The sequence below is a fragment of the Schistocerca nitens genome, chromosome 9 (assembly GCF_023898315.1).
Source record: "Schistocerca nitens isolate TAMUIC-IGC-003100 chromosome 9, iqSchNite1.1, whole genome shotgun sequence".
In the NCBI taxonomy this organism is placed as follows: domain Eukaryota; kingdom Metazoa; phylum Arthropoda; class Insecta; order Orthoptera; family Acrididae; genus Schistocerca; species Schistocerca nitens.
Genome location: NC_064622.1, coordinates 210,710,769 through 210,852,109, shown reverse-complemented (window position 1 = coordinate 210,852,109; position 141,341 = coordinate 210,710,769). Strand labels below are relative to the sequence as shown.

The 141,341-nt window shown below is 40.8% G+C and overlaps 1 protein-coding gene across 1 annotated transcript; it reads right to left on the bottom strand.

The window, feature by feature from the left end:
* Positions 1-37,868: 37,868 nt before the first annotated feature.
* LOC126204122 (odorant receptor Or2-like) lies at positions 37,869-107,941 on the bottom strand. Its single transcript, XM_049938536.1, has 5 exons — positions 107,133-107,941; positions 97,121-97,220; positions 73,128-73,229; positions 50,442-50,597; positions 37,869-37,925 (listed from the first exon to the last, which is right to left on the bottom strand). Exons 1-5 carry the CDS (start codon positions 107,939-107,941, stop codon positions 37,869-37,871), a joined length of 1,224 nt encoding a protein of 407 aa, XP_049794493.1.
* Between the last annotated feature and the right edge of the window lie 33,400 nt (positions 107,942-141,341).

The following is a 141,341-nucleotide window of genomic DNA, read 5'->3' as shown; positions in this document are numbered from 1 at the left end:
AATTTCTTCAAATAAATTTTGTTTTAATTAAAGTTTTTCTAAACATTTGTGTTGAATCTCGATTGAGCTACTCAGATTGCTGAGTTTGTCTGTAAAATCGTAAGTTGCTTAACTGCTCTATGCATGCTATGAAGTATTGTGTACCTGCAAGTAAAAGGGAAGAAAATATCTTTACTGTATCCTCGAATTGGATTTGATCCTTCCCGTGTCCTGCTATCCTAATGTGTCATTCTTATTGTAAGAATTAACTTGATGGATACCCAAGGGTCAGTGTCTCCCGACTTACGAAATACACTGCAAAACACCACCGCTGCTACAGGCGACACAGCTTCCTACGTGGGTTGCATGATGACTCCTCTGTATCGTGAGCTCCAAAATTGCTCCACAAACGTATTCAACAATTTGGTTATCTAGTCAATCAGGAACATCAAACGCAGATATTTCTTTCTGGCCGTTTCGTGCTCCAGCTATTAGAGCTCCGGTAAAATGCTGCTTCGTGGATGTCTTTAACAACTTTTTCTGCAACAGGTGTCAGAAAGACTCGCCTGTCGTTAGGAACCGACTTGCCCTTAACATTAGCCTAGTGGTCTCCGACTACAATCCACTTAGGAGGATTAGGGCAACAGCGACCAATCATTTTAAGGCCGACCACAACTCCCGTCCTCCTATTGTCGGAAACTTGCCGATGTGATTACATTACCTATCAGGGCTAACACACTTGTTGCCAAGGAAATGATGCATCACACAGATTCCTATTTTGCGCTGAGAGATAAATTTATTCTCGAAGAACAATCGTAATACTGAAGCCGAAAAATTTACGCTACATGACGGTGCAAACAGTATCGATAGCAATGTTTGTTTTAAAATGATAATTAAATCAAGACTCTACACTGTCGACAGGCGTTGATATTCAGCAACGGTGACAGCTGAATATGTGTGCCCCGACCGTGACTCGAACCCGGAAACTCCGGCTTAAATGGCAGACGCTCTATCCATTTTCTTTTTAAATCTCATTTTGTTCGTTTTCGATCGTTGCATCTGCTCGGGGCGCACGTCGTAAGACACCCGTTTAAGTTCGTCGTTGATCCATTAATTCAGTTTTTCTTATTACAGGCAGCAGATAACCCTCAGACCGAACACGCTGAGCTACCGTGCCGGGAGCCATCTGAGCCGACAGAGAGCGCAGAAGATAGTGCGATAGCAGGGACTTATCCCTTGCACGCTCCCCGTCAGACCCACATCCCCAACTCAATGTCCACACACTACATTCGTACTGCCTCTGCCCACTACACTCATTACTCGCGGCAGACAACCTTACCGAGTCCCGTAAGAGTTCGGTTCGGGTAACGTGTGTGCATCAGCACAGACGAAGATGGTCAATGGCCGGTTAGCCATAACTATATGAAGATGGTATCTGTTCTTGCGGATATGTCCGACATCTCCATATTATGTTTATTTTGTTTGGTAGCCGGGTTCGGTCTATAATCTAGACCACCTTCAGGCCGAAAGCACTACAGTAGAATAGTAATACGATTCAGAGGGGTTTCTATGCATAGAGATGCAAGTAGTGCGACACGTTGCGTGGTCCTGCCGGTAGATGCTACCAAATTCAAACCCCGTGTGGGGGTGGACGTGGTCCTCATTGTTAATCCATTATGCCTACCACAATGACGAGATTACCCAGACCATAACGCTCCCTTCACCGACCTGGAGTCTTCCATCAGTTTGCTTTCACGTCATCCACGTCAAAGGCTATTCGTCCGGTGGAGCATAAAACGTAATTCATCTTAAAAAGCCGCCTGGCGCCACCCTGTATATTTCCAAAATGCAGCCACCGTTTGCGATAAAAGCAGTCAGCATGGGTGCATGAAGTAGACGCCTGCTACAGAATCTCATGTTCAGTAAGATTTACCGAACGTAGGTGGCAGTCGCGTTAACTGACTGGAACGTGTGTAACAAGGGAGCTACCATTAACAATGTCATCTCCGCACCGTAGTAACTCACATTGAAAACGTTTCCACCTCGACTTTTACAGAGGACTACCCTCTCACCTTCCCCTCCACACCATCTCCTCCACCCTAGGTCAAATATATCACGAACTACTGGTAACTCGTATCACTTCTTTTTTCCTTGATTCTCTTGGTCGGCTGCCACTACAAACAGAACACGAACTAGTTGCACAAGAGGGTCAACAACGTGGGCAGATTGAACATTATTAGACCATGGGGCCGGCCGCTGTGACCGAGCTGTTCTAGGTGCTTCAGTCTGGAACCGCGCGACCGCTACTGTCGCAGGTTCGAACCCTACCTCGGGCATGGATGTGTGTGAAGTCCTTAGGTTTAAGTACTTCTAAGTTATAGGGGACTGATAACCTCAGATGTTAAGTCCCATAGTGGCCAGAGCCATTTGAACCATTAGACCATGAGTATGCTGGAGTGCTCTCAGAGCTAATAATTCTGCCTGTAATGGACAAGTAACGATTTCCATGATCTTCTGCTTGGCTTGCCTTCATTCTCAGCTGCCTCAACCGTCCGTCCCTTGCGCCTCTAAGAATCTTCTAACAACTCTGCATCTCATCTTCGTATTCTTATGTTGCTTCTTTTCGCTAATATGCCTTTCCTCGGGTATCCTGTTCCTCTCATCCCCTCCCCCTTGAAAAACTTTCATTTATTGACTGCTTGTGGTCCCCATACGCCTCCGTTAGCAGCTGCTCCTAATAGGGATGGAATCAACAATCCGTATGTGACCAGAGTATGTATGTGCCAAAAACAAATCACGGGAAACTTGCTGCGATAACTTTCCTTTTTCCCAAGTGCATTCAGAATGCGTATTTTTGTAACAAAGAAACCGTCCGCTTCAGATTTACTTTTCGGATTCAGTCACACTCTTGAATGTTCCGACACATTGCTCCCACTGTCCGCTAATGCAGTCGTGCTTCTAACCACCAATCTTTCAGCAAACGCGCTGCCATTAGTTGACCCTTCCGTACCAGTCTGTTCCTCCAAATTATCCTGTGAATAACCGATCTTTTATCTTCCTGTCTCTCGATGCGTTACTGCTAAGTTCGCTACTTCAGCCGTTCACATAGATTCATGGCCAGTCGTGCCTATTCCACCTCTCGAATGTTACGCTCTAGGCTCCCCAGTCAGCATCATTGTGGTAGCACAAAATTTCTGTTTCACCTCAGAACTCTGTTGCAGTGTCAATAGCGGTTGTCCGTTACCGATGCTAGCTGCTGTGTTATGACTAGATGTTTTTCTACATGTATTCTCTACTTTAAAAATTTCTCTACTAATTGTAGTGGATAGAATTTCTGTGTCTCCCATTTATTGCGGCGAATACTTCAACGGCAACGCTCAGAACTACGCGAGCACCAAAAGCGCTCCGACAACTCTTTCGAAATTCGCTGAACCACCTACAAGAATCCCACAAATTTCCATCCATTAAATTTCCTTCACCGTCTACATTCTGAACCGCCCATCTCATTAAATCCTAATCACTATTCAGTCAGTGTTGTCCAAATCAGTGCCGCGCGGAGTAGCCGCGCAATTTGAGGCTCCATATCACGGATTGCACCGCACCTCCTCCCTGAGGTTCGAGTCGTCCCTCCGGCGCGCGCTTGTAGGTGTGTGTGTGTGTGTGTGTGTGTGTGTGTGTGTGTGTGTATGTTTGTGCGTGTGTTGTTCTTAGCATAAGTTAGTTTAAGTTAATTTAAGTATTGTATAAGTGTAGTAGGCGATGACCTCAGCAGTTTGGTCCGTTAGAAATCATACACATTTGAACATTTTGTACAAATCAGTGAACTGGTTCAGAAATTCTACTGGGTGTGACAGCTCATCTGAAAATTTGACATTTTAGGAAACCCGACTGCCTGCCACCGAATATACCATCTTAATTAACTGCGTTTGTCCTACTGTATCTATTTTCAGCTCCACTTCATCAAGATTTATTCCCTTGCATTCACCTGCCCCTTGATTTTTTCTGCTGCCCTGACCCGTTTTCCACCCTCTCTTCTATGCTCTCTAAACTTGCTTTCGTTTTTCGACCACTCTTAGTGTAAGGAGCGTAAACAATGGACGATTAAACACGGTATGCAATGTGGTGATTCGATGGCAGGGTGTGGGTATGGCGAATGCCCGGTGAACGTCATCTGTCAGAGTGTGTAGTGCCAACAGTAAAATTCGGAGTCAGTGGTGTTATGGTGTGGTCGTGTTTGTCATGGAGAGGGTTTATAACCATTATTGTTTTGCGTGGCACTCTCACAGTGCAGGCCTACATTGATGTTTTAAGCACCTTCTTGCTTTCCACTGTTGAAGAGCAATTCGGGGATGGCGATTGCATCTTTCAACACGATGGAGCACCTGTTCATAATGAACGGCCTATGGCGGAGTGGTTACACCACAATAACATCCCTGTAAAGGACTGGTCTGCACAGAGTCCTGACCTGAATCCTGTAGAACACCTCTGAGACGTTTTGGAACCCCGTCTTCGTGCCAGGCCTCACTGACCGTCATCGATACCTCTCCTCATTGCAGCACTCCGTGAAGAATGGGCTGTCATTCCCTAAGAAACCTTCCAGCACCGGATTAATGTATGTCTGCGAGAGTGGAAGCTGTCATCAAGGTTAAGGGTGGGCCAATAAAATATTGAATTCCAGCATTACCGTTGTAAGTCATTTCCGGCCAGGAGTCCGGACACTTTTGACCACACTGTGTAACTAAACCCTAGAATAAAAGGCATTTCTTGAAACCCATTTATTTTTAAAATGATGAAAGATATTAGTTTATCTCTCTCCTCCCCCCCCCACCCGCTCTCTTCATCTCTCTCTCTCTCTCTCTCTCTGTCTCTCTCTCTCTCTCTCTCTCTCTCTCTTTGTGTGTGTGTGTGTTAGAAGAATGACGAAGGAATTCGTGAAGTAGCGCAACTGCTATTCACAACTCGTTCTCAGATAAGAAAGATAATCATCGCCAGTGAGGGTAGACACTAGTTGCAAGCCATGCTTCCCCTGCATTACTCCTCCTCATTGCGCCACTTGTTTGACCTGCTCACTGCAACCCCATTTAAAATGTGTTCCCTATACCGACCGTTCGTAAATCACTTGATTGCTGCACTCCTTACTTCTGAAATGGCAGAAATTGTAAGTCTTCAGACTGTTAATGCTTTGTGTTTGACCAAAACCACTAATGGTAACAGTAGAGATAACATTGATAACAGTAATAAACAGCGGGTCGTTTGTCAACCCACAGCTGGCGCGTCCCCAGGTGGCGGTTAGGGGAATGTTCCGTACATATGCCGGGTAGGTGGAAAACAGAATTTCACCTGCGCACCAAAATGACAACCAGTAACCATGCTGCGTCTGACTTGGAGCAAGAGGGATCTGTTTGCAAGGAACTCACAATCCCAGGTTCCACACAATTAGCAAAGCTAGAGAGTTGATGACATGCATCCATGACTCGTAAAAGTAATGACAAAATTACCTCAGACGGACAATCCACACACTTCAAACTGGCATTCGGATTCTTGGGAGCTTGTACTTATACGAGAGAGAAAGTCGGAGTGATATGGTAAAATTCCACGAAATAACACCTATATGGGCACTTTCAATATTCAGATACTTATTCAAGCAGGAGAATTACACAATCCCAAAACAGAACTCACTAAGCAGAAAATTCAAATTCTCCCCTTGCAAGAAACACGCTATACAGATTCAGAGACGATAAACTACAATAATTACGGAATCTTCAAAAGTGAAACAAGATAATTCGCAAAGGAACAGCACTATTTGGACTGACATTTATTGTAGTGCTGGAGTCAGGAACAAATGCAAAACCCGTCAACAGTCGACAAATGATACTAAGCATCAAACACACAAACATAACTACACCTTTCTGTAATGTAAATGCACCAACAAATGGTGCTAATAAAAAAGAGCCTTAAAAAACCGAAAGAATTCTGGGAAGAACTTGAAACAAAGATGGCCAAAGCTCCAAAAGATGATGTGACAATTCTACACTGTGACGTCAATGCACAAATTGGCAGGGAACACAGATACAAGAAAACCGTAGGAAACTATTCAGCACACAAATTTACCAATAGAAATGGCACACGACTCTTTGAATTATGCCGACAAAGCAACATAAAAATTATGTCAACCTCACTTCGGAAACAGCCCAAAAAACAAAAAACAAAACAAAAAAAAAAACGTGGCCATCACCCATCCATCATTTGGGAGAATTTTAGATTGATCGAGTTGCAATATCATATGACTACCAAAAAGAAATTCGTGATGTGTAGGTACACAGATGTGCAAATATCGATTCGGATCATTATTTAACCCGAATAAAAATGAAATCCACAGTCAAGAGGAAATTCAAAAGAAAAACATCGCTGTTCTCAAAACTTGATCTGCATAAAATCAAAGATTCCAAAATCATTGAAAAAATGGGAAGAACAACACGCAGAATATTGGGAGAAATTTCAAACTAAAATCATCAAAGCAGCAAAAGATTTGATCCCTCTTCACAAAAAACCGAAACACCCTTGGTGGAATCAGAATGCGAGAACGCACTAGAAGAAAGAAGAAAGTATTTCAAAATTACAATTGCAACAAATCGGAAGGAACACAAAATAAATTTTTCGAAATGCGCAAACAGACCTCCAAGATTTTAAGACCAATTAAAGGAAAATATGTCAGTTAGCAACTGCAGTCAATCCGAGAAAACTTCAAAAACTACAATACATACGATTTCTGTTAGAGCTTCGCAAACCAGATGAAAGAGTACTCACAACAAAACCTTTGTTTTCGAAACCAAGATGGTAAATTGGCCCTGACAAATAAAGTAAATTGCCAATTGCTGACCACATATTTTTCACAGCTTTTAAATTGTCCAGAAACCAAAGAGAGATTTCCGAATGTGCAGCCACAGATCTCACCACAGAACTCTTCGCTACCCAAACAAAACGAAATTTATGTGCACATCAAGAAACTTGAAAGAAATAAAGCATCAGGGGAGGGCGGATTTGTAGGAGAACTCTTGTAGAATTTAGGCCCAAATTAACTCAAAGAAGTTACCCAGATAACACAAAACATCTGGCAAACCGAAAAAATCGCGAATGATTTGGAGATTGCTTTGTTTAATTCACTACATAAAAAATCAAATGTTAACAACTATAGGGGGATCTCTTTATTACTAGTCACCTACAAAATTCTATCAGCTTGTCTCTTGAATAGAACACAACAGGAATTAGCACCCAAAGCAGCAGAATATCAAGCAGGATTCAGAGCGAACAGTTCATGTCCGGAGCAAGTTTTCAACCTCAAAACCCTAATCAGATTGCGAGCTCTCAGACAAAAACCGATAGTACGCACATTTGTAGATTTCAAAAAAGCATATGATCAACAGACAGGTCCTCAGTATTCCAGCTTTTAGAGGAGAGGAGATTAGATCCCAAAACACGAGAAATCATAAAATAAACACTTATTGGCACAAAATCTAAAGTAAAATTTATGGGGGAGACCTCAGAAACCTTCAACATTCAAATTCATGTGAGACAAGGTGGTGGACTCTTTCCTATTTTGTTGAACATAGTTCTAGACAAAGTTATGGAAGAATGGGAGAAATAACTCAAGAAATGTGGGGTTCGGAAGCCAATCCGACTGAGCGTTGCCAAAGACAGCCTCTACGTACAATATCTTGTTTTTGCGAACGACCTGGCGATACTAACAGTGGACGAGCAGACGGCAGTTAGACAGCTGGAAATACTCAAAGAATGTGCAGAAAATGTATGTTTACAAATTGCGTTGGAGAAAACGGAATTCTTTTGTTCCAAAAAGAAACTGCAAGTTTGTAAACAAATTATGGTAATATTAACAGGGTTACATACTTTAAATACCTTGGAGAATTCACCGAACCGACAGGTATTGAAAAAAATCGCACTGCTACATCACCTTCAAAATATTAAGAAAGGATTAGCGTTAACGAGAAACCTCTACAGCAAAAAATTAATGTCAAGACGGGCAAAAACTTGACACTACAATACTGTTATAAAACCAGCAATCCTCTACGCGAGTGAAACACTAACCCTTAACAGAAAACAACAACTTGAAAACATCAAAAAAGAAGAGAGAAAGATCATCAGGAAAACTGTAGTAGGAAGACTTACCCAAGACGGTTATAGGTTACAATCAATTAAAACAACAGCAAAGTTTTCAAACACCGAAAGTGATATTAGGAAAAGGCAAATGAAATTCTTTGTCCATCTCAGCCGACTACCAGAAAATCGATTGACGAAGAGAATAATATATTATGGAACCTCACATAAGAATCCCACACCTTGGCTAGATGAAATTCGAAAGGACCTAAATAATGCAAAAATATGACCAGCAGACATTCTAGAAAGAGACACCTTCGGATACAAGGTAGACAAATGGGAAGTTATAACAGAGCAACCAAAAGAAAAACAGTACAGACCAAAGTGGTCGGATGAGCATAAACAAGCTTTTTCGGAAAGAACTCACAGAAAAATTTATCGAATTATTTGCTTAACGTCTTCCATTTCTGGGGATAATTTGCCAACAATAATAGTAATAGTAATAATAATAATAATAATAATATGTGTAGCACTATACTAGGTTTTATGTACTTACTGCTGTATCGTGCTATCAATTCATTTATCTGATTCGAAGCGCGTAATGAAGCAATTTATGGATTACTGCAGTTACTATCTACAACTTGAGATGTTTCGAATTTCTTACGTATGTGTCTCAATTTTGTTGTCAGCGATGTTCGGGACAAAGCAAAACATTTGTGTGTAGCGGTTTGGTTATGTGAATAACGTCCATTGCGTTAATGCTACATTTATATATAATCAATATTAAACTCTCACGAAATTGCGATAATAGTAATGATATTTTGAAAATAATATACTTTCGTGACTGAAACACAATCGAATCGTTTAGTTTTTATCCCTCATGCCATTTCACCCCTCAGGAAGTAATTGCCCCCAGGTTGGGAAACACTGCTCTAGGCACTTCACACAATTTTTTTGTCTATGTACCATGTTTGGTTTGAATACTCTTCGTCGATAATATACCAACGCTGAAATAATGATTCCAAATGCAAGAGAAATAGCTGCTTTAACCTTTTAGTCAGTGTCAATTGGTTAAATGCAGGTCAGTCTCTATTATACAGTTCTAAGACCTAGTCACTGCCACAATCCTAGCCTAGAAAGTGGTTCGTAGTTTACTTTGGTAGATTTTTACCTTCACTACTGACGTTACTAACTGATAGCTTTTGGTGATCCAACATCGTATTTAAATCCACATTAAACTTAGTTACTAACTAGGTCGTTGTACAATTCGCCAAATGATTTTTTCTCGTCTCTTGGTACTCACTTTTGTCTACTTTCCCGAAACATCTCATCACTTTTGATGTCTGAAAGAAACAACTGCACATTACATCTGTTTCAGGATTGTAAGGAAATCGCTTCTCAGTAGTCACGACACATAACAAAATTTCCCACTATTCACTGCACATTTCTCCTGACAGGAAGAACATCTGCTAAAAGTAAGATTTGTTATAGACAATAAAGAGCTGCATTTGCAAATGTGTTCACAAACAAGATGATGATAACATCCAGTAGCGTAAATTACATGTTCTTGGAGATTAGTACGAAGCCCCATATTGACAACGATGTAAACATAATTCACATTTAATCGTATTAGTGGAGCAGCGGCTATTGGTCCCGTGCACTGGGCAGCGAGAGAGTGATCCTCAGCCAACTGCCGACCCTCGTCACGACAAATGCAAGATTTGTTGCACATCGTCACCTCAAGAAAGCGCCCAACTGCGCCACTCCCTTGTCTCATGTTTCTGTGTCAAACACCGCGTTTCTGAAAGGCAGATTACTCTAGTCAGCTCGTGCAGAATCTCTAGGCATCCTTTGCTGTACCTTGCAGAGCTCATAGTCTTCACCTTTCGAAAAGCAATCAGGGTTCTGTCACCAAAACTGGGTTAAAAACAACGTTATTGAATAGGTAGGCATCCTTTGGGTGGCTTTTGTGTTGCGTGTTCGTTCGGATCGTAATTTGTGGAAGACTGAAGCAGATTTGCAGTATCAACATACTTTTTCATGTACTAGTGTGATATTGATGCGTTATTTTGGAATAATCTGTGCATTTCATGCGTATCACTTTCATTTCTTGCAGAACACGTCGCTTTTGAATAATATTTTTGCATAAAAAATTCCTGTGTCATATGCTTGTCAAATAGTAAAAAGAACCAATTCTCGTTCGTAATGAGTTTTGAAGCATATAGTCAACTATCTAACGATGTCCATTTGGTGTTATCACATCCGTGAATACCGATGATAAACTTTCTCTCACCTAAAGACATGACGAACGCTATTATTGTATTATTTTCTGGTCATGCTGCATACAGACACTATTGACAATTTCTGTGTGGTATGTAGAGGCTTGTCTCACTTGGGGTAAGATAGATACTGCCTACAGGAAAATTAAAGAGACCTTTGGAGAGAAGAGAACCACTTGTATGAATATCAAGAGCTCAGATGGCAACCCAGTTCTAAGCAAAGAAGGGAAGGCAGAAAGGTGGAAGGAGTATATAGAGGGTTTATAAAAGGGCGACGTACTTGAAGACAATATTATGGAAATGGAAGAGGATGTAGATGAAGATGAAATGGGAGATAAGATACAGCGTGAAGAGTTTGACAGAGTACTGAAAGACCTGAATCGAAACAAGGCCCCGGGAGTAGACAACATTCCATTAGAACTACTGATGGCCTTGGGAGAGCCAGTCATGAATCCCAAAGAAAGCAGGTGTTGACAGATGTGAAAATTACCGAACTATCAGTTTAGTAAGTCACAGTTGCAAAATACTAACGCGAATTCTTTGCGGACGAATGGAATAACTGGTAGAAGCGGACCTCGGGGAAGATCAGTTTGGATTCCGTAGAAATGTTGGAACACGTGAGGCATTTGTAGACTTAGAGAAAGCTTTTGACAACGTTAACTGGAGAACTCTCTTTCAAATTCTGAAGGTGGCAGGGGTAAAATACAAGGAGCGAAAGGCTATTTACAATTTGTACAGAAACCAGATGGCAGTAAAAAGAGTCGAGGGGCATGAAAGGGAAGCAGTGGTTGGGAAAGGAGTGAGACAGGGTTGTAGCCTCTCCCCGATGTTATTCAATCTGTATATTGAGCAAGCAGTAAAGGAAACAAAAGAAAAATTCGGAGTAGGTATTAAAATTCATGGAGAAGAAATAAAAACTTTGAGGTTCGCCGATGACATTGTAATTCTGTCAGAGACAGCAAAGGACTTAATAGAGCAGTTGAACGGAATGGACAGTGTCTTGATAGGAGGATATAAGATGAGCATCAACAAAAGCAAAACGAGGATAATGGAATGTAGTCAAATTAAATCGGGTGATGCTGAGGGGATTAGATTAGGAATTGAGACACTTAAAGTAGTAAAGGAGTTTTGCTATTTAGGGAGTAAAATAACTGATGATGGTCGAAGTAGAGAGGATATAAAATGTAGACTGGCAACGGCAAGGAAATCGTTTCTGAAGAAGAGATATTTGTTAACATCGAGTATAGATTTAAGTGTCAGGAAGTCTGTTCTGAAAGTATAGATGATGGTCGAAGTAGAGAGGATATAAAATGTAGACTGGCAACGGCAAGGAAATCGTTTCTGAAGAAGAGATATTTGTTAACATCGAGTATAGATTTAAGTGTCAGGAAGTCTGTTCTGAAAGTATATGTATGGAGTGTAGCCATGTATGGAAGTGAAACATGGACGATAACCAGTTTGGACAAGAAGAGAATAGAATCTTTCGAAATGTGGTGCTACAGAAGAATGCTGAAGATAAGATGGGTTGATCACGTAACTAATGAGGAGGTATTGAATAGGATTGGGGAGAAGAGAAGTTTGTGGCACAACTTGACTAGAAGAAGGGATCGGTTGGTAGGACATGTTTTGAGGCATCAAGGGATCACAAATTTAGCATTGGAGGGCAGCGTGGAGGGTAAAAATCGTAGAGGGAGACGTAGAGATCAATACACTAAGCAGATTCAGAAGGATGTAGGTTGCAGTAGGTACTGGGAGATGAAGAAGCTTGCACAGGATAGAGTAGCATGGAGAGCTGCATCAAACCAGTCTCAGGAATGAGGACCACAACAACAACAACAACATTGGAAACCACTTGTAATTACACACAAAAGGTTATCTGTCTTGTACCAAATTCTTGAATATTATAATAATGTTCTTATATTTGGCATAGTCTTTCATTGTATTAAAAGGCTCCCTTTGTGATACCTTGTAACCACCTGGTTTTATATAGCTGCGTAAGAGATACATTTCGCTATGGAGTCTAGTCCCTTGTTTAATGATTTGTTACAGCAGGAACTAAATTTGCTGTACTTCACAATGCGCTATCCTGCTCTCTTTCTTAGCACTTACAGCTGTCAGGTAAATTACAGAGTTTGCGTTTGCTAGTACATGCAGGTTGTAGCAACGATGTAGCCATATCAGTCTTTTGATTATAAAGGTCACCGTTATTAAGAGTTGAAAGTTTATTCTGAGTGTTTACTTACATAGTATATAAAAGGCAAATGCAGCGTCTTGTGCATATGGCGTTACTCGATACACTGTTATGCATTAAAATTACAGCAATCCTATTAATATGTTTTTTTCCGGAAACTTACAGAATCTCTTTGTTACACTTACGAAAGGCCTACTACTACTGTTAGAATTTACAAATCTAAAGGCCTTATCAGGAAAAAATGGTTAAAATCCGATTACAAATTTCTTCAGTATTTTAATTGAACATCTCAGTTGGCTGTCCTTGCCAGTATTTATTGTGGCAGTCTTCTGACCATTCGTGTGTACATACCATGCTCTTTGGAAATTTGGACTATTTACATGTGCAATCACGTCAGTATAGTTTCAATTGGCTTATGGATGAATTTTTTACCTTTCAGGCGTCTTCTGATTATTTACATGGCTATTCATCAGCTTCAATGAAAATTGGAAAATTAAATATTTAGGAATTTTGTTTTTAACAGTAGGCACATTTGTTACCAATTTAGTGAATATGGTTTATCATATTTAACTTTAGACAGCCTCAGAATTAAGTATTTGCCTGAAGTTCAGCATCACTGAAGTGTCTGATATTAGAGGAATAGACTGCACCTTGATGAGACTGATTTAAAACTCTTCGCATACTATGTTAATCAGATGAATTGTCACAGCCCACATCTTTACTCATTGTGCAGCTTCATTCTTAAGTTCCGGTGAGAACATTTTGTGTGTACATTTTCTTCAAAACTTTAGGTTCTGCTCAGAGTATTGAAACCTTGTGTGCTTTCAGCATCTTTGTGGGTCCAGCAAAGTGAATCTACTTTCTTTCCTGCGTTATAAGCAATTTTAATGAGTTGTTAGTCTGTCACTACAGAGACGCAGGTAATGATATTAATTTTGAATTATGGGACAGTTATCACAGAATACTTATACATTTCATACAGTTGGTGTTGAGCGGATGAGAAGTTTAGAGTATAATATGTACGTGGCACTTTTAATTTCTTGAGGTTAACTTTCAAGTGTGACAGTAATTCTGTGTTAGTAGCTTTGAATTTGCTTTTAGTGGTATGGTCTATATGCAGGCAGGATGTCATGTGCATTTTCTAGAGAGATTGTATTTCAGTTTGGTACAATTTCTGTCAGGGCTTCTGGAAATGGAAAATGAATATAATGTCACTGAACGTGAACAACGCAACGTGATGATTAAGGTTTAGATGGAGATGACTGTTGTAATTTTGTGCTGCATTTGCTATTTATTTTGAGACTTTTCAAATATTACTGTATGTCATATCCCTACATTATTGAGGGACTTCCCGCAGTGGATTTTGCTACTGACTACATGGAAACCATGTATGATCACTTGATTATCGTTCTGGGGTTGCTGTGAACTTAGTACCAAGTGGTCTGGATATATTTGGCTGTCGTTCTTATATCTGTGTGGCATGTTTCCACATATTGCATTGCATCCTTATCCTTAATAGATTCTAATTTGTCAGTTGTAGCCTCATGATTAATAGGTGGGATCATCGAGTACCTGGTAAAAGTGAGAGAAAATTCCTTCACCTTTTACCCATCTTAGTTAGGTGGGACTACTGTATACGCTATAGCGCAGAGACGATTTCAACTGTTCTGCGGATGAAAAAATCAGTGGACCTAAATGTATTTGATCATTATGACTGATTTTATGAATTGTAAACTTAGGAAATATCCTGTAGTTTGATCATATCGATTTTGTTTTTGCGTCACGAACATGGAGTCTCTTCATTGTTCTCTCTTGCGCTTGCTATTGATGGTTAATGATGATAATGTATCGAAATTTTCTACGAGGGCAGTTCAATAAGTAATGCAACACATTTTTTTTCTCGGCCAATTATGGTTGAAAAAACCGGAAATTTCTTGTGGAATATTTTAAAACATTCCCGCTTCGTCTCGTATAGTTTCATTGACTTCCGACAGGTGGCAGCGCTGTACGGAGCTGTTAAAATGGCGTCTGTAACGGATGTGCGTTGCAAACAATGGGCAGTGATCGAGTTTCTTTTGGCGGAAAACCAGGGCGTCTCAGATATTCATAGGCGCTTGCAGAATGTCTACGGTGATCTGGCAGTGGACACAAGCACGGTGAGTCGTTGGGCAAAGCGTGTGTCATCATCGCCGCAAGGTCAAGCAAGACTGTCTGATCTCCCGCGTGCGGGCCGGCCGAGCACAGCTGTGACTCCTGCAATGGCGGAGCGTGCGAACACACTCATTCGAGATGATCGACGGATCACCATCAAACAACTCAGTGCTCAACTTGATATCTCTGTTGGTAGTGCTGTCACAATTGTTCACCAGTTGGGATATTCAAAGGTTTGTTCCCGCTGGGTCCCTCGTTGTCTAACCGAACACCATAAAGAGCAAAGGAGAACCATCTGTGCGGAATTGCTTGCTCGTCATGTGGCTGAGGGTGACAATTTCTTGTCAAAGATTGTTACAGGCGATGAAACATGGGTTCATCACTTCGAACCTGAAACAAAACGGCAATCAATGGAGTGGCGCCACACCGACTCCCCTACCAAGAAAAAGTTTAAAGCCATACCCTCAGCCGGTAAAGTCATGGTTACAGTCGTCTAGGACGCTGAAGGGGTTATTCTGTTCGATATCCTTCCCCATGGTCAAACGATCAACTCTGAAGTGTATTGTGCTACTCTTCAGAAATTGAAGAAACGACTTCAGCGTGTTCGTAGGCACAAAAATCAGAACGAACTTCTCCTATTCATGACAACGCAAGACCTCACACAAGTCTTAGCACCCGAGAGGAGCTCACAAAACTTCAGTGGACTGTTCTTCCTCATGCACCATACAGCCCCAATCTCACACCGTCGGATTTCCATATGTTTGGCCCAATGAAAGACGCAATCCGTGGGAGGCACTACGCGGATGATGAAGAAGTTATTGATGCAGTACGACGTTGGCTCCGACATCGACCAGTGGAATGGTACAGTGCAGGCATACAGGCCCTCATTTCAAGGTGGCGTAAGGCCGTAGCATTGAATGGAGATTCCGTTGAAAAATAGTGTTGTGTAGCTAAAAGATTTGGGAATAACCTGGTGTATTTCAATGCTGAATAAAACAACCCCTGTTTCCGAAAAAAAATGTGTTGCATTACTTATTGAACTGCCCTCGTATGTTATGTTAATCTTGGGTTAGCATTCGACTTCTGACATTAGCTAGTCCTCTCTTGTGATTAGCACATATATTATTTGGTTCTGAGTGTACCACAAAGAGGTTCAATTCTTGTGAATTTGTTCTTGATAATGTCATTTAATTTTGTGAATAAATGGTGAACGTGTTTTCTTAGCTTTGTGTTATAACTGGTTTGTGGTTCTCATCATTTATCTTGGTGAATTTTTTTTGATGATGTTACCAGACAGAAAACAGGAATAGGAAATGGAGTGAAAGCAGTAAGAGAACCAAGAATTTTGTAGATTAGCAGTCGTTAAAACTAGTGGAAGTATGACTTCCTATTAGTCTCATGAGAGTTGTCCCGCCATGTTTAGTGCTGCGCTCAGGGGGGGGGGGGTGACTGGTCAAGCAGAAAGTACAGATGTGGGTGGTAATAGTGCTATATTTGAGAAGATAGGTTGTGTCACTGACATTTTTAGGGCAGACAATTTGAATAAACTTCTCTGCTTCATCGAGTTAGTTATCATGAAAACTTGGCAACAGTTAATTTCTTCCATTTTTCCTACCATAATGTTACTTTAGCTTCTTTGGTCGCGTTGTGGTGCGCCAATTACTGAAAGCCACGAATCAGTTGGAAGATAGGTTAGTAGCTACTTCAGAAAACGCTCAGCAACAACTAGGGGCCAGTTCAAGAGAACACAGGGGTAGCACTAGTAATTTAAAAGAATGTCAAGAGCAGGCGTATGTTACTTGTAGAAAGATTGAAGAACAACAGGAAGCTTGCGGTAAGATTTTACAAACTAACCCACAGTAATTCGGAGAGCAACAAAAAGCTAGATTTTGTGCGTTAAAGGAATAAATTAGTAAAATCTAATGTGTAAAAGTAAATGGTTGTTTGTTCGTTTGTTTGTATTTTATGCATAACCATATCATTCGTGCGACAGAGATAAAATTTTGTGAACTTATTGATTGCACTTGCGCAAACGTTATAGGCATAGTACCGTTCATTATAGAAGATGACTTGCGTGTCGTACCGGCAAATGTATCTGAAAGAGCATTAAAGTAGATGTTTGAATGTGACAGAAACATATAGATCATCGTTATACTGTGTCTTACTAATTTAGATGGCACTAATTGCGAGTTATGTCTAATCGAAATTTTTGGGTACAACAGTTCCCTATTATTTTTAGTGAATCGACGAACGATATCTCCGTTATACAAGCGTATATCTTGCTATTGCTCGCACTTGGGCGAAAGTTACTGGTGTATTACAATTAATTTAGAGTATTTGACGCGGTTGTCATATCGGCAAATGTATTTGAAAGATAACTGAAGTAACTAGATGTTCGAATACGATAGAAACAAACAGATCAGTGTTTTGTTGTGTCTTACTCATTTCGAAGCCGATAAATTTGAGTTACATCTAATCGAAATTTGCCAGTGCAGACTGTAATTTTGCTACTTTTTCAGTGAATCGACGAACGAAGTTTTGGCCATACAAGCGCATACATTGTTCATTGCTTCGTCAAAAAATGTTACTCCCAAACGTTCAACACTTAGTAGTTCCACCAGAGCAGCGTACAGAAATAGGCGAATTCGACTTTCTGAAACAAACTAGGAACGATAAACGAATAATGAACCAGATCGTTTTCGAATTGCGCATTAATGTGCTTCAGAATCTCAAGACAAGCGTGAAGGGAGAATCCAAAGAGACCTTGCACCTATCACGATGAAAAGTGCATATTGATTTGAATCTTGGAGCAGTTCTATTTGATGTTAACTAGGATTGGAGTTTCTATCCCATTGTAAATATCGGTAATATGGATAAGATGTGTCGCCATTGCTGTTCAGTTAAGTTCAACAATGAGCCACCAGGAATGCTCTGCTCGAATGGCAAACTTAAACTGCCGACATTGCATCCACCACCAGATCCACTATTGTCATTGACGTCGGGCGACCCAGCTGATTCCAAACAATTTTTGGAGAACATTCCCAAATATAATTCCAGGGTGTATACGACCTGGGGCAACCGGGAGATCCGGGAAAAACCCAGGAATTTTTTCATCTGGGAGAAAACTGGGAAAAACCCGGGAATTGTTTAGAATTCCGGGAATTTGTCATTTTTATAGTTTTCAGTCAAATTTTTGTGATTTTTACTGGTAAGAACCAATGCTGTAACGAAGGACATTACTGTTTCCAGCTATTGCAGAATAATACTGCAGCAACAAAACATGAACGAGAAAAAAAAGAAAAGAAAACTTAAGTTGGAAAGGAAATGCACTGTATACAAAAACAAAACACAGTGCTCATACAAGCATCTGCCAACAGCAAAGTGTGTCAAAGGCTTTAGGAAGACTATGCAATGCTTCATTACAACAAATTGCCTCCGATGAACGTGACGTGACAACTGGTTAAATTAGATTCGTTTGAGTAGTGCATTTTAAGCCGAATTATGCATTTTAGTATGGTTCACGAAATTCCGATGCACTTGAAGTATCCTCTGATGTCTTGTTTCTTTTATGACATAATATAAGATCTTTTAATGTTGTACACTTACGAACATGTTGGCTTCATGCATCATCATAGCTGCGTAAGCGCGGTGACACCTATTATCTGGTGCTCTCTTCCAACTGCTGAAACGAACCTTTTTCTAACTGGGCATAGGAAAATATTTTAATTGTGGTTTGAAAAGCGTTACATTCAAACCAAATTTCCTTTTACACAAGATGAACTATGTGCGAGAACATACAATGAATTTCTTAAATCGCAAAGCGATTGACTCTCAAACTCTTTGAGAACGACCATTTAGAAGAATTTCGGGCCCAGAAGATCAGACATTTACATCGTTATTAAAAATTTTGGTAGCACATTTGTGTGATGTATCTTGAAGTGTAACATGCGCAAAAAAGGTCAACACTATCTGTGGAAGCTTAGCTTCTCCCCAGCTTATTAATCTTCGAGACCAATATTACATGTGAATGCTATTTATTTTAATTAAACCATTAACTTTTCTTATTTGTGTGTTCGCGCTACCTAATAGTGAACTCGCTGTTGGCTGACTACAACACGTGTGGTATGCTGTCTTCAGCTGGCGGGATCACATGACATGAGCTATGACTGGCTTACAAAAGCGCATCGCAATCTCGATTTCAATGCTTCGGAAAGTGACATGCGGTGTATGGTGGAATTCAAATTTATAACTTTGCAATACAGAAATATGCAGCGTACATGTTGCTGCACATCAAATGTCTTTCAAAACGTGTTTTTCCCCCCTGAGTTTCGTTTCCTAAAGTGGCGGGAAATTCTACGTTGGCATATAAAACCATAATCATTCAAAGAATTGATGAGTTTTACAGTGCCAAGGAAGAGTATACTGTCACTTAACACGGAAAAAGTGTATTTTCAACTAGGATAAAGTATATTTTTATCCGGGAAAACCGGGAAAAATCTGGGAATTTTTTTTCCTTGTCCACGTATACACCCTGAATTCAGAGTATCAAATTACATCTTTTGGAGCTGACATAGTTTGCGAAGATGACTCCACGCCTACTTTCAATGTTTAAGGACAAATATATTGCTGCGTTGGTTCATTGCTTCTGTTTTCTGACACTAAACATAAATTTCTAAAAAACTGCATTATGTGTGACGATGATGCACAGTTGATCAACACTGCGATGCAGTTTCAGCTGCCAAACACCACGTTGTATCCAATTTGCCAATATTTTTCCATTAACGAAATGCATTGATAAAATTATTCTAAATTTCAGTTGCCAACTTACCGAAGTATAATTATGCAAATCCATTATGAGCTGACAAAACTTCACTCAGACAGCATGCTGGTCTCTGCAGCACACCTACCCTCAGTGATCTTGGGATTGTCATAATTGGTGAAGAACATGATAAACATCTTCAGCGACGAAATAACACAATTCAAAGGGTCACTGAAATACATCGATCATAACATGCACTACAATATCCCGCAATTTTTTGGGAGGGATTGGGCAGATATCATTCAATAATAAGCAAACTAATATAATTACAAGTTAATACAGGCATCTTTATTTCCTTTTGTCAAATGAAAATATTATTTCCATTTTAACTTTAGGACATTCATAAATGAAATATATTTTTCCTTCTCTCCCTTTTTCTTTATGGTTACAGTAACAAATGTATCAGTGATGAATTATTACTCATACTAGACAATGATAACTCAGAATGGCGCAAATCAAATTCTGCCATGTGTAGTCTTCCCCCTTCTTCCTTCTTCCATAATTTGTCCACATTAAACAATGCCCACTCCAAGTAATTAACAAGCAAAGTTTTTAATGAAGATTTCAGAGGAGTGAAGAGTAGAATAAACTTTCAAGTTTACTTAGCTTGTTATGTTGAGGCAGCTGCAGTTCTACTCGTCTAGGGGTCTGATTCCTGAAGCTGAAAATCTAACATCATGTCCTCAAGGTTGGTTTGAACCAAATAAATTGGAAGATTTTATGTAAATAATTTTCCTCAGATTTTTCTCACATTTTAGTGTATCATGCAGCGTTTTGATTTTTCACATTAACAAAGCCGAAATTACATTGTTCGCACGTAGTATACAAAAATACGTTTGATCACATCAGACGCAAGCTTTTGACTCTCTCACTGTACGGAAATAACTATATTCCAAGGATTTACAATTTTCCTTAGCAAATGAATTCCTACTTTTTTTCGTTACATTATTAATTTCGATTACTGTTTCATAAATCAGTCCAGAAACGAATTAAGCAGTACAGGATTGTGTAATTAACGACAGAAATATTAAGTGTGCAAATAATTCCTAATTTCAAATGCTTCTAAAAATATAATTTTAATGGCATATTTAGAATTAGTATTTACCATGTATAACATCGAGAATAAAACATTTTATAAAGTAATACATTCTCATAAATTTTAGCTTCAAATATGACATACTATGTGTAAAATTGTTATATTTGAAGCTAAACTTTATGAGAATATAACATACTGTGTATAAAACTGCCTGCCCGCATCAACCATGGACCTTGCCGTTGGTGGGGAGGCTTGCGTGCCTCAGGCATACAGATGGCCGTACCGTAGGTGCAACCACAATGGAGGGGTATCTGTCGAGAGGCCAGACAAACATGTGGTTCCTGAAGAGGGGCAGCAGCCTTTTCAGTAGTGGCAGGGGCAACAGTCTAGATGATTGACTTATTTGGCCTTGCAACACTAACCAAATCGGTTTTGCTGTGCTGGTACTACGAACGGCTGAAAGCAAGGGGAAACTACAGCCGTAATTTTTCCCCAGGGGCATGCAACTTTACTGTGTGGTTAAATGATCTGGCATCCTCTTGGGTAAAATATTCCGGAGGTAAAATAGTCCCCCCTTCAAATCTCCGGGCGGGGACTACTCAAGAGGACATCGTTATCAGAAGAAAGAAAACTGGCGTTCTATGGATCGGAGTGTGGAATGTCAGATCCCTTAATCGGACAGGTAGGTTAGAAAATTTAAAAAGGGAAATGGATAGGTTGAAGTTAGATATAGTGGTAATCAATGAGGTTTGGTGGCAGGAGGAACAAGACTTTCGGTCAGGTGAATACAGGGTTATAAATACAAAATCCAATAGGGGTAATGCAGGAGTAGGTTTAACAATGAATTATAAAAATAGGAATGCAGGTAAGCTACTACCAACAGCATAGTGAACGCATTATTGTGGCCAAGATAGACACGAAGCCCATACCTACTACAGTAGTACAAATTTGTATGGCAACTAGCTCTGCAGATGATGAAGAAATTGTTGAAATGTATGATGAGATAAAAGAATTTATTCAGGTACTGAAGGGAGACGAAAATTTAATAGTCATGGGTGACTGAAATTCGAGAGTAGGAAAATGGAGAGAAGGAAACATAATGGGTTAATATGGATTGGGGGAGAGAAATTTTGCACAGAACATAACTTAATCATAGCTAACACTTGGTTCAAGAATCATAAAAGAACGTTGTATACATGGAAGAATCCTGGAGTTACTAAAAGGTATCAGATGGATTATATAATGGTAAGACAGAGGTTTGGGAACCAGATTTTAAATTGTAAGACATTTCCAGTGGCAGATATGGACTCTGACCACAATCTATTGGTTATCAACTGTAGATTAAAACTGAAGATACTGCAAAAAGTTGCTAATTTAAGGAGATGGGAGCTGGATAAACTGAAAAAACCAGAGGTTGTACAGAGTTTCAGGGAGAGCATAAGCCAACGATTGACAGGAATGGGGGAAAGAAATACAGTAGAAGAGGAATGGGTAGCTCTGAGGGATGAAGTAGTGAAGGCAGCAGAGGATCAAGTAGGTAAAAAGACGAGGGGTAGTAGAAATCCTTGGGTAACAGAAGAAATATTGAATTTAATTGATGAAAGGAGAAAATATAAAAATGCAGTAAATGAATCAGGCAAAAAGGAAACAAACATCTCAAAAATGAGATCGACAGGAAGTGCAAAATGTCTAAGCAGGGATGGCTAGAGGACAAATGTGAGGATGTAGAGGCTTATCTCACTAGGGGTTGGATAGATACTGCCTACAGGAAAATTACAGAGACCTTTGGAGAAAAGAGAGCCACTTGTATGAATATTAAGAGAGTTGTTGGAAACCCAGTTCTAAGCAAAGAAGGGAAAGCCGAGAGGTGGAAGGAGTATATAGAGAGCCTATACAAGGGCGATGTACTTGAGGACAATATTATGGAAATGGAAGAGGATGTAAATGAAGGTAGAATGGGAGGTACGATACTACGTAAAGAGTTTGACAGAGCACTGAAAGAGCTGAGTCGAAACAAGGCCCTGGGAGTAGACAACATTCCATTAGAACTACTGACGGCCTTGGGAGAGCCAGTCCTGACAAAACTCTACCATATGGTGAGCAAGATGTATGAGACAGGCGAAATACCCTCAGACTTCAAGAAGAATAACATAATTCCAATTCCAAAGGAAGCAGGTGCTGACAGATGTGAAAATTACCGAACTATCAGTTTAATAAGTCACAGCATCAAAATACTATCGTAAATTCTTTACAGGCGAATGAAAAAACTGGTAGAAGCAGACCTCCGCGAAGATCAGTTTGGATTCCGCAGAAATATTGGATCACGTGAGGCAATACTGACCCTACGACTTATCTTACAAAATATATTAAGGAAAGGCAAACCCACATTTCCAGCATTTGTAGACTTAGAGAAAGCTTTTGGAAATGTTGATTGGAATACTCTCATTCAAATTCTAAAGGTGGCAGTGGTAAAATACAGGGAGCGAAAGGCTATTTACAGTTTGTACAGAAACCAGATGGCAGTTATAAGAGTCGAGGGCATGAAAGGGTAGCAGCGGTTGGGAAGGGAGTGAGACAGGGTTGTAGCCTGTCCCCAATGTTATTCAATCTGTATATTGAGCAAGCAGTAAAGGAAACAAAAGAAAATTTCGGTGTAGATATTAAAGTCCATGGAGAAGAAATAAAAACGTTGAGGTTCGCCGATGACATTGTAATTCGGTCAGAGACAGCAAAGGACTTGGAAAAGCAGTTGAACGGAATGGACAGTGTCTTGATAGGAGGATATAAGATGAACATCAACAAAAGCAAAACGAGGATAATGGAATGTAGTCGAATTACGTCGGGTGATGTTGAAGGTATTAGATTACGAAATGAGACACTTAAAGTTGTAAAGGAGTTTTGCTATTTGGGGAGCAAAATAACTGATGATGGTCGAAGTAGAGAGGATATAAAATGCAGACTGGCAATGGCAAGGAAAGCGTTTCTGATGAAGAGAAGTTTGTTAACATCGAGTATAGGTGTAAGTGTCAGGAAGTCGTTTCTGTAAGTATATGTATGGAGTGTAGCCATGTATGAAAGTGAAACATGGACGATAAATAATTTGGACAGAAAGAGAATATAAGCTTTCGAAATGTGGTGCTACAGAAGAATGCTGAAGATTAGATGGGTAGATCACATAACTAATGACGAGGTATTGAATAGAATTGGGGAGAAGAGGAGTTTGTGGCACAACTTGACAAAAAGAAGGGACCGGTTGGTAGGACATGTTCTGAGGCATCAAGGGATCACAAATTTAGCATTGGAGGGCAGCGTGGAGGGTAAAAATCGTAGAGGGAGAACAAGAGATGAATACACTAAGCAGATTCAGAAGGATGTAGGTTGCAGTAAGTACTGGGAGATGAAGTTTGCACAGGATAGAGTAGCATGGAGAGCTGCATCAAACCAGTCTCAGGACTGAAGGCAACAACAACAACAGTGTAAAATTGTATGAAGGTTTTAGGAGAAGCAACTGAGATCATACTGACGTGTCCAAAATTCGAAAAATAGTATTGGTATCGACAACTTCTGTTGAGGGAATCAATGCTAGAGGAGGATGTCCCTTTACAAGGGCCATCAACTGTTTCATCAATATGTGGTAGAGATGTATGCCAAAATTTTATTCGAAAGTATGTTAATCATACGCTCAAATCAAACATCGTTGGGTTCGAAAGAACACATTCATTTGTGAGATGCAGTAACAAATGTCAGAGAAGTTTACAACATTGGCAAAATGGTGATACAGCCAGCAATGTTAAACAACAGCCCACTGCATATGCAAGAATATCCACAAGACGTCATTCCATATGTTCATTCATAGGATCACTTTAACTTTTTCATCACATATACATGCAATCCAGCATGGGATGAGATAGAAGAGCTTCTGTTATCCGGTTAATGACTATCCAATCAACATGTTTTGACTCCACGAATATTCCAGCAAAAAATCTCTAAATTGATGAACTTGATTGTGAAGAATCTCATTTAAGGTGAAGCTCGCTGCAGGATGTATACTACTGAATGCGGAAGAGACATGTTCATATTCTCACATGGCTCAAAATGAAAATACACGCTGCTCATTTGTGCAGAAATTCCTAACCCTGAAGATCCACTGCCCTTCGATACTGGGATAAAAACAGTGGTGCATGGTTTTTGGGAAACAATGAATCCAACAGTTTCCTTGCATGGTAGATAATAAATGGAAAAAAGAAGTATCCGAAAGACTTAGTTCATGAAATGCACACTGGTTGTGGTGAATCTTTATAATACAGACGCCGAAAACATGAATAATGAGGTCATACCAAAACAACCATAATGAGAAATGGTGACATTGAAATCGACAACAGACGGATTGTTGCATATTCTCCTTTGTCAAAGAAAACATTTTCAGCTCATATCAACGTCGAATATTGACATTGCACTAAATTCATCAAATGTATATGCAAATACGTCAACAAAGGCAGCGATACGGCAGGAGTCAGCATTGATAGACCTCACGTGCGCATTGACAAGTGAGTCAGTTCCAAACAGGTCGATGTATCAGTAGCAACGAGGCTGTTTAGCGTATTTGGAGATTCCAGATTCACAGTCGCCCTCTCAGTGTTGTCCATCTCAGTATTCATATTGAAAATGCATAAAGGGTCCAGTTCGTGACAGACACTGCACGAAATATTGTTGCTAAACCAGTGCAAGCAACACTAACAGCGGCATGAGTGTTGAAAGCTATCAAAATCTACTCCCTTTCTCAGAAAAGTTCCACGACAGGTTTTTTTTGAAAACAAATAGAAAATTGCACTTTCAAGAAGTGGTTCTAGCACCTATCGAATTAGTCCCCCTGGGCTATCTGTACACAGTTGCCAATGTTTCTGGAGATCTTTGAAGCAAGCAGGGAAATTTTCAGCTATGATGTTTGTAAGCTCATTTCTCACAGCCCGTTGGACGTCTGCGATACCTTGATGAAGCTTCCTTTTCAGTCACCTATTCACTCGCGGAAACAAGAAAAAATCGCGAGAGGTCAGGCAAATATGGCGGATGTGGGATGGCAATAATAACACAATGTCTGGCCAGAAATTTGATAACAGATAAAGCATTATTTTCATGCAGTAGGAACCACTCCTGAGAATGCCACTAATCAGGGTGGCGACGTCGAATTCCTCGTGGTAAACTTTCAAGTCTTCCATGTAAAGAGTTTGGTTCACTGTTTGACCTGAAGGAACAGACTCATGGTGAACTAATCCTTACAAAGAATGCGATGAACATTGTCTTTGTCTTCGAGGCTGGTGATCCACAACTATGTGATTCTGCACTCTCATGCTTCGTGTGAGGGTGATACTGTCATACTGTCATCCCCAGCAATGATCTTTGACAGAATTGTGGGATCACGTCTGGCTCTCTCCAGTAGTTCAGCAGACATTCTTAGAATATCCTCTTCTGTTCGTCTATTAGTTGTGAAGGGTGACTGTTCCATTAACTTACCTTTTCCATAAATTTTGGCGTAAAATCTTATGACACACATCACGATTCGAGTTAAGTTCTTCTGATATCGCATGCACAGTTGTATGACGACCTTCTCGCAGCAACTGCCTTACACGCTCTATGGATCCATCGGCATGTGCTGTAGACTGGTGATCAGCTCTGGGATCGTCTTGCGCTGAATCTTTGCGTTCATGAAACCATTTATGTCAGCCGAAAACACGACTTCTTGAACATGCCTTGCCTGTAGGTACTTAATCATTGACCACGTTTCACTAGGGGTTGTTTCCGATCTTAACGCTCACATTTTGTTGACATGCAGTGTCCATTTTGTCACTGTAACTTTCCGGCAAGAACCAAACAGAGAGTTGCTAAGCACAGCCTTGCCACCTAGTGAGTTTGCACATGAACATAGGTAATGTCATTTAAAAGATGCAAACATACCAGCTAATATAAACACAACATTGTGACATTTAAATGTTGAAAACTCAGAAATTAAGAAGATCTATCCTGGAAATTTTCAAACAAAAAAAGCCTATTGGTCCGACGTATTGCGTCATATTTACACAGTACATCGAAATAATGCAGAGTGTAACCATTTGAGAATGTAGTTGGTTAATGTCAAATGCCCTGCGTCACTTGCAGGAGATGCTTGCGAAATACTTTATTTGCTTCGAAAGCGACCAAGTGAAACAACATTGGCTAACGCATGTGCCAGCTGTCATCTGTGACAAATCCGAACATATTTGCCCATCATTTTAACCACTTGATCGCCATCCAACCCGAAAGATGTGTAGGCAAAATTCACAGAGGATTTAAGCGGAAACATTTTTCACACTCCTCGTACCGTTAGCAATGACAGTACCGTTGATTATTCGGAAAATACTTTCAATCAATCGTTGACATATGGATAACCGTCACCAACAAAGAACTCATTTATCTCAGCACTGACTGCGCATGAACATCTTTCACTTGATTTTTATGACCGCTATTTAGTGAGAGAACAACAGTACAATGCTAATGATTTGTATATATTTGTTGAAAGGAACGAACAACTTTTGCTTTCGGAACAAAAGTTCACCTACGATTAGGTTACAAATGGATTGTTAAATGGCGCTGGTGGTCTGTTCTTCCTTGAAATGCTGGCAGTATTTGGAAAATATTCCTGATGAGTTTGATGTTGGCTCACATTAGATCTCAAAATTGAATTGTTTTGTCTCTTACTTCATCAGGTACTGCGGCTACAATATTAGATTGTGGATGAACAATGCTTTCGGTGTTTATATTGCCAATCCATATGCATTTCTGGGAAGCTCCAACATGTAACATTTCAAAAGGATCTGGCATGGCTACAGTTATGAAACTTTGTTAGTGCATCGTCTGGGAGGAATACACTGTGACTCATGACAAATCGCTTGAAGCACTTGGTAGAACTCTAAATGATTTACGATCAAACGCACAACCGTTCGATGGCGCTCTCATTGTATTACTTGGCGACTTTATACAAACTCTTCCAGTGATATTTACATCAACAGTAGCTGATGAGTTCAACGCTTACTCGTATCTTCGCATTTTTGGAGAGATATGGAAAAACTCACATTCCAGGCGATTTCGTTCCCTACAAATGCATTGGCAGTGTCATGAATGCAGGAAAAGTTGTTAATTATCCAATCGAGTTTATAAATTGGTTTGATCTTACCGATGTGCAATCGCCCAAAAGTTCACACAAAGTCGACTTGCTATTATTCTCTTGCGCAACATTAATCCAACCTGGCTGTGAAATGGAGCAAAACTATCTGTGAAGAAACTGATACCGAATATCATCGAGGCAACCATTCTTGATAGAAAGTCGAAAGGAGAAGATGTGATCATTCCACACCTTCCCGTCATTTGCACCAACAAAACATTTGATTTTAAATGACTGCAGTTCCCCATCTGACTTACGTTTTCAATAACCATCAACAACACCAAGATTGGTCACTTCAAGTGTACAGATTGGCTCTAGAAAATCCATGGTTTTAACATGACCAGTTGTACATTGTATGCTCTTGAGTCAGACAGCCAAGAAATTTGTTTGTTATTGTTGAAGAATGAAAAAACAAAAAGTATCATTTACTCTAAATGACTCGAATAACAAATTCAGTGAAATAAAATGGATATCATATATAAAATAGATATCAGTTATACCTCTCTTTTATATAACATTCAGATTCGACAAATTATTCACTATAGACAATGAAATAATATCATTCTTTTTATCATCCCTAATTAAACAAGATAAATTTGTCTCTAATTTCAAACTATATTTGCACAGTTATTTCATCTGCTTATGCAACGTGCCAGGCGTCAACTAATAGAATGTAAATTCATTGCAAGGTATTTCACGTCAAGATATTTCTAACAGCTTTGTTGACCTTCCTAGTAAAATGATAGGAGACGTTCAAAGTCAAGTGGAGGAACAGTGGGCTACTATTGATGATCGAATTAGCATAACTGAAGCCGACCAGAACGTACTGAGGGAAAATGGTGAGTCATAAGCAAGCATTACAGGGAGGGTTAACATTTCTGAGAGACGAACAAGACAAGACCAAAACAATGAAGAAGTTTTACTGGGAAAGAATTAAATAAGATCTGTAAACAAGTACTCAAGCAATAAAACTGCTCTGCTATTGAGCTGTATGAAAATACGCAGGCACTCGAATAACACTCAGTACTATTGATTAAGGGAATCCGATCCTGAATGTCCTGAACGTGGGGAATTTCTAATGTTCTTTTCTCCCTCACAGTGCTACTGATATATAACCCTTAGTTAGCTCAAAATCTGTGTATACAAGGTTAAAGCACTTCTGAAAATATCGGTTATACATTTATTACATTGTGATATTGGCAACAATATCAAAGGTTAAAAAGCTGAACACAGTTTAACTGAGGTACAATTTTCTATGGTAACACTGACTCCACAGCCCAGAAAAACAGTGAGGCTACATACAGCGTTCAGAGAAGCATGTTATTCCTCCAAATTTCTTTTCTTATGCAGATTTGTGGAAAACGTACAAAATGTATTTTACTGTGAGAACTTTGAGAAATATATGTATAGATTTATATCAACAATTACATACATTATCACCTAATTTTAGAATAATTCGAAAATATCAGGCAAGGGAGGTAGAGAAGGTCATCGCATTGGTAACTGCCAATTCTGATGAATTGAACTTCATTAATTTAGGTGACACTATATCTGAGGGGTAAAAATTTAGATTATCAGTAAATAGAGAAAGATGATTTATGAACTACGAGGTTTTTTAGAGCATTGAAGTTGCATCTTCCTGTTGGTCACCTCTTACTTTATACTCCATCCTCCCTCTCTCTCTTCATTCTTTTATTCGTCCTAGCCTCCTTGGTGGTAGTTTCTGGAGATATATGTGCTTCGGCTACTCCAACCCGATCACCAACAGTTAGAGCTGAAACCGTATTCCCTCCAGACTGGGTATTAAATTTTCTTCAGAATATGAGTCATACAAATCACACTATCATTGAAAGCTATAATTGCATCCATTACACTTGTCTTCAATACTGTCAACCCAAAAAATTAAGTCTTAGGTGTTCGTTCCCCTGTGCAGATGTTGAAGCTTTCGTTGGGGTTCTGTGCAGGGCCATGGTGATGTCTCCTAAGAAGAGTTGTATTTTTCATATCCATTTATGAAGCCTTAACTGCCTCCAAACAGTAAGGAATGCTTGTGAGCATTGTATGACTGTACACACCAACCCTGTAGGTGACAGTGGAGTCAAATGGTGTGTATTGTTCGATCTTGCTTTGAACTGGTTACATCGCAACATCTGTTTGTTGTTAAATTTCTGTATTCTTTGCATCTGTAACACCGAAACCTATACACTGAAACAGAACAACACAGTAAATACGAAGCACTAAAGAAAAATGCTATTGTAAGATTTTTGTTGCAGCTAAGCCACAGCCTTCTAGACACGCTTGTATTTAGGTTCCGGCACTGACAACCTTCAGCAGCACTCTTGTGTCTATGATACATATGTAAAATAGTAAAAAGGTAAGGAAAAGAAGAATATGTCAAGTATTCTGACGCACTTTAGAAAGAAAGAGGACAATGTACCTGTGCAAAATTACATTCACACTAAACCTACATCTATTGGAAGGTGAAAATGTCCATTCATTATACATTTTTGTAATCGGTATGTTATAGTCTTATCAGTATAGCAGAAATACTTATTTTTCGAAATCTTATGTGATTTTTCATGAGAAGAACCTCTTAACTATAATTCAGTGTTAGTCACTGCTACACCTTTTATGTTACTGACTTAATGGTGGTCGTGTAACTACAGGGTTATAGCACTCAGACTGTGAATTTTATTTCCTGACATACTGTTATATGAAAATGAGAGAATGAAATATGAAATGAAATTGGAGCATTGGTTCCTCTAACAATAGTAACATTAGGTGACTAAAAGTAACCGTCGCAAGTTCATAAACAACTGTTAACAACCTTTCTAAAAATCAGAAACGAAACATGAAGTCTCAACATTCTTTATGTTATGAACGCAATACAGATATGGAATCAGGCCAGAACATGAAATAATGTAACATATTTTGTCTCACTGTAAAGTTTATCAGCTGAACAGCTTACTAAACTCAATACTGTTTAAAGTGAATTAACTGGTTGCTGACCAATGATATGTCTACCACATGAGGAGACTGAAACTGTTATGAAATTCATCAATATTTTTAGAATCTATTTGCTACACAAAAAACTATACACAAATGTAAACAATGTAATCATAACAATCTTTAATTGGACAACACAATGACTTTAATTAAGGGACCTGAAATTGTTTTGTCATTTAAAATACCTTTAGGGGCACTTTACATGCATAGAATGTCACCATATATAAAATTCACTTTATATGGGTACTATAAGCTAAATTATGCAAATTTATTTTAACTGGTTTCTGCAGTTATACACCATTTTGATCAGAAGAGGCAATTTAAAAACTGTGGTATCTTTCATACTAACTGAAATAATTAAGTGAAGTTATCGAACAGTATAGTAATTAATGTGCTCAAAATTTCAGATAATTACTTATAACTTTTCATACACACAGAGACTGTTAGTACCACGAACAGGAGTCTAAATCAGGTTATGTGGCTTAGGTCAATGATGTTGTAACACACATACTATAAAATTCAGACCTCACATATATCATCCACTATTGTGAAGTAACTGTTTCATGTGCTATACAGTTCTAAATTATATATATATATATATATATATATATATATATATATATATATATATATAAAGGAAGACCCATGACCAACGAGGCACACTGAAAAGAGTCTTACCTATGAGGAAATAGACTAATTTTAAATGAGAACCTGTTTCTAATCATCACAGTCTGGCTGACACACTTGCAAGAAACAGAATTAAAAGAGCAACATGAGACTGCTAATATGTAATCCACATGGCAAGGTATTTACTGATCATGGACCTTTCCCTTATGCATGATCAACCAGCCTTTTCCATTTATATATATATATATATATATATATATATATATATATATATATATATATATATATATATGTGTGTGTGTGTGTGTGTGTGTGTGTATGTGTGTGTGTGTGTGTGTGTGTGGGCATTCCATTCAGTCCATTGTAGCAAAGTGTTCTTTTAAAGATTAATTATACCCTACAATCAAGAGCATGCGTTTTGCAGTGTGAGGAGGTTCTTAACATTTTGGTTGAAAGTTTTGTAATTCTGTTTCTTTTATAACTGGTGTTTTTAATTAAAATTCTTAAAGGATTTGTCTGGAAGTTATAGAAATATTGCACCAAATTAGTCTGCTCCTGTTACATGATGTCTAGCCCCTGGAAACATTGAATGGGTTCCAGTCATACTCCTGTTTGCATTGCCATTCAAATAAACTGGTCGCTTGACGATTTTAGAATTCTTGTAACAAAGCAAACCTTTATCCAGTATCTATATCATACTGTAAAATTTATGTTTGTTAATTTTTTTATAATGAGTGTGCTTTTTGTAGGCTTTGTCCTTCCACTACCTCAAAACTGAGTGTATGTGTCACATTTCAGATGTTACTAAATATTCATGGAACTTGTTTATTGTATGCAAAATATATTATCCTGTGGAATTCCCGACTTCTAGACCCATTCTCTCTTTGAAGTAAAATACATCCAAGAAATCTATATATCTTAAGATTTAGATGTTTAATTTCTACGAAATTGTACAGAATACGCCTGTAAATAGAAACAGTCTTTATGTAACAAGATTTTTGAATCTTCTCTAAAATGTCGGTACAACAGTTTATGATGTCATCAATTTACTCTGCACGCAGACACAAGAGGGAATTATTGCCTGAGACCGTAGACACTTGTAAATGACCGACTTGCTACCACACACTATCAACTGACAACCTAGAACATCAGATTTATGGTTATGTATTGTATTTATGTTATTCAAAACATAAGTGAAAATAATAGCTTACAAATGATTGTGAAAATGTTTACAAATGGATAAGAACATTAAGTGGTTACAACCTGAATTGATAAAGTAGGTTTTCATTAATGAACTACTGCAGATAATAAAAATAAGAATAGTGATAATATTGTATAACTCAATTCACTGTTTCGGAACAAAAATCAAATCATAAGTGCACAGAAATTTTCTACAATTGATCAGATGATTACAGTAATGTTATTTAATCAAGCCATGAAATAAATACTGGTTCTATCCTTCTACACTGAACTGGTTCAAAATGGCTCTACTTAAAGCTAACTAACCTAAGGACATCATACATATCCATGCCCGAGGCAGGATTGTAACCTGCAACCATAGCAGTCGCTCAGTTCCAGACCTAGAACCGGTCAGCCACACTGGCCGGCTGCATTGAACTCAAAATGTAATATGAAAGATTAAATGAATAGGTAAACATGTTTTCAACATTTCCATACATTGCTATTTATTTTTATCCTTATATAATAGACAATCAAAAATGTTTCAAGCTTTATCACATACCAGAAATTTGCTTATTACGTTGTCAGCATTGAGCAAGTTATAATTTAAATAGAGTGATGGGTGAAAAATTTGAATCCATAGGAAATCCAGAGTGTGATGACGATTACACAGGCATGTCGACCAAATGACACTCTGCATGATTATAACACAACTCAAAGTTTAAATACAGTGGTTAACATTGAAAAGACTGAAGTGAATGACATAAGTCTGTAACAGTAATATTCTAATCAAAGTTCACAGTTTAAACATAATATAAAATGGACTGTTGTTCAAGAAATTGTAGATAAGGCGACACTACTGATACTGACAGAAGATATTATGTTGCTCTCAGAATGTATTATGGTAGAACATGGCTGACGAGTTATGAAACAGAACGAAAAATCTGACCTAAGTCGTAAATTTATGTCAACCAAAATCCTGATAATCAGATTCCATGTGAATAAACCTTATAGAATATCATTTTACTGTCTGTAGTAAAGCTTTGTAGCTTTGTTCACATGTTATTATTCAAGTACAAAAAGTGTCTTAAAATTCGAAACAGGTAAATTCTCTGGCAGCATCAATGGTGAACACAATATAACTAATATATGTTTCCAAGACAGGAAGAAGGTGAGAATTGGTTACAATGTCATACATATTATTTTATAGAGCCAGATGTCCGCAGATGTTTGTACATACCAGAGTTACATCATAATTCATATTTTATATCTACACCGTATCTACGTTACTACCTAATTGATGATTCTTGCATTGTTATCTGAAATCTAGGTCTGCAATTAAATATGCATGATATTACAACCAATTTTGACCTTCTCTCTATCCAGAATTACATCTCTTCCATGGGGCACAGTTATCCCCATAGAATCAGACAAGGTTTTTAAGTTTGTCTGAGAAATGCAGTATTATTTTTCTGGTTGTAGTACATGGCACATAAAGTGCTCGTTAAAAATGGCAAAAAATATTGAAGATCGTACTACAAAAAGTGAGGAGGCCAAGTTGCCTAGGACAGATCAAATAATCTCATGTAACACGAACCATGGACCTTGAACCATGAACCATGAACCATGGACCTTGCCGTTGGTAGGGAGGCTTGCGTGCCTCAGTGATACAGATGGCCATACCGTAGGTGCAACCACAACGGAGGGGTATCTGTTGAGAGGCCAAACGTGTGGTTCCTGAAGAGGGACAGCAGCCTTTTCAGTAGTTGCAGGGGCAACAGTCTAGATGATTGACTGATCTGGCCTTGTAACATTAACCAAAACGGCCTTGCTGTGCTGGTACTGTGAATGGCTGAAAGCAAGGGGAAACTACGACCGTAATTTTTCCCCTGCGGGCATGCAGCTTTACTGTATGATTAAATGATGATGGCGTCCTCTTGGGTAAAATATTCCGGAGGTAAAATAGTCCCCATTCGGATCTATGGGCGGGGACTACTCAAGAGGACATCGTTATCAGAAGAAAGAAAACTGGCGTTCTATGGATCGGAGTGTGGAATGTCAGAGCTCTTAATTGGGCAGGTAGGTTAGAAAATTTAAAAAGGGAAATGGATAGGTTAAATTTAGATATAGTGGGAATTAGTGAGGTTCGGTGGCAGGAAGAACAACACTTTTGGTCAGGTGAATACAGGGTTATAAATACAAAATCAAATAGGGGTAATGCAGGAGTAGGTTTAATAATGAATAGGAAAATAGGAATGCGGGTAAGCTACTACAAACAGCATAGTGAACGCATTATTGTGGCCAAGATAGACACGAAGCCCACGCCTACTACAGTAATACAAGTTTATATGCCAACTAGCTCTGCAAATGATGAAGAAATTGATGAAATGCATGATGAGATAAAATAAATTATTCAGGTAGTGAAGGGAGACGAAAATTTAACAGTCATGGGTGACTGGAATTCGTCAGTAGGAAAAGGGAGAGAAGGAAGCATAGTAGGTGAATATGGATTGGGGGGAAGAAATGAAAGAGGAAGCCGCCTGGTAGAATTTTGCCCAGAGCATAACTTAATCACAGCTGTAACTTGGTTCAAGAATCATAAAAGAAGGTTGTATACATGGAAGAATCCTGGAGATACTAAAAGGCATCAGATAGATTATATAATGGTAAGACAGAGATTTAAGAATCAGGTTTTAAATTGTAAGACGTTTCCAGGGGCAGATGTGGACTCTGACCACAATCTATTGGTTATGATCTGTAGATTAAAACTGAAGAAACTACAAAAAGGTGCTAATGTAAGAAGATGGGACCTGGATAAACTGAAAGAGGTAGAGGTTGTAGAGAGTTTCACGGAGAGGATAAGGGAACAATTGACAGGAATGGGGGAAAGAAATACAGTAGAAGAAGATTGGGTAGCTCTGAGGGATGAAGTAGTGAAGGCAGCAGACGATCAAGTAGGTAAAAAGACGAGGGCTAATAGAAATCCTTGGGTAACAGAAGAAATATTGAATTTAATTGATGAAAGGAGAAAATATAAAAATGCAGTAAATGAAGCAGGCAAAAAGAAATACAAACGTCTCAAAAATGAGATTGACAGGAAGTGCAAAATGGCTAAGCAGGGATAGCTAGAGGACAAATGTAAGGATGTAGAGGCTTATCTCACTAGGGGTAAGATAGATACTGCCTACAGGAAAATTAAAGAGACCTTTGGAAAGAAGAGAACCACTTGCATGAATATCAAGAGCTCAGGCGGAAACCCCAGTTCTAAGCAGAGAAGGGAAGGCGGAAAGGTGGAAGGAGTATATAGAGGGTTTATACAAGGGCGATGTACTTGAGGACAATATTATGGAAATGGAAGAGGATGTAGATAAAGACGAAATGGGAGATAAGATACTGCGTGAAGAGTTTGACAGAGCACTGAAAGACCTGAGTCGAAACAAGGCCCCGGGAGTAGACAACATTCCATTAGAACTACTGACGGCCTTGGGAGAGCCAGTCATGACAAAACTCTACCATCTGGTGAGCAAGATGTATGAGACACGCGAAATACCCTCAGACTTCAAGAAGAATATAATAATTCCAATCCCAAAGAAAGCAGGTGTTGACAGATGTGGAAATTCCCGAACTATCAGTTTAATAAGTCACACCTGCAAAATACTAAAGCGAATTCTTTACAAACGAATGGAAAAACTGGTAGAAGCGGACCTCGGCGAAGATCAGTTTGGATTTCGTAGAAATGTTGGAACACGTGAGGCAATACTAACCTTACGACTTATTTTAGAAGAAATATTAAGGAAAGGCAAACCTACGTTTCTAGCATTTGTAGACTTAGAGAAAGCTTTTGGCAATGTTGATTGGAATACTCTCTTTGAAATTCTGAAGGTTGCAGGGGTAAAATACAGGGAGCGTAAGGCTATTTACAATTTGTACAGAAACCAGATGGCAGTTATAAGGGTCGAGGGGCATGAAAGGGAAGCAGTGGTTGGGAGGGGAGTGAGACAAGTCTGTAGCCTCTCCCCGATGTTATTCAATCTGTATATTGAGCAAGCAGTAAAGGAAACAAAAGAAAAATTCGGAGTAGGTATTAAAGTTCATGGAGAAGAATTAAAAACTTTGGGGTTCGCCGATGACATTGTAATTCTGTCAGAGACAGCAAAGGAGTTGGAAGAGCAGTTGAACGGATTGGACAGTGTCCTGAAAGGAGGATATAAGATGAGCATCAACAAAAGCAAAACGAGTATAACTGAATGTAGTCAAATTAAATCAGGTGATGCTGAGGGAATTCTGTTAGGATATGATACACTTAAATTAGTAAAGGAGTTTTTGCTATTTTGGGAGTAAAATAACTGATGATGGTCGAAGTAGAGAGGATATAAAATGTAGACTGGCAATGGCAAGGAAATCGTTTCTGAAGAAGAGAAATTTGTTAACATCGAGTATAGATTTAAGTGTCAGGAAGTCGTTTCTGAAAGTATTTGTATGGAGTGTAGCCATGTATGGAAGTGAAATATGGACGATAAATAGTTTGGACAAGAAGAGAATAGAAGCTTTCGAAATGTGGTGCTACAGAAGAATGCTGAAGATTAGATGGGTAGATCACATAACTAATGACGAGGTATTGAATAGAATTGGGGAGAAGCTGAGTTTGTGGCACAACTGGACAAAAAGAAGGGACCAGTTGGTAGGACATGTTTTGAGGCATCAAGGGATCACAAATTTAGCATTGTAGGGCAGCGTGGAGGGTAAAAATCGTAGAGGGAGACCAAGAGATGAATACACCAAGCAGATTCAGAAGGATGTAGGTTGCAGTAGGTACTGGGAGATGAAGAAGCTTGCACAGGATAGAGTAGCATGGAGAGCTGCATCAAACCAGTCTCAGGACTGAAGACCATAACAACAACAACAACAACACGAAAAATCCGAAAGTCCTAACAGAAGTAATCTCAACTGCAAATGTGGCACTTCATTTGCAATTGGTGCCTGACTTCGCAGTAAGCATGTCCATTTTAAACATATAAACATAAAGGCCAGAAAAGCGCAAATTCTGATTTCTAACGAGTTTGTGCTTAAAGAAAGGCTAGTTTCAATTGTAGCTGTGAATACAGAACACTATTTGCTCTGAAATCAAGAACCAACTTAAAAAGAGCAATACTTTTTAGATAATGGTGTAACTTACATTTTTTTTTGCTGGAGTATAGTTATGTATTACAAGTAAATCTCCTTAAATGGTCTCACCAAGCCATCAACTATTTATTGTGTCCACTGAGACTGGCATTCTGAAGTCAACTTTCACTCTAGCGTTTTTTCATTTGACTCAAAAGTGCGTAGTAGGAGTAAGACGCATTTACAAGCTGAAAGAGAAATGAAAGTTCATAAATAACAATACAAAGAAGTGAAGTTATTGTGTGATCAGAAAAGACAAAGGAAACAACATTGCTACAGTCATTCCTTGTGGGCAGAATTTACTTACTGGAAAATAAAATTTATTACAATAGCAGACACTTTATAATATAAATCTCTTTAACACTGGGAAATGTATTTAATTTAATGCAACTATGTTAACAGACTAATATATTACCTCGTGGATTATTTGTATTCTGAGTTTCATTTAAATCTAACCTCCATCTCTATGATAAGATAATTTACTATATCATAGTATATCTTGAGATATTATGAAGAAAACTAGAAAAGTTCAGAATTCTCAACTATAAAGTGACTCAGTGAGCATAATGGTGAAGCAACAGTAGTTTCCCTTTCTTTCATTAATTTCAAGGTCTTACACTCATGCAGTGCTATAAAGTTAACTTATAACAGTCACAGGTGAACAGTATCTTCTTATTTCTTTCCCACTTCGTTTTTGTGTATCATGATTACAATAATGTGAGTTAAGTGTACCTTAAGTTATTGGTACAAGAATAGGTAGTCATAATTTTATGCTCACTTCTGTATATTCCTATTTACGTAACTTGTTTTTGTAGATAATAAAGTTTACTTGAACATAAAAACCTAACTCATAGATACTGTTTCTTGACTGTGTATATATGAGCAAATTAACAATGTCTCAGGAAGAATATATGAGTACCTCGTTTACTAGGACAGACACAGAATAAATAATATTAAAAATATCTGTGCATTTTATAACGTCATAAGCATGCTTTCACAGACTGCCTATTCTCACTTAAAAGGGCAACCTGTGGGTACTGCTCAAAAACATCTTCCGTTGAAAAGTGGTTAATGTGAAATTTAAAATATTTTCACTTAGATGGGAAAGCATTTGTGCCTTTTATTCGAGCTTAGTTTTATTCATTCTCGAATTAAAGATATTTCTTCTTTATAGGTGACGTGAGAGGTGACGGCCTTAATACAAGGTAAATACATTAATATCACCCTCACGTCTCGAGCGACGAGTACTTTTGTTATCACAGAGGTTTTCAACCAGCGCCTTCCGACAGGCCATCCGTTACTCTCTGTACAATGTTCAACTTATCTCGGAAATCCGTGAAAGTAGGGCTGGTAGGGCTGAAGTAGGCAAAAAGCAAGGACGACGATGGAAAACGGCAGCGAATGGTGCAACATTAACGGCAGTTATGGCATCAGGTAGCCCAGCTGTTTAGCGTTACCATCTTTCATTAATACTAAAAACGTTCTCCATCCCGCATTCGAAACCTGACACCGCGTAAACTTTGATTCATAATTAGCATTGGCAGCCGCAGACTTCCGCTATAAGAAGTCGTCCTCGTTCAGCCAACAGTCTTCTCAAACATGGCTGAGGAGTGGGCAGAGTTTCAGGACACTCGCTTGTCCTGGGGGGAGGGGGGGGGGACGCCCTGCCTCTAAGGATTGAAGAAACAGCAATGATCAAAGCCTTGAGGATGCAGAAGACAATGCAAAATACTACGTTAGGGACGTAATATATATCCATTTGTCATATGACCTGTAATTGAATAGTTCCTCATTCGGACCTCCGAGAGGAGGCTGCCAAAGAGGAGAAGACCATGAGACATAGATTGAATAACAAACGAAACGATAACGTTCTACGAGTCGGCGTATGGAATGGCAGAAGCCTGAACGTAGCAGGAAAGCTAGAAAATCTGAAAAGGGAAATACAAAGGCTCAATCTAGATATAGAAGGGGCCAAAGAAGTCAAATGGAAACAAGACAAGGATTTCTGGTTAGATAAGTATAGGGTAATATCAACAGCAGCAGAAAATAGTAGAAAGGGAGCAGGGTTTTTTAGGAAGAGGAAGGTAGGACACAGGGTGAGTAACTGTGAACATTTTAGCGAGAGGGTTCTTCTCATCAGAATCGACAGCAAACCAACACCGGCGGCAACTGCTCAGGTATACGTTCCAACGTCGCAAGCTGAAGATACAGAGATAGAGAAAGTATATGAGGGTACTGAAAGAATTATCAGTATGCAAAGGGAGACGAAAACCTGTTACTCATGGGGCATTGGTAGAAAAGACAGGATGATACGGGAAGATTTCAATTAGATTACATCATGGTCAGATAGAGATTCCGAAATCAGATTACGGATTGTAAAGCGTACCCAGGAGCAGATGTAGACTCAGATAACAAGGTAGTAGTGATGAAGAGTAGGCAGAAGTTTAAGATATTAGTCAGGAAGAATCAATACGCATAGAAGTGGGATATGGAAGTACTAATGGGTGACGAGATGCGGTTGAAGTTCTTTAAGATTGTAAATACAGCAATAAAGAATAGTTAGAGAAGCAGTACAGTTGAAGAGGAATAAACATCTCTAAAAAGAGCAAACACAGAAGTTGGAATGGAAATCATAGGTAAAAAGCAGGTAACTGTGAAGAAACCATGGGTAACCGAAGAAATACTTCAGTCGACGAAAGAAGGAAGTACAAAAATGTTTGGGGGGAATTCAGGAATAAAGAAATACAAATTAAAACCAAGGGTGGCAATATTAGGTGTGGAACTAGAATTCCATTGTTAAATGCAGAGGATAGAGTGGGTAGGTGGAAAAAGTGTACTGAAGGCCTCCAAGTAGGGGAAGATTTCTCTGAAATGATGTAAGAAGAACAAGAGTCGATTCAGAAGAGATAGGGGATCCAGAATTATAATTTAAGAGATCTTTGAAAGACTTACGATAAAATAAGGTAGAAGGAATAGATAACATTCCATCAGAATTTCTAAAATAGTGGGAGAAGTGACAACAACACTATTCACGTTGGTACGAAGAGTGTATGAGTCTGTCGCCATACCATCTAACTTTCGGAAAAATATCATCCACAAAATTACAGAGACTGCAAGAAACGACAAGCGAGAGAATTATCGCCCAATCAGATTAACAGCTCACTCATGAAAGTTACTTACGAGAATAATGTACAGAAGAATGGAAAAGAATTTTGAGATTGTGTTAGACACGATCAGAAGGCACAAGAGAGGCAATTCTGACATTGCGATTGATAATGGAAGTAATACTAAAGAAAAATCAAGACACGTTCATAGGATTTGTCGACCTGCAAAAGGCATTCAACAATTTAAAATGGTGTAAGATGTTCGAAATTCTGAGAAAAATAGAGGAAGCTATGGAGAGACAGGCAATATACAATATGTACGAGAGGCAACAAAGATTAATAAGAGTGGACGACCAAGAACGAGGTGCTCGGATTAATAATGGTGTACTTAGTGTTCAATCTCTACATCGAAGAGGCAATTACCGAAATAAAAGAAAGTATCGGGAGTGGAATTAAAATTCAAGGTGAAAGGATATCAATGAAACGATTCACTGATTACATAGCTATGCTGGGTGAAAGTGAAGAAGAATTACATGATCTTCTGCATGGAATGAACTGTATAATGAGTGACCACAATGTTTCCAGGATTTAAATTAATTAGACTTTTGTCTGTGGTGGTATGTGAAGGCAACTGTATGCAGTGAAAAGGAATGCTCGCTAAAGGACCTCCAGTCAAAAGCAGTCACCTTGCTGTTGATTATCACTCATTTGATTGAACTACTCAGGTGCTCCAAGACCCTCCTGCTTTTAGTTCCCAAACAACACTATCACCCTCTCTTAATAACACAGCTGAAAAAGAGAAAAAGAGGGAAAGGTTTTGTGTCAAGAGATCAAATTTATCTTTTAAGAGGAAACCGCTTACTTCGAAGCAAGAAACTCTTTAAAACATTACAAAGCACAGAACACTTTGCCCACTTCAAACTGAGCATGGCACCATATCACAGAGAAAGGAATATTTAACACTGCTATGAGGATTTGTAAGTTATTTCACCGCTGGAAAAATTTACGTTATTTGTAACGATCCCGTGCCTCTCAGCGCTTCCAGTTACTATCAGGAAGATACAGTCAAGAGGAGCGATGTTGGCGACTTATGTAAGGCATGAGTCGAGCTGCGAAGCAGCGTTGCCATCTCTAACGCCAAGGGATGGCGTTACACTTGCTGCTGGAATGACTTGCTGACGATGATGCTACAATCGGTGTAATACAACATGGACAGTGTGGTAGATGTTCTGTAGTTCTTGTAATTAACTTCAAAATATCTTTCCAGCAATTGCATTGTTTACATAGAGTGTTCACACAGGTTTCTGTCGAGTTCCTGTCCCAATGGCATCTCCCTGGAAACCAGGTGCTCCTAATTGCAGCTTTGTTTCAATGGGGAGTAACTATTAATCTTACTACGTCTTCTTCTGTGAGTACCTATAGTGCTGTATAATATTAGTTCCTGCATGTCTCATCACATTCTGTCTGAGCGCCTCGTCCCTTTAAAGAAGCTGCACATCACCTTTGTGTCTCTCCTTCGCCCAGAAAAATGCCGGGCCCATTCTTGCAGCGGAGGTTTGACCGCACAGGATATCTGGGTCTTCACTTCAGAAACTGGATGCTGTATTTCCCTGCCCATGCGTCTGCAAGTTCCGTGATGGCTATGTATTCCTTTCCGTTCGTAATACGCCGCAGGATCAGCGATGTAGGCGTTCAGTGCATCCGTGCCTACTCTCTCCTCTGGTCCATAATTCGACGCCCATATTAGCCTAGGATATTAAGTGTATGGAAAAAAATAAAGGTATCACATCAAATCGTATTACAGAAGGTTGTGAAATCGCTCATTCAGTAATCAATGTAAAATGAGCTGGAACTGAGCGTGGACCCCACCTCCTTGAGACTCCAGAAACGTTTTAACTTGCTGGACAACACGTCAAGCGTATTCTGTAGCCTTTATGTGTTAAACTACGTGATCAGAACAATCCGGACACCTGGTCACCTGGCTGAAAATGACTCACAGGATCGTGGCACCCTCCATCGGTTATGCTGGGATTCAATATAGTATTGGCCTACCCTCAGCCTTGATGACAGCTTCCACTCTCGCAGGCACACGTTCAGTTAGTAATGGAAAGTTTCTTGTGGAATGGCAGCCCATTCTTCACGGAGTGCTGCAATGAGGAGATTAGATTAGATTAAATTAATACTAGTTCCATGGATCATGAATACGATATTTCGTAATGATTGATGATGTCGACCAGTGAGGCCTGGCATGAAGTCGGCGTTCCAAAACATCCCAACGGTGTGCTATACCATTCAGATCCGGACTCTGTGCAAGCCAGTCCCTTACAGGGATGTTACTGTCGTGTAACAACTCCGCCACAAGCCGTGCATTATGAACAGGTGCTCCATAGCGTTGAGAGGTGCAATAGCCATCCCCGAATTGCTTTTCAACAGTGGAAAACAAGAAGGTGCTTAAAACATCAATGTAGGCCTGTGCTGTGATAGCGCCACACAAAACAACAAGGGGTGCCAGCCCACTCCATAAAAAACACGACCACACCATAACATCACCACCTCCGAATTTTAATGTTGGCACTACACACGCTAGCAGAAAACGTTCACGGGGCATTCGCCATACCCACACCTTGCCATCGGATCGCCACATTGTGTAAGGTGATTCGTCAGTGCACTAACCTTTTCAACACTGTTCAGTCGTCCAATGTTTACGCTCCTTACACCAAGCGAGGCGTCGTTTGGCATTTACTGGTATGATGTGTGACTTATTAGCAGCCGTTAGACCATGGAATCTAAGTTTTCTGACCTCCTGCCTAATTGTCATAGTACTTGCTGTAAATCCTGATGCTGTTTGGAATTCCTGTGTGATGTCTGGATAGATGTCTGCCTCTTACACATGACGACCCTCTTCCACTGTCGGCGGTCTCTGTCAGTCAACATACTAGGTCCGCCTGTACGCTTTTGTGCTGTAGATGTCCCTTGACGTTTACATTTCATTATAACATCGGAAAGAGTGGACCGAGGAATATTTAGGAATGTGGAAATCTCGCTTACAGACTTAATGACACGAGTGACTCTTAATCACCTGACCACGTTCGAAGTCCGTGAGATCCGCGAAGCGCCCCTTTCTGCTCTCTCACGATGTCTAATGACGACTGAGGTAGTTGATATGGAGTACCTGGCAGTAGGTGGCTGCGCAATGCCCCTAATATGAAAAACGTATGTTTTGGCAGGTGTCCGCATACTTTTGATCACATAGTGTAGCACAAGATTGGCCTCAGTACAAAATGCGATGTAACTGGCGAATAATTAAAGCTACCCTTAATTGAGAAACAACTTTTTTCTCATGTGATACAGCAAATAATATATGATGTTTTCTGTTCATAATTTTCCGAAATATAGAGTTGTTGGCGATGGTGCGCAAGCGAACTTTTGCGCTCTATGCAATTGTTTATGTGACTACCATGGCTTGTTTTTATTGCATTACCATGAATAAAAGGAAGAATTGGAGCTCTGTAAAAACTGACATAGCGTACAGACGTGCAACTGACTAGGGATTGAGGACCCATTCTGGTCAATTGTAATCGTGGAAGTATGACTGAAGAAAAATAAATGTCTCACTTGTCATACATGGCAAGACTTAAACCAAAGTAGACGTTTACCTATGCTAATTTATAGATAGGAGTAAACTGCTCTTCCACACTTGTTATCAAGACTTGGCATCGAATATCTTTAGTCTATGTGAGCTTCCAGAATGTGACTTTGGTGACATTTCATTATAATACTAGTTTTGATAAATTACGTCAGTCATGACGAGCCTAACTGGGGTATACTGCACATGATGCAACTACTTACCCGTTTTCGAAACTGGCTTTAGTACACGTTTCTCGAAGAATAAGTAGAAGGGTATAGCTAAAATTATCATAAACTCAACAAACATATTGTTAGTATGTAGCGTTATACTGATGGTTGGTGAGGGTGTGTAGTGCTAAACTAACAATTTTAGTAACAATAATTGCTGTAAGCTTTGCGACTTCTTATTGATTCCATAAACTAGACAAACATATTTTTACATATATCAATTTCCAGATTTCTCACCTAACTAGCACAGAATAAAGTAATAGCCTCGAAAATTACGTTTAGTTATAGATGTTCGAACTATACTTGACTCAAAATACTTTTTACTTTCTTTCGTGAGGACACATCCACATGAATAGTGTTGTAGCCTGAAAGCCTTCAGGGAACATGCAAGCCAGGAAAATGTTCATATTGGCACGATGGCAGGACATGCTGCCAAAAACAAATTCCACAAGACTCTTGAGCAAAAGGTACCAGATGGTTATAACCAGTGACCATGCTACAAGTTCTGCAGTGTTGACTGTATACATCCAAGGATACAAAAACTTCGCAGTTATGTTTATTAATTGGTACGCTCATGGCATATCATGGAAAAATAATACATCTACTTTCTGCTGGCAGGTGTGAATATGCAGCTGTAAGCAGTTTCCTTTTTTGATTTAAGTATACTGTACGTAGTTTCATGATGTATGTTGATTTATTTCATCATATGATTGTTGGTTACAGCCGCAATGGCTTTTGAGAAGAAAGGCTATGCATTGATGATAAAGATGTTTTATCACAATGACAGCAATTGCAGCGCTGCATTGTGGGAACATCGCAGACAGAAACAATTACTAATAGTATACATTCTAATAAATGGACTACAGAATATCCTTCATGAAATTTGAAGAAACAGGTGAATTAGTTTAGTAGGAGTATGAAGTTCGTTCTGCCACATTTTGTTTGTGTAGGTTGTGTATATTCAGGGGCAAGCATATATTCAGGGACCCCTGAGAGTAATTCACCCTTCTGAGAAACCCCCAATGCCTCACCCTGTCCCTCCCCCTCCAGATCCCTGTGAGAAATCCCTAAACCTCCCCCACCCCACCAATACAAGCATACATTTGATATGAAATTAATTGACTACTTAATTAGTAAGACCAATTAATTAACCCTTTCATCTATGGGAAACCCCAGTCCTCCAACCCCCATCCTCACTTCACTCCTCCTCGCCAACTAGTGGAAGAAAGTTTCTGCACTGAAGAGGAAGGATCTCAGGACACGAAATTCCAAAAAAGTGTCAATGTAATATTGCTTCTTTTTCTTTATTTAATCAGTATGTGGGTGACAATGAACCTCACTATTGGGAAATGACTCACATACAATATTTCAAATCTTATGACACCACCTCACAACCTACTGGTGAGCAGTGGTGCAGTTAGTGAAAAAACCGAATGTTTGTGAGTGATTCTCAAACGTTAAATCTGTTTTACTATGAAGATGGATTATCACAAGGCGATAATGAGTATGTGAAGTGATCTGTTTGACTCCTGTAAATTGTTAAACAGCTAATTTCATAGGATAGCAACTGGAGTATTTCCCATCATTTCTTATATAGCAATTGTGTGAGCTCATCTTCTGTCCCCAGCATTAGCCAATAGAAACACAGTATTTTGAGGATTTATGACTACCTCCATCTGCATCTTTGGACATGTCACAACACACAAACATGAAGTAACCACTTGAGAGAGAATGGAGATGGTTTCCATGGTATCAAAGACACCAACTTTTGCTAGACAGTCACTGGGCTGACAATGTGGCGGTGCGAAACGTGCCCTCTATATGAAGGGCTTATTTCAGTAGTGATAGAAGTCCATTACCTCCACTTTTCTGTCTATAATTTTTCAGAAATTAATGGTCTAAACAAACAGGAAGAAAGGTTCATGTCTAGCAAGAAGCCATATGCTCGAATATTTCTGCTATCTCAAATGTAGATTTTTCAGTGCTCATTTAACTTCAGGACTTTGTATCTCAGAATGAACAAAAATGGACTTGTACCACTATTGAAGTAAGCCCTTCATATGGGTGAATTGCAAACTGCCCAGTTTGCATTTGGCAGTCTTTTTGATCGTATGGGTTATGGGCAACGTTTGGAGGAGGATGCTTCTGTTCTCAAACATGTCTAATTAAAAAACTCCCAACACATGGCGTGTGTTTTTGAAATGTATTTGTTTTTTGTGTGCTTTCGTCTGTCTATACACATGGTGATGGGACGTGTCACTCTTTATGATGTGATCATGAGTCAGTAGTTCCCACCAACATTGCTTGTGGCACTGGGATTGCTCACTTGTTGTCCACAGGCCTGGACATGAGGCTTCTGTACTCACTGGGAGACAGAATGCATTGTCGCAACAGTCCCAGCTAAGCGCCGTAAGGGAATTATTTTTCTAGTGCCATGCATGTGCTCATAGCTGTTAGCTGATCTATGTTTTAGTGAGTTTATTTGTGGTTGTTAGTCTCGGATTTTCACAATCTTAGTGGAATGTATAGGTCTTCATTAGCGATGGATTTTTTGTGCTATATTATACTCACTATCAATCTGCAGCACTGAAATCATAGCAGGCCATCACATCTAATGTTTATGGTAACAGATAGCTGGTGCTTCCTGCCACGTAACACTTGTTCAGCCAGTAGTGCTGTGAGTTGCCAAGAGCTTTTTTTAGGGACTGGAGTGATTCCAGGCTGTGCACCATACAGGACAGACCGGTGTGCAAGCCTCTCTGCTGACCTGCATGTACAGGAGAATAGGGGACGGCCAGCATAGCCGCAGTTCCCAGGACATCTGCCCTGTGGTCGTTATGAAGATGTGATTTGAAATTTTTTTATGGATATGGGTTATGGTGGTAGAGGAAGCTGCTTATGTAATCCATCATCTGTGCATACAAGACCACAGATATATAACGAGTTTTTCTCCCACTAATTGCGGTATTCTACAAAGTCGTTCGGCATGTTTGGATATTTCCCACAAAATAAGCAACTGATCAATCAAAAATGGCTCAATATATCCATGGAACAAATGGGTTGTGGGATCGATGCAGTAAGGATTATGACCATCAGCACCAGTATCCACCAGTAGGATCTGACTTGACGTCATAAGAGTGGAGGTCTTGCAAAGAGTTATTTGCAATGAGGGAGGAGCTTTGTCCCTTGCATGGTGATCAAATAAAGGATATGCAGCAATATATTACTGGCACATTTTCCCTGTTAGGAGGCCATTCCTCTCCAGATAAGACTGAATATTTTTCCCACCAACTTCCATATGGTGGAGGGGAGGGGTGAAATGGGTAATAGGAGAGCTGGGAAATTTCCCAGGGATGAATGGGTTAATTAATTGATCAGTTTCATTATTTAGTCATATAATTTGATATCAATAGTGTGCTTGCATCAGCAAATGGGTGGTTAGTGTTAGGGATTTCCCTGAGGAGAAATGGAAGGAGGAGGGGAAGGAGGTGAGGTTAGCATTTCTCAGAAGGACCAGTAACTGCCCAGGTTCGTAAATCAATATCCAGGCAATCATAAATCAAGTAACAGAACAATAGTGTTAGGGATTTCCCTGAGGCGAATGAGGAGAAATGGAAGGAGGAGGGGAAGGAGGTGAGGTTAGCATTTCTCAGAAGGACCAGTAACTGCCCAGGTTCGTAAATCAATATCCAGGCAATCATAAATCAAGTAACAGAACAATAGTGTTAGGGATTTCCCTGAGGCGAATGAGGAGAAATGGAAGGAGGAGGGGAAGGAGGTGAGGTTAGCATTTCTCAGAAGGACCAGTAACTGCCCAGGTTCGTAAATCAATATCCAGGCAATCATAAATCAAGTAACAGAACAATAGTTTCGCCTCAGAATGTATACTTCGTTAGCCCCTTTCAGAAAAAAATGCGCCAGAATGAACTTTACCCTAATACTTACATTATGCAGCAGGGAAAGGGAGGTGATCCATTCCCATGACAGTTGATGATAAGTGTGGAGTAGCTATAGCTGGCCATGCAACACATGCCTCAAATTCTGTAGCCAGTGGTCGAACTGTTACAGGAATTGTCATTTCCTGATTAAGACACAAAAAAAATTGTGGCACGTTTTCCACTTCGTCCATACTAGATTCAGCATGTGAACCAATGAAACCCAGAGATAGGGTTCAACACATCGACTTTTCGTTTCGTCGTTTTTGTGAGACGTGTAAATGGATGAAATGTGGCTGGGGAATGTTCTTTGGCTGTAAAAGTCACATTTTGCTCTGCACGGTGCTGTAAATGCATGGAATTGTCGCATATGAGGCTCTGCGCCTCTGTATATTGTGCAGGAACATCCACTACAGTCAATTTATTTGAGTTTCTGGAGTGGTTTTACAAGCTCCTTTACTCTTACTCAGTTTTTCATCTAGAAGATGATACCTTGTGGACCTCTTGGGTGTACAGTGACATATGCACGTTACATGAATCTCTTTGTGCGACATGCGCTTTCAGCAACTGTGACCACACACTGTTTTCATGCACGACAGGGCGACACTACATGTCGCTTTGGAGGTGAAAAATTTTCTCCGTAAAACCTTGGTAATGATTCCATCATCTGCAGGCAACTGCAAGTTGTGTCTACTTTTAGTTCCTTGTGAATTCTGATTAAGGGACATCCTAAAGATTGTTTCTATCAGGATGTATCCGGGCTCTTCCTGATCTGAAAGGGTGCATAGAATGACATATTGCTCCTATTACATCGCATATGCTGAGAGCAACTGATGACCATGCCGAGTTATGGATATAGCATGTTTCTGAGTCAGGAGACCGTACTGAACACATGTTGGAACTTTTACCACAACCTAATAAACTTGATAGAACCAACGTTATCATGTGTCTGATCGTTCCTTCCCGTTTCCTGCATCCGCATCATACTCTGACTCCTTACAGCGTCGTATTTTTATAGGGAAGCGTTAAATTTGACCATTTTTCCAGAACATTCTGTAAGCGAGCCGATTAATGACCGTACCTAGGATGTTTCAGCGTCCTGTGATGTGTACAGCACTCGAACAGCGAAAGTTTAATTATGACCATCTGGTACCATCACCAAACGAAAGGAAATTGAATAATACAAAAACTAAAATGTTAAACTCTCTACTAAGAAAACACCAATGTATGACTGACTTCTCTAACACTGTTGTTCGAAACAGCTGAAAGAAACCGCATTTCCACCACTTACGCTCTCGTAGATCTTAATCTGTAAATCTGTGTTAACGGTCGTAGTGCTAAGTGAAGCACCGATAATGATGTGTGCTCTCTTCAGTTCTATAACGTGTAAATTGTGTCCTGGTGAAAGTTGTGAGAACTTTTTGTTGTTATAACAGTCTCATAGTTTTACGAGATACGTGGGTAGTTCACAGATTATCAGATGAATGCTTTTCAAATACTACATTTCTTTGGATTGTAATTTATTGTTAGTTTTTCTAAAGCAATGTAAACAACTCATCGTTATTATTATTATTATTATTATTACTATTACTAATTACTATACTAAAATATACTGGAAATTATTGTTATTACCTATTATTATAATCTTAGGCAGCTCTGGTGCTTAATGAGTGTTGATGATGGATAATTTTGTTCGTTTGGACAGGTAAGTAGTAACTGACAGTGACACCCCAACCCCTCCAGTGTCAAACACCCGATCATTTTCTGCAATCTACATAGGAACTGCAGACCATCAAGCCTAGACACTTACTGTGAGAAATGCCTCCCTGTTGATGGGGTACAGGTATCCAGCCATCAGAACCAGTGGCTTCTGTGCGCGGCTGACGAGGATTCTCATGGCACGCTTGAAACGCTCACTTGCGTCCATCCATGAGCAGCTGTATGCTGCAGCTGACACAGCCTCCGCCTGTGGAGATAAGACCATTTAGTTTTATGTATTATTTGACGATGGGGTGGTTTTTAACTGTGCTACGGCTGACTTCTCTTCAGTGGCTGTAACTGTCTTTTTACACAGCCTAGTGTCTGGATTCTGATCGGTAAAGGAACTTTGGCGCGGTTAACTAAATGGCTGAGCACGGTGGTGCTAGGGGAGATAGTGAGAACAGCTTGCTGGAGGGATACAATGGGTGCAGGGCCATGGGGTGCACGTGGCTTGATTGGAATGTGCTCCTGATGAGAGATGAGTTGGAGCCACGTAACAGCTAACAGTATGCAGCAGGGCTGTGTGTTGTGTCCTGCGTGAACTCGCGGTTGTATGTGCCGGTGTTGAGATCCGCCAGGCGGAACGAAGTACATTCCAAGAGTGGAACACAGTTCTCGGCCAATGTAATTGCTGTTTGTGCCACTGAGGACACTGCTCGAGATGCATCTTGTGGAACAAGTTATTACTGACAGCGAGTGGAACGTGACCAGCTTTTTGTGGGCAGTTAAGTGTGCTAAAGTGCAAGGGAATAGAATTACTGCACTAGTGACAGAAGACACAGTGAGAAATTGCTATAGGAAATCTGGGTGAGGACGCCATCCTAGATCCTTGACATAGATTGCTTTCTGTTAAGTGACACTTTTGGCGTTCGCTTAGTAACGCTAAGGAAAGATGATTCATTAATATTTTGAAGAGGACATGGCACCAAGTGATTTAGCTGACATTTAACAATATTTAAATTAGTTGGTTGGTATCTGTTGTTCAGTTTTGTTAATTAATCCGTTTCAGTGTGGTTTGTAAACGGTAGTCTCAGGCGTTGGTTACTGCTGATTTTTCATTTGTCATTGCTATAGAAATTTCGTGCAACTGTTTAATAAACCTGGTCTGGTAACACGCAAAGTTCATCTAGCTATAAAATTGATCATAATACTTAATTCTGGCCTCCTTTTCTGACTGATAAATAAACATTTTGATATCTTGAATTCTTACCTTGAAAATACGTGATGTCATAATAAGTTAGCTATTGCAAGCTCTGGTGGATCTAAGTATTAAAAGATTATGTGCTCAATCAGATTTACTAATCACTTAAGTGTCTGTATGTTGCAGGATCTACTGCTGTGTGCTGAAATTTGTTCGTTTAAATTGATATAAGGCCCAACTGGCAGTCATTGAGATAGTTCATATCAGTGATGTGAGCAGGGTGCTGGGCCAAGTGTTAATGCTAATTTTTGATACAAGTCGCCTTACTTCTACATACTGTCAACAAGATTGGCTTAATTTTGAAATTTCAAGTGATTCTTATTATTTTGAATTTTTAGATGTGCTGTAATTTTTTTTAAAATTCACAGTGAAGCTTTACTTCAAGAATTTTAAGGTTACGAAAACTTTTGATGCTTGGATTCATTGCAAACTTTTACTTAAATTTATAGAGGTTGACTAACCTTTCATATTTTGTAGTAAAAGTGAATGAATGCATTACCTAAATTACAAGAGACTTCAGGGAATTGTATGATTAATATTTAAATTCATGGTCTTTGGTACTAAGTACAGTGAATTTCTTTTAAAATAGTACTTGAAATCTGCTCGTAGCACCTCTCCTACGCCACAAGCTTAGAACTTCCCTTTTGGTCCAAACTGATTAAAGGTTTATTGAAATACATTCTGAAGAAAGAGGCCAGTTTTGTTAGCAGCAAAATCGTTGGTCACACTGTTATTGAGCCAAGCCATAAGAGGATAAGAGTGTTTCTTATCTCCATTGAAACTTATGTGAGTCACTTTTCTGCTTGTTACTGTAGAAGGGACCTGAGGCCATCTCTGAATGAGATCTATACAGCCATAATGGTCAATCACAATAGCTGGTTAGTTGCTGCAGCATTACATTTCTTGTGAATCTTATGAAAGTTTAGACTGATTTTCAGTTGTCGTTGTGTCGTATCTGTTATATCTAAAGTAATTCCTACCTCTGGATACATTTCTATTAGCCAGCTGTGGGTAATACAAGATTTGAAACGTGTCAGTTTTTACGAAATGCAGATTTTCACAGTGGAGTAACACTTATCACACAGCGACAAATGGCATGGTTCTCATGTGAGACTCAACTAAAGAGACGTAAATGGTTTCAGCTCGATAAATATTGTTCAGTATATCCTCTCAATGTGTCTTCCTAAGAGACTGTGTGAGTGTCTGGCTTATTTTCATAGTTACCTGTGCGCTGTGAGACAGTGGATTCTCAGCATGTTTGAATTCCTACCGACTCACGCCGTTCACGCGTGAACAGCTCACATACTCTGGTGGTCCGAAGCGCATGTCCATCTGTTTGTCAGCGAATGTATCGCCTCAGCGAGGCACCAGGCGGCTAGCAGACAGAGGTCACCGTGAAATGCCGAACGCAGGCGGCCTCATCGGCTTGGTGCCAGCGCCAGTCGGCTGCAGTGCACAAGACCTATGTCGGTGCTGGAGTTACACTTGATAATGTTTCAGTGTGTGTGTCCTATGTGATGTATGCACTCATCTACGGCAGTAGCAGCAAGTCTAAAGACCATAGCGAAATTGATCGCATGAGGAGCAAATTGGAAGCGGAACTTTGGGACCAAGGTGTGTGACAGTGATAAATTGATATGGCCTACTAGTCCTGGTATGGCATTTAAGCCATCCCTGTTATGCATCGGTGCAGATTCATTTTGTAAGTCACAGCGAGATGTGATAGTGATACGTTCTAGTGAGACTGTTGCCATCTATGTACTCTTATAGTGGATAGTAGATTACTTTGTGTGCCCATGAAGACTGTACTTGTTTCTACACTTTTGTGTCTAGCATGTGATTAAGTTGCTGGTTGTAGTTCGGTGTTGCTGTACTATTTGAGGGACTAGTGTTGTTGCCAATGAATTATTTCTGTGCGCCATTTGTAAAGATAGTTCACATGTTCAGCACAGTATTTGTTATGTATGAGACATAGTCGGGAGTATTTCATTAAGTTCTCTATTGTGTGTTGTTTGGAGTACGATCCAAGTTCTAATTGCTTAACTACTGTGAGATAGGAGTAATTTTTATCAAATTTATATTGTTATATCGTCAGTTAACTAGATAGAGTGCAAGTCATGTCTTTTACGCTTTCGAGTGTACTCTGATTCTGCGAGGTTTATATTAATACTACCAACTTCTTGATTAAGATACCAGGATTGCATAACATCCAGCCATACGTCACTGTCACCTAAATTCTGGGCCACAAATTCGTAGCAGAGTGTGGTTATAAATAATGTTGGCATGGTGCTTGTCGTAATATTAGGATAATGTTATTTGGGCTCTGTGCCAGCGGTGCTTGTTGTCATATTACTAGTATGGCTGTTAGGGATACCCTTGGTGCCCAGTGGATACTTAAATATTACATGGCTCACAAGGTGGCCATTTGAAGGAAGGCCCTTGCGAACACCATGGCGCAGTTGTTGCAGCAGCTTTAGCAGGCAGTGAGTGAGCATTGGGTGGGCAGCTGGACGTTACTATGGATATGCACTACTGGCCATTAAAATTGCTACAGCAAGAAGAAATGCAGATGATAAACGGGTATTCATTGGACAAATATACTAGAACTGACATGTGATTACATTTTCACGCAACTTGGGTGCATAGATCCTGAGAAATCAATACCCAGAACAACCACCTCTGGCCGTAATAACGGCATTGATACGCCTGGGCATTGAGTCACACAGAGCTTGGATGGCTTCCATGCAGCTTCAACACGATACCACCGTTCATCAAGAGTAGTGACTGGCGTATTGTGACGATCCAGTTGCTCGGCCACCATCGACCAGACGTTTACAATTGGTGAGAGATCTGGAGAATGTGCTGGCCAGGGCAGCAGTCGAACACATTTTCTGTATGCAGAAAGGCACGTAGAGGACCTGCAACATGCGATCGTGCATTATGCTACTAAAATGTAGGGTTTCGCTGGGATCGAATGTAGGGTAGAGCCACGGGTCGTAACATATCTGAAACGTAACGTTCACTGTTCAAAGTGCGTCAATGCGAACAAAAGGTGACCGATACGAGTAACCAATGGCACCCCATATCATCACGCCGGGTGATACGCCAGTATGGCGATGACGAATACACGCTTCCGATGTGCGTTCGCTGCGTTGTCGCCAAACACAGATGCGACCATCATGATACTGTAAACAGAACCTGGATTCATCCGAAAAAATGACGTTTTGCCATTCGTGCACCCAGGTTCGTCGTTGAGTACACCATTGCTGGCGCTCCTGTCTGATGATAACCGCAGCCATGGCCTCCGAGCTGATAGTCCACGCTGCAGCAAACGTCGTCGAACTGTTCGTGCATGGTTGTTGTCTTGCAAACGTCCTCATCTGTTGACACAGGGATCGAGACGTGGCTGCACGATCCGTTACAGCCATGCGGATAAGATGCCTGTCATCTCGACTGCTAGTGATACGAGGCCGTTGGGATGCATCACGGCGTTCCGTATTACCCTCCTGAACCCACCGATTCCATATTCTGCTAACAGTCATTGTATCTCGAACAACGCGAGCGGCAATGTCGCGATACGATTAAACGCAATCGCGATAGGCTACAATCCGACCTCTATCAAAGTCGGAAACGTGATGGTACTCATTTCTCCTCCTTACACGAGGCATCACAGCAACGTTTCAACAGGCAACGCCGGTCAACTGCTGTTTGTGTGTGAGAAATCGGTTGGAAACTCTCCTCATGTCAGCACGTTGTAGGTGTCGCCAGCGGCGCCAACCTTGTGTGAAAGCTCTGAAATGATAATCATTTGCATATCACAGCTTCTTCTTCCTGTCGGTTAAATTTCGCGTCTGTAGCACGTCACCTTCGTGGTGTAGTAATTCTAATGGCCAGTAGTGTAGTTGCAATACAGTCCGCTCTGACTGAAGTAGAGCTAGTGTAGACGTTTTTCGAAAGTGAAGCGCCCTCTCATGCACAGATACTGTCATACAACGTGAATGCGTCTCATTATGTGACTAGGGTGGGTAGTTTCATAATTTTAACTGAAGGGAGAGTCAGTGAAGATGGATCAGAAGAATTGCAGCTTACAACTATGTGGCTATGTATAATAACAAATTATATGTTGTCGGTTGCATCATTAAAAGCTAGCAAAATAAATTTAGATAAGGTGCAAGAGCAGGATACTCGTCATGTGAGGAAATTAGAGCCCCCAGTAGGGTAACAGTGTGCCAGACTGTCACATTTCCTATTACACAGGATGATCGTTCACAACTTCTCTGTAGACTCAGTAGCAGAAGCGACGCAGTGTCTGTAGTATTTGTAATCTTGAAGGTAGTAGTGGGTGTATTTAGAATTAATGTTGTAGAAATATTACAGATGTTACACCTGAAACTGAAATTGTTTGACACTCATCATGTGTGTATGGCTATGTGTGTTAACAAACCTAGGCAACAACAGGGAGTCAGGTGTCAGGTCTCTATTTAAAATGAGTTGAGTGAATTGCTTATATTTTCTGTTGTATTAGCTGACATTACTATTAATTCTCCTTGTGTTTCTAGTATATTACGTGTATTTCAACTACAACGTGATATATAGGTGGTGTTCGCTCAGTCTTGGGTAAAACAGGTGGTGGGTGTTGTAACTGCGACCAGGATGGTCGAGGGGTAGCACTGACGGTAGGCGCGGCGGGACCCGACGAGAGGCCCGCGAACAACAACAGAACGGGAGAGGACGGACACGACCAATGTAGGACAGAATGAATACGACAAGACCGAACAACAGAGTCACAAGGAAACAAACTCGTACACGAACCAGGAAGAAAGCAGTCTAGCGCAAGCGAGGTGTAAAGCGACGTAAGCGAGATCAGACTGACTGGCTGAGCGAGTGGCCGGCGCTTATGTACGCTCTCGGGGGCGCCGCTATTGGCCGCTGGGACCACGTGTTCCACTGTGGCGCCCACACACTAAAAGCGGGCCAGGAGGCGAGCGCCGCCACCTCCCCGGTTCTATAAAGCCCTCCAAATCCTCGAACGCCATGCGTTCCACCTCGCCTACCGAATCCGCCTTCCGTCCCCCACGTGCATCCTCTACGACCTTGTCCCCTTCCCCCACCTTCTCCTTTTCCTTGAACACATCCGCACACTATATATTGTCCGCCGCCTTGATCCCCTCACCCCCTGGTGTGTCCCTTCGTCTCCACCCCCAACCAGTAGCCGTGCCTTTACCGTTGTGTCCCACCCTCCATCTCCTTTCCCAACACAACTTCCACCATCTATCCCTCCCGGATGATGAGCTTCGCCCTGACATCTAAGCTTCCTATCAAGTCTAAGCCCATCTTCCTGCCTCCTGCTCAGGGCTCCCTCTCCTACCCCTCCCTCCTCCTGAGCGGCTTCCCCCTCCTACTCCACCTCTTGTGCCTCCTTTCAGTGTCTCTGCGCTCCCTCCTGCCCTCACTTCTCCCTTCCTCTCCCGCCCCACGTGTCTCCTGCCTCTTCGTGAACCCACTGATGCCCCTCCTCTCTTCATCCCGCCGCTTCCCCTGCTGCTCCATGCTCTACCCTCCATCCTCTCTGCCCTTTCCCTCGGTAGGTCCTGCCTGGCAGTTTTATTCTTCGTCGTGTGTGCTCCAAGTGGGTTTTAAGTGTGTTGTTCCGGAGTGTTTTTACTACTGTGGCCGACTTTTACAGTGTGCATGTCCATTCAGTGTCTTCTCTGAGTTTTGAAGACTTGCCCACTGTGTTTTTTAACTTTCTGGTGACTTTTAACTGTCCTCCACGAACGTCTCCATGTTAGTCTATTTTTTATCTCCATTTTCTCCCATTTTTCTGTTTTAAGTTCCCCTTTCTCGACTTATGTATGTAACATTTTATTCTTATTTTAAGTAGTTATGTCACTCGGCTGAAGAGCGGCGGATTGTGCCGCTAACAGCCCTCCCCTCCCCATATGGGGCAGGGGAATGAAATCACAATAAAGAAAAAAAAAAAGACCGCCGCCACAGCTTGCAGCCCGATGGCGTACAGACCTCTATGGGTCTTCGACATCCATGATGCCTGGCGCGGATTGAAATTCTGCAGCGCGCAGTACCAGAGTGAGGAGTCCTGCAACGATGAAATAGCAGTTTTATGGAACGTCTCATATCTAGCACACCGAGATGCTTATAGCAGTGAGGTTCATGTACTCAGTGGACAAGAGCATGCGCATGTCTGCTTGATTGTGAGTGCAGTGTCTTAGCGAGGCGTCAGGTGGCAACCAGATAGAACAGACAACAGTCTAGCGTAGTGCACAGAAGTGGCGAAAGCAACGTTGCGTCAGCGTCAGTCCGTCAAAGGCTCGTTCTGCACTAGGACCATGCATCGCACCAGCAGGTATTGCTTAGAAAACGGATGGCGCAAGTGTTGCCCAGTGCCGTCTACTCAAGGAGCAGCAGTGTAGGTGGAATCCGAAGACCAGAATTGAATCATCCTTATCAGCAGCATCTAGGTGTTAGCCCATGGTGAGGCTCAAACGGTTGTGTGACGATGTTCGATCCAGGTTTCTAAATCTCCTCTCTGAGGTGGGTAAATACAGGACACTTCCCTCTTCCATCCTCTTAATAGATCAGGCGTGTGCTAGACAGAGAAAGTGGCTACCCGATGAGTGGACTAACTACGAAGGTCACATGGGGGTTTATTAAGATAAAGATATCCCGCCAAAGATACAATGAAATGCTTACTGGGCCCTGGGCCGTCATAGTAGATCAGAAAAAGAATATGTTAATACCGCACTAGTTAACTGCCAGAGCCTGTATGGAATGGCCCCGGAACTAGTCTCGCTTATAATCGCCATCAATGCTCACGTAGGGACAGAAAGCTGGGTAAAACCAGACGTGAGTACCAATGAAATTCCTTAGTCGGTCTAGAATATGAAGATAGACTGAACTCTGGCGGTGGAGTGGTACTTGTACAAATAAAACGAGTGGCGTCCAGTAAGTAACACATTCTTCTGAAAGCTGGTTGGTTTTATCATCATCGTTTTATTGCAGACTCCATTGGCTACAAAACTCTAATACTCAGTATAATCTCCGTTTAATGCGGCGGCCAGATGTCACTGGGAGGGCTTGTATGCCCACATGGCACCACTGTACTGATCCACGTCGAAGACAACCTGCCGGCCGCGGTGGCCGTGCGGTTCTAGGCGCTGCAGTCCGGAACCGTGGGACTGCTACGGTCGCAGGTTCGAATCCTGCCTCGGGCATGGATGTGTGTGATGTCCTTAGGTTAGTTAGGTTTAAGTAGTTCTAAGTTCTAGGGGACTGATGACCTAAGATGTTAAGTCCCATAGTGCTCAGAGCCATTTGAACCAAGACAACCTCTTGCTGAACCAATGACCACCCCGCCATTCCCTTACTGCTTTGCGCAAAGTGCATCCTCCATGTCGGAAGGTGCGAAATTCGGGCTGTAGTGTGGGTGAGGAAAAACATTCCAATGCAGCTTTGTAAGCTCATCTCAGGGGCGGAGACTTTTAGGAGGCCTGGCGTTGTCTTGGAGAGGGCTAAGTTCCTCTACATTTTTGCGCCGACGAGCAAGCTGAAGTCGATATCAGAATACAACTTAGAGTTTCTCGTTGCGGCTTGAGGGGTGACATCAACCAGGATAACCCCTCCAAAGTCACAGAAGGCTGTCGCTATGACTTTACCGGATGATGCTACGGCTTTGAATTTTTTCTTCAGGGGAGAGTTGGTGTGGTGTCGCTCAATGGATTGTCATTTTTTTACCGCCCAAACAATGTCTCACTAAAAATTGTCACAATCAGTCTCGTAATGCACAAGAAATTCCGCAAAGATGGTCCTCCATTGCTCTTTATGATCTTCTGTTGGCCGGCGAGGAACACGGCGGGCACGTACCAAATGGTTCAAATGGCTCTGAGCACTACGGGACGTAACATCTGAGGTCATCAGTCCCCTAGACTTAGAACTACTTAAACCTAACTAACCTAAGGACATCACACACATCCATGCGCGAGGCAGGATTCGAACCTGCGACCGTAGCGGTCGCGCGGTTCCAGACTGAAGCGCCTAGAACCGCGCGGCCACTGCTGCCGCCGGGCACGTACCTTTGAGTATCCCAACTGGTGGACGAGTGTGTCAGCACTACCTACACAGACGTCTAGTTGTGCAGCGAGGTCTCTGTAGTTCGTCGGTCACCTCAAATAAAAGTGTCTGCTCGCTCCAACACTGATAGAGTGACTGCTGTGTGCGGGCAGCCGGCACGCGGGGGATCGGACAGGTTTGAGCGACCTTGTTGCGATGATGCTAGACATCTCTCCTAACAAATCTCCGTGCTTCTGTTCAGTGCCAGGTTTCTGTAGACGTTCTACAAGCCCATATGAATATCTGCGCTGCTCCGGTTTTCCACCAAAGAAACTCAATGACAGCCCGCTGCAGGGAATGAATCTCCGTTTCCGACTCCATTTTAATGGCGATGTATTGCGTCGCCACCGATTGGAACTTCATTAAACTATAGGGACTAAAGCGGGAAAGTTCCATAATATCCCACAATAAAATCCTCATTATTTTCAACCGAAACTGGCGCAGAAGAAATGAATGTTACTAACTTTTTTAAACCCTTCTTCTTCTCGACGCTAGATCTTGCAAGCAGAGACTACCAAATATTTACGAACGACAAGGACTGAGTGAAGAATGCGTTCAGCTTAATCTGTTGACATTATGAATACAAACGAGTTCCAATGAGACTGGAGGGAGCTCTATGATGTTTCAAGCGACTAACGTTTCCGCAGGTGTAAAAAGGTTCAATGTTTCGCTTACCTAGACGACAGAGTGTGTTGTGGAAGAAACCTGTAGAACATAATGAGAAGCTCGGTTTAAGTTTTGATAGCTGCGAGAGCACAAGTTTAATCTACAACCAGGTAAGTGTGAGTTCTTAAGGACAGGAGTGATTTTCTTAGGTCACCATGTCACACATAGAGGGATCGCGCCGGACATGGCATAGGTGGGAGAAGTGAAGCTCTTTTCACAGCCGATGACAACGAAACAATTGAAAGGGTTATTAGGACTGATCTAGTACTACCACCAGTTTGTTGCAAATTTTAGGAAAATGGCGAGGCCTCTACACAAACTGCTAAAGAAGGGCATAAAATATGAATGGGCTGAATGAAAAATTAAAGGAGATGCTGGTTAACCCACCACTACTTCAGTACCAGATTTTGCAGAATCCGTCATAGTGAAAACAGAGATGATCAGTTTAGCACTTCGGGCGGTCTTGTTTCAAGGAAAAAAAGTTGGCGAAGATTTGCTCATTGTGTATGCATCTACATCGCTAAACAATGCGGAAATAAATTATAATACAACAGAGAAAAAATTATTGGCTATAGTATCTGCATTACAGCGGTTGTGACCGTACATATTTGGACGAGAGTTTACACAGATAACAAACTAAGCGGTTAACATGAATATTCAGTGTAAAGGATCCTAGATCCAGACTCCTGAAGCGGAGACGTAATGCTGAGGATTATGACTTTGAAGTAACTTACAAGTCAAGTAAACTGAATTGCAGTGCAGACACTCTTCGTAGGATACGACCCGCTGAGAGTATCCACACTGACAAAGGTCAGCTGGAAGGCAAGAAGAAGAAGAATCAGGCGAACATACAACAAATCCAAGCGAGCACTTAAATATGACGTGATGAGGAGATATCAGTAGTCGTGAGGAAAAGCAATGGATACTATAAAAAATACTTGATAATTCATTGGGAGGACACCGGGGCATGAATAACGTTCGAAAGGATAAAGGTGTACAAGAAATGGAAGCGAATAAAACGAAATTTGTAAGAATATAAAAGTAATATGTATGATGCAAAAAGATTAGGTTTACACAGGCAAAGAAAAAGTACTGCCAGAAATAAAAACATACAGTGAGAAGTGTTCAATGGACACTGCAAGCCCTTTAGACATGTCAAGCACAGGTGATAGAAACATGTTAACTTTTCAAGACAACTTAAGTAAGTTTACGTTAGCTATGCCAACAGAACGTGAAGATGCTAAGGCAGCAGAAGCGTTTGTAGGACACATAGTTGTTGACATGTGGATTTCAAACAGTAGTTCAAATGTTTTAAGCGATATTTTCAAGATAGTTTCTAAATTGTTGCATACTTGTAAGAAGCACATAAGAGCGTACCACCCAGAGGCAAACGGTGCATTACGTCATAAAGTGACAGAGTATCAGAGATGCTTCGTGACAAGTGACCAAATTGCATGGGACAAGTGAGTACCATATGCAACTTTCATTTTAATACAACACCACACAGTAGTATGGACTACAAGCAGTTTGAATTGATTTATGTGAGAAGGGTAAACATTCCAGAAACATCACAATAAGAATCAGAAAAGTAAATTACTGATGAGTAATATGTGAAAGAAATGTAAGTTTGAAATCAAGAAGCACATAATGCAGTACGATAATCAATAACACAAAACAAAACGGCTAAAGAGGAACAGTATGATAAACCTCAAAATCCAAAAGATTTCAGCTTAGATGATAAAGTTTTACTGTATAATGAAACAGTAAGACCTGGAAGATTTGTCAAATCAGATGAACAGTGGCGAGGACCATATGAAGCAGTTGGAATAGGAACACAAAATGTAGTCATAAAAATAGGAGAAAACAAAGAAGTAAAGGTGCATGTTATCTTATTAAAGTGGTACTTCTAATTTCAGTTATGGCACACGCAGGAAGACTAGTACTACTACTAATGTTAATAATACTACTACTAGGAACCACACTAAGATCTAAACCATTGTCGACTTATTAGGAAGTTTCTAAGATAGATAAGTCTTCAAGATTGTACCGTGATGGTTTAGAAGCAGTAGAAATATACAGTACCACAAGGAGGACTGTAACGTACGTAAATTTAGATGCTATAACTCAAACTTTTCCGTAAGCTGAAAGATATAGGAGTTAGCAATAAAAAATATATAGAAACACATCAGATAAATTCAGTGTAAGATTAATAAACTCTCGTTTGCTAGACCACCAGATGACACATCAGATAGAAAGGATAAGACTTACAGAGGTTGGTAGATCAGTTAACAAGATACGAAACAGAAAAGGAAAGAAGCATGTTCAACTTCGTCGGTCAAGTATGAAAAATATTGTTTGGACCACTACACCAGGCTAATACTACGTATTGCAAGGAATACATAGCGAATATGGAGAAGAATTCCAAGGATATTTTGACGTTAACTAAGCACCAAGTGGCACTACCAGGATCCACATTATCTGGGGTAAGAGTAGTACGATGAAAGAAAACGAAGACAACCTGAAAGGTTTATGAAGGCGTGTGATACGGAGCTGCAACATTTGTAAGCGTGTGTGAACAAGTACTAAAACTAGCAGATGTGTCTGGGGTTATGTCATCAGTGTATGAACAAATGGTAAATGCTGTAGCTAATGCATAGAAAGGTATATTGCAGCTTAACATCATAAACCTGATACAAACTGTAAAACTCCTTAGTCTAAAAAACGGATGAACTGAATGAAACGAGGTTCGCTGCCCCACTAGATGAATCATCAGGATGCCTCTTGTTGAACTTAATCGATGTAGGTATGGTTATAGCAGGAAGCATTTTATGACCCGTGATAAATGATCCCTTAGTAGATAATACCATGTTTAGCTTATACATAAAGTTCATTTTACCACAAGAAATCCCTCACTCAAAGGGGAAGTATTTTTTCCTTCACCCAGAAGTGGAGTACCTGCTCAAAGATGAATCTGTAAGACAATATGCCAAATTATCGATAGAGCTTGTAGACTGTAAGATTGTACGTAAGGACAGGAGAATCTATAGACAAATATTTGCCCTCTTGTCTACTTTCGACAAAGAAGAATGTGAGGCAAAGTTGCTGCAGCCAATAATATAATTCCAGGTGGCTGTGAAAAAGTAGTATTACAGCAGAGCGTATGGACACATAATTCCTATGGAGGAAGGTCTGACAGTATATTCTGTGGGAAGCAAACTCTAAGGGATTTAGTGCTAAGACTAGTTGGAGGAATACGTTTGTATAGCACTTCTAAGTAATATGGTACACGAGCCTTCATACGGGCCAACTGAGTAATATGCACCAACACTACCATAAAGGTTGTAATACCACAAATAGAGCTGTAACTTTGTTGTTGCTTAGTCAATAAGGAAAAAAAAAATCATTTCTGTGCTAAAGTTATAGTTACCATTAGATCTAGCGGTCACACAACTAGATGAATTAAAGGTTGCTGTAAATCGTCGGAGTGATTTAGATGGTACGACTAATGAACTGGAGGAAAGGATGAAAAGATGTATTTGACACATTATTCTATCACTACATGTGACCATAACTTCAATTACACTAGTTATATTAACCTGTTCCTGCAGACACTGCAAATGTTGTAAATAATATTTTTGAGATACAAAATTACTTCGATGAAATTAATTGATACGGTAACATATTTGTAAGAATTAACATCATAAATCAAAGTGCCAAAAATCCAATGGTACGAATGTCTCTTACTGGTATTCCTAAGGAAATAATAAGCTATGAAGAAGGCCAAATTATCAAGAAGACTCAGTACACATTAGAAAAGAACGATAAACTGAATTGTAAAAATTAAAATGTTGTTATCCCAGTTATGAAGTATTTGTTTCAGAGGAAAATATAATGTCAGTATACTTGTGAACATAATGTAAATTGGTTTTAAGTGGCACTACTCTGAAGAGTATCGTCAATAGCATTGTCAGGGGAGATGTCTTGTATCCACGAAAATTACAGCCAAGTCTTAGGAATTAACCGGAAGGGAAGCTTAACGAGCATAACAATGGATAAATTACGAAGAAGGCAGGCAGTATCGAATAATGGACCACAACAACAAGCGAACATAAAATATCGGATGGTTCAAATCACGTAGAAGGAACGCTTTTCAGCCGGGGATTGGCGACAGAGAGACGCCCGCTGCACTTATGAAGTAACACTGTAAGCCGTAAATATCATTTCAGAAAGAGAGTAAAAAAGGAATGAGAAAGAGAGTCACTGGAAAGGGCACATATACGTCATGAAGAGTCTGTAGTAGGCCCTGGACATGAATTTACAACAGACGCCTCCCACCCTCCGCTCAGCTTATGAAAAAAAGTGCTTCATCAGAGCCAGTGAGATGGCGAGGGCCATTCAACATTAGACCAAGTTAGCGACTGGTGGAGCGAAGAGGGAATTGGTTAAGACTCGGATGCAGAAGCTTAGGAAGGGGAATTACGGGAGTTAGAGCAGAGCATAGACAGGACAGGCAGGTTGGGTTGGGTTGGGTTGTTTGGGGGAGGAGACCAAACTGCGAGGTCATCGGTCTCATCGGATTAAGGAAGGACGGGGAAGGAAGCCGGCCGTGCCCTTTCAAAGGAACCATCCCGTCATTTGCCTGGAGCGATTTAGGGAAATCACGGAAAACCTAAATCAGTATGAACGGACGCGGGATTGAACCGTCGTCCTCCCGAATGCGATTCCAGACAGGCAGGTTATAGTGGAAGTGGAGAGTATGAAGTATTGGAAAAAAACAACTGAAGTTATTACCTGGGGCAGGGCTGAGCAAAGTTATCTTCACTAGTTCCACCAGCAGATGGAGAATTAGGTGGGTAAATGCGGACTCCTGTGCGTCCTGTTATGAGTGCAGACGCAGCTGGTACTAACAGGTTCTTTTAATAGACGGAGAAATGGTAATCTGTGCACAGACTTGAACTTTCGTGGATACAGCTCATTTGGGGCAAATGTAAACTGGGTTGATAATAATCTCTTAATAAAGTCACAAGTTGTAAAACGTTCGTTGTGTTCATCATTCAGCACTAATTTCAATCCTTAATTTTTCTGATAAGGAAACTATAACAGGCTCACAGTCACTTTGGCCACCCATTTCCCTTTAAATCTCTCTTGATTCATTGTGGACGCGGACAGCAGCTGGTCAGGTATTCGCCAAAGGAAATCGCCAGACAGCCTTACGTTTTGAAAAGTTATTTTATTTTGACAATCAGTTTCGGCTTTTCAGTATGCCATCTTCAGGCCCCATATTCACGTCATTTATAGACATTCAGATGTATCGATATTGGCATATTGGAGCCATCTATCTGGATATCGTGAATTCGTTATTCCAGTGCTTCCTTCCTTTGAAGACTTGACAACAACGATAACATAGTAAGCGATAAATATTTTTCTCATCATTCCGTGGGGGTCGTCAGCGAGAAAAAGTGTTTCGTAAAGGTTTAAAGTTACGTGTGGAGTTTGTGGGAACTCTCTAATTGTTCTCACTCTTAAATATTGGATGACCAAAGTGTGAGTATACATGTGTCGTGTGCTACCCTGCTTTTCCATTTCCACTCCCACCCCTTCGATAGGCAGGTTGTTCCTACCTCCACAGCGATGATTTCCAGACAGTACGTGATGTGTGCACCAAATCTGGTTGAAAGCGGTAGAGGAACATATGCGGAACATAAATACATAGTGACAAAAGTGATGGGACACCGATATGCAAATACACAAAGGGCAGTAAATTGGCAGAGTTCTTCGTACCACTGTGATTCATGTGACCAGATTTCCGAGTCCGAGTCTCGGACCGGCACACAGTTTTCATCTGCCAGGAAGTTTCATATCAGCGCACACTCCGCTGCAGAGTGAAAATCTCATTCTGGAAGATTTCCGATGTCATTACGGCCGCACGACGGGATTTAACCGGCTTCGAAATCGGAATGGTAGTTGGAGATAGACATACGGGATATTCCATTACGGAAAGTGTTAGGGAATCGTGTATTCTGAGGTCCACAGTGTGAAGAGTGTGCCGAGGATACCAAATATCAGGCGTTAGCTCTCACCAGAGACAACGCAGTGGCCGGTGGCCTTCTCTTAGCGACTGGGCAGTTCGAGCGAATGATTCAGCCACGCAGTTCATCTGACGTGAATCTCATCGAATATTGATGGGACATAATCGAGAGGTCAGCACGTACACAAAACCCTGTCTCGGCAACACTTCCGCAATTAAGGACTACTACAGTGGCAGCATGGCTCAATATTTCTGCAGGACATTTGCAACAACTTGTTGAGGTAATGCGACGCAGAGTTGCTTCACTACACTGGGCGAAAGGGAGTTCGACACGATATTAGGAGGTACCTCAGACATCTGTCATCTCACTGTACACACGTACAACCACTTTTATAAAATGTGTGGGTTAAGAACTTAACGAGGAATGAAATAAATGTACGAGTACATAGCTGTACCGCTATGAGCTTAGGGTAGCTTTTCATTAGTCCTCTTATTAACGCAGTTCTACAATTCATTTTAATTTATAACTTAGTCAATAACGCAGAGCCTCTACTTTCAGGGAGAAGTAGTGTTCATAATATTTCTCCTCAAGCAAAATCTGCTGTGCGGTAAAACTCAAATCATTTGTTGTTACACGGAAACGTATATGGATAAAAAGACAAAATGAGAATCAGACTGCGCAAAACATTGTAAAATGTTGTCAACAAATATTTCGGATGAAAATATTATTTTTTGGAAAAGGTGGAACACTTAACGTGTATAGTTCCATTACTACGGGGTCATGCCTTTTTATCACGTCGTTGCTCTTCACTAACTAGTCGTGATTTTGTAAATTATGAGTATTCAGTTCCGTACCTGGACGTTAGCAGATGAATCCACAACGCAAAACTTATACAAGTGAGAAGTAATTCTGAGTTACGTATTCCCACAGTTAGAGACGCTACAGTAATTCATTTCTAATGGTTTCTTAGTTCTTTTCACTAGCACTCATACATAGAGACAGAGGTCATCTAGAACCATCATCCTCAGTACGTGCTTGAAGATCTGTAAATAGTTTCTTGGAATAAAATATAATGGACCAGCAAGTCTGTGTAAAATAAGACCGTATTTCTGGATTACAGTCTATCTTCCATTATATACTCTATTTTAAACATATAGCCATTGGCATATATGACCCATTTCTTGCAGAAAGACAACGTGGAACCAGTCATGAACAGAAACTTTCTGGCGTCAGGTCTCCTTTCCCCCTCTGAAAAACGTTAACGTTCATTAGTACAATATTTATGATGTACTGTAAAGGCACTACTCTACTACACTGATGTGGAGAAAATAGCACCACTAAAAATTATTAATCCAGAGTAATGAAATTTCGGGAATACATTTATCTAGGTAACATATGTAAGTGACTAACAATCCAAGATCACATTTTAATGTTAGCGTGAGATAAGCCATTGCAAATATGGTAGGCTGGTTCATTAGTAACCGGTGTAACGGACAGAATCCCGAATGCAAGCATGTAAACGCGAATGCGTTATGTCGTACAGATCTCGAATATCATTTTGTGGGATGAAGTTGTCGACCGATGATATCCCACATGTGCTCGATAGGAGACAGATATGGTGAATGAGCAGGCCAAAACATGTCAACATTCTGTAGAGCACGTTGGGCTGCAACAGCAGTTTGTGGTCTAGCATTACCCTCTTGGAAAACAGCCCCTAGACTGCTGTTAATGAATCGCAGCACAACATGTGAAATCACCAGACTAACTTACATATTAGCAATCAGGGTGCGTAGAATAACCACCAGAAAACTCCTCCGGCCATACGAAAACGCACTCCGGACCATAAGTCAAGTGTGTCTCGTACACAGGCCCTCAAATGATCTCCTTATAACCAACACATGGCCATCACCGGCCCCGACTTAGAACCAGATCAGAATACACAACAAACCTCTACCCTCGCCCCTCCTAGAACTCTCGCTTGACGCCACAGAAGTCATAAATGGCGGTGGTTTGGGGCCAAAGGAACGCACGCTACAGCGCGTATTGCTCGGAGCTGTCCTTAAAGTAACAGATTTGTAACAGTTCGTTGTGTCACTGTGATGCTAATTGCTACTGCAAATACAGTACGATGCGACAGAGTCATACGCCGATCACGACGGTCTTCCATCTCGGTAGTGTCAGTCGGCCGTCTGGAACCCGCTCTTCTTGCGAGCGTACATTCTCGTGACCACCGCTGCAGCAAACATGTTCTGCGAGTACAGTTCCGCAGTATCGCAGAAGGCTTATCAAGCTTCTTGTAGCCCTATCGCACCATCTCATCCAAACTCAGTGAGATGTTGCTATTGGCGTTCTTGTCACCTTAAAGGCATTCTCGACTATCATCAACTCACCACGTCCAATCACAAAGGTAAAGACCATTACAGCGTGTATTTATAACAAACCTAATTTTCATCCTTATAGTGGCGTCACTAACCTCACTCTTATGCGTTTTGCGCTAAATTTGAATAGTCATCATCTTTAGATGTAATATCACGCCCAACAACTTTCGTTTATGTTGCACAAGTCCTTCTAGGCACTGCAATGTTTCCACCGTCAGTGTGTAAAGGAAAAAAACGTAACAGGAGAGCAAGGCTTTAGGGGATCCACTAACTTCAGACGGATACATCCCCTCTACGTACTTCGACACTGGAAATCAGATTAAGGGAAAACGATATATGGGAAGCGTCGCACCTGGAGTAAAAACTTGGCACTACGTTCTCAGGCGTAACGAAGTCAGGAAGGTTTTTGATAACTTGCAGGCCAAGCCTAATACGCAGTTACAAGGTTTCGTCATTCCTCCACTCGTCTTGCAAAATCTACTTCAAATTTCGTCTCTCCAGTGGTTTACTGCTGTACTGCGCATTTTTCTACCATGAATAAGTATATAAATATTACATGTACCAAAAGCGTCACAGAGATGCTGAAGCCATTCAACTAGAAATGTTTTGAAGATGGTTCAAATGATTCAATGGCTCTAAGCACTATGGGACTTTTCTGAGGTCATCAGTCCCCTAGAACTTAGAACTACTTAAACCTAACTAACCTAAGGACATCACACACATCCATGCCCGAGACAGGATTCGAACCTGCGACCGTAGCGGTCTCTCGGTTCCAGACTGTAGCGCCTAGAACCGCTCGGCCACTGCGGCCGTAAAACTCACTTTTTTTTTTTTTTTTTTTTTTTTTTTTTGTCGTCAGTCTACTGACTGGTTTGATGCGGCCCGCCACGAATTCCTCTTTCCTGTGCTAACCTCTGCATCTGAGTAGCACTTGCCACCTACGTCCTCGATTATTTGCTTGACGTATTCCAATCTCTGTCTTCCTCTACAGTTTTTTCCCTCTACAGCTCCCTCTAGTACCATGGAACTCCTTCCCTCATGTCTTAGCAGATGTCCTATCATCCTGTCCCATCTCCTTATCAGTGTTTTTCACATATTCCTTTCCTCTCCGATTCTTCGTAGAACCTCCTCATTCCTTACCTTATCAGTCCACCTAATTTTCAACATTCGTCTATATCACCACATCTCAAATGCTTCGATTCTCTTCTGTTCCGGTTTTCCACAGTCCATGTTTCACTACCACACAATGCTGTACTCCAGACGTATATCCTCAGAAATTTCATCCTCAAATAGAGGCCGGTATTTGATATTAGTAGACTTCTCTTGGCCAGAAATGCCTTTTTTGCCATAGCGAGTCGGCTTTTGATGTCCTCCTTCTCTGTCATTGGTGATTTTACTGCCTAGGTAGCAGAATTTCTTAACTTCAATGACTTCGTGACCATTAATCCTGATGTTAAGTTTCTCGCTGTTCTCATTTTTACTACTTCTCATTACCTTCGTCTTTCTCCGGTTTACTCTCAAACCATACTGTGTACTCATTAGACTGTTCATTCCGTTCAGCAGATCATTTAATTCTTCTTCACTTTCATTCAGGATAGCAATGTCATTAGCGAATCGTATCATTGATATCCTTTCACCTTGTATTTTAATTCCACTCCTGAACCTTTCTTTTATTTCCATCATTGCTTCCTCGATGTACAGATTGAAGAGTAGGGGCAAAAGGCTACAGCCTTGTCTTACACCCTTCTTAATACGAGCACTTCGTTCTTGATGGTCCACTCTTATTATTCCCTCTTGGTTGTTGTACATATTGTATATGACCCGTCTCTCCCTATAGCTTACCCCTACTTTTTTCAGACTCTCGAACAGCTTGCACGATTTTATATTGTCGAACGCTTTTTCCAGGTCGACAAATCCTATGAAAGTGTCTTGATTTTTCTTTAGCCTTGCTTCCATTATTAGCCGTAATGTCAGAATTGCCTCTCTCGTCCCTTTACTTTTCCTAAAGCCAAACTGATCGTCACCTAGCGCATTCTCAATTTTCTTTTCCATTCTTCTGTATATTATTCTTGTAAGCAGCTTCGATGCATGAGCTGTTAAGCTGATTGTGCGATAATTCTCGCACTTGGCAGCTCTTGCCGTCTTCGTAATTGTGTGGATGATGCTTTTCCGAAAGTCAGATGGTAAGTCGCCAGACTCATATATTCTACACACCAACGTTGCACTCTTAATGTTACCACCGTTGCTGTTAATGTCACCAAAAGTTGTTTTGACTTTCCTGTATGCTGAGTCTGTCCTTCCGACAATCATACCTTTTTCGATGTCTTCACATTTTTCCTGCAGCCATTTCGTCTTAGCTTCCCTGCACTTCCTATTTATTTCATTCCTCAGCGACTTGTATTTCTGTATTCCTGATTTTCCCGGAATATGTTTGTACTTCCTCCTTTCATCAATCAACTGAACTATTTCTTCTGTTATCCATGGTTTCTTCGCAGCTACCTTCTTTTTACCTATGTTTTCCTTCCCAACTTCTGTGATGGCCCTTTTTAGAGATGTCCATTCCTCTTCAACTGTACTGCCTACTGTGCTATTCCTTATTGCTGTATCTATAGCGTTAGAGAACTTCAAACGTATCTCGTCATTCCTCAGTACTTCCGTATCCCACTTCTTTGCGTATTGCTTCGTCCTGGCTAATGTCTTGAACTTCAGTCTACTCTTCATCACTACTATATTGTGATCTTATCTGCTCCTGGGTACGCCTTACAATCCAGTATCTGATTTCGGAATCTCTGTCTGACCATGATGTAATCTAATTGAAATCTTCCCGTATCTCCCGGCCTTTTCCAAGTATACCTCCTCCTCTTGTGATACTTGAACAGGGTATTCGCTATTACTATCTGAAACTTATTACAGAACTCAATTAGTCTTTCTCCTCTTTCATTCCTTGTCTCAAGCCCATATTCTCCTGTAATCTTTTCTTCTACTCCTTCCCCTACAACTCCATTCCAGTCGCCCATGACTATTAGAGTTTCGTCCCCCTTTACATACTGCATTACCCTTTCAATATCCTCATACACTTTATCTGTTCATCTTCAGCTTGCGACGTCGGCATGTATACCTGAACTATCGTTGTCAGTGTTGGTCTGCTGTCGATTCGGATTAGAACAACCCGGTCACTGAACTGTTCACAGTAACACACTCTCTGCCCTACCTTCCTATTCATAACGAATCCTACACCTGTTATACCATTTTCTGCTGCTGTTGATATTACCCGATACTCATCTGACCAGAAATCCTTGTCTTCCTTCCACTTCACTTCACTGATCCTACTCTATGTAGATCGAGCCTTTGCATTTCCCTTTTCAGATTTTATAGTTTCCCTACCACGTTCAAGCCTCTGCCATTCCACGCCCCGGCTCGTAGAACGTTATCCTTTCGTTGATTATTCAATCTTTTTCTCATGGTAACCTCCCCCTTGGCAGTCCCCTCCCGGAGATCCGAATGGGGGACTATTCCGGAATCTTTTGCCAATGGAGAGATCATCATGACACTTCTTCAATTACAGGCCACATGTCCTGTGGATACACGTTACGTGTCTTTAATGCAGTGGTTTCCATTGCCTTCTGCATCCTCATGTCGTTGATCATAGCTGATTCTTCCGCCTTTAGGGGCAATTTCCCACCCCTAGGACAAGAGAGTGCCCTGAACCTCTATCTGCTCCTCCGCCCTCTTTGACAAGGTCGTTGGCAGAATGAGGCTCACTTCTTATGCCGGAAGTCTTCGGCCACCAATGCTGATTATTTATCGAAATTTAGGCTGTGGCGGTGATCGAACCCGGGACCGAAGATGTTATTTGATTATGAATCAAGGACGCTACCCCTAGACCACGGGTAATGCAATCCCCCACATAGGAATGGCAAAGATTAGAATAACTACTGCACGCACTGAGGCATTCAAACATTTTTCCCGCGCTCCATACTTCAATGGAACAGGAAGAAACCCTAGTTTCGTGGTACAATGGGACGTACCTTCAGTTGCGTATCTCACAGTGGTTTGCAGAGTATAGACGTAGATGAAGAAAGCATATAGTCATTCGAAGCGCATATTCTCCTTTTCATCGTTCCTGGATCTTTTTCCCTCATGTTCTCCCTGGATTGACGGATTAACTAGCTCTATATATACTTGTACAAGCTCCAGCATTCCCTCGATTGAACTCTCAAATTTTGAAAATCACCTTCTTTGTCCTATTAGTATTATGCTTCATGACTACGAACTTGCGCTGTTACCTTTAGACAAAAGCAGATATGTCTGCTTCCTCTTGGTCCGGTGCTTACCTGCTCCGTGACATTGTTGGCTGCCCAGCAGTAAAGAAACAGACGAGAGCACGGAATCGGAAGGAAAGATGCACATTTAAACACCACACTGAAGTCCTCGCTCTGCAAAAGGAAGACCAGAGATCAGAGCTTACAGTCTTTTTAGATTATACAATTTCAGATGAAGAGTTTTCAACTTACCGTAGAAAACAAAAATGTCACTGATGTTGAAAAGCAAAGAAATCAGATGCTGAACAAAGCTTACACTTTAACGAACATTTGACGTTGAGGAAATTATTATCTCAAGGAAAAACAAGACCGGGTACTTTGAGTGAAATAAACAGCGACTTTGTTTAAAGTAACATACACATAACGGTGACTGGATCTCAGGCACTGCTTGTACCTGAATAAAACTAATCATTAATGGAGTCTATAGTCTTTCTGTGTAATAGTGAGTCACTCAAGTTTTTCCAACGGACTTGTAAAAGATGACGATGGAACAGGCACAGTTTCAGGGCAACAACTTGTCCCTGAGGTGGGAAAACTCTCCTTAAAAGCGGATGACTTATCAATGTTCAGTGGCACGAGGAAGCAGAAGCCAAGGACCCATGCAATGAAGGCCAATAATGTGTATCCAAAAGACATGTGGTATGTAACTGAGAATGTATCAAGATAATCTGTCTACAGAAGGAATATATCAAATTAGTTCAAATTTGAGTTTCCAGGAGGGGGTAGCCGCGGAGGAGGTAACCGTAAGACATAGAAAAAATAACCAATGAAAACTTAAATCTACAGGTAGGAGCGTGAGGTGTCATAAGTTTGAAGGTGATAGAAAAGAAATGTGACCATTCGGTAAGATATTTATAGTATCAGTGAAGTGAAAAGGAACACCTGCTCATGCAGAGTAATGTGACACGCTGTAGTTTGAGAAACTGAGTGGTCGCCACGCGAGGTGGATAAAAAATGCTGAGCTGGTATACCTGCCACACTGTTGCTTTTTTATCGTTTCCCATTCTCGTTTAGCCAAATGCCGGGCTGTTCCTCGAAATTAGCCTAAGGGAATACGATACACAAACTGTTAAAACACGAGAACATACGGACGAATATACACTATTCACAGAAAGATGCTCCACAGAACTTCCTTAAGGACTTCCTTGACTGAAAAAGCAGACCCGATAGTACACGGGATAACGCCAGCAGAAAGAAGTGAAGTGCCAGGAAGAGAAACACTTTTGGTCAGAATAATATAGGATAATACCAAATCAGTGAAAAATGGAGTAACGGGAGTAGGGCTCTTTATGAATTGGAATACAGTGCAGAGAGTAAGTTACTTTGAACAGTTCAGTAATAGGCAACAACAGTTTAGTTAAAAATGCCAACGTCAAAAGCGGACTGGAAAGTTCTAGGTTGTGGTAAGAGATGGAAATCTAATAATCATGGGGCACTGGAACACCGTAGTAAGGGGAGAAATAAAAAAAAGAGTTATGGGAGAATGAGGTCCTGGTAGGAAGGGCGAGAAAAGAGGGAGGCTAATTAAGTTACGATATTAATTTCGGCTACTAATAACGAGCACTTTGTTCAAAAACAAGAAGAGACCATATACATGGGAAAAGCTCGCATGGACGGAATGACTCCGGCACGATTATATCATAGACAGAGATTCACAAATAAGATAAAGGATTCTACGGCTTACGCAGGAGCAGATACTGACTCAGCACACAATTTAGTAATGTTGCAGACTAGACCGAAGTTTACAAGAATCGTTCGGAAGGATCAATATGGTAAGAGGGATATTTAAGTTCTAAGGAATCATTAGATGCCTTTGAAGTTCCGTAAGGGTATATCAAATGGCTCTGAGCACTATGGGACTCAACATCTTAGGTCATAAGTCCCCTAGAACTTAGAACGACTTAAACCTAACTAACCTAAGGACATCACACACACCCATGCCCGAGGCAGGATTCGAACCTGCGACCGTAGCAGTCCCGCGGCTCCGGACTGCAGCGCCAGAACCGCTAGACCACCGCGGCCGGCCCGTAAGGGTATAGATACTGTGATAATTAATACCCCAGTTGACAGTGAAGCTAAAGAGTAAAGGACCTCGACAGGCAAAGTTGGGTACAAGGAAGGCAATGGGGAGGAAATCTTTGGAAAAAGAAGAAATATTTTTTTGATTGACGAAATAGTAGAGATTAGGAAACAAGGCAGAATAGACTGATTAAATAATTGGGGAAAGTGGCATCCAAATAACCTAATGTTATGTAGAATCTAAGAGATTGCAGGTATAACATGAGATTCTCAAAAATATCACCTACACAATCCCATTAACAGCAGAATCAGATAACTGCGAGTACTATCCCACTATCAGCTTAACAGAGCATGCACCAAACTTCTAACAACGTACAGGAGAGAAAACAAATCTGAGGAGCTGTTAGATCATTCCGTCTTTCGGAAATATGAAGGCACCAGAAGGCCGTTCTAACGTTGCGATTAATAACCGCACCATTGCTTAAGAAAGATTAAGACTCATTCATGTGATTCGACTTAGAAGAAGCATTCGACTGTGTAAAATAATGCTATGTGGTCTAAATTCTTGGAAAAATAGTAATAAGCTCAAGGTTCAAATGGCTCTGAGCACTATGGGACTTAACATCCATGGTCATCAGTCCCCTAGAACTTAGAACTACTTAAACCTAACTAACCTAAGGACATCACACAAGACCCAGTCATCACGAGGCAGAGAAAATCCCTGACAATAAGCTGAAGGGAAAGTCGGGTAATATACAACATGTGCTAGTACCAAGAAGAAATCTTAAGGCAGAAAAACTAAGAGCGAAGTACTCGCATAAAAAGGGTGCAACACTGGGCTAAATTTATCCGAAGAAATTAAGACATAAATATACGGAAGTATCAAAAGTAGCATAAAAATTGTAGGTGAAGCGCTATCATTGGTAAGATTCATTGGTATCGTTAATATTGTCAGTGGAAGTGAAGAATAACTAAAGGGTATGGTGAATAGAAGGTAAAGAATGTGGACTGAGAATAAACATAAGAAAGACGAAAGTACTGAAGAGTGAGAATAGCGAGAGTCTTAACTTCAAAGTTGGCGACCACAGAGAAGTTAGTGGCCACTGTTACCTTTGAAGCAAAATAACACGTGATGGACGAAGAAAGGAGGTCATAAAAAATACAGACCTTAATTTTAGGAAGATATTTCCAGGAATGTAAGCTTACAGCACAGTGGTAAATGGAAGTAAATCATGGACTATGTTGAAAACCTCAAGAGAAGGAATCCATGTATTTGACATTTGATAATACAGGGGTCGTCGCAGACTCGGCGGAGGAAGAGACATGTGAAGAACACCGACAAGATGAAGAAATGTGGTGATAGGACGTGTGCTGAGACATCACGGAATAACTTCCGTTATAATTTAGTAGGCTATAGATGGTAAATACTGTAGGGGAAGACTGAGATTGCTACACATACAAAAAAAAAATAGATGCTGTATAGCGCTTGGGCTCTCTGGGTTGTAGGAGCTATCACTGGGGAGGAATTAGTAGTGGGCCGTTTCTAAATGATGAGAACATGAAACATTAAAATTCAGTTTCTTCCTGAATACTTACAAAAGTCACGGAAAACCCAAATCAAGGAATCAGGACTAGGTACTGAACTAAGTAAAAGCACAAATTTTAATTTTTTATAAATGCAAGAACATATACAGGTAATTCGGGATATTTTGATGAAACTGCGGAGAGAGTAAGTAGAACGAATTAAAGGACTCTAATACAATGTTAAGGAGAGACAGGAATCGGTTAGTGGTCGGACAGAAGTCTTAGAACAAGAATTACAAAAGTTGAGTTCCATTCCAACAGGGTTGATTGATTTGCGTGAGGCGCAAGATACGTCGATAACCTTAGTTGTAAAAGACGTGACACGACAAACAGTAAGTGCAGAAGAGGGGCAGGAATTTTAAGTGTTAAAAGCAGTTATAAAAACGGACAAAGGCAAGTACATCAACAGGTAACGTATTAGGGACTGCGATCAAGGCCAAGTTGGAGAAATCTCAAGAATGGATAGTTCAGAAAGCCAGAGGCGTTACTATACCTTTAAAAGAAGTAAGTTTTCTTTGAGAAGGATGAAACCCATGTCATTCAACTAAAGTCGATTAGTCGATTCACTGGCGCTTCAGTAGCGAAGAAATGAAGGGTTCCACTGATGAACGAAGTAAATGTTTCTCCCCATTTTCCTAGTGGAAATGATGAAGAGTTTTCTAGACTGATTAGAGACTCCGAGAAAAACCAGTCGCTTGTTGCTGTTGTTTTTATTGTGGTCTTCAGTCCAGATACTGATTTTATGCAGCTCTCCATGTTATTCTATCTTGTGCAAGCGTCTTCATCTCCGAGTAACTACTACAACCTTCATCCATGTTAAATTTCTTACTGTATTCATTTTTTGTTCTCTCTCTACGATTTTTACCTCCCACACTTCCCTCCAATTTTAAACTAGCGGTCTCTCGACCTCTTAATTCATTCAGGGTATGCCACAAAGTTCTTAAATCCCCAATTCACTTCATTACTTTTGTGACCTGCCCATCTAATTTTCAGCGTTCTTCTGTAGCAACATTTACAAAATCTTCTATTCTCTTCTTGTCTAACCAATTTTTCGCGCACGTTTCACTTCATTACATGGCTGTACTCCAGTCAAATATCTTCAGATAAGAGTTCCTAAGACTTAAATCCATAATCCATGTTAAAAAAGTTTTCTTCGTAAGAGTTTATCTTGCCGCGTGCAGTCTGTGTACATCCTCTCTACCGACAATTGATGTAGCGTATTAACAGGGCTCAGTTAACATGGTAGATTTCTCCAATTTTTTGGGTGTTCACATTGATAAAAACTTGAACTGGAAGATTCGTATTACTGAGCTTCTCAAACAACTAAGTTCAGCTTCTTTCACTCTTCGCATAATCGCTAGTCTTGGTAATAAACAGATCAGCCTTCTAACGTACTTTGCATATTTACACCCAATAATGTCTTATGGAATAATATTCTGGGGTAACTCACCACTTACACATAAAGTATTGATTGCACAAAAGAGGGCAGTGAGAATAATAAGTGGTGTTCACCCTAGGACGGCATGTAGGCACCTATGCAAGGAGTTAGGTATTTTAACTGCGCAATCAGAGTACACATATTCGCTGGTGAAATTTTTTATGAGTAATCCATCTCAATTCACGTTGAACAGTGATGTTCATATGTACAACACTAGAGGGAAAAATGATCTTTCCTATCCGTTATTGAAGCTGTCAGTTGCTCAAAAAGGATTATATTAGTCAGCAACAAAAATGTTTGATCATTTGCCCAACAACATAAAGTGTCTGGCTGGTAGCAGATCAAGTTTTAAATCTAGCTTAAGATCATTTCTTTTGGACAACTCCTTCTATTCTATGGATGACTTTCTGTTTGAGAACTGGAAAAAAAATGTGCCCCTAAATGTAGTTACATGTTAGAACTAAAAATTTAAGCACTATTCATGTGTGTATCTTGTAATCTGACTTGTTCCACATCATATCGAAAAAATAATTGTGAAAATTATCTACGAAACATCACATACCTAAACCAAACTAAACTAAACTGTCATTATTAGTTATTTTACCGCCAAAATAACCACTTCATCTACATCTTCATATGTCCCCTTTACTAATCTAATTCCCTCAGCATCACCTGATTTACCCTTGATTTGCTTTTTAAGTCAACGGCTTTGCACCGTGGTAACACCGGTTCCCGTCATATCTCCGAAGTTATGTGCTGGCTGCCTTGGCTAGCTCTTGGATGGGGCGCCGCCCGAGTCTGCCGAGTGCTGTTGGTAAGGGGGCTCAACTCACCTCTCGTGATGCAAACTGAGGAGTTACTTGACTGAGAAGTAGTGACACCGGTCATGAAGTCTTACAACGGCCGGTGACGCCTAAGGTCTGGGGATGACACTATAGCCGGTTGGGAGTGTTGGGCCTTGAAGGCCTCTTCGATGTTGCTTGTTGTTGCTGTTTTTGTTAATGTTCATCTTTTAGCCTTCTTTCAAAACCTTTCCAGTACGTCCAACTTGACTTCCAAGTCCTTCGTTGTATGGCAGAATTACAGTGTCATCAGGATATCTGAAAGTTATTTTATTTCTTCTGCCTGAATGTAAACGCCACCTCCAATTTCTTTTTTTCTGTCATTTACGGTACTGCTTGCTCAGTGCACTTATTGAATAACAACGGGGATAGGACTGATTCCCTCGCTTCGAAGCACTGCTTCCCTTCACAAGCCCTCGCCTCTTATAACAGCTGTGAGGTTACTGTATAGTCCGCAGCTCGTGGTCGTGCGGTAGCGTTCTCGCTTCCCGCGCCCGGGTTCCCGGGTTCGATTCCCGGCGGGGTCGGGGATTTTCTCTGCCTCGTGATGACTGGGTGTTGTGTGATGTCCTTAGGTTAGTTAGGTTTAAGTAGTTCTAAGTTCTAGGGGACTGATGACCATAGATGTTAAGTCCCATAGTGCTCAGAGCCATTATAATTTGTAAATAGCCTTGCACTCGCTCTATTTTACCACTTCTACCTTAATAATTTCTATGTGAGTATTCTAGTCAACATTTTCAAATGTCTTAACTATGTCAACAAATACAATAGATGTAGGTTCGCCTTTGCTTAATCTGGCTTGTAAGAGACGACCCAGGGTCAGTTTTCCTTCTCGTGAGTGTACTTTTCTTCGGAATCCAAACTGATCTTTCCATACTTCAGTTTCTACCAGTTTTTTCTATTCTTCTGTAAATAATTCTTGTTAGAATTTCGCATCCGTGACTTATTAAACTGGTAGTTCGAACACATCGACACATGTCAGCCACTGATTTCATTGGGATTGGAATTACCACATTTTTCTGAGGCATTTGACCTGTCTCATATATCTTGCACACAAGGTAAAATAGTTTCGTCAAGGAAGTTGTCTAGCCCAGCCGCTTTGTTTAGGCGTACGTCTCTCTGTACTTTGTCAAATTCTCCTCGCAGTATGATACCTCCTACTGCATCTTCATCTACGTCCTCTTCCTTTCGATCAAATAGCCTTTATTTAATTTCCCTTGTATAGCCCTTTTGTGTACGCCCCACACCACCAGCTTTCCCTTGTTTCCTTAACACCAATAATTACGAGACCAAGATCTACTTTCAGTGTTTGCTGGTTGCTGTAACTGATATCGAATACAGATAACAGTAAGCGTCTTTGTGATGACGCTTTATTCACGGTGTTATTAAATGTCTTTCTGCGAATTAAAAGATTTTGTTAGCTGCTATGCTCTGACAATATTTCGGGATAACATATTTACGTTTTTAAATTTTGTAACCTACCTGCTCGAATAACGGATCTAATATCCCACACACCGACCAGCAGAATAAAAGTTATGTCCCTCTCTACCACAGACCCGAATAGGGGGTTATTTTAATTCGACAACATTTTAACCAAGAGGATGCCGTGGTATTCAGCTATACAGGAGAGCTGCATGCCATCAGACAAAATAACGGCATTAGTCTCCGTTACCACTTGGTTTCAGCTGTTCGCAAGACCAGGAAGCACAGCGAGGCCATATTGGTTGACGCTGCAAAGCTATAATAGTGAATCATTCAGACTGTTGCCCTGCTACTACTGGACAGGCTGATACACCTCTTCAGGAACGACATGTTCGTCATCCGTCTCAACGGATACCCGTCTAATATTGTTGCACCTACTGTATTGTACAACTATCAGTGTCGCTGCAACCAACATCCTTTTGAATCTGCATAATGTACTCATCTCTTGTTCTCGCTCTACAATTTTTACCCCATACTTCTATCCAGTGTCAATTTGATGATCTCTTGATATATCAGAATATATACTACCAACGGATCCATTCTCTTAGTCAAATTGTATCCTCTGTCCCTAATTCGATTCAGTATCTCCTCATTCGTTACTCGATATACGTATCTTATCTTCAGCATTCTTCTGTAGTACCACGTTTCGAACGCTTTTATTCTGTCCTTGCCTAAACTGTTGATCGTCCATATTTCACATCCATACATGGCTACACTCCAGACAAATACCTTCAGAAAAGACTGCCTAACACTTGCATCAACATTCGATATTAAAAAATTGTTGTTCAGAAACACATTTCTTGCCGTTGTCAATCTACATTTTACATTTTCTCTACTTCGGACATCGTCAAGTATTTCTGTGCCCAAAGAACAAAACTCATCTACTTCTTCAAGTGTGTCGTTTCCTTATAGAATTCCCTCAGCTCCACTTGATTTAATTCGACTGCATTCCAATATCCTTGTTTAGATTTTGTTGACGGTTATCGTCCTTTCGAGACGCTGTGGGTACCGTTCAGCTGCCTTTCCAAATCCAATCTGTATCTGACAGAGTTACAATGTCATCGGCAAGCCTTAGAGTTTCTACTTGTTGTCCATAAATTACAATTCCTGCTCCTAACTTTTCTTTGAGTTTCTTTATTGCTTGCACAATGTACGGGCTAAATAACATCTAGCACAGCCTAAAACCCTGTCTCACTCACATCTCAACAACTGCTTCCCTTTCACCCTCCTCGACTCTTAAAACTGCAGTCAGGTTCTGTACAAGTTTTAAAAAGCATTTCGCTTCATGCAAACTTCAGAATTTCAACGAAAGTAATTCAGTCAGCATTGTCAAAGGCTTTCTATTAGTTGACAAATGGTGCAAACATAAGTTTAATTTTCTTTAACCAATGTTCTAAGAGAAGTCTGCGGCTCAATACTGCCTCGCGTCTTCCCACATTTTTCCGGAATCCAAACTGAGCTTCTCCGAGGTCGGTTTCTATCAGTCTTTCATTCATCAGTACATAATTCATGTTTGTATTTTGCAACCATGACTGATTAACCTGATAGTTCGGTAATTTTCACACCCGTCAGCAACTGCTTTCTTTGGAACAGGCTTTTCTATATCTTGAAGTCTGAGGGTGTTTCGTATGCGTCATACGTCTTGCACATCAGATGGGATAGTTTTGCCATGGCTGGCTCTCCCAAGCTTACCAGTAATTCTGACGAAATTTCGTCTACTCCAGGTGCCTTGTTCTGCTTTAGGTCTTTTAACGCTCTAAAAAATCCTTTATGATATCATATCTCCAATCATTTCTTTACCTACCTCCTCTACCCTTTGTAAAATATAGACTTCAAGTTCATATTCTTTCTACCTCTAAGTATACTCCTTCTACATTCCAGTTTACCATACTTTGCTTATTACTGGTTTTCGATGTGAGCTCTTGATATTCATACAGCTTCTTCTCTCTTCTACAACCGCCTCTTTAACTTTCACTTATTTGGAACAGAGAATGGTGAAAAAAAGGGAAAGTGTAGGTAGGTATTCATGACTTATAGTTAGAGAGCATGCAGCTTTACTGTATGATTAAATGATGATGGCGTCCTCTTGGGTAAAATATTCCGGAGGTAAAATAGTCCCCCATTCGGATCTCCGGGCGGGGACTACTCAAGAGGACGTCGTTATCAGGAGAAAGAAAACTGGCATTCTACGGATCGGAGCGTGGAATGTCAGATACCTTAATCGGGCAGGTAGGTTAGAAAATTTAAAAAGGGAAATGGATAGGTTAAAGTTAGATATAGTGGGAATTAGTGAAGTTCGGTGGCAGGAGGAACAAGACTTTTGGTCAGGTGATTACAGGGTTATAAATACAAAATCAAATAGGGGTAATGCAGGAGTAGGTTTAATAATGAATAAAAAATAGGAGTGCGGGTTAGCTACTACAAACAGCATAGTGAACGCATTATTGTGGCCAAGATAGACACAAAGCCCATGCCTGCTACAGTAGTACAAGTTTATATGCCAACTAGCTCTGCAGATGATGAAGAAATTGATGAAATGTATGACGAGATAAAAGAAATTATTCAGGTAGTGAAGGGAGACGAAAATTTAATAGTCATGGGTGACTGGAATTCGTCAGTAGGAAAATGGAGAGAAGGAAACATAGTAGGTGAATATGAAGTGGGGGGAAGAAATGAAAGAGGAAGCCGCCTTGTAGAATTTTGCACAGAGCATAACTTAATCATAGCTAACACTTGGTTCAAGAATCATAAAAGAAGGTTGTATACCTGGAAGAATCCTGGAGATACTAATAGGTATCAGATAGATTATATAATGGTAAGACAGAGATTTAGGAACCAGGTTTTAAATTGTAAGACATTTCCAGGGGCAGATGTGGATTCTGACCACAATCTATTGGTTATGAACTGCAGATTGAAACTGAAGAAACTGCAAAAAGGTGGGAATTTAAGGAGATGGGACCTGGATAAACTGAAAGAACCAGAGGTTGTAGAGAGTTTCAGGGAGAGCATAAGGGAACAATTGACAGGAATGGGAGAAAGAAAAACAGTAGAAGAAGAATGGGTAGCTCTGAGGGATGAAGTAGTGAAGGCAGCAGAGGATCAAGTAGGTAAAAAGACGAGGGCTAATAGAAATCCTTGGGTAACAGAAGAAATATTGAATTTAATTGATGAAAGGAGAAAATATAAAAATGCAGTAAATGAAGCAGGCAAAAAGGAATACAAACGACTCAAAAATGAGATCGACAGGAAGTGCAAAATGGCTAAGCAGGGATGGCTAGAGGACAAATGTAAGGATGTAGAGGCTTGTCTCACTAGGGGTAAGATAGATACTGCCTACAGGAAAATTAAAGAGACCTTTGGAGAGAAGAGAACCACTTGTATGAATATCAAGAGCTCAGATGGCAACCCAGTTCTAAGCAAAGAAGGGAAGGCAGAAAGGTGGAAGGAGTATATAGAGGGTTTATACAAGGGCGATGTACTTGAGGACAGTATTATGGAAATGGAAGAGGATGTAGATGAAGATGAAATGGGAGATAAGATACTGCGTGAAGAGTTTGACAGAGCACTGAAATACCTGAGTCGAAACAAGGCCCCGGGAGTAGACAACATTCCATTAGAACTACTGATGGCCTTGGGAGAGCCAGTCATGACAAAACTCTACCATCTGGTGAGCAAGATGTATGAAACAGGCGAAATACCCTCAGACTTCAAGAAGAATATAATAATTCCAATCCCAAAGAAAGTAGGTGTTGACAGATGTGAAAATTACCGAACAATCAGTTTAATAAGCCACAGCTGCAAAATACTAACACGAATTCTTTACAGACGAATGGAAAAACTAGTAGAAGCCAACCTAGGGGAAGATCAGTTTGGATTCCGTAGAAATACTGGAACACGTGAGGCAATACTAACCTTACGACTTACCTTAGAAGAAAGATTAAGAAAAGGCAAACCTACGTTTCTAGCATTTGTAGACTTAGAGAAAGCTTTTGACAACGTTAACTGGAATACTCTCTTTCAAATTCTGAAGGTGGCAGGGGTAAAATACAGGGAGCGAAAGGCTATTTACAATTTGTACAGAAACCAGATGGCAGTTATAAGAGTCGAGGGGCATGAAAGAGAAGCAGTGGTTGGGAAAGGAGTGAGACAGGGTTGTAGCCTCTCCCCGATGTTATTCAATCTGTATATTGAGCAAGCAGTAAAGGAAACAAAAGAAAAATTCGGAGTAGGTATTAAAATTCATGGAAAAGAAGTAAAAACTTTGAGGTTCGCCGATGACATTGTAATTCTGTCAGAGACAGCAAAGGACTTGGAAGAGCAGTTGAACGGAATGGACAGTGTCTTGAAAGGAGGATATAAGATGAACATCAACAAAAGCAAAACGAGGATAATGGAATGTAGTCAGATTAAATCGGGTGATGCTAAGGGGATTAGATTAGGAAATGAGACACTTAAAGTAGTAAAGGAGTTTTGCTATTTAGGGAGTAAAATAACTGATGATGGTCGAAGTAGAGAGGATATAAAATGTAGACTGGCAATGGCAAGGAAATCGTTTCTGAAGAAGATAAATTTGTTAACATCGAGTATAGATTTAAGTGTCAGGAAATCGTTTCTGAAAGTATTTGTATGGAGTGTAGCCATGTATGGAAGTGAAACATGGACGATAACCAGTTTGGACAAGAAGAGAATAGAAGCTTTCGAAATGTGGTGCTACAGAAGAATGCTGAAGATAAGGTGGGTAGATCACGTAACTAATGAGGAGGTATTGAATAGGATTGGGGAGAAGAGAAGTTTGTGGCACAACTTGACTAGAAGAAGGGATCGGTTGGTAGGACATGTTTTGAGGCATCAAGGGATCACAAATTTAGCATTGGAGGGCAGCGTGGAGGGTAAAAATCGTAGAGGGAGACCAAGAGATCAATACACTAAGCAGATTCAGAAGGATGTAGGTTGCAGTAGGTACTGGGAGATGAAGAAGCTTGCACAGGATAGAGTAGCATGGAGAGCTGCATCAAACCAGTCTCAGGACTGAAGACCACAACAACAGTTAGAGAGGACAGCTTGAAATTGCAATGATGAAAGTTGGAAACTTGTGCAGGACACGAATCCAAATATACCGTTTCTGAAGAGCGTTTGCCTTAACCGCTTCGGCCATCTGGACACGATCCTTCACTGACTCAAGTTTCCAACTTATCGCACGCTGCAATACAGCGTCCCTCGTCCCTCGGAGACATGTCCAACGGAACAGACCCCATCCCGATATATACATGTCTTTATTGTTCCTTTAAGTGGTATCTATCTTTCGTCTGGTCAAATGTACCTCTAAATCCTTTCATTCGTCCTCTAGCCAATCTTTTTACACATTTTTGAGTTACTATTAATGCGTTCTTGCACGCGTTTAAAATCCCTTCCCCATTTTCATTTGCTTCGTCAATTAAAATATCTATGTCCTGTGACATCCAAGAACTGCTACTGGGCCTTCTCTTTTTACCTATTCGATCTTTTGCTGCCTTGCCTATTTCATTTCTCAAAGCTACCCATTCGTCTTGTACTATATTCCCTTCCGCTGCACTAGCAAGTCGTTGCCTAATGCTCCCTCAGAAACACCGAAGAGTCTCATCTCCTTTCAACTTAAACAGGCACCAACTCTTAATTTGTGACTTTGTTGCAATTTCTTCAGTTTTAATCTACAGCTCGTAAATAACAAATTGTGGTCAAGAGTCTACATTTGCCCCTAGAAATGTTTTGCAGTTTAAAATCTCGTTCCAAAATCTCTGTCTTACCGTTGTGTAGTCAGTTTGGAACATTTTGGTGTCTACATACATTAAAGTAAGAAATTGTTATCAAAGTGGCGTAATGAAAATGAATATTAGTTATTTTTATGTACGTTGGTTGGTAATGGAATTGCGGGAGGTGGAGGCTCTGTGAATGACCCTATTGCCAGAGACGATAGCCACAAGTATGGTGTTATCGTACGATATCCAGCACCGACTACGAGAAAGGATTAATTTCAGTTTCCTGGCGTAAATGTTTCAAATATGTTTGTTTTGTGTTGTAGATGTGCAAGCGAAAGGGGAATTTCAGCCAATGCAAATGCGAGAAAGACGCAGCAAGGCGAAAAATTTGTGGCCGCTTGTTTTCAACAAAACCAAGTAGCTGACCACAAGGAAGAGCTGCTAGTGGTACCGAGGGGCTACTTTACTTGAGAGAAAGTGAACTTCTTGACCTTCATTATCGACTACAGGTTTCGGTAAGCATGGTTACCATCTTAAAAAAAAAAAAATGGTTCAAATGGCTCTGAGCACTATGGGACTCAACATCTTAGGTCACAAGTCCCCTAGAACTTAGAACTACTTAAACCTAACTAACCTAAGGACATCACACACACCCATGCCCGAGGCAGGATTCGAACCTGCGACCGTAGCAGTCCCGCGGTTCCGGACTGCAGCGCCAGAACCGCTAGACCACCGCGGCCGGCTACCATCTTCAGATTTAGAAATATATAATAATCTTTTATAGTGATTTCAAGGTGGTAACCATACTCAGTGAAACAGTTAATCTACAGTAAACGTTATTTACAAGCGATCTTTGGTAAGAATTGCTCGTTCTCTCATGTCATTAATACAGATCGCCTCTTACCAGTGAAGGTGAGTAAACCAATGAGCCCATTTTAGCTTTTTATGAGGTTTTCGTTTTCGTACTTACACGCACTGTAGATTGCAGAGGTGCTAACACATACGAATCATTGATGCAGAACAGGAACATCGTGCAATTTTGGTAGTGGGTCTGATCTGAAGGAAGTTTCTGACACCTAAACGATGAGCCCTGTTTTGAGATTTTCTTCGTCAGATAGTGGCACTGCCAAAATTCTGTCGGTGGTAATGAAATTTTTGCCGACGACATAGTCCCGATTTCTGTGTGCGTGTTCTTTGTGTGTGTGTGTGTGTGTGTGTACAAATTTAGTTTGACAGGAAATTTACTTCGACAGGAGCCGACTTCTGAAGAGGAAGAGTCTTGACAAAATAAATTTGATGGATAGGGGCAAAGTGGCAATGACGAGGTTAAATACCCGCCTGTATTTACTTTCTGATTAACCTAGATTCAAAGAGAATACAATGAAAATCGGACTCAGTCGAGCACTGCTAAGAAGATGATAAATGTCTGGATGAGTCGTTATGAAATAAATGGTTAAAGCTGAAACAGAAATAACTATTCTACTGACAATCTGTGGCATACGTATCTACTGAAAGAAATAGACTAGATGCATAGTAAATATATGCAGAGAAATACGTCATACGAATCAAAAGCTATTAGGGATAAAGTGGTCAACAAAAAGAGTGGACAGAAGAATTTATATCGCTGACTGTTGAACTATGAATATATCAGCCTTTCGGATGTGAGCAGGTAATAAATGAACAAAGTTTTCAAGATTTTGTCAACGCTTTTGCCTAAATAAACTGAACGAAACTGCAAGAAGCACGCCGATAGACGCTGTTGGAAGCTAAATACTGAAAAAAATTTCATCTCTAAGTATAAGCCTGGAAGCTTTAAATGGTTCTATACGTGAATTTTCTCAAGTAAGAGATATTACAGGGAAATCATGTAGTGTGACATTACGTCACTGGGAGTTTTCTTAAAGTAAAGCTCGCAGATAGACCGTCAAGACCGTTGATCAGATTGATAATCATACAACCAAATAAGAGAAGTATTGACCAGCTAGGCATTAACTCTAGAAGAGTGCGTGGCAAGAGTAAAGTTATAAGTAACCTCTGTAGCAAAAGAATTTAGCGGTCAGTGATGAGACTGGGATGTTACAGGATACAACGCCTAACTCACTGGGACACGTTGTCCAATGGCGCAGGTCGCACATTTAGGTAGTTTAACAAGCCATTAGTATTCAGTGAAGATCCAAGTGCTTGCAATACCAAATACTGCTTACGTCCATTGCATAGCTGTAAGAGAGCCTTAGTTACCCTTTACTTTCTTACGATTTTTAAGCGTCCCATAATATTTTCCGTACGTTGTGTGACGAAGCGAGGTGGCGCTGTGGTTAGCACACTGGACTATAATTCTGCAGGACGACGGTTCAATCCCGCGTCCAGCCATCCAGATTTAGGTTTTCCGTGAGTTCCCTAAATCGTTTCAGGTAAATGCCGGGATGGTATCTTTGAAAGGGCACGGCCGACTTCGCTGACCAAAAGGTCGGACAACCTGGAGTGATGATCTGGAGTGCCACCTCGTTTCATAGTAGGACTCTTTGGTTATCATCCGGGATACCCACACTGGGTAGCGGTAGGTCACCGACACTCCACACTCCGACTTGTTGCCCTACATGGTAATCCGTCCGGAACTTACATTTCAGCAAGATAATGCTCTTCTGCGCACGGTGAGAGTTTCTACTGCGTATCTTCGTACTTGCCAAACCATATCTTGACAGCAAGGTCACTGGTTCTCTCCCCAAATGAAAAAGGTTTGAAATATTATGAGCAATGCTGTCCAACAATCTCCGGATTTTCTCGATCCAACGAGTCCATTAGACGGTATCTGCCACAATTTCCATCAGAAATACCCTCGATCTAGGGGTAGCATCTCGTAATCGAAACTTCCCCTATAACTGGAAAAAAATGCTTAAATTTTGAATGAAAATCGTCAGTAATGAGACCCGAAGACATCTGCCTTGTCATCATTGTTCTGCCAGCGGTCTTGTCTAAGAGGGCAGAGAAGCGGACAGAGGTCTAAGGCAGTTGCCCTTGGGATGGGAAATTGGCCCTAAAAGAAGAATCAGCAATGACCAACTGCATGGGGATGGAGAAGGCAATGGAAGACACGGCGTTAAAGGCACATCATGTAAATCAAAGGGTAGGTGACATGGAGTAAAATACAGAAAAACCAACGGAAAAATAACTTTCTACGGGTCGGGGCATGGAATGTCAGAACTTTGAACGTAATAGGGAAGCTAGGAAATCTGGGTATGGAAGTGCTAGCACTCAACCTTCACACAGTGTTGTCAGTGAAGTGAAATGAAAAGAAGAAGCGGACTTCTTGTCAGGTGAGTATAGGATAATATCAATATCAACAGAAAATTGTGTAGTAGGAGTAGGATTCCTTATGAATAGGAAAGGAGGGTACAGACTGAGGTAATGTGGATAGTTCAGTGCTACGACTGTTCACATCAGAATCGACAGCATACCAACACTGGAAAAATGTAATTCAAATCTACTTGCCAACACCGTAATCTGAAAATGAAAAGGTAGAGAAAGTATCTGAGGACATTGAACGGAAGATATGGTACGTAAGGGGAGATGGAAATCTAACAGTCATGCAGGATTCGAATGAGTTTCTAGGACTGCATGGAAGTAGGAATGAGAGAGGGGAAAGACTACTTTAGTTCTGCAATAATTATCAGCTAATAACAGCGAGCCACCAGTTCAGGAATCACAAGAGGAAGAGCAATACTAGGAAACCGCCGGGAGTTACGGAAGATTTCAGTTAGATAATGTGGTGTCACAGCCAGACACCACACGTGCTAGGTGGTAGCTTAAATCGGCCGCGGTCCTGTAGTACATGTCGGACCCGCGTGTCGCCACTGTGTGATCGCAAACCTAGCGCCACCACAAGGCAGGTCTCGAGAGACTGACTCGAACTCAGCCCAGTTGTACGGACGACAGAGCTAGCGACTAGACGTACGAAGCCTTTCTCTCTCATTAGCCGAGAGACAGAATAGCCTTCAGCTAAGTTAATGGCTACGAACTAGCAAGGCGCCATTAGCCTTACAGTGATCGTAATTAAAGTCTCCTTTGTGCGATGTACCACAATGATTGATTAAAGATATTATACCAGCTACGTACTTTTCTTCATAGCATTAATTACGTATCCTGTTCCAGTACTTCACGCCCGTCTGCGTTAGTCTAGCGTGCCTTTTAAGCCACCTCTATCTACAAGGTGTTGGCCCAGCTGCCGACACATCAGATAACACCAAGGTCCGGCAGAGATTTCGAAATCAGGAGCTTATACAGATTCAGATCACAGTTCAGTCGTGATGAAGGGTAAGCTGAAGAGAGCAGTTGGGAAGAATCATTGGACAAAAAGGTGGGATACGGAAGTACTAAAGAATGAAGAGACGCGTTTGTAGCTCTCTGAGGCTATAGATACGGCTATAATGAATAGCTCAATAGCCAGTTCAATTGAAGAAGAACCAACATCTCTCAAAAAGGCAGTCAAGGAAGTGGGAAAGAAAATCATACAATGAGGATAACGGCAAAGGAACCATACATAAATGAAGAGATACTTCAGTTGCTTGACGAAAGAAGGAAGTGCCAAAGTGTTCAGGGAAATTAAGAAATGCAGAAATACAAGTCCCTTAGGAATGAAGTAAATAAGAAGTGCAGGATGATAAGATGAAATGGAATCATGAAAATTTTGAACAAATTGGAAAAGAAATGACTGTCGGAAGGACTGATTAAGCATATAGAAAAGTAAAAACAAACTTCTGTGCAACTCAAAGCACGGGCGGTAACATTAAGAGTGTAGAGTGGAAGTCGCATTGTGAAATGCAGAGGAGAGAGCTGATAGACAACACACACGCCATTGCGAGTGGGGACGACCTGTCTGATGAGATGTGGGTCTGAGTAAAAAAAAAAAAAAAAAAAAAAGTCGAAGTACAGCATAATTTATTAAATTTCGCGCCTGTTCGTATCTAGAAGGTGGCAGCACACATCGCATGGGAGGTACCCAATATACTGTATTTCGCAGTCGATGGTGTGTATGTTCTGCATCATACCAAGTTGGTACGTGATCTATGAGTATGTACCAGACTAAAGCAATGTGATTTTTGTGAGCCGTGGCACGATACGCAGAGCACGTCAGCTGCTTAATTCATCCCTTATATGGTCAGAAGTTTATTTCGTGGATATTTTTGTTCAATTGATTACAGGAGTTCGGCACAGGAGAAGAAAAAATCACTGCCAAAAAGCGTCCCAGCCACCCTTAATCAGTAACAACACATTGTTTCCACTTCTAGGTGAATATTTATACTCAAGGACACATCAGTCTTACAGGCTACAGCAGTTTAAGGAACCAAATAAACATTTTGTATCACTAGAAGTCACTCGTTAGATGCGAACTCAGCCACAAGAATTCTACGCTGCAGGCTTTTAACGCCTTGCCAAATAATGGGAGAAGTGTTTAAGTATATTGAAAGGAAAAGAAAATTTCAGGAATTACACGACGCTCAGTTGTCTGTGTACCAGTTTTCGACTTATTTATTGACTCATCATTGTAGAAGAAGATAGACGAGTCGATAGGAAGAGATAGGGTATCTAGTATTAGACTCGGAAATTAGAAAAGCTTCTGACGGGTTATGATCAAATAAGGCAGAAGGAATGGATAACATTTCATCAGAATTTCTAGAATCAGTGGGGGAAAGTAACAACAAAACATCTGTTCACGTTGTTGTGTAGAATATAGAAGACTTGTGATATAGCATCACACTTTCGGTAAAACATCATCCACACAATTTCGAAGATAGCAAGAGCCGAAAAGTGTGAGAATTATCACACAGTCAACTTAACAGATTACGCATTCAAATTCCTGACAAGAACAATATACGGAGGAAAGGGGAATAAAACTGAAAACATTTTACATCACGATCAGTTGGCTTTAGGAAAGGCGAAAGTACCACAGAGGCATTTTTGACATTGCAGTTGATAATGGAAACAAGACTGAATAAAAATCAAGACACGTTAATAGGATTGTTGACCTGGAAGAAGTGTTGAACAATGACAAATAGAGGAAGTCCTTCGAAATTCTGAGAAAAATCTGGGTAAACTGTAAGGAAAAACAGGTAATGCGTAATATGTACATGAACGGAGAGGGAACAATGAGACTGGAAGATCAGGAACGAAGTGCATGATTAAAAAAGGGGTAACACACGATTGCAGTCTCTCCCCCCTCTGTTCAACCTATGCATCGTAGAAGCAATGATTGAAATAATAATAATAATAATAAAGATTCAACAGTGGGATAAGAATTCAGGGTGTAAGGTTGTCAGTGATAAGATTCGCTGATGACATCGCTATCCTCAGTGAAATCTTCTTCACAGGGTATTCTGAATGGAATGAACAGTCCAATGAGTACAGAATATGGACTCGCAGGAAGACTAAAGAAATGACAAGTAGTACGAATGAGAACAGCGAGAAACTTGAGATCAGAACTGGGAAGCACGAAGTAGATGAAGTTAAGAAATTCTGCTACCTAGACAGCAAAATAACCTATGATAAACAGAGCAAGGAGGACAAAAAACGAAGACTAGCACTGGCAAAATGAGCAATCCTCGCCGAGAGACGTCTACTACTGTCAAATATATGCTTTAAGTTGGGGAAAAAACTTCTGAGAATATACTGTACCTTTGGGGGGCACAGAAATGTATGGAAGTGAAATTAGGCTGTGAGAAAACTGGAACTGAAGAGAAAAAAGCAAATCAGATATGGTGACACAGAAAAATTTAGAAAATTTGGTGTAGTGATAAAGTATTGAATGAGGAGATTAAAAAAATCGGGAAGAAAACGAATATATGGAGAACGCTGATAAGAAGGGATATGATGACAAGACAAGTGTTAAGACATTAGGGGAAGGACTTCCATGTAAGGAGAGAGAGCTCTATAGGGTAAAACAGTTGAAGAAGACAGATTGGAATACATCCAGCAAATAATTGAGGGCGTACGTCGCAGCTGTTACTATGAGACGGAAAAGTTGACACAGGACAGGAATTCGTGGCGGAACACACAAAAATAAATAAACAAAATACAATAAAAAAAGAAGAAAGAGAGAGAGAGGGGGGAGGGAGAGAGGGAGGGTGAGAGAGAGAGGGGGGGAGAGACAGAAAGAGAGATAGAGAGCCCTCAGAAAGACATCCAACAACTCTGTCATTCAACGTTAAGCCGAATAACTGTTTGCATAAGGGCGAGAGGTGTACCAATATGTCGTTGACTTGCTCAGTTTGTGAAAATCTTTCTCTTGAATAAGTTACCTATATTTTTGCGAAATCATTATCATTTGTATGTCTATATATGTTCATTCCATCTACCGATTTCCGTCCCATTCTGTCTATTCCTTCGTGTTGAGTCACTTTTTTGTCTTAGCTGTATGAATCAGTTACGGAGGATCAGTTTCTATTACTCCAACAGATATTTTATGTCAGGCAATTTTGGGAATTATTTTCCAACACTCTGAATATCATTGCTACTTGATTTATAGTGTCCATACGATAACGGCACTCGCCTTTCCTAGAAATCTCCAACCTTCTTGTCCAGTATGACCTAGAGACGTTGCCATTTTTTTCTCCTCCCACGATGCCACTATGCCATCAGCTTGAATTTGCTGGCTGGTTCCACGCGTGTACTGCCATATGCAACAAATTTTGGGATGAGAGTAGCATGATCTGTACTGACTCTTCAAAAGAACTGCCTTTGTTGCAAACTTACTCAAATTCTAGAACATATAACGGTATAATGGTTAATATAATGTAACATTAAAAGGATTCGGTACAGTTTTTGTTAATGTGTGGTCGCTCCACATATAGTTTCAGATAGTGATGAAAGTATTTTGCAATTTGTGGAACAGTGGGTAACATCTGGAAGAATGTTTGGCTAATAGTACAATTACGTTCCTATTTTAGTATTACTTGAATAAAATACGACTCGAAAGTAGTGGTCGAACAGATAGTTTCCATGCAGGTGGTTCAACCTGTTTCTAGTATCAAGCGTAAGGCAGAAGGCAAATGTATAGGAGCGATGAAATGTTTTCTGTTAGATGACGTTGCTGTAGCATTTATGGAGTGCAGAGCTCCTTCCATGTGGGTACATTAGCATCGAAATGTAGGCACGGGATTAGTGTAGCATCTGAGACTTTCCGCATAGCGTTCCGTAAATGCGCCAACGTGAACTATGGCGACGTTATCAGGAAATGCGTCTTAACAGGCTTTTACTGGCTACAAAAGAATAAACGTCGGTAGAGATCCATTGGAGAATGAGAAATGTGTGTGGGGCGGCTTGTCTGTCTAAAACAACCGATGTGGAATGGTGCGCCTAGTTCTGTGCTGCTTCATGATAACAAATGTTCCCAAGTCGCAAACCTAAATCCGTAGTTACTCGAAATCAAGTGGGAGGCACTCGAGCACCAACCCTATAGTACCGAACTCCCGCATGTGATTATCTCGTCTTCGGTTCCTTAAAATGGGCTTTGAAATCTCAACATGTCCGTCAGACGAGAACGTGCAGCAGGCAGTTACGTACTTCTCCACGGAGCAGGACATGGTGTTGTTCATAGCGGATATCTTAAATCTGATGCTTCGGTAGGATGATTGCCTCAATGCTCGTGTAGAATTTGCCTGATTGGGATACCGATTCTGAACCGTACGGCTTTAGAACAGAAACTTATGATCGCTCCTTATACAACTACAAACATCTTAAGGTATACGTCTGTCATAAAATGTATGGTGCACGCAAAATAGAATATTGATTTCTAATGAAAATGTCCTAAAAATAGGCGTGTCCTTAGTGATGTATTCAGACCTCCATGGTCGTGAAACAATAATTCGCACTAAGTACTGACGAGATCTAGTAACGAATCACAAGGAGAAAGATTTCAGTTCATTGTTTGATGGTAGTAAAATGTTATGAGTGATCATATACTTTACCATTACAGTTACTGCAAGAAGAAAACTTAAATCTGTCACAGATTCGTAAATTTTCTTTTCGGATACTAAACAGAATGTACGAACGTCAGTTCCAGTCAGTTGCACGATTTCTAATGCAGAGGATATCTGTACCAGATTCTCTTACAACCTGCTACCCAGCACGACGCATCTAGAAATAATCACTTTCATTATTACAAAATAAACAGATTTCGAGGCAAGATAGAGAAAAGGGAGAGGGGACTGCTTCTGACACTGAAATTTTCGGGATTTATTTATACCAACGTTACCAAGGTAACGGGTAATGTTAGGCTCCGCCAGTAACTGGAAGGGTTTTCATTCGGAGTCGCTAGTATAATAGAAGAATTGTATAATGTTATCGTTCCATTTCATACTACTATATAGGGTGTTTGTAAGATGAAAAGGTTTACAGTCACGATTATTTAAATGCGGAGTTTAAAACTAACATCTTAACTTTTGTGATGCACATGACTTTATCAAATAACTGATCCCCGTACAGTCCTAGTAGTATTTTATCATTTATGTGTGCGTTCCTATACAAAAAGATTGAGACTTTGAGTTTCGTGTATGGTGACTAACAGGACATTGAAAAAATTTTATTGACAGATTTACCGCAGACATAGTCGTAGCAAATATCATCTACTGGCATCAACGAGTTTGGCAGAGAACAAACTGCACAGTCTACGGCGCCTCCTGAGAAACTTACCAACTGCAACAACAAGAGAACTTTCTGGTCTCAGAAAGTCGACAAAGATACAGGACAGTAGTAACTATCATAGATTGACACCGTCGATATAATCATTACGATCAAAACCTAAACAGTGACTACAATCTAAGCAATCCAAAGAGGCCAAAAAGCGTGCGCAGTGCAGCAAACGTCATGATCTGTATCATCAGCGGAAAGTACGGAAAACAGGCTGGCGCCAGTAACACAAAGTTTGGTGCAAGGTTGTTGTTATGTGGTGAAACTGATGACGATTTACACAATCAATAGGGAGGACAACAAAGAATATTGTCAAATTAAACACCTTTCAGAAGTTAGATTTCCAACCTTACTTTATTTGGCAACCAGTTTCAGCGTTATACTACGCCATCTTCAGGCCCCAGACTGACGTGTACGAGGAATCTACATCGGTTGTAATCGAAACAGGGGCCAGCAATGCTGGTATTAGTAGATATTTACTACAGTAATCACTTCAGCTGTCAACTGCCAACTTTTCGATCACAACCGAGTTAGATTCCTCCTACACGTCCGTCAAGGGTCTGAAGAAGGCTAGTACAACGCTGAAACTGGTTGCCAAATAAAATAAGGATGAAAATTTGACCTGATAGGTGTTTAATTTGACATCCTCCAACGAACAGCCGAGTCCCGCCACCATCTCTGAAAAGAATGACATACAGAACAAACAACATCGACTGTCATGAGTCAGCCACACACCAACTGCACCGTAAAACTCACGGTAAATGAGTTAGCTATTCTCACTGAAGAAATTATTTTCTGAACACGTCTGTAACGTTACCCGAAATATCCTACCTTACCACATGACTCCTCCTTTCCGAACTAATCTGAAAGCGTGTTGCAATACTCTGCTCGTGCAACTGCGTGATACAATGTACTCATAGAAACCTTGGATCTTGGTCTGTGTCTATAAAGAACAATAATTCCCAGATTTATCTGAAATATCTGAATTTGCTCCCCCGTAACATTCTAATACTGGCGGTGCAGTAATAAAGAAAGAAAAAAAATGACAGGATTGTCTGGTGATTCTTTACTAAATAGTGTAACAGAAAAAAATACATGTCAAAAATTAGCATCATTCGTAAGATTATGTTGTAAGACAAGTAAATAAACTACTGAATAATTGTGGAGCCATCGATTTTTAATGTGCATCACTAATGCAATGGTGACATATTGTAATAAACTTACGAATGTTGATTGAAACAGTCCTAGACATATAATAAGAACGCTGCAACCGAACGACGTCATAGCGACGGGATTCATTGTGATCTGCAGATGAGGTACGAAACTGTAACAGAAGAAAATAAAACTGTTGTTAAGCGAAGCAGAATCCTGCTCTCCCTCTTATGTGATCATCAGGTATCTATCAAAGGCTCTTTTGTTCGAAGGTAACTTCTTTAAGAAACAGATCGCCATAAAGTATAACACAGTACAAGTAATAATATGGGATCCGTTGTGTTATTGTTACGAAGCAGCTTGTTTCCTGGTCATATAAAAAGCTGAAAAATATGCAGCACGCTCAAGAAATGTGTGCAATGTCACGAGGGAAAAATATGAGCATACCGAAGAGTTATAGTGTTAGTTATTTATAGTGTTTATAATGTTAGTAATTGACGGGAAGTCATCAAGTAAAACAGATGTGATTTCTGGTGCTATAGGCCCTTTGTTGTTCCTTATCTAATGGCTCGCTCTGAGCACTATGGGACTTAACATCTGAGGTCAACAGTCCCCTATAACTGAGAACTACTTAAACCTAACTAACCTAAGGACATCACATACATCTATGACCGAGGCAGGATTCGAACCTGCGACCGTAGCGGTCGCGCGGTTCGAGACTGAAGAGCCTAGAACCGGCTTCCTTATCTATATAACCGATTTGGCAGACAACCTGAGCAGTCCTCTTAGGTTGTTAGCAGATGACGCTGTCGTTCATCGACTAATAAAGTCATCAGAAGGTCAAAACATATTGCAAAACGATATCTGTATAGGGCGAAATTGGCAAATTACACTAAATAGCGAGAAGTCTTAAGTCATTCACATGAGTGCTAAATGGAATCCGTTAAACTTCGGTTCTACAATAAATCAGTCATATCTAAAGGCCGTAAACTCAACCAAATACCGAGAAATTACAACTACGAACAACTTAAATTGGAAGGAACACGTAGAAAATGTTGTGGGGAATGTTAACTAAAGACTGCGAATTATTGGATGGACTTAGAAAATGTAACAGATATACTAAGGAGTCTGCCTACACTACGCTTGTCCGTCCTCTTTCAGAATACTGCTGCGCAGTGTGGGATCCTTACCAGACAGGATTGACGGAGTACATCGAAAAAGTTTAAAGAAGGCAGCACGTTTTGCACTATCGCGAAATAGGGAAGAGAGTGTCACTGAAATGGTAAAGGATTTAAGGAAAGCGTCATTAAAACAAAGGCTTTCTTCTTTGATGCGGAATCTTCTCATGAAATTCCAGTCACCAATTTTGTCGTCCGAATGCGAAAAATATTTAGCTGATATCGACCTACATAGGGAGAAACGATCACAATGATAAAATGAGGGGAATCAGGGCTTGTACTGACAGATATGCGCTATACGAGATTGGAACAATAGAAAATTGTGAAGGTGGTTCAATGAACCCTATGCCAGGCACTTAAATGTGATTTGCAGAGGATCCATGTAGATGTAGATGTATTTGTCACGTTAATCGATGGTTAGACAGTGCTCAGGCAGCCTGTTTATGCATCCTCTGTTTTGAGTCTGCATGCAGTCATCGTTCTGAGGTTAGAGGTGAACAGTGTCTGCAACATATAATCTGGGCTTCAACCATCATTCACTGACGAGTAAGTACTGCTTATGAACACCTTCACACATTTGAACGAGATCGCCTTGTGGTCGTGCAGGAAATTGGTTTGACGTATCAACGGGTTGTTGCACTCGTTGGGGCAACGCATAAATGGTGTCGCTGTCCTCAGCAGTGGCCGGTGAAACATCCTCACACCTGTAGATCAGGCGCTGGATGTCCACCTAGTAGAGATGCATGAAAATATACAGGGTGGTCCATTGATAGTGACCGGGCCAAATATCTCACGAAATAAGCATCAAACGAAAAAACTACAAAGAACGAAACTCGTCTACCATGAAGGGGGAAATCAGATGGCGCTATGGTTGACCCGCTAGATGGCGCTGCCATAGGTCAAACGGATATCAACTGCGTTTTTATAAATAGGAACCCCCATTTTTATTACATATTCGTGTAGTACTTAAAGAAATATGAATGTTTTAGTTTGACCACTTTTTTCGCTTTGTGATAGATGGCGCTGTAATAGTCACAAACGTATTAGTACGTGGTATCACGTAACATTCCGCCAGTGCGGACGGTATTTGATTCGTGATACATTACCCGTGTTATAATGGACCATTTACCTATTGCGGAAAAGATCGACATCGTGTTGATGTATGGATATTGTGATCAAAATGCCCAACGGGCGTGTGCTATGTGTGCTGCTCGGTATCCTGGACGACATCATCCAAGTGTCGGGACCGCTCGCCGGATGATTACGTCATTTAAGGAAACAGGAAGTGTTCAGCCACATGTGAAACGTCAACCACGACGTGCAACAAATGATGATGTCCAAGTAGGTGTTTTAGCTGCTGTCGTGGCTAATCCGCACATCAGTAGCAGACAAATTGCGCCAGAATCCGGAATCTCAAAATCGTCGGTGTTGAGACTGCTACATCAACATCGATTACACCCGTACCACGTTTCTATGCACCAGGAATTGCATGGCGACGACTTTGAACGTCGTGTATAGTTCCGCCACTGGGCACAAGAGATATTACGGGACGATGACAGATTTTGTGCACGCGTTCTATTTAGCGACGAAGCGTCATACACCAACAGCGGTAACGTAAACCGGCATAATATGCACGATGGCGGCGAAAAGTGGAACATCTGCGACCTAGGCGGGTTAATGTATGGTGCAGCATTATGGGAGAAAGGATAATAGGCCCCCATTTTATCGATGTCCGCCCCGGTAGCTGAGTGGTCAGCGTGACAGACTGTCAAATCTAAGGGCCCGGGTTCGATTCCCGGCTGGGTCGGAAATTTTCTCCGCTCAGGGTCTGGGTGTTGTGTTGTCCTAATCATCATCATTTCATCCCCATCGACACGCAGGTCGCCGAAGTGGCGTCAAATCGAAAGACCTGCACCAGGCGAACGGTCTACCCGACGGGAGGCCGTAGCCACACGACTACATTTTATCGATGACAATCTAAATGGCGCAATGTATGCTGATTTCCTACGCAATGTTCTACTGATGTTACTAGAAGATGTTTCACTGCGTGACAGAATGGCGATGTACTTACAACATGATGGATGTCCAGCACATAGCTCGCTTGCGGTTGAAGCGGTATTGAATAGAATATTTCATGACAGGTGGACTGGTCATCGAAGCACCATACCATGGCCCGCACGTTCACCGGATCTGACGTCCCCGGATTTCTTTCTGTGGGGAAAGTGGAAGGATATTTGCTATCGTGAGCCACCGACAACGCCTGACAACATGCGTCAGTGGATTGTCAATTCATGTGCGAACATTACGGAAGGCGAACTACTCGCTGTTGAGAGGAATGTCGTTACAAGTATTGCCAAATGCATTGATGTTGGCGGACATCATTTTGCGCATTTATTGCATTAATGTAGTATTCACAGGTAATCACGCTGTAACAGCATGCGTTCTCAGAAATGATAAGTTCACAAAGGTACGTGTATCACTTTGGAACAACCGAATTAAAATGTTCAAATGTACCTACGTTCTGTATTTTAATTTAAAAAACCTACCTGTTACCAACTGTTCGTCTAAAATTGTGAACCATATGTTTGTGACTATTACAGCGCCATCTATCACAAAGCGTAAAAAATGCTCCAGCTAAAACATTCATATTTCTTTACGTACTACACGGATATATAATAAAAAATGGGGTTTCCTATTTTTAAAAAAACGCAGTTGATGTCAGTTTGACCTATGGCAGCGCCATCTAGCGGGCCAAGCATAGCACCATCTGGTTTCCCCCTTCAAGCTAGACAAATTTCGTTCTTCATAGTTTTTTTCGTTTGACGCTTATTTCGTGAGATATTGGACCCGGTCACCATCAATGGACCACCCTGTATAACATACAAAAGGGCAGTTCAATCAGCTGTCAATTGTATTCGGGTGATTCATATGAAAACGTTTCCGACGTGCTTATAGCCACACAACAGCAGTGGCGTTTGCGTAGAATTGCGATTGATAACAGACAAGAAATCCTGCGTGAAATAAAATCAATGTGGAGTGTACCACGTTAATACAGTGGGCGTTAGTAGGCAATGGCAGGACACGACTTACGCGTGTGTCCTTACTAACGGCCCGACATCGCCTACAGCGATTCTCCTGAGCTCGTGACCGTGGCCTAGTCAGATGAGTCCCGATTTCAGTCTGTAAGAGATGGGTAACAGAAGAAATACTTCAGTTGAATGATGAAAGGAGGAAGTACAAACATATTCCGGGAAAATTAGGAATACACAAATACAAGTCGCTGAGGAATGAAATAAATAGGAAGTGCAGAGAAGCTAAGACGAAATGGCTGCAGGAAAAATGTGAAGACATCGAAAAAGATATGATTGTCGGAAGGACATACTCAGCATACAGGAAAGTCAAATCAACCTTTGGTGACATTAAAAGCAATGGTGGTAACATTAAGAGTGCAACGGGAATTCCACTGTTAAAAGCAGAGGAGAGAGCAGATCGGTGGAAAGAATACATTGTAAGCCTCTATATGGGCGAAGATTAGTCTGATGTGATAGAAGAAGAAACAGGAGTCGATTTAGAAGAGATAGGGGATCCAGTATTAGAATCGGAATTTAAAAGAGCTTTGGAGGACTTACGGTCAAATAAGGCAGAAGGGATAGATAACATTCCATCAGAATTTCTAAAATCATTGGGGGAAGTGGCAACAAAACGACTATTCACGTTGGTGTGTAGAATATATGAGTCTGGCGATATACCATCTGACTTTCGGAAAAGCATCATCCACACAATTCCGAAGACGGCAAGAGCTGACAAGTGCGAGAGTTACCGCACAATCAGCTTCACAGCTCAAGCATCGAAGCTGCTTACAGGAATAATATACAGATGAATGGAAAAGAAAATTGAGAATGCGCTATGTGACGATCAGTTTGGCTTTAGGAAAAGTAAAGGGACAAGAGAGGTAATTCTGACGTTATGGCTAATAATGGAAGCAAGGCTAAAGAAAAATCAAGACACTTTCATAGGATTTGTCGACCTGGAAAAAGCGTTCGACAATATAAAATCGTGCAAGCTGTTCGAGATTCTGAAAAAAGTAGGGGTAAGCTATAGGGAGAGACGGGTCATATAGAATATGTACAACAACCAAGAGGGAATAATAAGAGTGGACCATCAAGAACGAAGTGCTCGTATTAAGAAGGGTGTAAGGCAAGGCTGTAGCCTTTCGCCCCTACTCTTCAATCTGTACATCGAGGAAGCAATGATGGAAATAAAAGAAAGGTTCAGGAGTGGAATTAAAATAGAAGGTGAAAGGATATCAATGATACGATTCGCTGATGACATTGCTATCCTGAGTGAGAGTGAAGAAGAATTACATGATCTGCTGAACAGTCTAATGAGTACACAGTATGGTTTGAGAGTAAATCGGAGAAAGACGAAGGTAATGAGAAGTAGTAGAAATGAGAACAGCGAGAAACTTAACATCAGGATTGATAGTCACGAAGTCAACGAAGTTAAGGAATTCTGCTACCTAGGCGGTAAATTAACCAATGACGGACGGAGTAAGGAGGACATCAAAAGCAGACTCGCTATGGGAAAAAAGGCATTTCTGGCCAAGAGAAGTCTACTAATATCAAATACCGGCCTTAATTTGAGGAAGAAATTTCTGAGGATGTACGTCTGGAGTACAGCACTGTATGGTAGTGAAACATGGACTGTGGGAAAACCGGAACAGAAGATAATCGAAGCATTTGAGATGTGGTGCTATAGACGAATGTTGAAAATTAGGTGGACTGATAAGGTAAGGAATGAGGAGGTTCTACGCAGAATCGGAGAGGAAAGGAATATGTGGAAAACATTGATAAGGAGAAGGGACGGGATGATAGGACATCTGCTAAGACATGAGGGAATGACTTCCATGGTACTAGAGGGAGCTGTGGAGGGCAAAAACTGTAGAGGAAGGCAGAGATTGGAATTCGTCAAGCAAATATTTGCGGACGTAGGTTGCAAGTACTACTCTGAGACGAAGAGGTTAGCACAGGAAAGGAATTCGTGGCGGGCCCCACAAAAAAGAAAAAAAAAAAAAAAAGAGCTCATGGTAGGTTTCGAGTGTGGTGCAGACCCCACGAAGCTATCGACACAGGTTGTCAACAAGGCACTGTGCAAGCTAACGGTGGATCTATAATGGTGTGGACTGTGTTTACGTGAAATGGACTGTGTCATCTAATCCAGTTGAACCTCTTGGATACCATTTTCAGCTATTCATGGACTTCCTGTTCCGAAATGACAATGGAATTTTTATGAACACGTCATCGGGTCACAGTTGTCCGAGAATGGTTTGAAGCATATTATGAACAATTCGAGCCAATTCTTCGGCCACCCAGATCGCCCCACAAGAATCCCATCGGTCATTTGCGGGACATAATCTAGAAGTCAGTTCGAGCATAAAATGATGCACTGGCAATATTTTCACAATTATGGGAGGCACTGGAGACATTATGACTCAGTATTTCTGCAGGGGACTTAAAACGACTTCTTGAGTCTACGTCATTTCGAGGTGCCAAACTACGCCTGGCAAAAGGAAGTCCGAAACGATGTTAGGAGGTATCTCACGACTTTTGCCACCTCAATGCAGTGTCATGAAAGAGTCGACTAGAGAGTGGAATTGAACTCTGTTGTCTTCAGTAATGAGAGCAGATTCTGCCTGTATGTGACTATTGGACGCTCACGCGTCCACGACACGTACGGCTCTCCGCACTCTTCGTGGGATTTGGACCGCTCTCTATTACAACTCGAGGTGTTACTGCGGGGTAAAATAGTCAGTTCCCCGTATATTTCTCAGGTTATTACTATGCTACTGTCATTTTTTTCCACAAGCTGATATGCTTGTTCGGCAGGAGTACGCCCGTCCGCGTACGGCTGTCGGGACACAACGAGCTTTTCGTGGTGTGCAGTAACTGCTGTGGCTAGCATGTTCACCAGATGGATCTCGCACCAACTGAAACGTATCGGACATTGTGAAACAGGAATTTACTAGTTCTCCAGAGCCTGAAAGAATCGTTGCCGAATAGCAACAATAGGTGTTAGTAGCTAGATGCTTGCGACACTCTATTGAAGGTTGCCATTCTACAACTTTAAAATCATTTACATGCGATAATAGGTGCCTGCAATGCCGTCAGATTGGGGAGGGATGTTTCATTGTGTAATTATGCATTAGTTAAGCCCACTTTGCTGTGACATTTGTGCTTCATTTTGTCTGAGTTAGTTACCATATGTGCCTACAATGATGATCTATATGTACCATGCCCTGTAAACAAAATGATCTTGTCACTTCAGGTGTTCATTTTTTGTAGCTGTGTAGTAATAGATAGATTTGGAGCTTGGTAGGTCATTTATTATTGCATTAATATTGGAATAATAACACAGTCTGTGCTCTTGTTTGCTACACTCCGGAACCGCGTGACCGCTACGGTCGCAGGTTCGAATCCTGCCTCGGGCATGGATGTGTGTGATGTCCTTAGGTTGGTTAGGTTTAGGTAGTTCTAAGTTCTAGGGGACTGATGACCTCAGCAGTTTAGTCCCATAGTACTCAGAGTCATTTGAACCATTTTTTGTGCTCTTGTTTATTTTAGCAACTTCCTAAGGGAATTCCTAGAGCCCTAAAAAGGAATGTGCCAGATGTATTTCAGATGTAGTTCAGTGCAACACCGTGGCCTGTCTTCTCCATTATGATTATGATTACATTGTCTATAGCAGGCAACTCTGAGGCCGATAAACGCTTAACATCTTTTAAGAAATAGAAATGGGAAAGTTGTCGTTCCTAGCGTAGTCAAAGACATACTGGAAAAGAGTAAATGATGAAAGATTATAATTTAATTTTCCGATGGCTCTGGTTTCAATAGCGAAGAATGCGATCGCATCGGGAGAAAGACAGGCGGAAAAACTGGCAGAAAAATCGATAGAGGAATCAGTACTGTTTTTATCAGGAGAGGTTTATTTAGTTTACATTGACATATGTTGTATAGCGCACTCTTTAATATGTTCACCGACTCTGAGAATCAAACTTTCAATAAAAAATTAAATATATTGTTGGTATGAGTACCTAACATGGTATAAAAATATTCGGAGGGGAACTTTACCGAAAAATTGTTTCATTCCTTCTCTGTAGACAATTACTACCTCAATAGGAAACTTCTATACCTCTATGATAATGAATAAACATTTATTCATCTACTGTTGTTACATTCGAGAAGGAGTGCGTCATATACATAAAGAACTGATTCAACGATTAATGTTTGTTATAGAAAAGAGCGCTTGAGGCTGGGGATAACCATTCTAGTTGTATCGGAATTCAATCAACTGTAGAATGAAATACGTTACAAATAGGCCTCAAGATGCCTTATATAATATGGACAAAATGTTTACAGACAAAATGTTTACATTATCGAGTAAGTATTTTAACGAATACTAGTACGTGACAATGTTACTTCAGTACAGGATTTATTTGCAACTTTGGGTCAGAGTCCATCTGAAAAGCTTGTGAACTCGTCGTGGGGTAGGTTGTACTGAGAAATAACTGTTACGGAAAAAGATCGATACGTTGCACCATTTCCGATTAAATTAGCATTTAAATTATCGAATCAGGCCGTTGCACATGCAGATTCAAGCGGTCCGCCCCAGACGGTTTCACCAAACGTGTTCCCCGTTTGGTTTTCTAAAACCGAACACGACAGCGGTACAGGAATGGGACATGGGGAGGTAGTACCGATCGAATCTGACCCAAAGACCGAGCAGCGTAGTGCGCTGTAGTACACTATGAGAACAACTGACACGAACTGTACCCGTATGTTAAATGTATTTCGAATTTTTTCTTTTCGTTATCGACATTTCATGACAGACATACGGTAATATACAATTTTATCAGTCAGAACGGTTGAGAAATTATTCCAGAAGTGATGGTCAATATTCAGGTATATAACAATAATGATCATTCGAAACAAATAATTCAAGTAAACAAGAGCTCTAAAAAGCACGTCTTAAGAGCTATGAGCAGTTCTTGATCTTCGATGGAGTGAAACAAATCTCTTATACTGAAAGCTCTTTGCTTTCCATATTTTGGGCTGTGGTAGTATAGACCAAAGAAACGAAAAAATGTCCAGTAAACAAGTGCTCTAAAATGCATACCTTAAGAGCGATGAGCACTTGTTCAAATTCGCTTGTTTGAAACAACTCTCCTCATGAACAAGTGCTCATAACTTTTGAGATATACATTTTACAGTACATGTTCACTTGACATTTTTTCTTGTTTTAGACGTACTACCACTTCCTAAAATATGGAACGCAAAGAGCTTTCAGTACAAGAGATTTGTTTCACACCAACGAAGATCAAGGATTACTCATAGCTCTTATGGCATGCGTCTTTAAGCCCATGTTTGTTTGACGATTTTGTTTCGAATGATCATTTTGTCATATCCCTGAATATTAACCATCACTTCCGAAACACCCTGTATTATTCACATTCATTATTCACACGTAAATAGAGATTTGCGAAGAAAAGGTGGAAAATTAGGTGAATGAGAGACTCAAAGCCTAGTTTGATTTTAATTTTTATGTAAAATTTTATAATATCAACCAACACAAACTGACCACTTTAATCAAAGTTTTCATCTACTTTTGTCATATATTAGATTGTAATTTTTGACAAGCAGAAGCTGAACCCATTTTCGAGGATTTTTCAATGATGTTCAGAAAATTTCGTAAGAACCCAACCCTTACTTCAGATTACCAACTGATGAAAATGTAATTTTTTCTGGCACTATTATTAGCCTAAGGCCTGTTTCTCATATCTTGTGCAGTTTGTCAAATGATTGAATGCGTCAGCATAGTCCATACGATTTGCAACGTGCTCTAATACGTACCTGAGAATTTTTTGATGGCTTTCGACGCAAAGACACAAATCACTGTACATTGTGTCACTGAACCTCGCTCCTGACCTCTTCTTAGAATACTCGAGTGTCTCGTTGTAGCCGTCATTCTTGAGAGACAAAATCCGCCTTGCAAGGATATCCAGTTGCGCAGCCAGCAGGATCATGATCGACGCGAGGAGACAGTCAATACCGAAACTCATCTGCGTCATCCACAAGCCTGCCGCGCACTGAGCGAAGTACGAGAGGCCGTACAGTTTGGTGTTGTTGTCCCAGGCGTGCTGGGCGAAGGGAAGGAGCCTCTGCTCTGGGTATACGATCCTGGGCATGGGGAACCACACGAAGCACTGCGAGAACATGAAGAGCAGCAGCGCCAGGGACAGGCGGAAGGCACGCCTCTGGGAACTGCGAAAGATGGCCGCCAGTGGAGGGTGCCTGTCGCAGACGTCGCTTTGGACAGACAGCAGAGCCGCCACGTGGCGGGCCAGTGAATTGTAGAGCCGCCTATCGTACACGAAGAACATCATCTGGATCAGGCCGTTCAAGTTGGAGACCGATGACATCATCACTAGCGTCACCTCGTCCATGTCTCCCCAGGCAAAGTAAATGGTCAGCAAGCACTCAGTCAGGTTCCAGAGGCCCAGAATGAAACCATAAAATGTGTACAGATTGAACAGTCTTGTCTCACACAGCGGCCAGAGGCCGAAAAGATACAGGTGGCGAATGTTGGGCTTCAGTACAGACTGACCACTCTCAGTCCAGGTCAGATTCCTTTCAAGATCCTTTTCCCGCACGTGGTCCATGTCAGTGAGAAATGGCTACTGTCTTCCTAAGAGGCCCCTAACTACTTCTGCCTGTGCTTGTCCTCCGCTACGAGTGGAAAGACCTACTGAACGATTCTGCAGCTCACTCGCTCTTCGAAAAGAAAGGTTTAAGGCTGCCTCTCTCTCTGTATTTATATATATGAATGCAGCTGGCACCAATTACCCTTGTGCTATTAAGTTTTAAATAATCGACTAATTTCGTCGATGACTTATTCACATTGTTTGGCACGTAATTACTTCCTACTTATATAAGATAAACAAACGAAGAACGTCAATTACAATAAATAATGGAGTCTTTCGCTTCCCTCATGAGGCAATAAATAAACTGTTAAAACCTTTAATTTAAAATTGTGCTCCACCTAGAAGCGTTACACACTGTCCATCCTTTGGAAGCAGGCGTTTAACACACACACGCACACACACACACAAACAGAGAGAGAGAGAGAGAGAGAGAAAAGAAGATAGTTCGATTCTGTTTTGAAAAGTGCACTGAGATCGCGTTAAACTTTTGGAGGCACATAAAGTGAAATAAAAACGCTCGCGGCAGGTCTTAGAGCCATTATTTAAAATGTCAGTCTGAATCACAGATTTCGGAATAGTATTTCGCAACAGATAAACGTAATGTTACTCGTAACTGTAAAAGAACTTCAAATTTAACGTGTTCGTATTTTATGATTGTTGGTTAAAAGTATGAGAGAGACTGTAGGATTGAGAGAAAATAAAAAATATTATTTCAGGCTGTTCCTATGCGAAACTCTAAAAAATGCTTACCCCTCTCGCTGTTGCATTGGACAACATTGCTGTAGCTTTGAAATGTTCTACCTCAAACTATGAAGAAGTCGCGTAGGTAAAATTTGGCATATTAGTAGCAAAATGATTTGACCAATTTCTCGATGCAGTCAAAAATATCAAGACAGCAATTTTTCTGTCGCTTATCTGATTGTATAAGCACTAACTAATCAACAAAACTGTCATGGAATTTCACCTCGGAATCCATTAGAGATTAAGGTGACTCAAATTTTCACTTCGTGATTGGTGTACAGATTGCGGCTTAGGTCGTTTTATTTGTGGAGAATAGCAGACAGGGTTGCTCGTACTTTCAACATACAGTCGACTGATGTACATGCGCACATATTGACCTCTGACTCTTGCAAAAATTTAGGTCATTACGATAACCAATAAATTGCGATAAACAGCCCCTTTGGTTAAGTTATCCCAGAAAGCGTCCGACTTACTTCAATTTAACAACATAAGATGGTTCAAACGGCTCTGAGCACTATGGGACTTAACTTCTAAGGTCATCAGTCCTCTAGAACTTAGAACTACTTAAACCTTACTAACCTAAGGACATCACACACATCCATGCCCGAGGCAGGATTCGAACCTGCGACCGTAGCGGCCACGCGGTTCCAGACTGTAGCGCCTTTAACCGCTTGGCCACACCGGCCGGCTAACAACATAAGAGCTCACTGTCTAAAGTTCCTATCGCAACGTGTTAGAAAAATTAACTGGATTCATAGAAGATGGCTTCGTGATTTGGAATATGTTGGCCATAAATTTTCATTAACACTTTGAGTTATTGATTACAAATGCAGGATGAAATTTACGTAGTAATTTAACTTGTTGTCTGAATATATGTGGTAAGGTCGTATATCTGTGTAACACTGATTTCGCAACGAAAATACAACTGCCAGAAATTTCTGGGGTTTATTGATCAAAGAAACTTACGAAATGTCAGTGAGAGCAGATCTGGAGAGTGGCGACAAAAATTGGGTACAAAGCTAGAAAGAAACAAGCTCATCCGGCAATAAATCAGAAATTCAGGATATGAAGGTTTATGTAATAGTAGAGATATACATCAGATTAATTTATACATTCAACAGCTTAGTCATTGAAGAATACGTGAACTGAGACAAGAGGGACAGTTATTTAACATAGGTACTTGCGTACACACCAAAACATGTGGTAGGTATGGAGGAGAAAACAAATTCGTCAAACAGTTTTCAGATAGAAAACCAGAGTTTCAGACATACGATGGCAGGGAAGTAATAGAAAATTCTGAATAAGAGAAATATACTCAGGAATGTCTTTTGGTAAGGTTTCGGAAGGTACAAAGAAAATACGACAACAGACGAAAATGAAAACAATGGTAACATGAAGATATTAAAATAGAAACTGGTGTTGGCTGTATAAAACTCTTCATCTGAAAAGATGGTAGATGAAACAGTAACTAAAACAGAGGAAAATGGACTAACTATGCGAAGATTTCTGCAATGCCTCCAGTGACCGAGAGATGTGTCAGATACACAAATATTTTATAATTAAAATAATAACTGTATTTAACGACAGATTTGTGTAGAGTCGTTGGAGAAGTGAAGGAAGAAAAGAGACCTTGGGAGGACGATGCTTCTTAGAAATCGTTAAACCTGGAGGAATAGTAAACCAGAACTGACTTGTAAAATTATTTAATGTGGAGTGCACCTCCACACAACGAGACCTTTGCTGTGATTTATATGTTTCACAAGAGGGGAAACTGCTATCACACATAAATGATATACACCAGTTTGCCTCCTACAGTGTGAGTACAGATTCGTTGAATTTATAGCCAAGTGGATTTTAATCAGACAGATGGAGTAGCGTAAATATTCATCTATACTGCCGAATGACTGTTACAAATTAACTACAGGTTGGTCAGAAACAGTCCGAAAAGCTTTTAAGGCTGTCGCAGGATAGGCCGTTCTGTATAATAACTGTTAAGAAGAGACTTTGATACGTTGAGTCGTTTCGAAAATAATTATCATGAAAGTTAGTCAGTCAGGTCGTTGTGAGCGCAGATTCAGGTGTCCCACCGTAGACGGCGTCGCTAGAAGTGTTCTTCATTGGGTTTCCAAAATCAGAATAAGAAGGCGGGCCAGAAACTGGACACTTGACGTAGTAAGGCCGAGCAGCCTCCTGTACGTATGCTGTGAGAACTATTGTCACTAACTGTACCTGTGGGGCGAAGGTTGGATTATTCGTCATGACTGTGAAAACTGGGCTCATGAGCAATTTGCTGTAGTGGGCGATGATAATGATTTCATTTGTGATTTCTGTAAGAGCAGATCTTTTGGCAAGACAAAGGAAGCTGAGTATGTAAATGTCTTTGTCCAGTTTGTCCGTTTCAATAAAAGACCTAAATACTTTAGTTTTTCACATTGTGATAATGTAAGAGAAAAGCTCTTCGGCTTTACTTAACTGCATTTTATATGAAACATTACTTATCTAAGAGTCGTCTAAAATGCAAATAGATTAGTATATGCATGTATGTAAATATTTTTATAACAAATAAAACAATGGCAATAAACTGCAACCTATAATCCTGAGGATCATTTCACGCCAAAGACCAGGAGCAAAATGATCCTTTACAGTTATTTACGCATTTATTGTAAACTACATCGAAGTTTCAAAATTTTAAAAGGTGAGTTATGCACCGAATTTCAAAATCACATAGACGGGCTTTAGCGATAAGTTCTTTAAACCGAAATAAGAAAAAAATATGTAGTAAACTCCGGCTCTAAAACCCGACCTTAAGAAGCTATGGGCACGTGTTGTGCAGAAACGTGTTTCGCATTAGCGGACACGAAACAGTCCTTGTAGCTCTTAAAGTAAGTATTTTAGACCAAATTTTGACTCTTTTTTCTTGTTTTTGTCCATGCTATCTCCTCCTAAGATACGGAAAGCACAGTCTTTGCAATAGAAGAGATCTGTTTCATAGTACCGAAGATGGATAAGTGCTCATAGCTCTTAAGATATGCATTTTAGAGCCTATATCTATTCGACATTTTTTTCTTGTCATTGTTAGGGACTCTGTCCCTAAGCTTTGTGGGTGTTGTTTTGAAATATCCTATATACCAATCCTTTACTCAGTGGACTTCAGCATATTTTGAATGTTAAGCAGAGTATAGAGCCGAAAACTTTAAAGAGATCATTTTGCCCTGCTCTCCCCTAATAAGGCTTATTGGTAATTGTTCGCTTTCATAACACCAAACAATGAAGATCAGATATCTAGGGAACCAGATATGAGCATAGGTGCCTTGTCTTGTCCTTCATGGGAAAGCCGTGGAAAAGACGTGATTGGATTGGTTGATTGGTTTATTTGGGGGAGAGGACCAAACAGCGAAGTCACCAGTCCCAAGCGGTTGGAACGTCGACACTTGTTGCCTAATAATACGTCAAAATAACGGCTGTTGGTGCAAATTTAGAAATTTGTGGTATCGGTCCCTAAGCTTACACACTACTTAATCCAAGTTAAACTAACTTACGCTAAGGACGAAAAACACACCCATGCCCGAGGGAGGACTCGAATATCCGACGGGGGAGCCGCGCGGACCGTGACAAGGCGCCCAAAACCGATCGGCTTAGAGCGCGCGGCTACCCTGCGCGACTAGTGGGAAACAGTATAATTACATTACATACGATCTCTGTACTTGCCGCATTGATGGAGTGGAAGACGTTTTACGAGAATTTTACTTGTTTCCAATTACCCCGCCTATTCCAGGTCACTAAGCCTAAGGATGGACCAAAGGAATGGTGTAGGAGAGAGCAGAATCACACCGGAGCGTTCTGTGGAGCAGTGGTAGTATTGACAGATGTTTATTCCAGAATCCTTAAAGAGCACTCCGGCCCTCCTCAGGGCCGAACTGTGTCCGTACAAACGCAGCCGACTGTGGAATGCGCTCACCTTTTGAACACGCTGGAGACATCCGTTCCTCTGTTGCAAAAAGCACCTGCAGCGGTGCCATGTATGTTGCCACAGGAGAAGGCAACTTCGGCCCACGCGGTCCCACTGGAGCTGTGTCGGTTAGTCACCTTTGCGCTTACCCATTGTCTCCACATGGTGCATGTGAGTCCAATAACTCACAGTAGATGTCCTGACGTCGACAATGCCACGTTTACCTTGCTGGAGTCGAGCAGGACAGGGGCCGACGACGTCTAGGTGGCTATCAGGCCGCGAGGGCACACCTCCCCCAGCTGGGTCCGCAGCTCGTGGTCTAGTGGCTAGTGTTGCTGCCCCTGGGTAACGGGATCCAGTGTTCGATTCCCGGCCGGGTTGGGGATTTTCTCAGCCCGGGGACTGGGTGTCTGTGTGATATCATTTCATCATCATCATCATCATCATCATCATCATCAATTGTAACTGTGGCTCGATTGGGCTGTGTAAAAACTGGGACATTGTACGGGTGCTGATGACCACGCAGTTGAGCGCCCCACAAACCCCATATCATCATCATCATCATCCCCCAGTCAGTCAGTAGACACCTTACAATCGATGAGATTTCCATTATGTCTTGCGGCCACCGTGTCACATGAATGGTATGCCCCTTGCCGAAACTCAATGACTTAAGAAGCGGACAGGTTAATGGTCCAAATGGCTCTGAGCACTATGGGACTTAACCTCTGATGTCATCGGTCCCCTAGCTCTTTTTTTTTGTCATCAGTCTACTGACAGGTACGATGCGGACCGCCACGAATTCCTTTCCTGTGCTAACCTCTGCATCTCAGAGTAGCACTTGCCACCTACGTCCTCAATTATTTGCTGGACGTATTCCAATCTCTGTCTTCCTCTACAGTTTTTGCCCTATACAGCTCCCTCTAGTACCATGGAAGTCATTCCCTCATGTCTTAGCAGATGTCCTATCATCCTGTCCCTTCTCCTCATCAGTGTTTTCCACATATTCCTTTCCTCTCCGATTCTGCGTAGAACCTCTTCATTCCTTACCTTGTCAGACCACCTAATTTTCAACATTCGTCTATAGAACCACATCTCAAATGCTTCGATTATCTTCTGTTCCGGTTTTCCCACAGTCCATGTTTCACTACCATACAATACTGTACTCCAGACGTACATCCTCAGAAATTTCTTCCTCAAATTAAGGCCGGTATTTGATATTAGTAGACTTCTCTTGGCCAGAAATGCCTTTTTTCCCATAGCGAGTCTGCTTTTGATGTCCTCCTTGCTCCGTCCGTCATTGGTTATTTTACTGCCTAGGTAGCAGAATTCCTTAACTTCATTGACTTCGTGACCATCAATCCTGATGTTAAGTTTCTCTCTGTTCTCATTTCTACTACTTCTCATTACCTTCGTCTTTCTCCGATTTACTCTCAAACCATACTGTGTACTCATTAGACTGTTCATTTCGTTCACCAGATCATTTAATTCTTCTTCACTTTCACTCAGGATAGCAATGTCATCAGCGAATCGTATCATTGATATCCTTTCACCTTGTATTTTAAATCCACTCCTGAACCTTTCTTTTTTTTTCCATCATTGCTTCCTCGATGTACGGATTGAAGAGTAGGGGCGAAAGGCTACAGCCTTGTCTTACACCCTTCTTAATAGGAGCACTTCGTTCTTGATCGTCCACTCTTATTATTCCCTCTTGGTTGTTGTACATATTGTATATGACCCGTCTCTCCCTATAGCTTACCCCTACTTTTTTCAGAATCTAGAACGGCTTGCACCATTTTATATTGTCGAACGCTTTTTCCAGGTCGACAAATCCTATGAAAGTGTCTTGATTTTTCTTTAGCCTTGCTTCCATTATTAGCCGTAACGTCAGAATTGCCTCTCTCGTCCCTTTACTTTTCCTAAAGCCAAACTGATCGTCACATAGCGCATTCTCAATTTTCTTTTCCATTCTTCTGTATATTATTCTTGTAAGCCGCTTCGATGCTTGAGCTGTGAAGCTGATTGTGGGGTAATTCTCGCACTTGTCAGCTCTTAACGTCATCGGAATTGTGTGGATGATGCTTTTCCGAAAGTCAGATGGTATATCGCCAGACTCATATATTCTACACACCAACGTGAATAGTCGTTTTGTTGCCACTTCCCGCAATGATTTTAGAAATTCTGATGGAATGTTATCTATCCCTTCTGCCTTATTTGACCGTAAGTCCTCCAAAGCTCTTTTAAATTCCGATTCTAATACTGGATCCCCTATCTCTTCTAAATCGACTCCTGTTTCTTCTTCTATCACATCAGACAAATCTTCACCCTCATAGAGGCTTTCAATGTATTCTTTCCACCGATCTGCTCTCTCCTCTGCTTTTAGCAGTGGAATTCCTGTTGCACTCTTAATGTTACCACCGTTGCGTTTAATGTCACCAAAGGTTGATTTGACTTTACTGTATGCTGAGTCTGTCCTTCCGACAATCATATCTTTTTCGATTTCTTCACATTTTTCCTGCAGCCATTTCGTCTTTGCTTCTCTGCACTTCCTATTTATTTCATTCCTCAGCGGCTTGTATTTCTGTATCCCTGATTTTCCCGGAACATGTTTGTTCTTAGAACTACTTAAACCAAACTAACCTGACAACATCACATATATCCATGCCCGAGGCAGGATTCGAACCAGCGACCCTAGCGGTCTCGCGGTTCCAGACTATAGGGCCTAGAACCGCTCGGCCACTCCGGCTGGCCGACAGGTTACCAGAAGATCTCCATCACCTAATACCAGCTGTGATTTCACTGAAATTCGAAAGCCTGACATACGCAGACAGAATGGCGGCATGACTCGATTATTTAAACCCCTGTTATTACGCTTCTGTTGTACTCCTACTGGAGGGGGGAGAGTAGGTTTGCCATACACTTGCATTTTCAGCTTTTGTAAGCCTGCTCCGACCTGAGCACAGACTGCTAGGACAGGCTAAATTTGCGACGTGTGAGTTTCTCTGTACCATTCAACTACTCCAAATTACAAAATGTTGTCCACTCTTGGGCACACTATGTTAAAGCACTCGCAGCTCTACGCGCCTTCGCTGTGATTCATGTAGCAAACCGGTCTGGCGAGAATGTTCTAAGGTAATGTGAACAGTACTGACTAGTTTATCACACTGACCGAGTCTGCCTCTAGTGCCTGGCCACAGTTAGAATTAAACTTAAAAAATTTGCAGTTCGCATACAGAACTTATTCAAGGTGGACCACGCCTCCCCTCTTTCGAAAGATACACCACAAATCTTCCAACATTAGTCTTCCCTTAAAATTACTCTTAACAAACAAAAATCTGTACCATGTGACATCTTGTCTCGTTTCTTATTCTATTTACTGCCGTCACTAAGTTGCTGGCTTGCCTGCCCATGAGTGGCAGCAGCAGCGCTTATCGATAAGAACACTCCCGTGCTCTCTTTGGACCGACCGCTATCATTTCCGGGTAGTCGTGTGTCGGGAGTGAGTAGGGACGGAGCAGCAGTGTGGTCTGGACAGCCATGACTCGCCCGACCGTCTCCGGCAGAGATGACTCCAGTCGGGACGACCTTGGTTGGTCTTTCGGTCAGTCGTCTCATCGGATGACGTGTATTTGGTCGCCGACCGCTTCCGGGTTCTCTGTGTGTGTCGACTTGTGATTCCTCCTAGTTGTTGCACAGCGACTGGTTTTAGTATTGTTCGAGTTGTTTGTGGAAGTGTTACGCAGAACCGTGCGTAGCTTGTGTGATTTCGACTGAGAAGTTATTTTAATGCTGTCTGCGTGCTTGATTGAGTCAGTCAGTTGGGATGGAGCAGCGAGGAAGTCTCTGCGGCGCGAGCTAGGCCGGGACCGCTGGTGGCGTGCACGCGCTGTCGGATCGTGAGGTGGTAGCTGCGAGAGCGACAAAGTTCGTAGCCCACCGAACCTGGACGCTGAAGTTGAGTAATCAGTTATCCTGTTATGAAACATCAACTATTCTACCATCTCTTTGTTCATTTGCGGGTTGTTGCTCCCTGGGCTGTTCGGGCTGGCAGCGAAGTATATGTTGGAGTTGGTGAAATCTTGCATCCATCTTCCTATATAGTATTTAATTATTAAATTGACTGCTACTTGCCAGTGAAGTGCACTAGTTGTATTTTCCGCCCTGTGCACCTTAACGACCCAGTTACCTGCCCTGGTCGTTAGCATAGTTTTCGGGCTGTGTGCCTTTCCTCGTCGTGTTGATAGTGTTGAGCAAGGCGTGTAGCTCAACAGCCTTTTATGTTGTTTGGTTTATATTTTGCTTAGAGTGGTTATTGTTCCCTTGTATTAATTCAGTTCTTTTTAAATTTTACATAAAGGCCTTCAGCTATGTTTAATTAAAATTTTGAAGATCGATTTTATTTAAAAAAATATCTTTAAAATTTGTTCTATCTGAAATTGTTTGTAATCCAGGTTCTAAGTCGTTATTTGTTCGATGTGTTACGTGTGGCCTTCAGCCGAGGATTTACGTGAAGCCCTTTTAATAAGGCCCTCAGTCGAGTGTATTCTTTAAAGGAAATTTTTTTTTATAAAATGGAAGGGGTTTATTTTAAACTGTTTGTATGACTTGTTGTTCAGGTCGTCAGCCTTTGTTTCAAATTTGTTTGTGGCCTTCAGCCGTGCAATAAGTTCAAATTTCTTTAGTTACGTTTTCGGCCATTCTGTTGTAAGTTTGAAATGGAATTTCTTGGTTAGAAGAATTGTTTATTAATGTGTTTGAATTATAATTGTCCTTCGGACGGGTAGTGTAGGTTTTCAGCCGCTAATTGTTTTCAATTGCGTATTTTTTTTAAAAAAATTTACCTTCTATTTTTAATTGCTTTTGATTTCTAATTCAGGCCTTCATCCGTTCTTGTTTTTGGTGTGGTTTTCGGCCTTCAGAACAGAAAGCATGTCAAGTTTCTTTAACTAGACCTTCAGTCGTATTGTCTAGTTGTGATCCTTTAAAGCAATGTGTAAATAAGTATTTCTTAGAAAAATAAAGTTGTGTGTTTGATTGTGCAACTCACAGTAACTGTTTACGACCCCTTCCACAATTGTAATCTTATCCCGTGCACTTTCTGAGTCCCTACCAACCAGGTTTCACCGTGCTGGTGGCAACACCCAGCTTTAACCAACATCAGTCCCTCATGCGCTTTCTCTCATCCACTACTTAATGGACATAGTCTTAAGGTACGGTTTCCAGAACCTTATTACAATTCAGTACTTAATCTAATTTATTACAATTCAGTACTTAATCTAATGATTACACTACTAGAAAACTTTTCTTTCGGCATGGCCCAACTACCCACTCGATTGGCCCTCCATTAACCATGGTTTTTTTTCCAAATATTCGTCAACATCTACTTTCCCCTTACACGCTGCTTTCGGTCTTTGCAAGCCTTTTCGGCTTTCCACTATACTGCTAGTTTCCTACATGAGATGTTGTCATAGGGCAGTGGACACTGGCGACAGTTCCAGCTCTCCGGTTTTACGTTCTTCACCCGTCAGTGAGCATATTATGGTCAGAGTGGTATGCCAGAGTTCCTTCTCGTCTAAAACTGTAACTAACATTCAGTTGTGCAGAAGTCCGCTACCATCGCTGGCTTCTGTGTTCCGACTACGCAGCGCGGATTAGCTGCGTCTTTGAGGCGCCATGTCACGCATTGCGCGGCCCCTCGCGCCGGAGGTTGGAGTTCTCCATTGGGCATGGGTTTGTGTGTATTGTTCTTAGCATAAGTTACTTTAGGTTAGATTAAGTCGAGGGACCGATGACCTAAGTGCTTTGGTCCCTTAGGAATTCACACACATTGGAACATTTTGAATATTCCGACTAAAAGCATTTCTAAGATTCTATGTACTAAATCTTTCTCTTCGAAAGGCATCACAGTTTCTCTACTAACTACAGCAAATAGCTATTTATGTACCGAATATAGTATGGTACAGCTCCTACAAGCCGATACTGTGATGGCAGTAATCATGAACATGCATGGACAGCAACTGTTCCATAAAAATCATCTGCAATTCAGGGAACGAACTACTAGGACAACCGTAAATTTCCACCCATTAATTTTCTTTCCTCACTACATTTTGAACCAAACAGTCAGTTAATTCACAGTTTCTGTATTAGCGAGTGTCGTACAAACCACTGAGCTGGTAGCCCACCTCACCTTCCAAAAATTTATAAAATTCGAAAGGTCGCCTTTCTGTCTCCGAACATTGCCTCTTAATTATCGTTGGTACCAAACGCATCTATATGGTTTCTCTTCTCAACCCCAGCTCGTAAAGCTTCTTTCCTTTGTATTTTACCTGCTCATTCATTTTCTCATCTGTACTTTCTCCTTTCTCTGTGCTCTCGTTTACACTTTATAATTTTTCCCAAAAGCTGGATGTTTGATATTTCCTCTGCAAACTGTGTAAATACGAGTGGAAACCTGCAACTTTTCTATGCCTCTCTGCTATACCTCGTCGCTTTACTATCTCCTCCATCTCCATATCTACACCCTCTTTTCACTTTTCCTCTTATTTTAACCCTTTACGGTTTTCCCTTTTCTCTTGCCTTTTCTTCTTCTCGTTTACCTTTTCCTCCTTCCTTTCCTTTCTTTCGATTTTTGGTCTTTCTCCATCCTTTCCCATTTCTTATTTCCCTTCTCTGCTCTCTTCTTCTGCTTTTCTTCTGTTGAAAAATTATAGACTTCAATTTTATTCTCATTTTGAAATTCGCATTAATTCTAAAAAAGACACACCGTGTCGAGAAGAACATTCGAACAGAGTCAACAATTCATATTATTCCAAAACTTTACAGTCTTCCGCTAACGAGGAGAACATGGCAAGTGACAATCCTGGGTTTCCCAAGAAACTTTGGTCAGTGGAAATAGAGTTAAAATAAGCGAACACGTGTCTCTGATTATCCACAGATACTCTATCGTTTCTGAGGGAACGAATTTCAAATTTTTGATGTAGGGTAAATGCCTCTACAGCTCTCAATACTCTTAGCCAAAATGGTGGTACAGTGACTAGCGCCGCAACCTTTGAGTCTGGTCCCCCATCTTCGAAACCGATTTATTGTTTTTATTTATTTAGATCTATTTTTTTATTTATCTACTCATATCCGTGGAATGTTAGTATACAAATGTTTCTTATCAAGTTATTGGAAACAAGAGTGTCCTATTAATTGTAAAGTTGCAACTGGGTTTCACTGTAAGTGTATTTGGTAGTTTTCCAGGGGTTATAAGCCTTTTAAATTCTTGTTATTACTTCTTATATGTATTCTGCTGGTGCATTCTCGTGGATAATATCATCACAGAAACATTAGAAACAATAATTCCGAACGCCACGAGTGTTTTGCGATGGCAGGTTTTGCATAGTGATATTTCTTCACGTGAGTCTCATTTGCTAAAGGAACGTCATTGACAGTACTTAAGATTTTACATGCTGACAATAATTTCATGGAAACCGTGCGTACTAGATCACTGGCGCTTTCAATTGATTACGAATCAGAATAGACTATAGGAATTTCACCAAAAACAATTTAAAATAATTTTCTTTGTAGATGAATAAGGACATCGTTATTTCAATATACACTGGAAAAAATTCGTGGAGTAATCTTCTACAGACATGAGTGGCTAAATAAAATACAGAAATGAAAATAATAATCTCGTTACGAGCACAAGGCCGAAAAGTGTGAAACCGTGGCACTAGCCATGGTTTCATTTGGTCTGTTAATTAGAACAAAAGGCACATGTAGTACCTCCAGAACTGGCCGTCATTCTCTCAGAAACGGTCATGGTCGAGTACCTACGTATAAGCCGGGCCACATGTTCACCTATATTGACTCCGCTTACACTTAGCGAAGTTTCTGGGAGATCGGGTTAAGGCACCTACTGTGTTACCCATGTAGGTCGTAGAGCAGTCTGTTGCACCTTGGCAGCTCACCACTGAGCAGCGGGGCAGGCACGGGCACTGGTGGGCAGTGCGGGTTGCCTACACAACCCGCGACTCAGGCGCCCTTGTCTGATTTCCTAGCGTTGGAAGAGCCCACCATGTAGGCTGATCTTATGACGATCGTTTACAATATAGTAGTTGCTGGGTGTTGTAGTGTAGGAGGAATATACATCTCGCGTGGGCTCCTAAAGCTTTCAATGCAGAGAAACATTCATGTCGTCACATTCATGGCTTGGCTAGCATCCGCATCCTTTTAACGAAGTGCGACGAGTGCGACAAATTAAGCAGTATATTGCTCCACAGATTTAATCGGAAACTATGGGCACTCTCAGATTACTTATATGCATTGCTACACATGTAAAATCAAACTAAATACGGGTCGGCAGCCTTGCTTTGACGTACGAGATGGAATTAAATTTTCTCTGCACCAGTCTCAATAATAGAAGCTCTCCAGAAACACAACTACTTTCAGAAAAGCTTTATGTTCACACAGAATCAAACCTTAGTCAGAGAATGCGAATGGACAAAATCATAAAATTGTAATATTCATTTTAGTGTGTCTAGTGTGCGCATCTAGTGTGCCCACTGAATCATGTGCAAGTGAAATAGTAGACTGAGGAAGCCATAACCCCACAATGCTGCAGTACGTTTCTCCATTGAATCACAAGTCAGCACAGTAACTTTAAACACGAGCTCCAGAATGTGAATTCATAATCACAACTTTTTTTTCACGTCGCTCCACATTTCCACTAGAAGCTTTCGTGTTGTATGTAGTGTAGTACATAGTTGCGTTTAACAAGACAAATCACTCCTGTAATTTTTTCCCATAGTAAGATCAGACAATGAGGTACTCAGAATAAAATGCTGTGAAATAGCTATGAATAGAGTCAGTGTTGTTAGCTTATGCAGAAGGTTTCCTCTTAATTACCTTTTATGGTTTCTAACAGTGTTTGAGTTGGTGTAGGAACTTAAAATGTGTGTTTTATACGCCGTGTCGGGTGTAATTACTGTTCAACGGTAGTAAAGCAACGGTTTGCTAATGTTCCTAAAACGAAGGAATCACTGCTTTACCGTTTTCCTAATGGTCAGTCGTGGCAGTTTGCAGATCATTCACGAGTCCCAAAAAATTTTTACCTCCACAATCACAGCCATCAAAGTGCAAATAATTTTTTATTGCTCTTCTTGTACTTCACTTTCTATACTTTTTAGAAACGTCCGACATTGATTACTTTTGAAGACTGCCAGCAAACATCTGCACGCAACATTTCTTTCACTATTGCAATAAAGACGCTTCGCCAATGTTCATTGCATATAAGAAAATTTTGCACAATTTCGTGGACATCCAGCAGACTTCTCTGATACTTGTCTTGACTGGAACAACATGCGCTTAATATACGGTTTTCGGTTAATACAGTCTACACAAGGATACCATGCACCGGTAAAAATTTTGGATTAAGGGTTAGTCTGCTCGTAGAGTTTAAAACGACTTTCCATATCGACTGCAGTCTAAATCTTATACCGATTTTGTCAGCTTGTGGGCTTAGTGGCTATTGTTCTTGCGCACTCGGTAGCATGGAAGCGATTTTTAGAGAATTATCCACTCTCGTCGAGAAAATACTGGACTGGTTGGGCACCGTCAGCTCCAAACATGATACATATGCAGTTGATATTGTAAAGTTTCGGATCATCTCCTTCCATGACTGCACAAGCATTCCAATGCGTGTCTTCTGTTTACGTACCAAAGTATCGTAGTTCTGCCACGCAGAGAGGCTCCAGCCAGGTCCTTCAGAATCTCTGGGCAGTTTTGTGAGGTTTGTCTTCTGGAGCTCATATTCTTTGCTATGCGCGAGTCGAACCGTAGTCATCCGCTAAAATTCGGATTGGGACTCTGTTGTTCGTGAGGAACGCATTATCGATGAGGCTTCTGTGTTGTGTGGACGTTCGGTTCTAATTTTCAGACGAACGATGCAGGTCCTATGTGTCAGCATGCGGTTTCATTACTTGGGAGAGGTCCCTACTTTTAGATTAATCTGTGCAGTTTACGTGTGTTACTCTCGCTACGTGCAGAAAGTCTCATTTTTCAATCAAGCACGTGAAGACGGAATGAATTCTTGATTACAGTTTTTGACAAATTGTAAAGAAAGATCTCATCTGTGACGAGTTCGGAACCATGTTACCAAGTAGGTGGCGACATTAATTTGTGACTGTCATATACGTGAATACTGGTGACAAACTGTCTCTCTCTCAACTCGAAGATATTATAAATAATTTTTGTGTAATATAAGACACCAGTTAAAATCAGCCACATACGGTTATCCATCACGTTCAGAATTTTGAACGTTACAATACATTTGTAGCACAATTTGCGTCAGTCTCTTCATCGTATTGAGAAGTGTATTTTGACTAACCCACACCTTACCAAGGATGGGGTACTTCGTTCCCATCTCTTGAAATTTATCGTAATCTAATCTGCTACTTTATATCCTGAAATTTTGAAAAATTAATATTTACTTTTTTTAATGATTTCTTATAATGGGTTTCGTAAATATTTTGAATTTTTCATTAAAACTTCAACCAAAAATTTTGGTCTCGACAGTGAATGTGTCTTTTTACAACAAATGTCATATTCACGTTTTCAGGTTCAGGATCCTCGTTACACATCTGTATAACTTTTAAAATGAATGGTGTGAATCAAAATCAAAGAAAATTAACGATATTTGTATGTTTTTCAAATTTTGTGGGGGTCATGAAGTACAGTCCATTTGGCGTAAACATTATGGAAAATGCGTTGATTTTGCTAAGATTGCGCCAAAAGATGTTTTCTTTTGTTTCAGTTCTCTACCTATATATCAGTACTCTTATAAAAAGTAGGTTGTTAATAAAAGTTAAACATGTTGTTGTTGTTGTGGTCTTCAGTCCTGAGACTGGTTTGATGCAGCTCTCCATGCTACTCTATCCTGTGCAAGCTTCTTCATCTCCCAGTACCTACTGCAGCCTACATCCTTTTGAATCTGCTTAGTGTATTCATCTCTTGGTCTCCCTCTACGATTTTTACCGTCCACGCTGCCCTCCAATACTAAATTGGTGATCCCTCGATGTCTCAGAACATGTCCTACCAACCGATCCCTTCTTCTAGACAAGTTGTGCCACAAGCTCCTCTTCTCCCCAATTCTATTCAGTACCTCCTCATTAGTTATGTGATCAACCCATCTAATCTTCAGCATTCTTCCGTAGCACCACATTTCGAAAGCGTCTATTCTCTTCTTGTGTAAGCTATTTATCGTCCACGTTTCACTTCCATATATGGATACACTCCATACAAATACTGTCAGAAACGCCTTCCTGACATTTAAATCTATACTCGATGTTAACAAATTTCTCTTCTTCAGAAACGCTTTCCTTGCCATTGCCAGTCTACATTTTATATCCTCTCTACTTCGACCATCAACAGTTATTTTGCTCTCCAAATAGCAAAACTCCTTTACTACTTTAAGTGTCTCATTTCCTAATCTAATTCCCTCAGCATTACCCGATTTAATTCGACTACATTCCATTATCCTCGTTTTGATTTTGTTGATGTTCATCTTATATCCTCCTTTCAAGACACAGTCCATTCCGTTCAACTGCTCTTCCAAGTCCTTTGCTGCCTCTGACAGAATTACAATGTCATCGGCGAACCTCAAAGTTTTTATTTCTTCTCCATGGATTTTGATACCTACTCCGAACTTTTCTTTTGTTTCCTTTATTGCTTGCTCAATATACAGATTGAACAACATCGGGGATAGGCTACAACCCTGTCTCACTCCCTTCCGAACCACTGCTTCCCTTTCATACCCCTCGACTCTTATAACTGCCATCTGCTTTCTGTACAAATTGTAAATAGCCTTTCGCTCTCTCTATTTAAACATACTGAACAAAATTTGTTTTTAGGCTACTTTGGTACTGTACATAATGCATCGGTATTGCTTGCAACCATATGGCTTTATATGCTGGCCCCAGTGCTGCATTTACTTGTGGAGTCTCTTTCCATTTTTACTATTCCACCACACTAAGGAATGATTTGCCTCACTTCACCACACATTATCCTGCTGTCTTCCATTGAATTTACATCTATAAGATAAGTCACCTAGTTGGAGTTCACTGATACACGCAGTTTGAGGGAGCAGCATAATCAGATCAGTATTTCATCACGAATTTCGTCATAGTTTGTTAGGAGTTGAAGGTTATTTTTCTGAATGATTAACTTCATAGCGTACAGATAGCAAATGGATTAACTTGTACAAATTTTGTCCAGATTGTGAAACTCGCCACACATTCATGCATAAAACAAATACAACTTCCAGTCAAAACTTATTAATGTGGTCAGGGACCGATGCCAGAAAATGAGACCCTGTCAGGAAAAAACTTTCAACATTTTAACTGAACAGTTTGTAACATTTTTCAATATGATGATAGGCTTTCATTTCGCTGTCATTTAGAGTATTTATACCTGTAGTATTCCGATTATTCGTTCGTAGATTACCTGCTTCATTGAAAACTTTGTGTATTTATATGTGAAATGCTGTCATCATAGTTTCAATTGGCTGAAGCCTGTCAAGGTTAATTATCTTCCTGGCATCTGTTGATTACATGCGAAATCTCCAGATTCACTAGGGACTGGCTTTCTCAACTTTCAGAAGTTTTGTGCTTTATTATGAACTTTCTAGTTAGCGTTTCAATGAATGTGGTATTGCAGGTTTAACTTCAAATTGTTTACTATCTCAGAATTAAGTATACGGGGAATATCCAGAATTAGTGACGTAGACCCTGTTTTTATTCAGTGTGTGGATTTTTTCCTTCAATAGCTCGGGTGAGAACATTTTGCTGGTGATTATTATTTATGCAATGTGTAAGGTACTACTGTATTATCTTCGAAATTTTCTATACCGTGCCAAGTATTGTATCGATAGACGCTTTCACCAAGTGTTGCTGCATTGTGATCTGGAAACTCTAACTCCCTGGAATTTAAGTTGTTATGCCTCTCATTACGTAGTCTTACACCCTATTCATTCAATTATCTTTTAGGTCAAACCAAGATTGTCTACTGTCTTTCGTGTGTTTCAAGTAATTTTCGTGGTTTTAAATCTGCTGCTAAAGAAACAGAAGTGCAGAAAGTAATTTTGGAGTGCTGGGATAGTAAGCACCATAAGCTGACAGATTTCCTGTAGTCTGTATTTGGTGACGATCTGTACAGATCTGTGGAGAAGTTTAGTGCATAATAAGTGCTTTTCATGCTGAATATCTTCGCATAAGCTTTTAACTTGTATTTGGTTTTAGTGCTGTGATGTATATGAGGGCAGGATTCCATGTATATTTTCTGAGGAGATAATATTTCAGTTACGTAAGATTTTAGTGAGAGCTTTTGGAAACTGGAGATTAATATTGTGACACTGAAACTGAACAACGTAATGAACAACATTAAAGCAGTGATGAAGCATGAGATAGTGATGACTGTCGAAACACTGTTCTGAATATGGTTAAAATTTTCTGCCGCTCTTTTCCTTAGAATTTTGAAATTTTGTTGTAGGATTTATTTAGGTTTTCGTGGGACATATCGCTGTTTATTTTACTATTGACTACTAGGAACTGTGTTTGTTTAGTTGGTTTTCCTTGTATGTAGTCTTGCTGGTGGTTTGCAATTGTGCAGTTGTATTCATTCTTTTCATTGTGTGGGCTGTTTCCACATACTGCATTTTGTCAGTGTCCTTGTAAAATGATTTTTAAGTGTTAGTGATATCTTCACGATTAACAGCTAGAACTTTACGTGGACTCGGAGGCGTGTGACAAAGTCCCCAGCCTCACTCAAACCTCTTGGTTGAAGTGAGACTATTGTATACAGTAAAGTTAATAGTCGTCTTATGTATTTCGTGGATGATAATCAGTGGAATTAATGTTATTTAAAATTTTATCCATGTAATAAATTCTTACGATTATGTGAACTATGAAAATTTTCTGTGGTTTGATGTTGTGGATGGTGTTTTATGAATCATGAACATTGACTTTCTTGATTGTTTCCTGTTGACCATGTGACTTACATGCTACTGATTATTAGTAGTACTGAGTGTATAACGTTAGGACGTCGATGTGAAATTTGATTGCTGAGATTTTCTTGGCTTCCCTTTTGACTAGGAAACACGTAACAGTAGTCTGTGTGATTCTTGTGTATTTATCCTTGGTAATCTCGTGTAATGATGTGAAGAAATGTGAAGAACTAGCTTGCCTTGTGGTATATAGGCCTTTTTATCTCTCTCTTTCTCTCTCTGTCGCCCTGATTCTCTTTCACATACACAGAAACATATTTTTTTACGATTGATAAAGGCACTGCTTACCAGATAGAGACAAAGAGTAGGAAAGGGAGAAAAAGTGTAGAACCAACAGCCCTAATCCATAGTCGTCAGTGAATGCTAGTGGCATCATGACGTCCTTTGAGCTTCTATAGAGAGTACTGAGCATATTTCAGGATGCAGTTAAGAAATTAATTAGTGAAGCAGAAATTACAAGAACATGCAACGACAGTGCTCCGTGTTAGGAAACGGGTTGTGTCTCTGGCACTGTAAGTACAGACCATTCTGGATAAATTTCTTCAGTTGACACAAACACTGATTATGAAAAGCTGTTAAAGCTAAATTCGGTCCCATTTTCCTCCAACTGTTTTCAGATATGCAGCAAGTTAATTCACAACAGAAAGTTGCCTAGGAATGATTAAGAGAGACTATTGCTGAAAGTTGCGATCATTTACAAGAAACGTTATTTCAGAAATAGCCCTGAAAGGTCTAGAGACAGTGCCGGCCGGGGTGACCAAGCGGTTAAAGGCGCTACAGTCTGGAACCGCGCAACCGCTACGGTCGCAGGTTCGAATCCTGGCTCGGGAATGGATGTGTGTGATGTCCTTAGGTTAGTTAGGTTTAAGTAGTTCGAAGTTCTAGGGGACTGATGACCTTAGACATTAAGTCCCATAGTGCTCAGAGTCATTAGAACCATTTTTGAAGGTCTAGAGACAACGTCAGGAGAATAGAAGGCCAGCACTAGTGAGCTGAAAGAATGTCTAGAACATGTATAGGTTAACAGTAGAAAACAAAAGAACAATAGGCAGCTAACTGTAAGATATTAGAAACACAATGAAAGGAATGCAAACAACAACAAAGGGCTAGATATCAGTCATGAATTAAATGATCACATTAGTTGAAGAAAGGAATATATTTCGAATATATCTGTCGATCTCAATACTCAGAATAGAGGAGAATTACAATTTAGATAATAGTAGCGGTTTAGTACTGTCGATGATCGAATTAGTATGGTTGAGGTTCATCAGAACATACCGATGGAGTAAAGGCAGGGTAACGAAATACTCCAAAAAATTAATTCTGAAAGTAAAGTATTGTTACTAAATTTCTCTCAAACATAAGTATTGTACAGAAGGATTTTTGTTGTACAATCCATTCGTCAGAGTCCAATGGGGTAGCTTTACTGAGACAAAATACTGTGGGCTTTAAAACTAGGAAGTGGTACTACATCCAGGTGCAGTGACATTAAATTTTATACTATAACTCCTTTGTGTTGCTTGAAACAAGAATTGTTGACTTTTTCTCGATGAAGGCCGAAGAGATACCCATCTTTGTCTACAATATTCAATACGAGATTGTCTACTGTATGGGAAGTACTGGCTGGTGTTAAGTGTTGGCTAGTTTCTCAACTACCATATATCCCCGACTGACTGTACGAAAAATCCATAGCTTGTGCAAAAAAATGTATCGTTACGGTATTAATTCATTGCAATATTGCACTTAAGGTGAAGTGTATTAATTAGCAGTATCTCTATTGGTTTTGCTGACTGACAAAATTTATCAAGATTCGATTTAAAACATCGTCCCTTCGAGTAATCTAGTAGATGTTGTCTCTTTTGTTGGCCATGTTTCAATTTTAAGAGTATAAATATTTTTCTCAAACCTACAACCCTTCTAAAAACTATTTTAAATAAATCTTTAAATCACCAATATTGTCGTCACCGTAGCATATTCACTCAATTTTACCTCCTCCTAGCAGCGTACAGTTAGGATGGGAATGCGGTTGATATTTCCAAACCAATTAGTGTGACACTACAACATCCTTTGATTTAATGAATTAGTAGAATGTACTCGTAATTATTACATTGAACCAGGTATTGTACTCTTAAAGTCAGAGTCTACAACATCACATCTGAAGCACAGTTGGTGAATGGATGTGTAGTGTCTGCTTTTTATATGTAACTCTTCTCTGCAGACATAATGAGGAACGTAGACATTAATGGCCACACGTGTATGTATAGGACTTTTGGTAGAAAAGAAAATTGTACTACAATGGCAGTTCGCAATGAGTAATGCACTTGAGATGGGTATAAGTCACCAAATTAACCACAGTAATAGACACTCTTCCGTTTTTTTCTTTTGAGACGGGCCACCCTGTCAGTGCCACTATATCGCACAACATCAACATTTACCATTCCTCATTCTTTCGATTTCCGAGTCGTTTTAGGAAATGTATTTCACACAAACACTCCACGAATTCTTGGAACGCCGAACGTAAGCAGACTGATAGTTGTACGTCGATTGCTGAGCAGTATTAATAGACGCATCAACAATCGCAGTCCATATCAGTATGCCTTTAAATACAGTTCTTTTCCGATACCGACGGATTCCGTCATCTTTTGGTGCCTTTTCACCTCATGAAACAGTTTTTCTGCGCTTTCTGCCTTTTCCACTCTTTGGAGGATAGTTGCTGATTCTCCAGCCGATGACCCAACAACTGGAAGTTTTGCTTGTATAGTAATTATGCATGAAAGTATTCCAGGCTATAAAGTCCGGGGTATAGTCAGAGCCAGCGGTATTCTTCTGCTCGTTATTCTTTTGTGTCAATGTTGACTGAAAGCTTGTTTTTAAACCCTCTTCGGTTACATATAATGGGCAACGAGTGACATCCATAACTTGCCAAAGATTTATCGGTGGGCTCCCTTATAGTTAGTTGTGCATTGTTTTGTATATGGCAAATGAAAAACACGTTCTTGAAAATTTCTCTGGTATTCAGCCAGGTAGCGTCGTTCAAAAGGCGCGATATTTCGGCAAGCCGACTTCTTGCCATCTTCAAGCGTTCTTGGTGTCTTATTGATTTCTGATGGATGCTGACTTTATATAATCTCCACCCCTCTCCCGCAGCCTCCGTCTGGGCGCTACCGTGCTGTCCGCGGCTGGTGGTGGGGGAAGGGCGGCGCTGGGTGGTGGGGGAAGCGCGGCGCCCCGCGACAGATCAGGGGCCGCAGTCTTTCCGCAGCTACGGCCGCTTGCGGAACTCTGCCGTCGTGGTGACAATGCTTCTTCTTTTTCTTCTTCTTCTTCATGTGTCCTGACAGGAGAGGATTTCCGTGTAGACTGTAGTTGTGTTTCAATCATACTCAAAGCTGGATCCCAGGTTTTGCTTGACTGGAAACCGCTGTCTTTATTTATTAGTTCGTCATGCAGCCGGATCTCCACTGCCTCTTTGAGGAGGCAATCCGAGAAGGTGTTCGATTGCTGTAACACCTTGTTGCCATCGTAGTTCATGTCGTGTCCATGTGAGATGCAGTATGATCGTTGTCGCAACTGGTTTGTCTTCGTCCTCGGAAGGCTGTGGTCTCAGCTTCTTCGGTCTTAAGACGTGTTTTATCTGCCGGTTGTTGTAGCCGTTCGTGCGGAACACGGCCTGCAAGTGTTGCAATTTAGCTGCTAGGCTGTCACAATCCGAGATTTCATGTGCTCTGTGCACCATTGTGGTCAGAACAAACTCTCGCTGTGAAGAAGCATGACAGCTGGAGGCATGCAATTACAAATCTGTATGTGTCGGCTTACGGTAGACGCTGTGTCCTAGTGTGCCATCCGGTCTTCGCATGACGAGCACATCCAGAAATAGAAACTGGTTGTTTACTTCGTCCTCCATCGTGAACTTGATATTCTGCTGCAGCGAGTTCAGAAAGTCTTGGAGGCGTCGACGTCCGTGCGGTGTTACTGTAATCGAACACCTTCTGGGATTGTCTCCTCAAAGAGGCAGTGGAGATCTAGCTGCATGACGAACTAATAAATAAAGACAGCGGTTTCCAGCTAAGCAAAGCCTGGGAAGCCTGGGATCCAGCTTTTAAAAAAATGGTTCAAATGGCTCTGAGCACTATGGGACTCAACTGCTATGGTCATAAGTCCCCTAGAACTTAGAACTACTTAAACCTAACTAACCTAAGGACAGCACACAACACCCAGCCATCACGAGGCAGAGAAAATCCCTGACCCCGCCGGGAATCGAACCCGGGAACCCGGGCGTGGGAAGCGAGAACGCTACCGCACGACCACGAGATGCGAGCGATCCAGCTTTGAGTATGGTTGAAACACAACGACAATCTACACGGAAATCCGCTCCTGTCAGGACACCTGAAGAAAAAGAAGTTGCATTGTCACCACGACGGCAGAGTTCCGCAAGCGGCCGTAGCCGAGGTAAGACTGCGGCCCATGATCTGTCGCGGGGCGCCACGCTTCCCCCACCACCCAGCGCCGCCCTTCTCCCACCGACGTATCTTCCTCAGGGCTTTCAAGTGACTGATATTATTTCGCTCATATGAGCAGTATTTCTTGTAGCAGTCTACGCTGTGAGCAGTGAAAATCGTTCAACGAATTCTTTAAGATCGCCATAGTACATCTACTGCGGAGATAAAAGTGTCTACTCTTTATGCAGAATGTCAGTAATAGCAGCACCATCATGTTTGTCTAACATTGGTTTAAAAGTTTTCTGTATTTCTTTGTGTGTGGGCTGTTTATTCTTCTGTTGAATCATTATTTATCCTATCTCTAATAGTCAGACATAATATTACCACATAATTTTTTTATCTTTTCACTAAATAGTCACCAAATTTCAGACTTTTTAAGACTGTTATATTCAGGAAGCAAGTCAGTCTTTTAAATTATTTCCCCCTGCTAGTACTGTGTGCTTGGTTAAACTGATAGGTAGTGCACCTGACATAAGTGTTTCTTTTTTCCTCAATCTATATGTTTCATCTACGTCAGTATTGCAGTGAGATTCATCGTAGTCGTAGATATTACCTACTTCTTTGCCTTCACTTGCATAATTGTTTATTTCTGGGAATCATTCAAGAGTTTCAGTAACAGGCCTAATCTGTCTGTGTGAGATAGGTTTCTCTCTCTCTAAATGCTGTGCTTTTAGTAATCGTGATTTCCGTCGAATCGACTTAGCTGCTTAAAAAACTTCGCGTTTTGTTTCCATATTGCTGTGCAGTAAACAAACTTTCAGACAATATGCCACATCCATTCTCTCAAAACAAATTAAAGTTGCATTTTCATCTCTGTAACAAAGTCTTCAAACACCAAAACTATTGAAGCTAACGTGTTGATAGTATAACAGATTTCTGTAAATTCTGCGTTACTCTCTTGAGTGTTCCATTATTTATATTGTCTTAATTATCTAATAATGACATTCTTCATGTACCTAATACTTTCATTGAATGATTCAGTTACTGCATCATTATGCTCACGGAAGTTCTGTCTGTACACAATTCAAGTTGAATGTGTGACAAAAGCGCAAATTTGTGCATAGCGTAATATACAGGGTGGTTATAATAAATTGTCAAAAAAGCTCTATAAATAGTACCACAGGTCAGAATGAAGTCAAATTGCAACAGAATATTATCGGAGAAGGGAGGAACGTATGACAGAAGAAGAAAAATTGTGTGAAAATTCACAAATAGATGGCACTGTATGTGTCAGAATACGTAAACGAAAACGCCTGTCATGCGCGCGACCCACTGAAGTTGATTGAAACAAGCTGGATACACGGCTATTCCTCCCTTCGCCTCTGCGACGTTCGCCATGGGTGTCCCAATGCAGGATCACACTCTGCTTGTAAAGATCTATTACAAGAATGACGACTGTGCAAACGTCGCCCTGCAGAAGTTTCGGACACTGAAGAGTTTGAAAAAAGGCTTTGGTCCGATGACTGCCATGGGTCAGGAGAAAATGATTCGGAAATTCGAAAACACGGGTTCTTTTGGTGTGGCAGAGGGAGGAAAGGAATTGAAGCACTGGCCACAGCAATGCAGGAGGAGACGAGTGGTGGTGTGCAAACGGTGCGAAAATTACTAAGAAACATCCTTCTTTGCTATTCATTCAAAATTTCCCATGTGCACGACTTGCTTCCTCTAGACCTGCCGGCAAGAGAGGCCTTTGCTTTAGAATTTCTTGCTCGCATGGAAGTAGACAATGATTAGCGATTGAAGATTTAGTGGACAGACGAAGCCTACTTCCATCTGACAGGATATGTCAATACACAGAATTGTCGGGGCAACGGAAAATCCACTCGCAAATCCACCAGTACCACTTCACCCTGAAATGATCACTGTGTGTTCCGTGTTTTCTGCATAATTTATCATAGCGCCAAATTTTTTCGAACAGACAGGTGCATCATGTTACCTGCACCGTCACTGGTAAGCGCTATGAGTGTCTTTTGCGCAACCACGTCATTCCAGCTCTCCAACAGCTTGGATATGTGGATGAGGTCATTTTTATGTAAGATGGCGAACCTCCGCACATTCAAAATACAGTTAATCAGATGCTAAGCGCCATTTCGGAAATGCTAGAATTATCAGCCGCCATTTGCCTACAGCCTGGCAGTCCCAATCACCTGATCTTAATCCGTGTAACTTCAGGCTGTGGGGCTATCTGAGAGAGGTTGTGTTCAGTGTTACGACTGCCAACTTAGCGGCACTGAAGGCACGCAATGCGCAACACATTCTGAACGGGACCCCGGAAACATTTCGATCAGTTGTGTAACATACTGTTTCTCGATTTAAACTTGTTGCAGAAAGCGGTAGACAGCATATTGAACATGTTTTGCGCCACTCACACGGAAATTAATAATTCTACTTGAATTTGATTGATCCTTCTTTGCGGTTTTTGACCTCAGGACACTTAAAAAACGATTTTTCCCATCCGATGTGATATGACCTTGACGTGGTGGATGACTTTGCTAACTAACAGTGTCACACATGTACACTCATGCACACTGAGCAGTACAGTTTGTTTAACGTCAGACGTACACCTTAGGCATTGTTGTTTGGAGTCGACCACTATTAAATTATGATGCTTACAGCGCCATCTGTTGTTACATTTTGTAACTATTTATTTCTCTTTTCCTCCTTCTCCGGTAATATTCCGTTGCAATTTGACGTCTTTGTGACCAGTTGTGTTATGTCTACAGCGGTTTGAAAGTTAAACTTTAATTACAATCATCCTCTATATATATAAAGTTCCTGTGTGCTTAAAATGTCTTTTAAGTTCGTAATTTTTTGTTTATAATAGGTAATATAGTTGTATTACCAGCTACTTCTATCGTATTTTGAACTCAAATCTAAAACATTCAGCATCCAGCCCATTGTGTTTAGGAGACCAAAATATTTTCCTGTCTGTTTCTTGTGCTATACAGTGAAATATGCACACAGAGGCAGGCTGAAGTATAAGGTACTAGTGAGGAAAAATCGATACAGAAAGAAGTGGTATTGAGAATCACTAAGGAATGGAGATATATGGTTGAAGTTCTCTGAGGCAATAGACACCACGACAAGGGAATAGCTGAATAGACATTTTAGTTGAAGAGGAATGGGCGTCTCGAAAAAGGGCAATCATAGATGTTGAAAAGAAAAACATAGGTACATAAAAGGTAACTGGAAGTAACCTTGAGTAACACAGGAAATACTTTAGTTGATCGATGAAAGAAGGAAGTACAAAAATGTTCAGTGAAATGGAGGAACATATAAATACAAGTTACTTACGAATGAAATAAAGGGCGAAGTATAGGAAAGCTAAGACTACATGACTGTCGGAAATATTTGAAAAACATCGGAAAAGAAATGATTGTAGGAAGGAATGACTCTGCCTACAGAAAAGTCAAAACAGTATTCGGTGACATTAAAAGTAAGGGCGGTAACATTGAGAGTACAATGTTACTTACACGGTTAAATGCGGAGAAGAGGGCGTAGTATACACGGAAAGAATTCACTGAAAGCCTCTATGGAGGGGAAGTCTTGTTTGATGACGTGATAGGAGAAGATACAGGACTCGTTACAGAAGAGATAAAGAAACCAGTATCAGAATCAGTAGAGATAACATTCCATCGGAATTTCTAAAAGCATTGAGGGAACTGGCAATAAAATGACTATTCACGTTGGTGTGTAGAATGTAGGAGCCTGGCCATATTTCATCTGTTTTCCGAAAATACATCATACACCCAGTACCGAAGATTGCAAGAGCCGGGAAGTACGAGAATTACCGCACAGTCAGTTTAACAGCTCATGCATCCAAGTGACTAACTAGGATAATACACATAATAAAGGACAAGAAAATTGAAGGTCTATTAGATGACGATCAGTTTGTTTTACGGAAAGGTAAAAACACCAGAGGGGCAATTCCGACGTTGTGGTTGGTAATGGAAGCAAGACTGAAGAGATATCAAGATATATTCATAGGATTTGTCGACCTGGAGAAAGCGCTCGACAATCCCGGATGGTGCAAGATGCTCTAAATCCTGAGAAAACTAGGAGAAAGTTATAAGGAAAGACGAGTAATATGCAATATGTACAAGAACCAAGAGGAATCTGTAAGAATGAGAAACGAAGAACAAGGTGCTCGCATCAAAGTGTGTAGAACAGGGATGTAATGTTACGCCTCTATTCTTTAATCTATACATCTAATAAACGATTACAAAAATAAAAACAAGGTTGAAGAGTTTAATTAAAATTCAAGAGCTACTGATGACATTGCTATTCTCAGTGACAGTGAAGAATTACAGGATCCGCTGAATGGAATGAACAGCCTAATGAGTACACAATATGGACTGCGAGTAAATCCAATTAAGACGAAAGTAACGAGAAATAACGAAAATGAGAACTGCAAGAATCATAACATTGGGAATGGTGATCACGAAGTAGATGAACTTAGGGAATTCAACTACCTAGGCAGCAAAGTAATCCATGACAGCAGGAGCAAGAGCAAGGTGGACGTCAAAAGCAGACCTGCACTGGCAAAATGGGCATTCCTGGCCAAGAGAAGCCTACTATTACCTAACATAGGCCTTGATTTGAGGAAAATATTTCTGAGGATGTACGGTTGGAGCACAAAATTGTATAACAGTGAAAGTTGGACTGTGGGGAAACCAGATAAGAAATGACTCGGAGTGTTTGAGATGTGGTGCAATAGAAGAATTTTGAAATTTAGGTAGGCATGTAAGCAAGGAATGAAGAGAGTCTCCGGTCAATCAATGAGGAAAGGAATATAAGGAAAACACGGACAAGAAAGAGGGATAGGACGGTGGATGTCTGTTAATACATCACGGAATAACTTCCATCACACTAGATGGAGCTATAGCGGGTAAAGGCTATAGAGGAAAAGAGAGACTGAAATACATCCAGCAGAGAATTGATGATGTAGGTTGCAAAACTCTGCAGTGAACAGACTAGCACCGGAGAGGAGGAGAGGATTTAGTTCCAGGCCTCATTAACCAGGGAGAAGACTTATGACTAAAAAAAATTACTTCCTGCCATGTCTTTTGCGTTACACTATCAATATCCGGCGGTATCTCGTACTTGGGATGACGTAAAGATTCTGTAAATACACGTTCAGTGATAATGCTCATGTTGCCACAATTATTGATTGTACATTGTCATGAAGGACTGCAGATTTCCCTCCCATTTTTTATGAAGTATTGGCGAACCTATTAGTTAGTAGCTTGGTAGCCCCTATAAAAACAGCATTTTGACCATACAATACTGACTATGCTGTTACGTTAGCGCGCAAGGGTTCTGAAGTAGGAAAATAGAAAAAGTGAGTTACAGATTTTTATTTAAACATCTGGTGTGGTTGATTCATTGGCATTGTTATGTGCTGATAAACAACTTGCTTCTCTTCTGTCAGCTATGTATCCTGATGCCAAATACCTACACCAAAATCCTTCATTGCTCTTCAGTGAAGCAATATACACATGCTTGCCTTCTGATACATGGATCAACAGCTTCTGTATTGCATTTTCTGTCATTTTATATCTCCATTCTTTGTAGGAAGTCACTGCTGTGGATAATATGGCCACATAATAGGAATGAACAAATTTGTGTATTCTTCCTCAAAATGAATTAGCATCGAATTATTACATAGACTGAACCAGACGTTGCAGGATAATGATACTTTACGACCACAATATTTATGAGTCTCAGAAACCACCACTAGATGTAATATGTATTCTGATGTCATCATGACAAGAACCCATTTACTCTCTAACCCTTAAACGGTACGTGGCCTCAAAAGTGATAGATCCACCACTGAGGTTACAGATTACGGTTTCATTAGAAGATACTCAATTATGTTACCTGCAACGACTACATCAACATTGTAAACATGTAAATATTGATAATCTGTTATAGTCATTTACCAATTGGGACATACTGTTTTCTAGTTTTGCCATTATTTTGAACTTGATACTGCACGTTTCTTGTTTTCTGTCGACATGTCGTATGTAACACAAACGTTATTTTAGCAATGAGTATTAATAATATTTGTATTCATACAGTGAATGCAATCTATCAAAATTTTCAGAAAAATACTACGTGAATTTATTTTATTCTAAGTGTGTGCAGCAGACGTATCCAGCAACGTCTCTTTTTGTCATCAATGGTGGTCAGCAAAACAATTGTTTCAATAATCCGGCTGTGAAATAATTATACTCTGGAAATACTGTTGGTCGTTTTGAGTGTGGAGGTTTATTTCTTATCCCAGACTTCAGGAAGAATGTAATAACTCCAATTCCAAAGAAAACAGCTGCAGACAAGTGTCCATCTTACTGATCAGTCAGTTTAATAGGTCATAGCTGGAAAGTATTGAGCCTAGTTACCTACAGAAAAATGGATACCACGTCGATTACCACTGTTCGTTGCAGAGAAACTCTTCAACACGCGAGGAAGTACTGACCCTACGGTGTTTCTTAGAATATAGGTTAAGGGAAAACAAACCTACCTTAATAGCATTTGTGGATTTGGAGAAAGTTTGTTGACTGGAACACACAGTTTAAATCTAAGATGGTAGTAGAAGTAAACACACGGGTCTAAAGGTATTTTAGGACATGTAGAGAAACCAGTTGGCATTTATAGGAGACGAAGAACATGAAAGGGAAGCGGTGGTGGAACAAGGAATTAGACAAGGCTGCAGCCTATCCCGAAAGCAACTCAATCTGTACATCGAGCAAGCTTTGATAGAAAGCAACGAGAAGTTAGGAAGGGGAAGTAAAGATTTGGGAGAAGAAATAACAACTTTGCAGTTGAAGAGAATTGTGTCTTTAAGGCAGGATATGACGTGTATATCAACAAAATCAAAACAAGGGTAATACTGTAGTCGAAGTAAGTCAAACAATGTCGAGGGAACTGGATTAGGAAGCGAGACACGAAAAGTATTGAATGAAGTTTGCTATTTGGGCAGTAAAATAATTTATGATGATCGAAATAGCGAAGATATAAAATGTAGACTGGCGATTATAGATTTAAGTGTTAGTAAGTCTTTTCAGAAGCTATTTGTGAAGAGTGTGGATGTGTATGGAAGTGAAACGTCAGCGATAAGCCGTTCTTATAAGAAGAGAATACAAGCGTTTCAAACGTAGTGCTATAGAAGACTGGATTAGATGGACACTAACGAGGAGGTATTGACTGGAATTGGGGAGAATAGTAGTTTCAGGGACAGCTTGAGAAGAAGGAGGAATTGGTTTATAGCATGCATTCTGAACCATCAAGGTATCACCATTTTAGACTCGGAGAAAGGTCTAGGAGTAAAATTTGTAGACTGAAACACAGCGATGAGTACTGTAAGGTAGTTCAAAAAGATATAAGTTACAATAGTAATTCGGAGATGAAAAGGCTTCCACAGGATGGAATAACATGGACAACTGTATCAAACCAATAATCAGACTGAAGATCACGATAAGCCCACAACACGGCCGTGGCGTAGTTCCTTCCAACCACGCAGATGGGATGACGTCCTTCCTACCCGTTTTCGCGTAGGTCACAGCCCTACGACGCATGGCTTCTTGCTCTGCCGAGAGTATTCTCTAGTGTGTGATGCTTGTGACGTACAGATCACTAAGGGCCACATTTTAACAGATATTTTTTTTCTTGTTTTATTTCCAGACCACAGATCAGACAGTTCCACCCGCTATCTTTAGTGACTGAAACGAATGTTTTTTAAGGTTCTATGATTTGTCCAACATGATTCCTAAGATGTTATGGAGGTATTCTTAATGTGTTACCAGAGTGACTGGAGCACTGCTGTTTTCTGTAAGTGGACAGTCAATCACATTTCTTGTATCAGCTCGGAATGATTGTCTCGGTCAATGCGAGCGACCTGGGAGTGAGTAACGGAGTCTCATATTGTAGGTTTTGTCCTCACTGTGTGGCAACAGTTTTAGCCCTTTTTGTGCACAGTCGTTTCAGCTAAAACGAGCTAAGGAGCTTGTAGATGCCTTGTTTTATTTTCACTATTGCGTTTCATTCACTGAGACTGTGACGACTTTTCTGGTGGCGGCTCAACTACTCCGGACCAGCAGGTTAAACGAACGTAAGGTTGGTATTTTGGCGACTCTACATCTGAGGCGGCATATAAAGAACTTGTTATTATCAGAATAACGCAGGCAACTGATGTGCTAGTGCCTATGGTGACGAGTCGGCGATGGAGCTAGATTCGATATTTATTTACATTATCGAGCTGGCATTATAGTACCACACAACCACTCTGTGCTGGTCTGATAATCTAGTCTAGGCAAGCAAGAAGCACAGGGCCTAGTGTGTCATTTAAGTAAGTTGGGTTTTTTGGGCAGAATCTCGACTGCTTGTCATGTGGATTAGCTCGTAGTTGAGTTTTAGAGTTGCGGCTCCTCTGATGGTGGCACGTAACCAAGAAAGTAGGTCCTGTGATGTCGCATCTTGTACCATTTACGAACAACTCCTGCCCCTCCAGTTCTATTCGCTGCGGTCCGCCAGAATGACCTTGTTGCTGGCAGGCGCAAATGACCACAACCGTTTTTGGTGCTGAGAGTAGCCAGGGTGACTGTTTTGAAAGAATTCGGTTTCGCTAAGTAATAATGTTGTTGAAGCACTCGTTCACATACTTCTGAGAACGAAACAGTAGGTGTCTCGCATCAGTTAGGTACTACTTGTATTCGTTCTTGTGGTGGAGATGGTGAAATTCCGTGTTTGGCAATGCATGACCCCAGGGTGGAGAGTAGAACCTTGTCGAATACCGCATCATTTTCAGCAGCTAAAATGACGATCACATCTGTTATGAAGAATCTTCAACGCCAAAATATGTTACATATACAGGCACACGTTTTCATTACTGTCCATCTACTTCTTGCTAGAAGGCTGCGTAACTTATTCTTCACAAAACACATGTTTAACCAAATATAACCCTACAGCACCTTGGAACGTCGAAATTTTTCTTCTAAACTAAATTACTCTTGTTCCACTTACAATGCAAAAACAATTTAGTCTAAAACTAATTTGATCCTTTTACGTGAAAACTAAAGTTTCCTGTTAGCCTCTCTCATAAGAGCAACACAAACGTAGATACACACATCATAAAAAGTTTTCCATCACCTTGGTTCCGAGATTTTCGGAGACTCTACAGAAAACTGGAATAAAGATCAACATAAACATCATTTCTGTCCTTTTTGATTGCTCATGGAAACCACACATTACATGTTGTACCACCTGAGCCGTGCGTGGCTCGTGTTCGTGCCATCTCTTATTTAATATCCTGTTTTTGCCATACTGCCACCTCGTTATGTTAGTTTCAGTTACTTGTGTCACTGAGTTGCAGCTTTGACTGCCCGTGAGCGGCAGCAGCAGCGCTTATCGATATAAGCCCTGCCGTATTGTCTTTGTTGGACTGCTATTACTGCCCGGTCGTCGTGTGTCGACCAGTCAGTTACAACGCGCCTGCAGTGCAGTTCCGACCTGGCAGTCAAAGTTAGGACGAGGTGGAAGTCGTTCGGATTGGAGCAGTAGTGAGGCTTGGATGACCATGAGTCGCCCGACCGTCGCCGGCACACATGACTTGAACTGGGGACGGTCTTGATTGATCGCCGGTTGGTCGCGTTACCGGACGACGTGTATTTGCTCGCCGGTCGCGTGTGGGTTGGCTGTGTGTATCTCAACCTGTGGTTCGGCCGTGTCATTGCTCGGTCACTGCTTTTAGTACTGGTTGCATTCTTCGTCCAAGTGTTTGTGAAATTGTGTTTAGCTTATGACGTCGACTGCTCAGTCATTTTAGTGCTGCCTCCGGTTGTGCTGTGTGTGAGGAGTCGGTCAAATGGTGTGTATCAGTTAGGAAATATCCGCGCAGGGTCCGGGATCTCTGGCGGCGTCTAAGCAGTATCCGAGTGTGTGGGAGCTGTTCTCATTGCTACAAGGTCCGTGGCTCACCGACCCAGTACATCAAAGTTGAGTGGTGATTTAATTACCGAAGCCCATCTGTTCACATTGTGCCGTTGGTTTTCATGGTTGGTTGCTGTGGGTATTCCCGTGAGCAACAGCGTGTGTTCGAGTTGGCGACAGTTTGGTCACCATCCGGTGGAGTTT

Coding starts and splice junctions, on each gene's coding strand:
- LOC126204122 (XM_049938536.1), bottom strand. CDS start 107,941: ATGGACCACGTGCGGGAAAAGGATCTTGAAAGGAATCTGACCTGGACT. Junction 73,230..97,120: donor GACTGTTTCAATCAACATTC/GTAAGTTTATTA, acceptor TTCCTTTTGCAG/AGCGAGGACTTCAGTGTGGT. Junction 50,598..73,127: donor CCAACAATGTCACGGAGCAG/GTAAGCACCGGA, acceptor TTATCTCCACAG/GCGGAGGCTGTGTCAGCTGC.